This window comes from Trametes versicolor (assembly GCF_000271585.1).
Source record: "Trametes versicolor FP-101664 SS1 unplaced genomic scaffold TRAVEscaffold_11, whole genome shotgun sequence".
NCBI lineage: Eukaryota > Fungi > Basidiomycota > Agaricomycetes > Polyporales > Polyporaceae > Trametes > Trametes versicolor.
Window position 1 is genome coordinate 859,947 of NW_007360331.1, and position 123,216 is coordinate 983,162.

Sequence of the window (123,216 nt, forward strand, 5' to 3'; positions counted from 1 at the left end):
CGATTCGGATGCTTGGGGATCGTGTTCGCCCGGGGCACCCGACGATGGCTGGCAGGTCACAGGGCGTTCGGGAAAATCGCCAACGTCTGCCCTGTGTTACATGGCCGGATCCACTAGAGGACTCGGGACGCACCTTCCCGATGCTAGAAGCATGAGGCCGCAATATGCGCGAAGTCATTCAGGACATTCAAGAGAAGCGCGTCGACGTCGCAAGGGTGTGTAATCACGCCTGCGACGTCGAGGTGGCCTATGCGTTCACGCTTTAAGCTGCACGGCTCAGAATGCGTCGCGCATCGCAAACACCAGAACAACAGGCCTTCGCCGAGCGGAGGCATTTGCGCCGTAACCCGTCGACAGCCCCCGCCGAACGACAAGTTTCATTCGCCGAGAGACTCTTCCCTCGCCGACAGTTACTTTCGTCGTCGAGCGACCTTTCCCTCCTTGAGCGTTTCACTCGCAGAGGAACTGTCCGGCGAACTTTCCGACAGCGCGCACTGCGGCCGTCGGTGAGTACGCCGGTGTCCGTTTCTCCTGCATGCATCTTATCCAGACGCTCCATATTCCTTGCAGAACGTGAAGGCGAGCGTTTCGCTCAATTATCAGAGCCGTTCCTCTAGGGCGACCGCGGGGAACGACTCGTACAACGCTGAGCCAACCATTCTGCACCATAGGCGCAAGAACATGATACGATAGCAATATCGTCTCTCGGACACTCCCTACGGGCCAACGACTGCGATGCTATTGCAGTGGAGGCGATACCAGACGACTCGGACACCGGTTCCCTTCGGCGTGCGACGTCACAGATGGGCGGGTATCGGGGTACCGCCGGCGAGAGGTTCGGCGGGCGTTGCTCGTGCAAGCGTGCTGTAAATTCGCAGCCCCCCGCCGAGCCGCTCGTTCCGAGACGCAACATGGGACATAACCCGATATTGCATGGTTTCTGCCCGCGCCTTCATTTGACCGACAGCAAGCTTCCAGCCTCGATAGAGCTTTTTGTCCAGGGCTCGCGAGCGCTCGTCGGAAACCCTTCCAGCGTATGCATTGTACACATTGTACGGGAGCTACATCGAAACTTCGATGACTGCTCGGCGAAGCTCTCAGGGCGGAAGGCGGCCGAGAACGACTGCTTCGCGTAGCAAATCGCGAGCTCGGACGTGCCCACTACTGCAGCACACGCGGATGAAGGGAGACGTGCGTCGTACCCGTCAACGTGTACCGGGGTAGTCGCATGAGCCGATCTCTGCCTGCTACCCTGCATCATGCCGGGGTGCCAGGAAAGCTACGGAGCACGCAAAGTGCTGCCGCGGACGAGCCACATGCTTTCTCGTCGAACCGTGTGACCCGCCGTTTCGAAAGGCTTCAACTACGGGGGCCTCACAGAGGACTGTCTCTGAGGCCGAAGTAGGACAGGGAGGTGCCTTGGATTATACCACAGGGTGGAGAGCCTAGGATTATACCACAGGGTGGAGAGCCTAGGATTATACCACAGGCGAACGAACATGCGCGTTCGATACCAACCTGCGGAGGCGTCGAAGAGGGTATTTATACAGGTCAAATTAGAGTTTCGGGTCGCTGAGGGGACGGCCGCAGACGCCGTCAGCGTTACGGCTCATGGCCGCGCAAAATCCGCCCCCAGACGATGCGAATCGACATCCCGGAGTCCCGGATACGGGAGCTCGGAGCACGGTAGAGGGGAGGAGACTAAGAAAACATTTTGTATAATCACAAACAGGGAAAGGCTCAAAGGCGGGGTAGGTAAGTAGCACGGATGGGTTTGCATTATAGTTGCCACCAGCAAGGGCGTCGCCCCATCACCCGAAGTCCGTCATCTTCTCTGCCCTGCTGTACGTGGTACTTGCGGATATCATAGACGGAGCCATACACTACAAATGGGAGCAAGGAGGGACTGTTCTGCTGACGTCAGGGCTGCACAAAGGGAGAGGAAAGGTAGCGAGCACGCCAAGGTATGGGGAACATAAGGTATGATACTCCGGAGCCCACGTGAGGGGATGCAGAAGAAGGCGGTTAAGGCATGTTGAAGGACAGCGACGCCGGGCTCCCGAGGTTGATATTGAGCACGGGCGGTTCGGATGGGAGTTTGGGCGGGAGCTCATCGACGGAATCCCGGAAGAGATCCTCTTCCTCTTCGTCCTCTTCCAGAATGGGCTCGTCGAAGTCGCACTCCTCAGCCTCTTGCTCCGCATCCGCGTCTGCATCTTGCTCCTGCTCGATGTCGTTGTCGAAGATGACATGGAACTGCCAGAACGTTGAATCAGCGTCGTACTGGACTTAATATGGGATCCAAGACTTACGTGGGCTATGAGCATCTTCGTAACGCGGTGACCAGCCGCCATGTTCGAGAAGAACGTGCCGACATCGCTGTTTGTTGAGCGCAGTAGATTTGGGCTGAATACGGTGGCGAGCGACTCGGTCGTCATCTGGTTGCTCTCCTCGTAGTCGGTCACCCTAAGGAGCAAGGTCAGAATGATTACACAGCTCCCGTAAGTACGGCGTACCTCTCGAGGTGCTCAACGATGCGCTTGAGAAGGTCGAAGTTGGCCCCCGGAAGGGTGTGGACGATCTCCCGCACGTTCGCGACCTTCGTCTGTAAGTCAACGTCATCGCGCCCGGTAGCTGTGAAGCATGGATGAGCGTGGTGCATCAGGATGTCTGAGGAACGCTACGTACCAGCCGCATTCAGGATAGCGCCGTAAGTATCCGCAGGGAACAGTCCCCCCGGTAACACACGGAACCAGGATTTGATGAGGTCGCAGACAGCATGGATATCGGTAAGCTCAGAGATGGGCCATTCGCCTGCAGCCGACAGTCTGAGTGAGGACTTGACAGCGACATCTGCAGTATAGGTACTTACCTCGGTTCAAGGCGTCCCTCAAAGTGTTCACCTCCGAGTGAGCACCGGCGATGCGGTCTAGGGCGGACGGCTGATGAGCATCACTTGGATACGTTAACGGAAAAAGGACGCACAAATGCCGACTTCGGTGAGACCGCGTTGCTCGACTTCGTTGATCAGTCGCTCCAAGACAGCAGGAACGGTGCCGGCCGGCACTTCGTCCTCGGGACACTCCCGCTGGAGCAGGAAGTCCAACTCTACACCAAACACTGTACACAGAAGGTCACTCAGCAACTTTCCGGAGATTCCATGCCGTCTATCCATTCACTCACCAGCATATGGGTCGCGTGTCGCTACGGCGGGTTTCGTCAACAAATGCTCCGCGAGCTGCGGCTTTGTGTTCTGCCCAAGGTAGGTCAGGCGCCGCTTCGCGGTCATCTTCGACACGCGCTCGATCGTCTCCGTCCACTTCTTCATCTCCTGCTGGCTCGCCGCCTGCAGCAAGTAATGGCCACCGTCTTCGGAGTCGATCTGGAACACGAACGAGCGTTCGTTGTTGATGAAGTGCGCAACGCGTGCGCCGACAACACTCAGCACGAGCGATGGCTTGTGTGATGGCGCAAAGTCGAGCTCGGCCGGGGTCCACCGCTTCGCGGGGCTTCCCGACATCGTGTCGGACGTAAAGGCGCTCGAGATGGGGCGCATGAACTGGAAGAAGGCGGAGGACATGCTCTTCTTGTTCCGATGCTGTTTAGGCATCACGGGGTTCTGCCGCCGCTGGTGCATGGCCTTGTTAAGCTGTTCTTCCCGCCGGTCATTCTTGAGCTGTTCTTGGCGCTTTTCCTTGCTGAGGCGGTCGCGCCACACGCGATCGCGGCGGTTCTTCTCCTGTTGTTGAGCGACGAGCATCTGAAACGGCCGCTGGGCCCTCTTCGACGGGGTAACGCTGGCTTGTCCAGACTCGCGATAGGCGTCTTCACGGATGGTGCGCATGTCGAAGTGGACTGTTCCGAGTTCCTTCTCCATGTTGTTCAGGCGTTCGAAATCGCGCCTATCGTTCTCGCGGCGACGTTGCCTCCGGCCGGCCGCTGCGCCAGACACGCTCGTGAGTAATGTTTGCAATGTCCTGATGAAGCGTGTGAGCAATGCGTAATGCTATCCCCGGCTGTTTCGACCCTACCGTCGCTTCTCGAAGTTGACGAGCGTGACCGGTTCCACGGCAGGCGCCTCCAAGACGTCTGGTAAGCTTATGATCTCCAGCACCTTCTCCATGAGCCAACCGATATCGGGAGCGAGGGTTCCTCGAGACGACAATGACTGCAGGACAGGCCTCGCCAGGTACGCTGCGAGTGTGTCGCATCCACTTCCGCGATTCACAGCAACACCTAGCCACGCTCGTTGGTATGAGCGGCTCTCGATGCTAAGCACGGCGGAGGTAAGCATCGATTCGACGAACGACCGAACGCATGGGAGCTCGGTGGAGAGCACGTCCGCATTCTCGATGTCGGCGTTGCGACGGCGGCAGACCTCGATCGCACGAAGCATGAGTTCCATTCGTTGCTGACGCGCCTGGATGCCGATCCTAAGCGCGACGAGTTTCGAGACAAGCCATTTCCGCAAGATGCCGAATGCGCGGATGCAGCTCCGCACAGCAGGTGGGAGGAGGCGATAGAGGTTGTCCTGGGCGAGCTCGGAGATGAGCGCGGAGGGCTCGACTTCGAGGATGTATGAGCTCATCGACTGGATCTCGACCTCGTCCGCGATGGAGCTCGGATCACGCGCAAGGAACCAGCCCGTGCGGTCCGCCGACTGCACCTCGAACAGGTCCGCGGTTACGAAGAGGTCCTGGATGAGCGGGAATCTGTCAGATAGCCATCTTACGGGCAATACGCGAGGGGTTTCTCCGCATTACGCACCTCCTGTGTGACGTTGCGCAGCGTCGCGGACGCCATGGAGTTGAGGTTGTTCACCAGTTCCTCGGCGTCCAGCTGGTCGATATCGGGCAAGTCCGACCCATAGCTGATGGCGCCCAGCCCGTCAGGTGTACTCTCTGGCGCGGCGGGTGTGCGTGGGATGGGTCGCAACGTCTGCGAGAGGAACGACATGTGTAACGTCTTCCGCGCTAGGTCGAGCGCTTTCAATGCCTGACAAACTTCCGAATCTGCATCCGATGCTGCGGACTCGAGCGGCTTGTGCTCGGTAGGCTGAGTAAGGAATGCGAGGAATGCATCATACAGTCCGGCGTCGTCAAGTGCGTCCTGCGCTCCTCCACCTTGCGCGACCCACTCGCCCATGATCTCCAGCACCTCCATTCGGAGTCGGACGGTGTGCGAAATCTCGTCAGACGTCAGCGGGCGGCCGGCTTGATGGGCGCCAACGTATCGCTTCCGTAGAAGCTGACGACGAAGAACACGTTTGAGCGCAAGCTGCGAGCATTCCATCATTGCGGCCACGTACCTCAAATAGGACCTGGGGCTTTAAAAAGCTCCGGAAGTTGTTCCACCACACCTGTGAAAAGTCATCCATGTCCACCCGCACCTCCCTGGTCTTCCTGTCCGTGAGAGGCATCTCCCCGTTATCGTCGGCGACCGATACCGACACGCCCTGAAGGCCGTGCACCAAGACGTCGACAAGGCGGTCCAATGTTCCGGCTTGCACGACGACACGTAGGGGCCTCTCCGATGTGACTTCCGACGCGACCAGACTCGTCCGTTGGGACATAGACGGAAGTGAGTTTCTTCGGGCCATACTCGACTTCCGTTCGGAACCATGGCCATGCGAAGAGCCTGGAGTCACCCGAATGGAAGGATTACGGCTGAAAGATCTTTCCAGGCTAGGCGTGTCCGGGGCTGCCGAACTTGGCGGGCGAGAAGGCGCACGAGACGCTGGTCGGGATGAAGGTACGGCATCACCCCCAGGTTGCACGAGCAGCAGCAGCTCGCCACTATACACCGGTATCACTGTCCCTCCCAGATCGAAGCCACCAAGCTTGGGCCGCTCACTCTGCGAGGTCCTCTCGCCATCTAGGTGGGACCGCAGATCACGGATATCCTGGATATTGAGCCCCGACGAGTTACTCTCAAGCCGACCTCGCATAATTTGAGAACGGTTGACGAAGGAAACGGCCGGCAACGGCTCGGGGAAGAGAAGCGCAGCCAGAGGATGGATGGACGGTTGTTGGGACATCCGCGACCAGAAGTACGGTTCGAAAATGCCCCTCCGGCGCGGCTCGGCGGCGGAGGAGAGCGACATGAACTGTTCCGTTCTAGAAGAGACAGTTAGGCTTCGTTAACGTGTGCAAGACCCGAAGAGACGAACCTCAAGAACTTGGCTGCGAGGCCTCGGCCGTCGCCCTCGAACGCAAGTGCTTGCCAATGCTTCGCGAGCACGTCCACACCTGGGAACTCGGCTGCACTCCCGAGATCGGCTCTCTTCGTACACAACGCGAATGTAGTCCGCACAGCATTGAACTGTTCCCGCACGTCTCGCAGGTACCGGACCACCCATTCGTCGCCATCGCCACTCCTTGCCTTCTCCAATGCAGCGCGGATCTCGCGCTGCGCGTCGCCCACCCACGGATATGCCAAAGAAGCCGTGGTAGTCGGTTGGTCGCCGCGCACGAGGATCTGGACCCAGCATTGCACGATGGACAGGGCTTCGGGATCGACTCGCTTCCATACCTTGTCCAGCCGCGCGATCGGTCGAGCACATAACGCAGCCATGATGGCACGCCATGAGCAGTCGTCACCCGTCCGACGAGCGAGCTCTCCAACGCGGGTCCATGCCGAAATGACGTCGGACCGGGTATGCGTGCGGGAGGTTGGTCGGTCGTGATGCAATTGAGCGGACGCGCCATGGCTGTTGCTTGTGGGCTCTGGGACGAGCACCTGGATCAGCACCAGGCGTGTCAACCAGTGCGGTCGGTCGTCAGATCCCGTGAATGGTATAATAGCTTGGTGAGCCGGCGCGGAAGAGCCAGCCTCCTGCAAACCAGGACCGAGTACGTAGTCGGCAGTGAAGTTGTCTGGGACCTCTTGGAGCGAAGCACGCTGTGCGACAAATAGAGAACGTGCTAGAAGAGCGGGATCAAGGCTGAGCAAGACATCGCGCGAAAGACCCTCCTCCTCGAGCGCCATGCGCAGAGCTTCTGGCGAGAGAGACGAGGCATTGGAAGGAAGTGGCGGCGACGATCCGGCCTTCTGTGGGGAGGCTTCGTTGTAAGCTTCGGTGATAGACTGCATCCTCCCTTGGCCTGGCCGGGGAGAGAAGGCGCCCAGATCGGGAGAGGATTCTTCAGCCCCAGACGACGGCGGTAGGAGCGGCGAGGGGGTGTGCATTGCCGTCATCGAAATCGACGCGGGAAGACCGCCGACCTTCGATACGTCGGGGGAGAAATTGGGAATCGCCTCCTGCTGCCAGGCGTCCCACGCCTGGTGGTTCTCCGCGCTGCCATGGTAGTCGATGTACCGTGCGGCAAGCCACTCTACTCGCCGTATCTCTTCTAGGTTCGTGTCTTCATCCGCGCCATTCAACAGGGTCGTGCAACACCGCAGGAGCTCTGCCTCGAACACTGCTTTGCCTATCAAAGAGGGCAAACTCAGCACGATATCGGCCGCAAACTCGCGCCATTCAGGCCTATATCGAGACGCTTCCGGAGGGTCCTCCTGTCCCACACCATCCTCACCCGAACGATCTGCGGGCGCGACGAAAGTGGTCGCGAAGACCGCTTCGTGGACCAACGCTTCGGCCGTTCCCTTCTCCACCTCCGCGCCACCGAGGACGAGAGCGGGGTGCCTGCCGCGTCCCCAGTAGGCTCTTCGCCGGCGCATATCGTCCCTTTCCTTACCCTTCCCGCCTCCACGCCCGCCCATGTCCATCTCCGAGTCGTGCAGGTCCACTTCCGCCTCAAGCTCTCCTGCGCCCTCGCCCTCAAGGACGGCAACAAGCTCCGTAGGGAAGAGCTCCTTGATCGCGGCACTCCGATCCCCAGGCGGCTTGTAGAAGTACAGCTTCGACCCTTTCAGTACGAGCTTGAATGGCTTCCAGCCCTTCACTAGTACTGCCGGGGCCCCGCCCGCCATATACGCGTGGTGCGCGCGAGTATTGAGCATCGCGGGCGAGAAGTCCGTCATGCGGTTAATGAAGCCGGACTGGTACACCATCTGTGACGTGCGGTTCTCGCTTTTGCTGTCTCCCGTCTCCGGCTCGATGATCGTGGGGGGTGCGAGCAAAGTCGGCGACGACGGTCCCTGGCCGAGGATCCCGTCTGGCATGAATATTGCGGACGGCGAGAGTTTCGCGTGCGCGCCGCCCGCGCCGAAACCGAACGGAAACGGCGAACGGGACGAGGAGCCGCTCCCAACGGAACCCTTGTCGCGTTCCGGGTCTCTCGATTCCGAAGAGGCAGAGCCTTTGCGTTGCGGGCTAGGTGGCATGAGATTGGATTTCTGAGCAGACAGCTTCGAGGGCAAGCGCGGCGTAAACGAGTGTGAGCGTGAGTGAACGTGGGAGGACGTCGAGGACGCGGGCGTAAGTGGCGGCGTGATAGGCGAGGGGTTCGAGGAAGGCGGCCCGAGACGCGTGTTCTTGGGTGGAGACGTGGAGATGTCGCCGGAGATTACGGGGAACGGATAATTGGTGTTGAGGGACGAGGCGGAGGGAGAGGGGATGGGCGACGGTGAGGCTATACTGCTGCTGACGCTATCGCTACGGTACGTCTTGATCTTCTGGTGCAGAGATGTGTCTATCGGCGTGAGCGCGGGAGAGGATGCGGAAGCAGATAGTTGTCCCAAATCGTCTGCGGACTTGGACCACGCTTTACGCGACATGTTGCGCAGATCACCCAGGCCGCGAGAGAAACTCAGTGGAGGCGGGGATGATGGCGTCCGGTTTGCGTAAGGTCGTGAATCCGGCATGGCGGATGTCGTCCTGGCAAGGGAGAGATCCACCACTGACCTGAGAAGAACTGTTAACATCCGCATACATATACAATTGAAGCCATTCAACATTCACAGAAAGCTGAACGCAGAAGGGGAGACAGCACTTCAGAAATGTACCTCCACCGATGCGAGCAAAGCCCTCCACGTCCGCAGGAATACAGCTCCATCACACAGCACGATCACGGCCAAGTTGCCATAGGGCTTCTTGTGGCACAGAACGGCTCTGTAACCAGTGGTGCAGATCCCATCATGGCCCGTGTTATGTTGCAGATATGATATCCTGGACGCGCAGGGAAGTTTTGGAGGGAACGACACCAGCACGCATGGATAATGGGAAATTTCTCCAGACAGATAGTGAGAACAAAAAGTATATGCACACACCTGCTTGCGCCAGCCAATCCTCCTCTATCAGGTGGTAACAAGCTGTCCACGATAGGCCTCGGGTCGGTCGGATGCGAGATCTTGTGTTTACGCGTCGAACTAGTGCTCGATCGCGGCTCTGAAGAGCTCACTGATGTGCGTCCGACGCCTCCTGAGTTCGAGCGATTGAACCATTTCGTGGGTTTGGTGAAAAGTTGCGTAAACCCGTTCGAGGGGGATGCGGACCGCGCGGTGCCGCCGCTCAGGTAACTTGCCGGGGAGGACGGCGAAGTGGTAATCGCCTCTGCAGGACTCAAGGAGTTCTGGTGTTGTGCTCCGCGCCGAGGAGCCATGCGATAGAGGAAGGTGCTGAAGGAGCGGAGGTGGTGGCGAGAGAGAAGCTACGCGCCGAGAAGGAGTGGAGAGGTTCAGCAACTTTGGTGTTCGTTTCGATGATCGTGGGTATGTTTCTGGATCTTCGTTGCGTGCACCAGAGAGAGATTCTAGACCGCAAAGCCTACCCTGCGGCCTGAAGAAGGAGGAGTAGGTGGAAGGAAGAGATTGAAGCACTTCGCCAGCGACGCGACGGTATATCTATATATGGTAAGTCTCGTCAATTCAGTTGTGGCCACAACGCATGTTCTGAGCTTTTACCTGTGTATTTTGCGTAATAAAAGACAGCAAGGTACTTGTACAGTAGACGGCGGTTATGAGGAGAATAATCACGGCGTTGAGTCAGGAGCAAAGCGAGGCTCAGTGAGCAACGTTAGAGGTCGTTAGCCGTGGGAACCACCTGCCATAAACGGAACTCGAGACTTAGGCGTCGTCTCAATATTCGTCTCCTCCTCCTCCTTCCTCCTCCTCCTTCTCCAAACACTTCCTCCTTGTGAGGTTTCGCCACCCTCTGAGCAGATATTTCAGCGTCGTGATATTCTGGTACCTGCAACGCAATATTCGTTCTGGGAAGTTCGGCGCGTGCCGAAGGTGTTTCGGACCAATCACGGTCCGAGTGCATCTTGTCCTCGACCCGCGACGAGGACAAGGCTCTCTCCCACAAACTACCTCGCCTTCTTCTTTCGCTTTGTTTTCTGGCAGCTAGAAGTCTTCCTACCAGGGCATAAATCAGCTAGGAAACCGTGGTGAGCCCGGGCATGTCTGCGAACCGCACCGAACAGGACGACACCTCTCCGGACATGATCTCACTCGCTACTCTACCCTACGACCTGCTTCTGAACATTGCGCGACATCTAGAACTGCATGAGATACATGCACTTCAGCTGGTGAGTCTTTCCGTTTAACCACCCCCCTTGTCCGCTGCGATTTGTCTAGGGAGTATTGGCAGTCATGCCCCAGCACTGGCAAACGCTCCTCTGGCTCCCTATCTCTGTCTCTGTTCCCTTGCTATGCGTGCCCATGGCCAAAGCGATCAAGAACGTCGCAATCGTGCGCACGGTCGAGATCGGGCGAAGATGTTCATTCGTCCCCGCTTTACGCGCGAGAGCCGTACCTGCGAGGCCTTCCCTACCCCTCCCACTCCCGAGCGCACCGGAATGGTTAGAACGCAAGCTCACCTCAATTGGCCTCATTAGAGCTGCAAAGCGCTGCACGGCTTCACCACCACGCGGCCTGTGTACCGAAACCTTGCGACAGCTCTCCTCAAGCGCTGTCGCGCGCTCCCGCTCCATGGCTTCCAACGCCTATCGGACCTTACAGACGAGCAACTTGTCCACGCCGTCAATCATGCAACCCGATTAGAGACCGCGTGGCTGACCCGCGGCCCGCGCCCCTCGTCATCATCCCCGTACTTCAATACCGCCGAAGGTTCTACAACAGGAAACCGGAGTTGGTACAAGATCATCAGCGCACCGCCGAACGAGGAGGTCGACTGGCTGTCACCAATCACTTCGAGCTACAGTCTGTGCGCAACAAAAAGCGGCAAGGTGGTGTGCTGGGACGTGCACCGGGATGAATGCCTTGCAGAATGGGACCCGCAAGAGCGCTGGGAGCTCTGGAAGTGCCGTGTCGAATTTGACATCCGGACGGTGTTCTTCACGATGGCCAAGATTCTGCAGCGGTCGTGAGTGCTTCTATCTGCGCGTGTAGGGTGGGGCTGAGCGTAGCGTCAGATTGGACGACCGAGTGATGGAGTTTGTACTCATGAAGCTCGAGTTTCCTGACAAGGGCGAGCCGATTTTCTCTGAACTCGCAATGTTCAAGACGATTGGTGTGGTCATGAACGTCTTCCTGCTGGACCCCTCGTCATGTCTGCTCTCTGCATTCGTGTGGGTCGCGAGCTCGAACACGATCGGCCTTTACGCTCTGCTCGACTGGAGGAAGGAGGAGTACGTCTTCATCGACACCGGGATCGAATGCGTGCGTCTTTATTCTTATCCCTTGCAATACGTACTGACCCACCTCAATAGTCTATGTCCTCGAACTGGTCATGCATCCTATACCAAGAGCAAATTGTGATACACTCCGAAGAGAGCGACGTTGCACATCAGTACTTTTACCCGATCTCGGTGCTTCAGCAGTACGCGCGGCCGTCGACCTCGTCCGCTACCTTCGTCCCCAACATCTCCCAGCGGTTGCGGCCGGTGACAACGATGTCGGCTCCGTTCATCTTCCCTCCTCTGACCCGGTCGGTTTCACCTGCAAGCGCTCGGGACGAGGAACAGGGACCACAGCTCAACGGCCACGTCGTCGTGGACGCACCTGTGGAGACAAATGGGGTCGATGAGGACCCGCATCCTCCCGCACACGAGGACGGAGAGGAAAATGCGGACGGCGATGCGGACGGTGAGGACGACACAGGCTCCGGCACCGTCGCGGACGGGAACCCGTTCCCATATCCACCCTGGTACCCCGAGAGCGCGCACTTTGTGCGGCAGTGGTGGCCGACGCTCGCGTCTGTCCCACGACTCAGCTGCACGGTCGTGCTCCTTGCGGACCACGAGCCCGACACGCACCGGACACGCTACGTGCTCGCGCAGCACTACTTCAAGGTTCCGCTCATCGAGGCGGACGAGCTCGAACAGATGTCCGCTGCCGCCGCGCAAGCTGTCGAGGCTGCCCTAACGAACGGATCCGCTACCACCTCGGAAAACGGCTCTGCGGTCCCCACCGTGAAAGCTGGCAGCGTCGACGTCAGCAAGGGCGAGGGTTCAAGCCGCAGCGCCAGCACATCTTCGTCCGAGACCGGCGAGTGGAGCGGAACGGGGACGCCAGACTCACCCGCAAAACAACGCGGGGCCGAGTCGTCGATGATGCGCCTGTGGTACGTCAGCGAGCCGTTCGAGGTCGTGTGCGTGCTCGACGGCGTCGAGGACGACGACATGGACCCGGACGGGGGCGCGGACCGGCCGCGGCCGCTCATGGCGGTCGACTTCGGGCACGCGGTGTGGATCGAGTTCGCGTTCCCCCCAGAGGTGGACAACGAGGACAAGCGGCTGCGGTTCGTGACGTTCCCGCCGGTGACGAACGACCGCGACGCGATGGGGTACGGGCTGGGCGGGACGGCGGACTCGCTCGAGGGCATCGTACACACGCTGGAGGTGCCGGAGGAGCTCGACCTGGACGCGGTCGAGACGATCAACATCGACCAGTCGCAGGGCGCGATCATCATCTCCGTGCGCGACGGGAAGATCTTCATACTCTGTTACGAATAGCGACGAGGTCTCAGGACGACACTGGTTATGACTACGACACTCACGACCGAGGCCGAGGAGGGGCGCGGGGAGGAGATTGGGCTGCGGCTAGCTGGTGGATGGAGGGCAACGGGTATGTGTATCGGCTGCGACAGACTTGCAAGTAGAACAAATGTATCCGCTAAGTACGAGCGTGTATTACCAGCAATGAATGATACCCCACTCTTCTGCAGGCTTTACGTGCTATCGTGTTGAAGGACTCAGGCTGACCAATATTAGCTAGTAACTTGTATACCACCTCATCGTCCCATTACACGACATCTCCTTGATTTGTTATGATCGTATTGAATAGAATAGAAGTATAAGTAACATGTTCTAATGGCCAAGTTTCGGGTCATAAGTAAGCTGAAGTCACACAAAATGACTTGCTCGAACATAGAAAGTTAAACAACTGCCCCGGTGAATGCCATGGGGTTAGGGTTAGGACTACGGACAGACAAGAAAAAGGCCCGCCCAGCCCGAGGGCCGGAACGGGACAGGGAAATATTGAGACGGTGCATGAGCCGGAGCCCATACAAGCCGAAAGGATCCCCTGGGGACAAGGTCGCCGTGCTATGAGAGACCCCTACGGCCCAGGAACCCAGGTACGGGAAGGGGTCCGTGCCATCAAGGTAAGTATGAGTTGTTCGAGTGTCCAGGAGGAGCTTATGTACCGGAGGGTTGTGCGCACGGACCAGAAGCAATGTTTGGGACGTCGGGGCGTCGGGGTGCGTAGGAGGAGGGGATATCATGGAGACGCGATCGAACCTGCGCGGTCCTATTTCTCGACACATTCGCAGATTTTTCTCCCATATTCTTCGATTTAGCCTAGGATCGCAATCACGCCGCTGAAGTAGCAAGCAGTGCGATATGGAAAGCAAGCAGAAAAAACTGGCATTGTACAAGTGTATTACTCGTCTATACTTCGGTCGTACCCTAGCCTCCCCGGCTCACACGTACTCATACCACTAGTCCTCGTCCCAGTTACCCGCTTGTTGGGGCACCTTCGGGCCTCCTGCAGGCCTGCTCATGATGATGCTATCCACGGAGAGCACCGACGTCGCCGCCTCCGTCGCGAGTTTGATCGCCCACTGCTTCGCGGCGAGCGAGTCCAAGATTTCGTGCTCGACTGATGAGAGCGTCCCATCTGTCTCCGCCTGTTGCGCAATAGTGTCAGTACGGTCCATACCAGTGTGCCAGTAGCACTAACCTCAACGTCAACACCCCACGCCTCTCCGCCGGCGTTCTCGTGCTTCGCCCACAGTCGGCTGACGACCTCATTGCCCTCCGCGCCGCCAAGTGCGTTCTCCGCGAGCGTGCGCGGGATCGCTTCCAGCGCCTGCGCCCACCTCCGCACGCCGTGTTGCGCGAGGCCCTTCAGCCCGCTGCCGTACGCGTCTACACGCCTTGAGAGCTCGATCTCCGTCGCTCCTGCGCCCGGCACGAGCCGCGCGTCCTTGAGCAGCGCCTTGATCACGTTCACACCGTCGTCGACCGCACGCTCGAGGTCGTCCAGCCGGTTCTGCGTCGCGCCGCGCAGCACGATCGTCGCCGTGCGCGTGCGCTCCCCGCGGAAGTCGCCCGCCGCAGCCGGCTCGTAGTCCTCGTCGCCCTCGACGACCTGCCGGAGCACGGTGACGCGGTCGCCGCCGATCTCAATGGTCTCGAACACGTCGACGAACCCGGCCTCCTCGGGGGTGGGGGCGCCGACGCGCGCGAGCGGGGTCGCGTTTACGACGCGGCAGAGGCGGCGGAGGTCGAACTTGGAGAGCACCTTTACGACGGCGATGCCCATCCGGTTCAGGTAGTGCATCGCGAGCTCGCCGACCGACGTGCCCGCGATGATGACCTTCACGCCAGAGTCTGCGATCTCTTGGAAGATCTGCGGGGCCAAGAATGAGCGTGTTTTCAAAGGTCGGGAAGAAGCACAAACCTTTTCGAGATGCTTCTCCTCGCCGCTCGTAAAGTTGAGCATCTCATCCGCGCTCTTGATCAGCACGGTTCCCTTGGTCTCCGTTTGCGCAGTGTCCAGGGGGCAGGTGAAGACAGCGACCTTGCCCTTCTTGATCTGCTTGACGACACCTTGGGTAGTCCGACCGTCAGGCGGGCGTCATTGATATATATGTGTGAGAACATACCTTCGGGTTCCCTGCCGAATACCATTCCACGGACGACCGCGCTGCCGGAGAGGCTTCCGCCCATGATTTTTACGACGCGCACGTTATCGACGTTGAAGTTCTTGGGGTTTGAGGGCATGACGGTGAGTGCTGCCTCTGCAACAAGGCCCGCAAGCTGGTCCTCATATCCGTACTGCTTCGATGCGATCGCGGGCTTCAGCGCGGCGGCAAGTGCGGCCTTGGTGGGCGGGGAGGGAAGGGATGATGTTGACAGAGCTACACCAAGATTGAATGAGACGGCAGATATTTGCTAGGATCGGAAAGACGCACTCTCGAGTTCTGCCAGGGCTTTTGCGCTCGCAAGCTCGTACCCCTTGATGATCTCGCTAGGGTGCAGACCCATAATCAACAAGTGTTCCGCCTTCTTGAGCATCTCTCCCGCCAGGATCATAACAGTGTTCGTCGAGTCTCCCATCTAACGATGTCGCGCGCAATTAGTACATGCATACACCGAGCGGACGCGTACGCACCTCGGACTCCTGCGCCTGGGACGCCATCACGAGCAGCTTCGCCGCGGGGTGCACGACCTCGATCTCGCGGATGATCGTCGCCGCATCGGAGGTCACGAAGAGCTTGCCAATGTGGTTGATCACCAGCTTATTCCTGCCTGTGGATTTGCGCGAGTCGTTCGCCGGGTGAGATCTCGCGAGCAAGACATAGGCACGTACCGTTGGGACCGAAGCTCGTCCGCACGAGGTCCGAGAGCTCCGCGACGGCCTGGATGTTGCGCAAGACGGCATCTTCGAGGCCTTGCAGATGCTAGAAGACGCGTCGGACTTTCGCGTCCTTTCGCGGTATAAAATGGTCAACTAACCTTGTAGCCATCCTTGAAGAGCTGGAGGTTTTGCGCTTTTGGGACCTTCAAAGACATCCCGATGAAAGTGCGAGTTTGGGGAAAGGAATGTAAGCGGGAGGAGGTAGAGTACAAGATGCGCAGGATGCACTTCGTCGCGCCTGGGCGCTAACGAATCTCATTTACTAAGCGCCCGTTGTATGCGTACCCGAAACTCAAAGAAGCTTGCACGTTGCCTCTCGTCCTTCGTCTCGCTCTCCCATGTTCTCATCTAGGTTCCATAAACATCCTCACCGTCCCAGAATGTTATGCACCCGTTTTGTCCTTGACAGGCGTCGCACTGCGTATTTAACGGGCTGATATACTCGTGCAAACCCAACTCCGCGGCAACATTTTCCCGCAACAAAATATGCTCCGCGGACGGATCCGCTCCGCCACGGACTCGAGCTGCATGAAGACCGGCCATGGGTTGGAAGCACTCCTCATGGTCCTCACGCGGCCACCACGACCTCGAACTCAAGTACATTAAACTCAACTCTCTGCTGCCCTAATCAGCAGCGTAACTCCCCCCTTGAGAGGCTAGCCGATCCCCGCCTCGCGAATTGCGATGACTGTGACCATCCTCGAAGAGGAGCGTGAACACCAAACTCGTCCTGATGCGCCCCAAGCCGACCATAAAGCCACCGCCCGAGAGACATACCCCGACGGCGTGAATCCCGTCTTAGAGACGTCGCAATGGGCGATGAAGGCAAGCCCATAATCTGTCCTCTATCTCCCCTATGTCCTCCCGCTGATCATGCCGCCACCGTCCTACAGGAGATCGGCCTCGTCGGACTGCACGAAGACGGCGTCGCGTCCGCCGCGCGTTACATCCGCGCACAGATGCAGCGCGAGTCTTATACCCCCCGCACCTGGCGCACGCATCCGCTGCACCTCTGCCCGGCGGAGTCCGTCGCATGGGCTGCGCCGTCGACGCGCGCGTGCCTTGACTGGGTCTTCCTCATCTCCTCGCTCAACTTCAGCTTCTGGTCCGAGCGCGAGGGCACGCGCGGCCGTTACGGCGTCGAGTGGCGCGCGGGGTGGGACGCGGACTGTCCGACGGTGGTGCATACCGGGTACTGGTCGCTTGTGGCGGCTGTAGACAGAGGTGCGTGCGTGTGGCTAGCACGGAGAGAGGCAAAATGTCTAATGGGAGCGACTAACCGTTTCTGTGCTGCAGCGCTCGAGGAGGGCATAGCCATCACGGACCCGTCATTCTATGCGTCCGAGACGCTCTGTTCGGACGCGCTTATCGAGCATATATTCCGCGCCGCGCCACAGTCCGTTGAGCGCATACCGCTGCTCCGAGAACGTATCGCGGTCCTTCGTCAAAACGGCGCAATCTTGTGCGAGGTGCGTCAGAACTACGCATACAACGGCCCCGAAGGGATAGGACTGACTTCCCCATGTAGAAGTTTGGCGGCTCGTTTCATGGCTTCATGGACACTTTTCGCATACGCTATGAAGGCAGGGGCACCGCGCTTCAACTAGTCAAGATGGTCACGGAACACTTCCCGTCCTTCCGGGACGAATCGTCCTACCAAGGCCGGCGAGGTAGTTCAGCGCCTCGACTCTCATTCCGACATGATTTACTCACGATCGTTCGTCACGCCTACAGTGTACATCTGGAAGCGCGCGCAGATTCTCGTCGCCGAAGCATGGGCCGCATTCTACCCCGCCTCGCCCTCTATGCCGCATCCGCTCTTCCCCGCCGGCGCAGCGATCCACGAACTGACGATGTTCGCCGACTACCGCGTCCCACAGATCCTGCACCACCTCCGCATTCTGTCCTACCCGCCAGCGCTCGTGAAGTTTCTCAGCGCGCACGTCCCTCTCGCCCCGGGTAGCCCCGAAGAACTTGCAATTCGCACGGCGAGCATCGTAGCCGTCGAGCGAGTTCGTCAGGAGATCCTGCGCCAGGCCGAGGAGGACGAAGAGGGTAGCGGGGACGACGAGGACGTCAGCAGCGTGCTCATCGACTTCTACCTGTGGGATCTTGCGAAGCGTGCCGAGGGCGAGGCAGACGGCGTCGGGGGCGTCGAGACCGCGCCGATGCTGCCTATTCATCGTACACGGTCCATATGGTATTGATGTCGCGTCACAGGCGTTTTCTGCCTCCGACTCGAAGACAACATGTTTTTTTTGCTCACTCGTGTGCTTTTGAGCGCGGATGACATACACAACATATCGAACGCTCGAGCCCCGTGGCTTCGACATACGATAATCGACGACGATCGGTCCAAAGATAGGTTCTTCTCCCGGGAACTGACATAGACAGGCTTCTTTCTACGTATCCTGCCTACGTGTAGAACATTCCAGCGAGCGGAGTTTATGGCGCAGAATTTCACGCAAGGACTTCCCTTGACTGTCTACATGTCATTCTGCGACAGCTGCAAGCTGAACAGATCTATGTCGCAGTTACCTCTGGCACGCTACGATCGAAAGAAGCGGCGGTCTATTGCAGCACTATATAAGACGCGGCGTAACCTCGAGGCTTGACTTCGTCGTTCCGTCATCTCGCTTTCCACACCGGGCTCTATGGCTTCGCATTACCAGTTCCCGTCGACGGCAGGCTAGCATACGCGACGGCCGAGTGCACTTTGGCGACCCTGTGGGCGTTATGCTTCATGAAGGCACCCCGGAAGAAGCTCTAGCTCTGCTCTTCACGCACCCCAGAATGTCGCGACGGCGAAACGACCAACGGCATCCCTGACGCCTGGAAGAGCTACCCCAGCAGTTTGCTCGGCAACCGATGGAAGCTCGTGTCCTTTTGTTAGACTGCGCAGCGCACGCGGATTGAAGCCGACGATCACCCTAGTGTGTCGTCCCTCCTCGAGGCGCATCTTCGCGCACCAGCGTGCTCTCCCAAGCTCTGTCAGAATCTGATTGCGGAGTCAAGAACGAGTGAGTAACGCCAACTCCTCGTTCGTACGTCCCTTGAACGCGTCAGCCAAGCCCTTGCGAGCGCGAACTTGCAGCACGTTTGATGAACTACGGACTGCACGCGTCCGGCTGGAAAGAGGGATGTGGCTTGAGCCAGCTGAGGTGCGCGTCCCGCGGAGTCGTGCGTGTGATTCTCACCGGAGCCGGGAGGGTTCTGTCGGGGTACCGTCATGAGCGGAACGGTCAACATAACCGATTGCATTGCAAAATCACACACCTTCACTTGAACAACCTTGGAACAACCCCATCCATGCTCGGGGACGTAACGAGTGCATGCTCTGCGTATAGGATGTGTCCGAGGATGTCCACGACTCCACGTCGGCTGTCGGTCTCAGATGCGACCTTTTGCGCGCCGAGGGTACGCGTGCAGATCGTGGCCAAATCCTGGCCGCAAGGGTCGGACGAAGGTACCCCTGATATTGTCGAAGACGCGAAGTGCGTGCTTCCAGCGGAGGGGAAGCAAGGCGGCGTTTGTCCTTTCCGAGCTGGGTCGTGTACAGCGGCCGATCGTCCGTTGCACGATAACCCCAACTTTGCCGACATGCTCCCCACAGACAGCTGGCCAGGCCCCAGAATCCCAGATGTTTGTGGCGACCAGTCAGAGCGCATGACAAGGCGGGGACGGTCTTAGCACGACAGCATGGCCGGTGTCGATCAGGGCGCCCACTCGGAATGCCGAGTGTCTGCATCGACGCGGGCCTGTGTTTCTCTACGCTGCCGTCTGCAATTTTTACGAGTACCTCCGAGCGAGTGTTATCGATACCGCAGTGAGAACATCGTGGTCTGAGAAGGATGTATGCCGGTTGCGGACTGCGACGAGCAGGGGGCGCGGACGGAGTGAGCAGGTTATTAATCGATGAATTTGATCAAACTCGGCGAATCGACGGGCGCCCAAATTGCGAGCGATGCCGACGCGTGCGCTGCGCGCGTAAAGATTGAGCACGTCTTGCCCTCCTCCCCCGCGTATATAAGCCTCCCCGCATCGCTCCCTCTTCGTCCTCACCACCCTTGCACTCCCCCGTGTTGCATGTTCTCTAACCAGCTGCGCAGCTCACACAATCGCCACAGAGGTAACAAGCACACCTGCGGCGACGGTCTAATACTTTGCGTCTAAACTTCCCGAACACCCCCTCGTATAAACAACTCTACTATGTCTTCTATCGCCAACGGAACCGGGGCGAACACGCCCGAGTCTCAGCTCGAGAGTGTCCTCCCCATCCACCCCACTGCTGCGCGTCGGGGCAACCCTATCGTCGTGCAGTCCGACCTCACCTCCTACACCAACGACCACATCGTCTCCAAGTTCACCAACCGTAACGCGGACGTCGCCGTAGTCGAGGGCCAGTACATCGTCACTCCGACCACCAAAGAATATGAGTTCCAGACGGCCCGCAAGGTCGCCAAGACTGGGTACGTTCTCCCGCGTGTCACGACGCGTCGCGCTGTTACTGACGCGTTTTTCCGTGTAGTCTCATGATGGTCGGTTGGGGCGGTAACAACGGCTCGACGCTCTCCGCGACGATCCTCGCCAACCGTCACAACATCATCTGGCGCACCAAGGGCGGTGTCCAGCAGCCCAACTACATCGGCTCGCTCCTCCGCGCGTCGACCGTTCGTCTCGGGTCTGACCCCGCCACGGGCAAGGACATCCACGTCCCCATCTCGGACGTCCTGCCCATGGTCCACCCCAACGACCTGGTTCTCGGCGGCTGGGACATCTCCGGCGCGCGTCTCGACGAAGCCATGAAGCGCGCCCAGGTCCTCGACTACGACCTCCAGCGCCAGGTCGCGCCGCACATGGCCGAGCTCGGCGCTCCCCTCCCCTCCATTTACTACCCGGACTTCATCGCGGCGAACCAAGAGGCTCGCGCGGACAATGTCGTCCCCGGCACCGACAAGCAGGCGCACCTCGAACACCTCCGCGCCGACATCCGCCGCTTCAAGGAGCAGAACGGGCTTGACCGTGTCATCGTCTTCTGGACGGCGAACACGGAGCGCTACAGCGAGATCATCCCGGGCGTGAACGACACCGCGGACAACCTCCTCGCCGCCATCAAAGCGTCGCACCCCGAGGTCTCGCCGTCCACGCTCTTCGCTGTCGCAGCGATCCTCGAGGGCGAGCCGTTCGTGAACGGCGCGCCCCAGAACACGTTCGTGCCGGGCGCCATCCAGCTCGCGGAGCGCAAGCACTCGTTCATCGGCGGCGACGACCTCAAGTCCGGCCAGACGAAGCTCAAGTCGGTCTTCGCCGAGTTCCTCGTGAACGCGGGCATCAAGCCGCTCTCCATCGCGTCGTACAACCACCTCGGCAACAACGACGGGCACAACCTGTCCGCGGAGCCGCAGTTCAAGAGCAAGGAGATCAGCAAGAGCAGCGTCGTCGACGACATGGTCGCCGCGAACCCGCTCCTGTTCGAGCCCGCGCAGCCGGGCGCGCCGAAGGGCTCAAAGGCGGCCAAGGGCGAGCACCCCGACCACATCGTCGTCATCAAGTACGTGCCCGCGGTCGGCGACTCGAAGCGCGCGATCGACGAGTACTACTCGGAGATCTTCTGCGGCGGTCGCTCGACCATCAACATCTTCAACGAATGCGAGGTACGCTGGCTCCTCGCGTCTTTCCCTATGGAAACGTTGCTGACATTTCGTGTAGGACTCGCTCCTCGCGACGCCGCTCATCCTCGACCTCGCGATCCTCGCGGAGCTGCTCACGCGCATCAAGTACCGCGACGCCTCCGCCGGGTCCAAGGCTGACTTCGCGCCGCTGTACCCCATCCTGTCGCTCCTCTCGTACATGCTGAAGGCCCCGCTCGTCAAGCCCGGCACGGACGTCGTCAACTCCCTCAACCGCCAGCGCAACGCGCTCGAGACCTTCCTGAAGGCCTGCATCGGTCTCGAGGGCAGCAGCGACCTCCTCCTCGAGACGCGCATCTGGTAAACGACTCGACGCTGCGGAGGCGCGTGGGTAGAGTTCGGAAGTGCTAGATGAGGTTCAACATCTCCGTTACCTGTCCCTGTTATGTAGATCTGTACGCCGTTCAACCGGCCTGTTCGTTTGTGACCGAGTGTCTCTGTCGAATCAACGTGCTTGGTATAACCTGCGAGCCTTCTTCCCGAAGAACATGCGTGCGTGTGGGCCGAATGTGCTCGTCGTTCAGGGTCTCAGGACCGTGACCGGTCTGTCTCGAAGGTTCAATCAAAGAGACTTGAAGCTTCCATACGTACGCAGGAGCGCCGACGCGTCTGCCTTTTCGGTTGCGTGTGGCTCGTCTGCGCTTTCCCTGGCTTCCCATGAGCGTCCGAATCGCGAGGGTGTGCCGTGCACCCTTGGATGCTTAGAGCATGGGCGCGTTCGTCGCGCGATCATAGCGCAAGGGAAGACTTCCGCGTTGAGAATCCTTCCGCGCCGCCAGCGCAGGGGCGGATTCGTCGTTATCGGTCGCGCGGGGTCGCGCTTCGCGGCCTTTGCGATGTGGTTCGCTGAGTAAGTGTGGGCGACGCGTCGCGACCAGTCGCGACTTGCGCGCCGGCACATGTGCGCGGGGCATCCGCGACAATGGTACGCGCACCCACAAGTGAACGCGCACCGGCAATTAGCTGCATATAGATCGCGCGACTCCGCCGCGCGAGGGGTGCGAGGTCTCGCACGTATTGGGGACACTACCCATGCACGAGGCGCGATATGAACGGGTAATGAGGGTCAGACACTCAGGGCTCGCATCACCTGCGCGGGCAGCTTAAGTTGGGCCCCTGCTTCGCGACTGCTCGCGACCCGCACGGCGCGCCGCGCGATCACCCCGACGCTATCTTGGGGTGACCTGTCAGGGAGCCCCGCGGCCGGGCAGCAGTACAAACACCCGGAGACAGCAGGGAAGTGCATTCTCTTCACCTCCATCTCAGGTGGTGACGAAAACACACTTCTCCGGCTGTCCCCCATCCCCATGCCAGCCTCGGGCTTCCTGACAGCAGAAAAGCCTGCCAGGAAGCAGAGGAGGGGGGGATCTTGACATCGGCTATGCCCTCCATCAGCTCCTGTTCAGTATTTGACAGAGGGCGCTCAGGGGAGGGCAAAAGCCCACCAATCAGATTCCCGCTACTATCCTCGTGCAGATAATCTCCGAAATTGATTATCGGCAGAAGCCCAGGTGTGGGAAAATCCGCAGTATTGTGACGGTGTGATCAGCACGGAATTTCCTGATTTAGGAGCTTCACTCCTCAGAGTCGAAAGGGCGCCCCTGCCCTGTGTTATGCTAACAATGAGGTCAAGGAGCGCTCTAGAAGAAGCTCAGGGTAGTAAATTGCACCATTAGGCGCGTGTCCAGGCTTCTGGGGGTTATAAGGGATGTGGGTATCCATCTCTGTTGTTGATTCGCCCCAATACCCCCAAAAGAAAGCACCCTCTTCCTCATTCATGGCAAAAAAGAAGAATCAGCTCAGTGCTGATGCCAGAGCTCTCCGCAATGGTATTCAAGTCACTGATATACATCCCTGTGACGAGTACTGATTTATGACCTGCCTTTCTCAGCACTCTACCCTCCAGGAGATTCACTGGACTTCCCCTCATCTGAGAGGAAGGAGGCTGTTCATCAGGCTATTTTGAAATTACCAGGAAGCTCCTGGTACAATAGTCACAGGCACCTCACCTGGTGCTCAGGCCGAGAGAAGACGATCCGGAATGCCAATCAGAAGTTAGCTCAGTCTGTGGTGCCAGCAATTGAAAGTGAGTGGTGTGTGTTGCACTGCTAGTTTTAGGCAGTGGCACTGACGGAATTTTGGATAGACTTCCTGCAGACTCATTTGGTCCACACCCCCAACCCGCCCTTCTCGGTCCTCCAACAGTGGGCAGCTGCTAATGGTGTGGGCGTCAGCATCATTGCTGGCATTCTCGATACCATGATGCCAGCACCGATGACTCACTCAGGCCCTGTGCATGAGGGCAGCACCAGCTCTGACATGGTGAGTGCTCTTACATGGAATCAGAGTGCCTTAGACTGTGGTGGGAGCGCATGAGCATAACACACTCATGTGCACTGTTCAGCAAGAGACTACCTCATCCATACACACAGCAGCGGTGGGGCCCCCTATGCCAGCAGCATCCAACAGCGGACTGGCTGTTGCTGGGCCAGTGTGGTTGCCCAACATGCATGCCCACGGGATGGACGGTCACAACACCAGTTTCAGCAACTACAATCACGAGAGCAAACTCCAGGCCAGTGTCTACACCTCGTGGTCCACGCCGGGTGGTGACAGCACCGACGACCCGTGGAGTGCGGGAGAAGGCGGCCCGCTTCCGGTATACCAGCAAGGCCCCGGCGCACCGTACTTTCGCATCGGAGATGAGTAGAGGATGCACACGGAACCATGGGCACTGTTGGGCGGAATGATATCGAGGGGGGAATCGTCTACGGAGTGATGATTCGATTAGTATTAACGTTTGTATCGTAAAAGCTAGTCGGCGCCCGAGCATCGATCGTCGCGTTCTGCTACCACGAACGAGAGAGCCGTCGCGAGTGTCCGCGCCGCACCGCCACCGCGCGTAGGAACAGACGTCCGCCTACTTCGCCGCGCTGGGGCCCGTGGTCGACGGCGACTCGGTCGTCTTCGGCGCGATCTGCTGCGAGGCCTGGCCTGGCGGAGGCGGAGGCGTCACCATCGCCTGCATCGCGCCCCAGATGGTGCTCGGCATCTCGCGCGCCATTGCCTCCTGCTCCTCCTTGAGCATCTTGTCGAAGTTGTCTTTGTTCGCGCGCAGGTACTCCTGCTCCTCTTTGAAGTGCTGTTGCGCCTCGAGCCGCTTCTGCTCGAGGTACGTGAGCGGGACGGGGGACGCGACGGCCTGAATAGGGGAGGGGTTAGCGAGCCGCGTCGAGTGGCCGCGCGCGTGCGAGCGCGCGCAAATAAACGAGCAAGAGGCACGCGCGACATACCTGCTCCGAGCCGCCGAAGAGGCTGCTGAGCGTCAGCCCGCCGCGTGAGAGTCCCTTGCGGCTATGCTCCCACTCCTCGAGATGTCGCTGCTTCATCTCAGCCTCCTTCTTCGCGAACTCGATCGGGATGTCCTTGCCCTCGTACGCTTGCAGCACAGGGCGCACATCAGGCGTCCTGAAAATCGCGATCGCTGCGTGCGGGGAGGGGTGTCAGGCTAGGCGACAGAGGGCGGGCAGGTGAACATACACTCGAGGAAGGGGATGACAGCGATCAGACCGCGGTCCTTCGGGTCGCCGGTCCACTTGGGCAGGATGACCGCATTTTCGGGGTTCGGGGTGACGTGCTCCGGGTGCGTGTCGAGCAGGACGACCTTGGACAGGTCGCGGTTCAGGTACTTGAGATCCTTAACCGGCTGGCCTTTTTCGGATCGGCAGGCGTCGCGGAAGAGCCGGTGCATGATGTAAAACTGATATGGGTCCAGCTTGTCGATGATGGGCATGGCGGTCTGCAAGAGAGCTCAGCACTGCGCCAAAACGAACACAGGGAAACGTCGTACGTAGTGGAACTGGGTGGTGAAGACAACGATTTCGTAGAATTGGGAGAGATAGCCTAGGAAGTAGTCCACGCCGGGACGCTTGGCTGTTCGCCATCCGTGTTGCCGCTATAAAAGCGACTGTCAATCTCGATGCTCAACGCCGTGAATTGGATATATACATACATCCCATGTCGATGTGACGAGGAGGTCATCTACTGAAACGAGAAGTGTGTACGGCCGGTACAGATGACCCTGCATTGGCGGAGGAAGGAGCTCAGGCCAGAGGGGCTCTGTGAAGGTCTACAGATCACCATGTCCGCTCAGCACCCTGTAGAAGGGATTGGCACGGCATGCTCACATCGAATATGCCCGTGAACCGTAGCTTTGTCCGCTCCCAGCGCGACTGGGGCGCGTCCTCGGCAGTCTGAAAGAGCGTGAGCATATACCGCCTTTATCTCAGGCCTCGCTCAGTGCGCACCCATCGTCTCGCCCTCAGCTCATCTTCGTCTAGCGGCGACCCCATCTGCCATGTCGCTACACCCGCGCCAACCAAGAGCATAGCCAGGGACACGCGGCCGAGGAACCGCCGTCGCCGCTCGATACTCGACAGCGAATCCTTTGACGAGCGCGCGCCCGTGCGCTCTTGCTTGGCATCCTCCGCCGAGGGGTCAAAATCTAGACTCGGAACGATCTGCGAGCTAGGAACCGCCTTCGGGGCCTCGGCAGGAATCTCGCTGGCAGGAGGAGGAGCCTGGGGTGGAGGGGGCGGCGGAGGGTTGGCGGGCCTCCGTGGCGGCTTGGAGGCCATGCATCGTACTGAGCGGTACGCAACGCTGCGCGCCGCCGTTGACCTGAACGCTGCCTGCAGCATCGCGCGAGTGGGAGGAATAAAGCAGATGGGAAAGCGAGATGACCTCGGACTGCAGTGGGCGAGAGCAAGCACGAAGCGCTCATGCGCATCTCTGGTCATTTTTGGGCGCCAATCGCTGGCCATGTAGTCGCTCCGACAGCAGACGCTCTTGGTTGCTCTCGGACGGCGACAACGACGGAGGCGGTCGTCTCTTGTGCCCACCGTGATGGTCTGCTCGATCGACAGCGCTCTTTGAGACGTCGGCGAGCAAGACTGGAGTGCTGCAGCAAGGATGATCCCACGTCAATTCTCTGGACATTTCCTTCCTAGTGCGAGGGTTCGAGAGTCCTCGCATAAGCACCACCGCGTTCCTCTCGACCCTCAAGACGCGTGTACGCAGTCCAGGGAGACGGGGGGTATCTCTTTCATCCTTTCCATCAGGTGAGCTGTCAATGCCATTTTTTGCATGTGTGTGAGGCAGGCTCGGACGTGGAAGCTCGCCGGCCGGCTGGCCCAGTGCGCGGGATGCACGCCCGGCGTCGCCAGCTTGACGGCGTTCACGTCTGTCCTTGACGTTAGCTAGATTTCTGCGCTCCCGACGCGCGACTTCCTCTCGAGTGTGGATAGATTTTCCGCTTGCTAACAATTGTGCGGTTCAGTAGTCATCGAGCCTTCTGTGATAGTGGACTTCCATCCACGTCTCATTTATGAGGATGCGCATTTAGCGCCGTGTCCCGTTGGAGTGGTATTAGCTACTCCACGGCCACAGTCCTCGCACAACCTTGCTCATTATCATACGCTGAGGAGGAGGCTTAGCTCGAAGGATAGTATTGGCCAGTGAGTAATGCTGCTTGGTTTCTTTCGTTACGACAATCTGGTGGCTAGGCACCATGTCCTGTACACACTAGGAACCTGCACTGTTCACCAAATCGTGTCTGCGAGGACATTGGCGACGTCCTGTCCCCAGATGTCCTGGGCCGCACCTGGGGAGAGATTGTCAATTTGTCTCTCACATATACGAGAGAGTGTGGACTCACTCGACGAATGGTAGTTGTTTCTAGGTGACATTCGATAACGGTGAGTTCATATTATTCTAAATTGCGCGAACACGCTGATGCTCACCCCCAGAAGTCGCCTGTACCACCGAACGATGTAGCGTCCACGAATCCGTACTTAGTCGGGTTGTCCAACACAGTCCCGAAGGCCGTGTTGGAATCCCACTCCCAGGTACTGACCTGCTCGCCCGAGAGGTGTCAGCGAATCACCTCATGCTCGTCGAGGAGCGAACGTACGCCAGTGTGGGAAGCTTTGAACGCAGCGACGCGCGCGGAGAGCTTCGAGTTATAGCCCGCGATCACTTGCTTCTCAAGCGCTTGCGCGGAGGCGGCTTGTGCTAACATCTATCTGAGGTTTAGTCCCGCGGGGACAGCAAGTCGTACACGAAACCTACCAGCGGCGACCTGTCGACGGGAGGGACGTTGATGAAAAGGAAGTTCCTCGCGCCGACGTTGCTAGACATGGGCGGTCAGTGCTCGTTGTCCCTGGCTAGTTCTACGAGGGTACTCACTACTATGCAGATCGCATGATACGCAGAAACGCGAGGCTGTTCAGCTATCAGCGAGAACCCGATAGGCGTCGTTACTTACGAGCTCCTCAACCTGACCGAAGTACGAATCGAGGAGGCTGTCCGAGAACCTACGTCCTCCACGCATCAGCTTCAAACCCTACCGTCGTCCGCCTCGCGCGCAGCGATCGCCACTACTCACGCGTCACGGTCGCCACTCAGGTAGTAGCTGTTGCCGATATCGTTGATCCCAATCCACACCGAGAACAGCGAGTTCGCGCTCGTCCACGGCGCGTTCGCAGGCTTCTTCGCGGCCCCGCCGAGGAACTGGTTCACCTGGTCGATGAGCGACAGCACCGTCGGCTCGTATGGCTGCACGAGCGACGCGTTGATCGTCGCGCCGCCGTACGCGTAGTTCCACGTCAGGATGAGCGACTTGTTGTGCACCACGGTGTCGACGTCGATCCAGTTCGTGCCTCCGACCGCGGTGAAGCCCTAGCGCGCGGATGAACTCTGGCCGAACCGGAGCACTGGAGGGAGCCCGGGGCTACTTACAGGGTACGGCGGGTTTCCGAGCGGGTTTCCCGGCTGCGGCGGGGTGCTCGCCGGGTCGAAGTCGGTTTGCGTGTACGAATCGCCGCTGATCAATTGAGTGTTCTCTCGACTGTAGCCAGGTTCAAATACTCACAAGCTAAACCAGAAGTTCGCCTTCTCAATTCCGGGCGGGGCGGTCGTCGGCGCCGTGGTCGCGCTCGTCGTGGTCGGCGCGGGCGCGGCCCCCGGGATACACTGGCTGTAGTCTGGTACGGGCGCGTCGGGCTCAATATATGCACTCGTAAACCCACGAAAATGCGCTTACAGGCGTTTTGCACAACGCAGGATGCTCTAGATGCGCATCAACCATTGAACCGGTGAGCACCATCGCGCGAAATGCAGAGGCGGCCGACGACTGACCCAGAAGCGCAGGTAGTCAATCCCGTCCATCCAATACCGCCGCCTTCATCGCAGTTAGCGAGCACGTCCCCCGAAAGCGCAACTAGACGTCGCGAAGACTCACACTGGGCCCACACGGGCTGCTGCGCCGACACCACACGCACGAACACCACCGTCGCCGCGAACACCGTCAATCCGAGCTTCGAGAACATGCCGTTCGAGTCTCTTGTCGTTTTCCGCTTGTTGCGTGTCGCAGGTCCCGCAGGCGCGATGGGCGAGCACCCCGCGCCCGCGCCCGTATACATACCGTGCTGGAAGATGCTCGGTCGAACGGCCGCGCGCACGCGGGCAATTATCGGCTGGCTGCGTCTATACAGGCGGTCCCGTCGTCGTCCCGTGGACGGTCCCGAGCGCATGCACGTTGGGAGGTCGGGGGTGGCCGCTGCCGGAAATTTGCCGCTGGGGCGCGTGTGTCGCTGCATTGGTGGGCGGGAGCGGTGCGGGCGAGTCTAATGGGCACCGATGTGCCGGAGACTCGTTCGCGAGCCGCGGCTGGGGGCGCGGGCGGGCCGGACGGACGAGCACATGTGCTCATCGCGGCCTTGGAACCTTGTCATGTCCAGCAGGGAAGTCGACCTTGACGGTGCAAGTTCGGGACCGTACGGGTATGGGTAGGCCAATGCTTGTCTCCCAACGATTCAGTGGAAGTCACGGGCACCTCATTCCTCATGGTGTGATCTCTCTATGAGCCGAACTCGACTTTACCATGCATGGACAACCACAGAACATTACAACATCACATTATGCTACGCATCTACCAAGAAACCGGAAGCCCATGTCTAATCTGTCCTCATGTCCCTCAGAACATTGTCCAACCACGCGGACTCCCACCTCAAGGCCTCATCCTATGGCCCCTTCCCTACCGTTCACGTCATCATACCACCGCCGTAGTCTCCCCGAGCCCACAGATTTCGAACGCGCCCTCGTCCAGCCCTCCAAGCACCCGCGCCTGCTTCAACAGCTCGGGCGGCTCCATCGTCGGTTCCGTCGTCAATATCCACGTCCTTCAAACACCAGCGCGTCAGCTACAACTGCGAACAAGGAAGGAGAGGGGGTACACACCCCCAATGCATCGCAAGCGCCTTCTTCGCGCGCACGTCCTTGAAGATCTCTACCGCGTCCGCGGGCGATGCGTGCAGATTCGACCACATCGCGCGCGGCGCGTACGCCCTACACCACGCTACACTCAGCAAACGCTCTCCTACGCGCACGGAGAGAGGGAGACGCACCCGATGGGCAGCAAAGCCAAATCAAACGGCCCGAGCTTCTCGCCGACCTCCTTGAACGCAGGACAGCGCGGCGCCATCTCCTCGTCCTCGCCCGCCCACACCGTGCGGTACCCCGTGTCGCCCGCGAAATACAGCTTCTTCGCCTCGCGCACTGTCTCCCCTTCCCCAACACTGGCGGGGGCGGGGAGGACCTCCTCGACGGCCCACGACGCCCAGAGCGTGCGCCAGCGGTCGAACGGGCTGCGGTTCGCCGTGTGCTGCGAGGGCGTGCATGTCACTACGAACGGCGCTTCCACGCTCTCGCTCGCGCCCTTCGACGTGGAGGCGGAGGAGGCGGAGGAGGCGGAGGGGAGCGCGGCGGTGACGGTCGCGGCGTCCCACCAGTCGAAGATGTGGATGTGCGTGTCGGCGATGCCGATGGAGCGCAGGTGGTCGCGGTTCCCGAGGGGGGCGAAGATGTGCGGTTTGTGTGCGGCGTAGACGGTACGGAGGGTTGGGAAGTCCATGCTGTGTGACGATGGGTGTTAGTGTCAGCGACCCATGGGCCCGGGGCAAGAGGAGGGCTCACTGGTCGTAGTGATTATGCTGGAGTGCGCGCGTCAGTGGCGGGCCAAGGCGATTGGGGAGGCGCGCAACTTACCGAGATGCAGATCGCGTCGACCGCGGGTATGTCTTCCGCCGGGCAGGGAGTGGCTATATGCGCGTTAGCTCACAGTATCACACTGTTAGAGCACGGAGGATACTCACGAAGCAGCCGCTCAGGCCCAATCCATTGCACCGGCGAACAGCGGTGCGACAACACGGGGTCGAAAAGGATACGAGGACCGCGCGCGGCCGCGGCGGGCGTCGGGAGCTCGACGAGGAAGCACGCGTGTCTATACCGGGCGGACGCGGCTATGTCAGCACTCCGCACTAATAGGGCCCGCGGCGAGGGAAGAGGCACGCGTACCCTAGCCATGTTGCCTTGAGGCCATTCGCAGCGAACGCGGCGGCCCAGTCGGGCGTGCGTGAGGGGATGCGCGAGGAGAGGTCGGCCGGGGGCTTTGGGGAGTTTCTTGCCTGGTCCCAGAAGAACTGTGAACGGGAGAGATGTGGTCAGCATTTTTGACCTGGAATGCATGGTTGAGATCGCAGGTCCGAAGGTGAGCGCCACCGCGCGCGCAAGCTGTTCGCGCGCGACTGGCGAGCACACTATCCTGCCAACGAACAGCACAGCGATAGTCCATGGTATAGCTCTCCATCTCCACGTACGCCGAGAAGAAAGAAACTCACATGGAGGAACTGCCCAAATGTTTGATTCCTGCGCAAGGTGAGCGAGCGTCAGCGCGCGCGCGCCATGTGGCGGTGAACAAGAAACACACCTAAACGATGGCCAAGGGTTCGTGAATCGCGTCTGCGTGTCGTCCAGATGGTGCGCAGGTCTCTTCTCGTGGACCGCCTTCCGCTCCTCCACGGTGGTGGTCGCACGCGTCGCAGTACTCATCGTAGCTACTCGGATCGAGGTGTTAGAGTGTACAGCCCGAGTCTTCAGGCTAGCAAGCGTCGATGTCGCCAAGAAACGCGCGCGCGGGTTCGTAGTCCGGTGGACACGGTAGAGGGCGAAGGATGCGGTTGTGGACATAGGAGGGCTACGCGGGTGCGGAAGCTTTATAGGTCGTGCATGGTGTGTACGGGCTGCGGGTGTGCCGCCGTATACCGATCGGGAGTCCCACTTAAACCAGATCCGGCGCAGAGTTACGTCGCTCTTCCGGCGGACCATCGCGCATAGCACGTATGAGGATGCGAGTATGTACACGCGTCCGGCGCGGCATGCGTCCCCTGCGGTCTGTTCGCACTCGTACGCGTCAGAGGAGGGAGCGAACGGTCCGAGCGTCCCAGCGCAGACTGTAGAGTGCCCAGCGCGGCGAGGAAGTGACGTGGGAGAGGTTTCGGGTAGATGCCACCAGAGCTAAGGGCAGCTGAAGTGTCGGTAGGACACCCGTACCGCAGCGTCCAAGTACGCGTGCAGAACTCAACTAGCTGTGTTAGGTGACCGAGGGCTGCGGATAGAATCCTCGAGGCTCTGCTGTTGAGTGCAACGCATATATGAATGGCCAACAAACTTTGCGATCCATCTATCGGGGAGTGTGCCCTGTTCATCCTCACGCCCCCATATTGAGTTCGCGGCCGGCTCACCGCGCGGGTCTACATCCAATGTCATAGCGACTTCCTCGCCCTCCACACCATCATACCACCACGGTCTCCCCAAGCCCGCAGACGTCAAACGTGCCCGTGCTCAGTCCCGCCTTCGCGCACGCCTGCCTCAGTAGCTCAGGCGGCTCCATCGTCGGCTCGCTCGTCAGCGTCCACGTCCTACGCAACGCGAGTCAGCCACAAGCACGAAAAGATCGGGCGGAACAGCAACGTACCCCCAGTGCATCGCGAGCGCCCGCTTCGCGCGCACGTCCTTGAAGATCTCCACCGCGTCCGCGGGCGATGCGTGCATGTTTGACCACATCGAGCGCGGCGCGTAGGCACTGTACCACTGGTTCAACAAGCACCCTTCGACATGAAAATGGGGAAGGAACGCGCACCCGATGGGCAACAACGCCAAGTCGAACGGCCCAAGCCGCTCGCCGACTTCCGCGAACGCAGGACAACACGGAAGCTTGCTCTCGTCCTCCCCCTCCCGGATCGTCCGGTACCCCGTGTCGCCCGCAAAATACACCTTCCGCGGCTCGCGCGCCCTTACACCCAAGTCCGCCGCCGACTCCAAATTGGGGAAGACCTCCTCGACAGCCCACGACGACCACAACGTATGCCAGCGGTCGAACGTCCCGCGATTCGCCGTATGCTGCGAGGGCGTGCACGTGACCGCGAACGACGCGTGCACGGCTTGGGCTGCGTAGGCGGCGGAGGGGAGCGCGGCGGTGACGGTCGCGGCGTCCCACCAGTCGAGGATGTGGATGTGCGCGTCGGCGATGCCGAGGGAGCGGAGGTGGGCGCGGTTCCCGAGGGGGGCGAAGATGTGGGGTGTGTGGGCGGTGTAGATTGTGCGGAGGGTCGGGACGTCCATACTATACGACCGGGGGCGTTAGTGTCAGTTTTGGGGGAGCGCGGGAGGACAGCTCACTGATCATAGTGGTTATGCTCACGAGGCACGCGTCAGTCTTCAAAAGTAAAGGCAGTCCGGGCGCGCAACTCACTGATATACAGATCGCGTCGACCTCCGGGATGTCTTCCGCCGCGCAGGGGGTCGCTGAATGCGCATCGAGTTCTGAGCACAGGCCGCCACCGTCGCCAAAGCACGCAGCACACTCACGAAGAAGACGCCCCGGGCCAGCCCACTGCACTGGGGAGCACCGGTGCGACAGCACGGGGTCGAACAGGATGCGCGGGCCGCGCGCGGCCCCAGGCGGCGTCGGGAGCTCGACGAGGAAGCATGCGTGTCTACGTGAACGCGGCCATGTCAGTACGCGCGCTCAGGGAGAGAGGGGGCATACATACCCTAGCCACGTCGCTTTGATGCCACTGGATGCGTTCACGGGGGCCCAGTCGGGTGTCCGTGAGGGGATGAGTGTGGAGAGGTCGGGCGGGGGCTTCGGGAAGCCGAAGAGTTGCTCCCAGAAAAACTGCACGTAGAAGAACAGTCAGCGCTCAGGCCCCTGCTGTTGGTGGTCGAAAAAGGGGAGACTTACGCCAAGGAACTGCGCAGTTGTGTGATTTCTGTGCGAGGTGAGCACGAGCGTGGGGCGGTGGGCCGGATACGCACCTGAAAGACGGCCAAGGGTTCGTGAACCGTGTTTCCGTGTCGTTGAGGTGGTGAGCGGGTCTCTTCTCATGATGTATCTTCCGCTCGACCACGGTGCTCGTCGCGCGCCTTCCTGTGCTCATTGGTGCTGGTCGTTCGGCGACGTTCAAGTGTGGGTCCGAGTCCTTAGGGTCTGTTGAAAACCTGAAGGCGAAATAGAGGTAGGGTGGTGGAGACGGTAAGGGATGAATGTCGAAAGTTGAGGAGGAAGGAGGGCTACGCGCAGGGCGGGTGTTTATACTAACAGGTCATGTAAGACATAGTTGCGGGTTCACGTACTCCGATCGGGCGTTCCATCTAACTGGGATTCGGCGAGGAGTTACGTCGCTGCCGCGAGTATAGGGTTTATGCACCCAGACGCGCGTTCGCCATGGCATCTCATGCGGTTTTCACCCTCCTATGAACTGCTGACTAGGATGAGGTTGTGTTGGGTGACCATGGGCTGTGGATCCAGTCCTCGTGGGCCATCCGTACACGCATACTCTGTCCCAGCAAAACATAATCAGTGATAGGCGTTACGCAGTGCGGGAACGCACCCGCATGCTTTGAAACCATCTTCACGCGAGTCCCGGGTCGGGGAGTACAGTTTGCACGGATCTGGAGGAACATTGAGCGAAGAGGTACAACCGATTGTCCTGGCTGACCTGCGGAATCTGTGTAAATAACAGGTTCAGCACTACCTCCCGCACTGCATCCGCGCGCTGACAATCCGCCACGGCATAACAAGCCAACCAAACGCATACAACAAACACAAGCATATATTCAAGTACCATGAGCATCGAGCTGCGCGCCGCCCAGGCGGCGACCGTGTGGATACAACACATATAAGACAGACAGACAGACAGACAACAGCGAGAAGCTTCGGAGGATACAGCATGCGGCGACTGGCGCCGCAGAGCGCGAGCGACGTCTACGTGCAGCGCGTTAAGCATAACGATAGGGAGACTCTAGATCCGGAGCGGGGAGTAGGACAGGACAGTGTGGAGAGCGGAGGTGGGAGTGTGGGCCAGCGGGGGGGAGAGCGCTGTAGCGGAATCTTCAGCGAGAGAGGCGAGCGTGCGGCAGGACGGCCGCGCGCTGCAACCGCTCAGTGCCAGCGGCGGCGCTTGTGCGCACCAAAGACCGAGCGCGGCATGTCCGCGCGCTTCGAGCTCGTGCTGAACGAGACCGTCATCGCCTTCGCGTTGAGGTACCCGTCGACGACGCTGCGGGTCACCGCGCTCTGCGTGAAGTCCCAGCCCGTGTACCGCTGGATCGCGATGCTGTCCGTCTGCACGTCGAAGATGACGCCGTACGTGACCTTCTCCGTCGTCGGCCGCGCGAAGAAGCTCACGCCGCTGCCCGTCGCGCCCTTGGGCGAGTAGATCTCCGAGATCGCCTGGTTCGGGTTCGCGCCGTCCGCGGCGAGCGTCTCGAGGATGTCGAGCTCGCCGCACCCCCCAGGGCCGACCCCGCGGCAGTTGCAGCCGTACTGCGCGGCGCGCACAATCTGCGCGTTGAGCGCCCAGATCGCGGGCACCTTGGTGGCGTCGGACGAGGTCGGCATGTCGAACTCGAAGACGAAGAACTTGCTGCCCGCCCAACCGTGGTTCGCGGTGCCGCGCGAGAAGCCGGTGCATGGGTCCGAGGAAGTGCACGCGGCGCCGGTCATGATGTTGATCTCGTGCGTCTCGTCGAGCGCGCCCTTCGCGAGCTGCGCGTTCGCGGACTTCGCGGACGCCGTCCAGTCACCGCTCGCGTAGGACTGGCTGGAACCAGCGCAGACTAGGGCGCGTATCATCAGCACGTTGCACCGGTGGCGAGAAGGTGGCGAGACGTACTGGACCACTCGCCGCTCTCCTGGCCGCCCATGTTGTTCATGAACACGAGGTTCGAGGGCTCCTGGTCGGCGGCCCACGAGCTGACCTGCTTCCAGGTTGCGGAGCTCGAGTTCGTCGGCTGGTAGACGGCGATGTTGTACAAGTTGAGCGGGCCACGGAAAGCGACGGTCATCTCATCGTCAAACGGTGCGAGGTTCCCTGCAAAGATGGGTAAAAATAGGACGTCAACGCTGTCCTGCAATTTGTCCATCTGCCTTTAGGTCAGAGGTGGCGAGAGGGCACTCACCGGTGATCTGCTTGGGCTGGGTGACGCAGAACGGGTTCGCGTCGCACGTGGGGAAAGTGCCTGGGAGGATGTTCGTGACCTCGTTGTACGAGCCCGAGCCGCCGACGTTCGTGTACTTGAGGGCGCTGAGCGCGCCCGACGTCGAGGTGGAGGCGAGGTTGTTCGGCTTGACCTGCGCGGCACAGCGGCGGGCCTCCGCGAGTACGGCGGCCATGGTGAGGAATGCGATGGAGAGACGCATGGTGTGTTAGGTTATGATATGTCGTGGGGAAGGGGTGATTGGTCGTCGGGTTGAAAGAGCGCGCGACGAGAGCGAGTGTGGGGTGAGTGAGCGTCGGTGAACGAGTGTCGTGTCGGCTAGAGACGTCCGAGGGCGCAAGAGGGCCAAAGGAAGGTGAGTCTAGCGTCAGAACCTGGAGAGGGAGGGAAGAGGGACGGGGGGAGGTCGGGGAGGAAGACAAGGTCGATCGGACTCTTTTCACCGCTCGTTGAGATTTGAAACGTGACCGCAGCGAAGGAACCGCGAACGGCCGGGATCGCGCGTGGCTGCTCCACCTTGGCCACGAGCCGCGGCATCACCAATATGCTAAATGCGTCACGACCTACCAAACGCCTGCGAACCGAGAGAAAAGACATGAACTCGAGGAAGAAGAGAGTCGGTACCCTGGGCACCGAGAAGGGTCATTCTGTCAACCTCTTCATTATGCAAAATTGAAAGAACGATGTGCACGAGGTCTGATGGTCGCCATTCACGCGGCAGGGCGTCAGAATCATTCTCTCGTGGTGCATACCGTGCTGAGTTCAACGAGTAGCAAACAGCCTCAAAATGAAGACCGTAGCTGTTGTGAACACGTTCCACACCTCGAGAGCATTTCAGCAGACGAGACATACCTTTCCAAGGCGACCTTGCCAGGTCAAGGGTTTGACACGCCGGAACAGACAGGTATCCTCCAGGCTCACCGTCGCGCTCGCTGGTGATGCACACCTCAACGTCAAGTCAAGGGACAGCGTAGAGAAGTGCAGGCAGTATTCGAGATGGGGACGCTATGGTCATGCAAGATCTGACCGAGGGGGTCATGCGGAGCAGTCGAAGTGAGGGAGTGAGAGCAACTCTGATCGGACGGCGGGAGCTCGTCCTTAGGTAGAAGAATGCGCGGCCCCTGGGGCGGGTCCTTCGCGGTAAGCTGAAGACATGTGGGCACGTGTCTGTATCGTCGGCGACAAGGGTAGGGGTGGATGAGGGAAGCAGACTAGCAGGCGTCGCGACTCGGGTTTACGGGGCCTGCTCACTTGCTATGTTCTCAGGTGACCACGCCCGGCTCTGCTCTTCATACATCGCGAACCGCTCTTGTAGTGCATAGAGCCCGTCGAGAGACGGAGATGAGGTCGTACTAGCGGAATGTGCACGGCGACGGCAAGGTTCGCGCGCATGAAGGCGGCCGGTTGTTCATTTGGTGGACATTGCGGGCGCGGTGGTCAGCACGCATAGAAGGCCAGGGAAGTGGACGATGGTGCAGGTCGAGCTGAAGGTCGTGGTGGTCGAGAGACACGACGGAAGACGCCCCCACGCGAGCCTCTCCCCGAGCAATGAGCGTGACTGCGAGATCATAACGGACGTGACTGTGTGTGACTACCGCGTTGTGGCGTCGAGATAGACGCGCGCGTCGATCGTCTGCTCCGCGCTCTCTCCAGACGGCCGTGTCGTCTTCTTGCTGTATCCATTCTTTGCTTTCTTCTTCGGGGCCTCTGTTTTGCACGACCTGTGTGGCCCGGCACACTGACCTTCAGCACTTTTCAGCATTTAACATGGCTACGACTGCGCCAGCAGCCCCGGAGGTAGCCCCTGGCAAGCCGCGAATATGGAGCTGCAACTGGAACTGGTGCCCGAGGACTTTCCGCCAGAGCAGCGACCTCGCGAGGCACTTGGAGGATACACACTTCAACAACATTGTTGCAGTCAAGAAACGCTACTGGGACGACTATCTGCGGTCCGTGGAGGGACAGAGCGGCGCTACAGGTGAGTTCAGTTACATCATCCGAGCGTTTGGGGCGGCTTGCGGACGCTCGGGAGGTGTATGCTCTTCATTGACGATGGAACTGACACGCCCGCACAGACAGTTTCATGGCCGACATACCATCCCATTCGACCATCGAATCCACCAGCACCGACATCGCTTCCACTCAAGCGTCACCAGTCGCCCTCAACGCTACAATAGAGCGCTCTCCCCCTTCTCCCCACACTCCGCCACAACCCAAACCACAAATCCCGCGCAACATTCACCGCGCCCGCTCTGGCTCACAACAAGCCACCGCCGCTAGCCAACCGTCCCCGGTCAGCAACAGCACACAAGAGCGCCTGTCCCCTCCGCCGCCCAGCACCCCGCTCCAGCCCAAACCGCAGATCCCACGGAACATTACCCGCGCCCGCTCCGGATCGCAACAGAACCCCGCAGCCGCCCACCTCTCCCCCACACACGGAAATGCGTCCCCCACACGCCCACTCGCCGACACCAGCCCACACGTCCACGTCCACGAACCGCCGTCGAGCTCGCCCGACTCGGACGCGCGCGCTGCGAAGCGCAGGCGCACGACGTCCTTCGCGGGCTACACTGCGCAGTCCTCGCCGATGAGCACCCCCTCGGTTTCCTCTATGCCGCCCTCGCCACCGCTCTCAAACATGATCACGGACGCGCTCAACGCGTCCGCGCGCAACAACGCAGGCACGGGCACACTCTCCCCGAGCCCCGGCAAGCCGCGCAGCAGCGGGTCGAGCCGCAGCCCGCACGTCCCCATCCCGCGCCGCACGACACTGGGCCTTGGCGCGGTGTCCCCGACCCCAGGGTCGAGCTCGCTGGTGGATGTCCTCAACTCGGGAAACCGGGGGACTACGTCGCCTATCCCGCGGTTCGGTGCAGGGTCGGCGTTCCGCGCACATGCTAGCATACGAAGTTCTGCGTCCGTGCAGGCTGTCGAGGACGCGCTTACGCAGGACCTTGGGCTGAGTGCGGCCACGTCGCCCGCGCGGTCGCAGCCCTATTCGCAAGGACGCTCGCAGCTGGGCGAGAGCGCGCAGTATCCGGGTCAGGGCAACAGCAGCCAGACGCTGTCGCGGTCGGAACGCGCGATGCAGTCGTCTTCGCAGGAGAGCGCCGAGTACCAGGCTTACCACGGCTCGCATGCTGTCGAGTCCGACCCTCAGTCGCAGGCGCACTCCCCGGAGTCGCTATCTGCGCGTTCACGACCAGTGGCTTCTCAGTCTCCGGTGGTGCCAACCTCATCCTCGCCCGCGAAGCCGCAGATCCCGCGCACCAACCGTGCGCAGCCCCCATTCCAATCGCAATCGCAATCTCAATCACCATCTAAGCCCCCCTCACAAACCGCGCCCGTTCCCATCCCGCGGCGTACACTCCGGAGCCGGTCAAAGACCCCAGCGCCCGCTCCTGTGCCTTCCCCTACACGCTCTCAACACGGTCCGTACGCCGAGCTGGTAGAGGCACTAGTAAGGGCACACGACCCGGCCAGCCACCAGCCTCGAACGACGCGCAGCCGCGCCTCGTCTGCATCTACCGCAAACGACCCTCCCCCACCCAAGAAGGGGAGGCGCGCGGGGTCGAAACCGCCGTCGACTGGGCCTGTGCGGAGGAGCAGCCGCGCGCGGTCGAAGCCGCCTTCTACCGGACCTGCCACGGGAGCAGGGAGGGAGCAAGGATTCCCGAGAGGTACGTGTATGCGCTTGTTTTTCGTAGTGTTGGTATTTACAGCCCCGCAGGTCTCCCGGTCGTCGCAGAGCAGCCGGACGACGAAGGCGCCCCGCCGTCCCAGCCACAGCAGTCCCAGTCCCAGTCGCTGTCCCCGAACCACATCCGCTCGGGCACGCTGTACGTGCCGATCCCGCGGCGCACGCGCGCGCGCTCTAACACGCAGACGCAGTCGCAGACGGAGCCATTACCGAGGGGCCCGGTGCCGATGAAGCGCGAGCCGTCCCCTGCGCGAGGTGCTGGTGGGAGCCAGAGCCAGAGCCAGGACACGGACTCGCAGGAGTCGAGGCCGGGGTATGTGGAGGGGTATGGGTTCGACATGGGCTCGCTCGTGCTGCAGACGCAGGCGCCGTACAAGTGGAGCCAGAGTCCGTGAGGTTTGTTGCCCGTACTAGTGGGCTTCGCGTCACGCATACACCAATGTATCATAGTAGTGCTTGCATTTGTATAAATACATAGTTTGTGTGGCTTTGTGGTTTGTGGCTATAGCAGATACAGGACAGGTGTCAGGAAGCACGATAACATGTACACGGAATACAGAGCAGAGATGAGTGGGGGTTTGTATGTGGTATAGAACACGAGTACGCGAGAGCGAGGGAACGTTCGGATGCAGCGAAACAGCATATGTACAGGGGAAGATAGAGCAAGACAACTCGAGCACGGGCATGGTGCAAGCATATACAGCGAAAAATCCGACACGACACAACACGCGAGATCGTAAGCAAACAGCGACTGTTCAGACAGACTCGACAGAGCATCAACCGTTTTCAATAACAGTAGACAAGATACCCTCAAAGCAAGCACTTTCTTTCGCAACGACGAGATCGACTGTCAATATCCAACACTCCTCAGGCTCACTCACCACGGGCCATTCGAGATGCTCCCCCACCCGTTCGCCGTGCTCGCCGCGACGGACCGCACGTCGTCGTCGTCCGCAGCGGGGGCCGCAAGCGCATTCGCCTCGTCCTCCTCGTCCATCTCGTCCGCCCACGTGCGCCCCGGGCGAGTCGGCGCCGCCGCGCTCGGCGGGCGCCCCCACTTGCCGTCGTCGCTTGGCGCGACCGGGGGCTCGTCGTCCCCAGCCACGCTGCGCGTGCCCACGCTCCAGCTGCCGTGGTTGCGGGCGACAGACGACGCGGAGACGGAGGGCGCCTTGCCCCAATTGCCCCAGGCGCGCTGATCCTGAGCCCCCTTTGGCTGGGCACCGCCGCTGACGCTGCGCGCGGACTCGCTCCAGCTGTCGTTGTTGCGCTGCACGGAGGAGGCAGAGATGGAGGGGGCCTTTCCCCAGGCCCCTTCAGCGCGAGGTGCCGCAGGGCTTGCCTTGCCTTTGCCTTTCCCCTTCGCCTTTCCCTTGCCCTTGTCTTTCGGCAGCGCTGCGTCCTTGTCGTCGTGGTCGTCTCCCGCGACGCTGGTAGCAGGCGCACTCCAGCTCTCGTTGTTTCGCTGGACGGAAGACGCAGAGATGGAGGGTGCCTTGCCCCATCCGTTCCACGCAGGCTTGGGGGCCGGAGCCGTGACGGCAGGTGTTGCAGTACCACGAGAGTTCTTCGATGCGGGCGCCGCGGCGGCCCACGGACCTTCCGAGATATTGCCCCAGCCGCTCCCCTCGGATTGCACGCCGTCTGATTTTGCGTGCGACGGGGTAGGAGTCGGCGGCGCAGGAGCCACCAGTCCGCCCGAGGACGGCCCACGCTGGAGATGAAGAGGCATCGGCTTCGTAGAGCTGGGAGACGGCGGCGGCGCGCCCGCCTTGAGATGCGGGGGCGGGGCGCGGGCGGGCGTCACAGGCGCACTCGGGCGGAGGTGCGGGGGGCGCTGGCGGACAGGGCCTGCAGGGGGCGCAGGCGACGCGGTGCGGCTGGAGCCCGACGAGGCTATGTCCTCAGGGTCCTCGGCGAGTGCTTTCTTGGCCTTCTTCTTCGCGTTCTTCTCGTATCTCGCCTGCCGCTCTGCACGCTCCTTTTCGAGCTCCTGGCGCCGCTTCTCGCGTTTACGCTCGCGCTCGCGCGCAGCGTAGAAGAGGCAGATGCCCTTACTGCACACGACGTTGTGCTCGGGGCATAGCTCGGGGTTGTTCTCGGTTTCGTCGTCGTCATCGAAGTCCTCGTCGTCGTCCGCGACATTGAGTGCGCTACCCTTTCCGCCTCCGCCTTCCTTCGGGACGAATACAGCGTCGGCCCGTGGCATGAGCCGGATGTCAAACTCGGCTGGAGGGGCGTCCCCGGCGACAGATCCGCCGTTCACGCTGTAGTAAACGTCGTCGTCGAAATCGTCCAAGTTGAACTCGGCGAACGCCCTTTCGAGGCGTTCCTCAGCAACTATGGCCTCCTGACGAGTGTCACCGCCCGACGGGGTCACCGGCGGGACGTCGTCACTACTCGAGCTGCTGGGACTGGACAGTGTTTCCGGTGGGGAAGCCGACCGCTGGGACGGCGGCTCACCCCACGTGCTGCCGCCTGCATTGGAGCGTTGCGACGATCCAGAGGACGAGCTGCCGCTCATGATGCCAACGGGCAATCCCGGCGGGGAGAGAGGCATGTTGACATTATTCCCTGCAGAGTGCGCAGTGTGTAAGTGCTGCTCCGAGTCGTGGGGATATGGACCTACAAGCATTGCGGGCAATGGGCTGGGGAGCGCCATCACTTCGACCACTGCTGGATGATGACGTGCGAGAGGCTGCAGGCGGGGTACCTGCGGCAGAGCCCGTGGAAGCAGTAGCCGTCATGGGAGGTGGTCCCCTTGTTCTGGCAGTGACGACCCGTGGCATGTTCGGCGTGTTCTGGCGCTCCTTCCACCTCTGCCACTCTGGTGTCCCGACTGTGCGTGAATGTTAGCAACTCATGATATTCGCGCGAAAGATAGGTGAAGCAACGAGTTCAGTAAAAAAAAAACAGTCGGAAAAGTGTTCCAAGTCCTACTATTCTGCCCTTTCGCGCATGCAACACATTCTCTGCCCATCGCACGATGTGCGCGGCCCCTTCAATATCTACGATGAAAGAGAGCACGAAACATATTCCTCTACTCGCGCGCAGGGAACACACGGTGTGCGACCGTCGACGCGCAATGCATCTTTTTGTGTGCGAGTATCGGGGCAATCAAGTCCTCCCCACAGCATACAGGTCCTGCGTCGCAGCGCGCGCGGCGTCCATCCTTGAAAATGGCATGCGTAACTTCGTTATTTAGCGCTACCCAAGGCGTGTACTCGCGACGCTGACCGCGCCCACCTACTAAGTGCGTTGCGGTAGCGTCGTGTGCTGCAAATTGGCAATAGGCGGCCTCTCCCACATTGCCGAAAAAGCATGATAGTAAACGTCAGAATATTCCTCCAACTCTTACTCTTACTGGAGTCAAGGTTCGTATATACTCGAGAGATAGGGAGCACGCACCGACTGGACTAGGCTCCGGCGGGGGCGGCGGGAAGTTGCTCCGTGGAAGAGGCCGGCACAGCGGGCTGTGTATGACGTTCCTCTCCCTCGGCACGTCGCAATAGTACGTCGCAGGGTAAGGCGACACGAACTTGGATGCACTAGGAGGAACTGAGCTTAGCTCGAAATGCGATCGAGCTGCGCCTTACGCTCTGCTCCTGAACCACTTGTCTTCAACGTCTACGCGTTTCCACCCTGCGCACCCTCGTTACAACATGATCGACGCGTCAATCCCACTGGGCTCACCATTCTTCTGTACGTCTCGATCGGTGCTGTACGTGCAGTAGAACACCTTCGACACGTACCGGCCTTCGTCCCTGGGGTCAACCAGGAACTCTGACCACCTGTGTTCGCCCAGGAGACGCTTGAAGTCCGGAAAGGACTCGTCGATCTCGATGATCACGCTCCCGGGAGACTAGCGGTAGCATGGACGCGTCCAGCAACGATTCTCGAGGGACTGTGATGCATCGGCGTACCGTGGGCTTGTGGTAGAACGCACGCAGGAACTCAGGGCCCGTGCATGCTCCGATCCACCGCGAGAACTCCATGCGGTGTTGCGCGAGCTCCATGTTTGGATGAGGAGGGTATGGACCGACGACGGTGAGGTACTTCGCATCGTCGAACATCTCCGGTGTCTTTGCTCGCTTGGGCATCTTTGCGATGTTCGTAGAGAAGAGGCAACAGCACTCAGTCAAGAGGGCGTCGCCGAGGTATATATGGAAGAAATTATGGCTGCGGCAGAGTGTCGCGATGGGGGTGCGGAGGAAGGTGCGTTCGACAAGCCATATACTGATCAAGTAGACGCGAGGTAAGTATCCTAATATGAGAAGAAGCCCGAGCTAATCCAAATTGCTTACCAGTTACTGATTGCCCTTTCTATTCGGGCTCGGCTGTTACTATCCTTCTTCTATCACCTGCGAAAACCGTTAGTGTTCCTCTTCCTCTCTCCGGGCCCCCTTAACAAGATCACCTTCGTCTGCGAGACAAGCGAAAATCCCTTCTCGCAGTCTGCAGCCAGCTTTCCAGTTAAATTGCAACGGTGGCTCCGCAGGATCTTAGGTCAGAACTGGAACCACTTCCTGATGCTGCATGGTATCGTACTGCGGTAATTCCTGGAGCAAGACCGTACGCGGTCTGGCACGGGAACGCGAAGTTCATTTCGGCCCTCGAACCCATCTGTCATCAGTGCCCACCGAGCTATGTAATCGAGAGATACTCGGACCCTCTCGGACCTCAGCTGCGGCGGTGATCAGGTCAGCCAGCTATTTTGCGAGATGCCAACGAAGGTCGTTCCGCTAATGATGCGTTCAGATCAGAAGCGTACGGTGTGCTGCAGCTTGCGATACAGGAAATTTGCGTCATACCGCAACAACACCGCAGTTGAAACTCTCACCGTTGGTTCAGCGGCTCTCCTCGCTGCAGGACTCGTGAAAAGTGCATATGTGTCGCACCTGAAGCATATCCGGTCCACGCGCTCTCCTCTCTTCAACCGAGGGGTAGCATCAAGCATGTTGTGGTTAAGCACAAAGCGGTCTGAGCGTACCATACCCCCGAGTGGCTCACCTGCCTCTTCGAGATATATCATTGTTCATGCTGAGTTGAGTGGCACAACTAATTGCCAGTCCGACGCTTACCGCTTCTTCAACCCCGCTTACCCTTCCAAACTCCTAACAAAGCTGTTTCATCCATCGCGGAGTTCACATTCAACGGTCTTGTGGACTTCCGTTGCAGACCGAGATTCACACCGCACTCGCTTTGACCACGCCCTCAACCTTTCGTGGAGGGGCCTTGTCGCTGTCACCATGGACCCTTTGCACCGGCCGCAAACACGCTGCTTGGTTCTGACATGCACAATGCGGTGGCGGCAGCGGCAGCAGTATAACAGCCAGCCTCGCGGTGGTGCCCCCTGCTGCAGCCCCCTTTCAAAGAGCAGACCACCGACAGCAAGCCAACGCCACCGCCCTCGACCGCCATGGTAAAACGTGCACCGACTCCCCCGCCCGCCGACGACACGCGGTTCTTCACGGTGATGAACCCGTACCCGCAGCAGCCGTACATCGCGCCGCAAGATACGAAAACCTTTGCTCGATGGATCGCGTGCGTTATCGGCCAGGAGCATTTCCTTGCTTTCTATCATAAGCCCAAGGTACCGTGTTTACCCATTTGCTGTCGAAATACGGTAGACTGATTGTGGCGTGTAGTCCCCCAATGTAGTCGTCATTGAGACCTCAAAGTTCGGGCCCGACTTTGACCGCCTGATGGGAGAGCATCGCTGGAGCGAGTTCTTGCGCGGTCCTTCCAACGCCTCAGGACAGGAGACGTCCTCTATATTCCCTTGCACGCTGACCACGCAGCGCGCCGTGGCGAAGTCTGGTAAGCAACATTCTGTCTTTGTCGATGCGCGACGACTAACTCATACCTTGCGTTACAGGATGGGTCTGCCGTGACGTTACTCCCAGTTTGTTCAAGGAGTGGTCTCCCGCTGCGAAGGAAAGGTGAGCTACACAACTAAATTGTCGACTTGTGTCCCTCGCTCAACTCCCTGTGCAGCCCTTTCACCTATCCGTACCCGCCTTCCCGCCATTGCGACCCCCCAGTCGAGGACGTTACGCGCAGCCCGCTCTGCCGCCCCATTCCTCGACGGCCCGAGGCTGAAGCACCTTCTAGCACAGCCCAGTTTTTCGCCTCACGCCGCGCCGCGGCCCCCGAGAGCGCATCGTCCTCTTCCGAAGATCTACTGGCGGCCTCCATGTCCTCAGATGGCGTCTCGGACTTCCTGATCGCGCGCGACCGCTTCATTCCCGCCATTCACGGCAGCGACATCCCCAAGGCGGGCCTAGTCGTCATCCGCCCGACGGCTGGGCCGCCCGCTCCGCTCCCCACGGCAGACACGAGCGCCAGCGACGACGACGACGAGGCAGAGAAGGGCCTGTGCAGCGCGCACGGCGTGCTGTGTGTGAGCGGCATCTGCATGGAGTGCGCGGCGCGCAAGCGCGAGGCGAAGCTTGCCGAGCGGGCGCTCGAGCGCGGCGCGGGGCGCGGGCGTGGGTGGGGCCAAATGTCTGAACGCGAGCCTCGTAAGGAACACGCGGGCATGCGCAGAGGTGACCGCCAGCCAATAGACAGGGCTGCGGCTCTACCCCGCCATTTGAAGGCCGCGGGCGCAGGTGGGAAGCTGGACGACGGTCCGCGCTCGCGGGTGCGCGACGATATCCGTGTGGAGATGGCGAACCGGGCGCATACGGGCACGCAGGGCGCGATATCCGTGGCGTCGAGCGGGACGCGTGCGCTGCCTCCGCACCTGGGCAAGGTCTCGAGTGACACCCGTAAGACGGTGAAACCCCGCACTCCTGCTTTCGCCTCCTCGGTTTCAGACACCTCCTCTGCGGCTATGTCTACTTCAGCGCCCTCCGACGATGGTCTCTCCGAGTCCAGTCGCACCTCTGAGCTTTCTTCCTTCGAACCGAGCTCGGAGGACGCAAGCCTGATGCCATTCCGACCCACCGCTGTCTTCAGTGCTCCGCCCATTCACCCCCCTGGACTCCGCATCCCGGATGCTCAACGAGGGGTGAGTCGCCCCTGGGGCCCACGAGCAGCCATTTCCGAAGAAGACACCGAGTCAGTCGCCACGGAGACGCACGTCGCCCTCGAGAACGCCTGGAAGCAAGTCCGCGCGACGCGCGCAAGTCCACTCAAGCAAGCCGACAAGGCCAAGGCAGTGCCATCGCCGGCACCTGCGGCGGTTCGCGACTCATGGGACGACGACTCCAGCGAAGACGAAGACTCGGAGCCTTTCTGAGTGAATCCGTGCATGCCCTGGGCAGTGCTAAGTACCGCATTCTTTACTTGCAATCTCCCTCGTATATAGTATATGCTCACGACCTTTACGCAATATCATGTACAACTAGCTATTCCACGTAGTGCAAATATCAAGAGCAATATTGTGGATGAACGCGGCCGGGTTCTTGGGTATGTGTATTCAGCATCCACGACGCGTCACGTACCACTCGTAAGTACTCTCAGCCCTCAGCCGGACATTTCTATCCAGCTCAGCTATAGAGGTATAGGTCACGAGCTTTCCTGCCAGCCGTGGTCATAAAATTCAACTCGAACGAACGAATCAGAGCGAGCTTGCGATTTGGACTGAGCGACAAGACGGCTTGCTCGGCGTCGATCTCGCTCCCCACGAGTGTGCCGCAGAGGCTGACGGTCTAGAGGGCTTATGTCAACCATGGAGGCTGGAGACAGTGTCAGCCTCCACTGGCCCAGCTGAGGTTTTAGAAGAGGAGGAGGGCGCGTTCTCGAGCTCCCCATTCTCTTCCCCGTCCCTTTCCTTTCCCCGTCTCCTCCCATCCCTGTCTGCGAACCCCTCCCGTCCCCGTCCTCCCCGCCTGTATTCTACCCTCTTGTATCCTTTCCCCGTCTCGTTCTCGTTCTCCTCAAGACAAGGTAGGTCACGGTAAGTCTTTCGTTCTACTAATTCTTTCTTTCTCAGCCCCCCGCGTTTCGTCCCATCCCCGTCTGTGAACCCCTCCCGTCCGTGTCCTCCCCTCCTGTATTCTACCCGCTTGTATCCTGTTTCGGTTCGGCTCTCCTCAAGGTTCTGCAAGGTAGGTAATGGTACGTCTTTCTCTTCTCCGTCTCTTTCTTTTCCCCGTCTCGCCCCATCCCCGTCTGTGAACCCCTCCCGTCCGTGTCCTCCCCTCCTGTATTCTACCCGCTTGTATCCTGTTCCGGTCTGTTTTCCCTCAAGATTCTGCAAGGTGGGTCACGGTATGTCTTTCTCTTTCCCCCGCGTTTCGTCCCATCCCCGTCTGCGCCCCCTCCCGTCCGTGTCCTCCCCTCCTGTATTCTACCCGCTTGTATCCCGTTCCCGTCCCGCAACGGTAAGTCATTTCTTTCCCCGAGGGAGGGACTTCGGTCCTGACGCATACCTTTTCGTGGTCCTCGGGATAAGTACCCGTCTGCGCCCTGGCGCGCAGGCGGGGAAACCAAAATGCGTTTTCCGTTCTATCACCGTCTGTTCGAACTTACGCACTCGGAGAATTTCTCCATCCACATGTATTCTTTATATTCCGGCCCGCAAATGATAATTCATGCTCTCCATTCTTGACGTTCTTCATCGCTCCCCGCTACTCGGCGTCCTCTCCGTGGTCCTTCAACCACCGGCGCACGACCTTGGGCATCGGGCACGCGGTGGACTCGCCCTGCGCGTCCGTCCGCTTGTACATGTCCCAGCAGCACCTGTAAAGCTTGCGCAGGTGTGCCTCGCATTTGTCCGGGCTATATGTGTTCTTGTTCAAGCACGACTGCAGCGCGCAAGCTGGTGGCGGGTTTGCATGAGTGCTCTTGCCTACATGTTCTCGGGCAAGCCTGAGCTCCGTGCGTACCTTCCGCTTGACAAGGTTGATTTGAGCTCGTGTCCTGACGAAACGGAGGGCGCGTCAGCTCTAATATTTTCAAACGCTGAAGTATTGACACTCGTGAGTAGTACCTTCGCCATTTCAGCTGCTTCGCTCCTTCTAGTGTTCTTCGCAGCCTGAGTGGGCACCTGTGATATTTGAAGCAGTAATTCGAGCTTCAGTATCACTTGTAGAATGTGATGGCCAAACTACTTGGTGGTCGTTAACGGAGTTGTTCATTACACCAAGACGGGGTGTGGTACAGAAAGCACGTTAACGTCATCAAATATAGGCGCTAACAAGGTGCCTGAGCGAGACGCTGGCGCCTACTATGTTAAACACCACCACCACCACCTCCTCCTCCTCACCAATATTGCTCTTGCGCGGAACATGCTAGGGCGAAACCCCTGACATACCCTCATGAAGTTATCCTAGATGCGCATAAAAAGCAGCCGTCAGACACCCCGATCCACAAGGCACTGCAGCAGGTCTCATGAATTCGAAGGCCGTGGGCCGCACCGTGGCCTCACTCGTGTCGGCAGAACTACTTGTATAGTGGACCTCCTGGTACCTCTCTCACATCCACTTAGCTTAGCAGACAATGTGGCACAGAAAGTAGCGGCGACTCCAGTCCGGACAACCCGGGTAAACGGCCGGAAGAGTTCGATTCACACTGGCACAGCCCACTCGCCGGCACATCGCCGGCCTCTCTGAGTATTCATGGTATCGGTCTCGGACCACTGGCATCCCATATACCAGTTCATTCAAACCGTTGACCCTCAATTTGACGTCTTGACAGCCCGATTGTGATGTCTTATATACCGGCGGTACAGCCAAGGAGGGCGTCCACGAGGCAACGCCAAATTCACCGCCTTGTGCGCATGCGGGGCGGCGCTCCTGACATGGCCGGGGACATCCCACCGCATTACCCACCATCAGCTAGCGCTCCCGGGCAGGCCGTTGAGACATCACATCAGTCCGGTATCGAGAAACGCGTGCGGACCACAGCGTGAGGCGGTGGTACCGCGGACATATAGCCCTCTCCTGCTCATTACCGCATCCTCTTCTCCTTTCGTTCACTCCGCCAGGACGTATCTAGAGCTCCTCTTGTTCCTTTTCTTCCCGGCTTGGTGCTGCGTGCTGCTAGATCCTGGTTGAGTGCACTTGAGTGAGTGTCTGTTCCTACCGTTCCAAGGGCCTCATGGTGCGTCCAAGTACACATCCGGGATGGCAGATCTCCACGCTAACACCGCATGGCCGGACAGGTATCAACAGGATGGCGTACTGCGTGCGCCGTCATCGTCATTCTCGTCGGCGCAGCCCTGCTCACCTTCGGCATATTCGTGTGGCGGCGGGCGAAGATGCTGCGCCGCGGGGCAGGCGCTCCGCATCCGCGCTCAGACATGCAACAGCGCTTCATGCATGCGACGTACGCCTTCGATCCCGAGGCGCACACCCCGCTGCTCTACTCCGAGGCGACGCCTCCGCTGCCGCCGAAGACGCAGCCCTCGACCCGCCAGGCTGAGGCTGAGGCTGAGCGGTACGGCGATGCGGACGCGGAGGCGGATGAGTGGGGGTTCAGGCTGCGCCCGCCGCCCACAAGGGTACCCGTCCCCCCAATGTACCCCACCGAGCCCGAGCCCCAACTTGAACCCACAGAGGGAAGCCCGCGCCCACGCAGCACCCCCGACGCCGCAGCCAACGCCATACCCGTGCCGGAGCCTTCAGCCGTGCATAAGTTCTTCGCGAACTCCGCGCTCCTGCAGTTCCCGAAGATCCAGTTTACTCGGGATCCAGCTACCCGACGTCTTCCCTCCCTGCACATCCAATTCCTCCGCGAGTCGAACCAGGTGGTCTCATCGCCAGTGAACACTGCGTTCCCAGACGACAGCAAGCGTGCGAGCTTGCAAGAAAGCACGTCCTCCGGCCCGTCGATATTCAGCCGGCCATTCGCGACGATGGCCAATTCCCCACTCCCGCCCGTCGCCCCGCTCTCTCCATTCTCCATGGACCCCGAGCCTCAGGTGGAACCGCAGACATCAATGAGCACCGCGCCGACCGGACGCAACGACTCTATCACGAGCATCGGGCACCACCTCTTCGCGCGCGCCACGTCCACCGACTCCGTGTCCGAAGCGACGTTCTCGCGCACCACCTCGCAGCGCAGCGCGCCCAAGCTCTCGCCCGCGCCCAGCGTGCTCGCGCGCGGGAACGGCTCCGCGTCGAGCTCGAGCGCGGGCACGTCGAGCTCCGGGCTCGGGGCGTGGGCCCCGAACGTGATGGCGAGCTACTCGCCGTGGAAGGGCGTCGTGCGCGGGAGCTGGTCGGAACCGGGGGCTCCGTCGCCGGGGCGCGTCGAGTCTCCAGAGGGGCACCTGCGTGTTGCGGATGCGTGGCGGCCGATGCCGACGCTGGAGGAGAACTTCAGCTTGGAGAACGTCGCGCTGGGCGGGTCGGTGCCGCGGCGTTTGCCTGGACCTCTAGATCTGGAGTGTCCACCGTCGGAATGTCCGCCGTCTCCGCCGCTGCCGCTACCGTTTCCTGAGCCTGCGTTGTCGAAGCCGCCATCGCCACTGCTGCCGCTGCCGTTTCCCGAGCCAGAGCTGTCGACAACGTTAACACCGTCCCCGCCGGTGCCATCTATACCGCCACCACCGCCGCCTGAGCCTCCATCGAGTGCGCGGGCACCTGATACTCCGCCTGCGGATCCAGCTGTCTTCCCGCTGCCCCCAAGTCCTCCGCCTTCGGAGACAAATTCGCCGTCGCCACCGTGAAGGCATCATTAGGGAAGGGTATTTTGTAGCCACTACGATTCTCTACTTTTTTTAATTGGACTATTTGCATACATATCGTTCTTGCGGCACATCAGTACTGTAGTCCGTTCATGCAGCTCTAACCCTTCATGGAGTGCCTATGGCGCTAGATTGGCCCCGCGACGTCTACACGACTCGCCATGTCTTGGATACGTCGTAATCGCTGAGTATTGACTGCCTCCCGGTTCGGTGAGCTCGTAGCCTTGTGCGCACAACGATCCACGGCTATAAAATGACTGGCGTGCATGAGCGTAGCTAGATGACCTCCCGCTCTCGCACCTCTTCGCGCTGCAGGCCAGGCTTATTAGCGTACTGATAATTTAATTGGTGAATTTGTTACGCACGTCGGCGTAAGTACAGATTACTCAAAGATATATTCTCTCTGTTATAAATCGATGTAGGATGTAGTCAACGTTGCTAATCTGCTTAAAGTCAATACTACTGTAGCTTTATGCACCGCAGATCAAGCCAGATTTGTTCGCGCCGCATTCGCTCCGAAACTGACTTTTCTTGGCGATGTCTGGCCAAATCGTCTTCACACAAAAGTGGGGCCAATCGGTCACAGAACCGGCATTGGCGATCAATACGCGCCGCTTTTGTCAGTGCCTGTGCCTCTTGACCCCCGCCTCCCGTCCCCTTTGGGATCCCCGCTGCCCCCTCGCCCTCGCTAGCACACCGTATGCGCACTGTAACTAGTCTATATTTCACGGCAAATGCATGCGACACCTGTACACAACAACCTGAATATCACGAAGCCCGCATTGGCCCGCTACATGCAGCGCGGAGAGGGTGCTTAATCCACCGTACTGACGATCGCGCCCCCTGCGCCCGCCCCCTGCGCCCGCCCGCGCGACGTCGATTGACAGCAGGCCGACCGGTCTCCGAGAGCGCCGCGACATGACATGAAGCTGTCTAGAAGGTAGGAAGGTCGTCAGCGAGGTATAAGGTCGCAGCGGGCTCGTCCTAACTCACCCAGTTCCCAACCCCCAAGTCCGAGAACATCCCTACCCCCGCTCCCCGCACACGAACCATGTCCCGGTCCTCGTCTCGCATCGCGCTTTCATCCATCCCTCACGTGTCCCCTACCAACGTCCGAGAAACCCGGAGTCCGTCATCGCCAGCAGCTTGCGGTGGGCGCTCACGTATGCCCACAACTCTCCTCCGCCCTCCATGGTACTCCAAGTCGCCTATGGCGCCCTCACGACGGTGCTCCCACCGAGATACTGGCCACATGCGCTCGTGGTGTCCACAATCTTAGTGGTGATATATGCATACACGCAGGGTCGCCAGACGACGCGCGAGCGGGACTTGCATGGCAGGATTATGATGCTTACAGTGAGTACTCGCAGTTGGAGAGCGGCCTTTTCACGCACGCTACTGATATCTTTGCGCAGGGGCCATTCACACCGTTAGGCCTCGTAGCACTAACGGGCCTCGCAAAACGAGGCGCGCACGTCATCGTACTCTCGCCATACCCTCTCTTGCATCCCATTCCCTCTCTACTCCTACCTCTTCTGCGGTCTACCACGAACAACGAGAACATCTTCGCCGAGTACTGCGACCTCAACTCCCCCACCGCCATTCGCGAGTTCTGCACCAAATTCCTAACGGAGCAAGACCCCCGCCTCGACGCACTCGTTTTCGCGCACGAGTACCCGAGTATCGGCCGCATCTGGTTCTTCGGTGGGAAGGCATGGCAGGAGAAGGAAAAGCGCGAGCACGCGCAACGCGAAGCCGCATCTCTCGCGTCCTTCCTCTTCACCACGCTGCTCCTCCCCGCGATGCTCGTCGCGCCCGTCGAGCGCGACATCCGCATCGTCCACGTCGTCAACCCCTTCTACGCCGCGGCGCTTCCCACCTTCCCCGCCTTCCTTAACTCCACCCCGTCCACGAAGCCGGCTGCCCAGCCGCTCGTCATCTCCGAAGGTCTGCGCGCGCTCCGCACCGTCGTTCTCACGCGCCACCTCCAGCGCATCCTGGACTCGCTGCCCAACCGCGCTGCGGACCCGAAGACAAAGCCGTCCATGGAACCCCACCCGTCCAACATCCTCGCCGTCGCTGCGTGCCCGGGCATCAGCCGTCGGGACACGATCGCGCCCTTTCTCGGGGCGACGGAGCGTGGATGGTCGCTTGCGTACCTCGTGCTCGTCCTCCCGCTCGTGCTGCTCACGAAGACCTCCGAGTCCGCGCTGCAGACGCTCCTGCACGTGCTCTTCCTGCCGACCCCGCTGAAGCGTGCGCAGGCGAAGATCGATGCTGCTGCGGACGAAGAGCGGAAGGCGGAGGAGGAACGCGCCGCTGGAGGTGCGGCTCCCGAGTCGGAGGGAGCGGAGAAACCCGCACGGCCGCTGAGAACGGGTAACGTGGAGGTGCTCAAGCCGGGCGCGCTCTATCGCGAGTGCGCAGTCGTGCCGCTGGACGTGCCGCGCCCACCCACCCCGGTGCTCGAGGAGAAGGACAAGAAAAACAAGAAGAGCAAACCCGAGGAGGAGCCTGTGCAGGAGGACGACGAAGAGTACGGAGGGGAGGCGGTTGGACGCGCCGTTTGGGAGTGGTATGAAGCACGTCTGAAGGAGTGGGAGGCGCGTGACGCCGAGCGCGTCAAGGCGGAAGAGGACGCCGCCGCGGCGAAGGAGAAGACAGAGGCGCAGGAGGCGTCCCCGGCCGAAACGCAGGGCGAGCAGCCCGCGCCGCCCCCTACAGCTCCCGCAGCGGCTACTTCGACGCCGGCCTCATCATAGTCTCTTGTTGGTGGTGCGTCCATGGACCTGTACATTAGCGTTACGCACCCACTCTAGAGTCTAGATTGCTTCACCCGGACGTCGCGTCTCGTCTCGACCCGTCTCAGCATGCTACGCCTACACGCAACAGTGGCGGCTGTGTATCGAGCGATGATGCATTACGCTGCGTATCACCCCGCCAGACAGTCAAAAGCGAGCCCTCTGCATCCCGGTGCCCTCGGTTGACCCCATCCCTTCACGCCCAATTTCTTCGGTCCTCTGGCAGGCCCTCTCGCTTTTTGCTGCTTTCTTCCCTTCGCTTTCGTTCCCTACTCCTCCCAGCTTACGCTCTTTGCCCCCCACACAGCACAGCTAGACGCTGCCCGCCATCATGATGCGCCTCTCGCCCGCGTTCATCACCCTCGCGGCTGCGCTGTGCGCGCCCCTCGCGCACGCACAGCTGAGCACGCAGAACCTCGTCAGCCCCGCCGCGACATCCGGCGCGCTCACGGGGCTCAAGTACACGAGCGTCGGCGCGACGGGCTCGTACAACCAGGTCACGAACATGGTCCCCGGCACGTTCCCGACGTGCACGGTCAACCCGTCGTGCGTCACGCAGCCGAAGCAGATCAGCGGTGCGCGTCATTTCCTGTGATCCCAGTCGAGCTCTCTTTCAGCGTCCGAGGGGACGGAGCTGCGTCGTCTTCGTGATTTTGGAGATGGGCTCATCACGGTCGGGACGATGGCTGATTGCGGACTTCTGAACAGGGAACCTGGCGCCGTTCGACGAGGAGATGACGTTCAACTTCCGCGGGCCGCTGAACCTGGACAACATCGCGGTGTACCAGCCGGACGGCGCGAACGCGACTGCGTGGACGCAGGTCAGCGCGTGGGCCGCGGGGCAGGCCCCGACGAACCTCGTGTTCATGAACAACCTCGGTGGCGAGAAGAGTGGCGAGTTCTCGAGTAAGCATCGCATATTATTTAGGGTGACGGCGGACGAGCGTGAATTGATGCCTGCGTGCTAGTTTGCGGCGGGAACAGCCAGTCGTTCGCGAACGGCGCGTGGACGGACGCGACGACCGCTTCGAATGCGGAGATCGCGAAGGGCTTCCTCGACGAGGACCATGAGATCGTAAGCACTGTCCACCCTCCAACCGTCGCCTTTACCTGACCCGCCCCCCGCAGAACATCATGACCGCACAAACATGCGCAGACAGCCCCTGCGACGGCTTCGCGCGCGGCACCGCGAACCACGGCTGGGCGGCCTCCAAGATGCTCGTCGTGACCTTCAACATGCCCCCCTCCACCGACGCGTCCAAAGTGCCCGCCATCTGGGCATTGAACGCGCAGGTCGTGCGCTCCGCCGAGTACGGCTGCAACTGCCGCGGGGTCGGCAGCCCGGGCGGGTGTGGGGAGCTCGACATCCTCGAGACGCTCGTGGGCGCGGACCCGACGCACGGCATCTCGGAGGTGTACTCGCTGAAGGGCGCGACGGGCACGGGGGGCGCGGCGTTCTTTGCGCGCCCGACGGGGGATAAGGTCACGTATGGGGTCGTGTTTGATGTGCAGACGGACAGTATTGCGATTCAGCGGTTGACGAAGTGGGATTATGGCGTGAAGACGGTGGGGCGGGATGTGATTGATGGGTATTTGAACGCGCCGGCGATGGAGGTGTCGTTTGCGACGGGGGCGCGGAAGAGGAGCGAGCTGCAGAAGGCGCGTGGGGTGGTAGGTGGTCATCGCCGCCGCCATGGGTTTTAGAGTGGTGCGCTGTGGTCGGTACTGCAATCCTACTACGTGCCTTTTAAATGGATGTGTTTCTGTAGATGAGCCTGTGGACGGTATCAGTGTTAAGAGCTCGAAACATTGCCGAAGTCGTGCCTTCGGTCATAAACTCACGACATCATCTCAAATATTGGTCACTCTTCGCTTCGTCCACATCTTGGAGATAAAAATAATACCTTGCATGCAGTCGAGATGTTTTTGCACAGATCCTTGACAGCTAGCGCCAGTACGAACGACTTCACCTGCCCAATGCAGCCTCGCCTCATGGCATCGCGCCGCGCGCCTCCCGACACCCACCCGCCAAGCAATGCAGCTGGTCCGTGCGCACAACCCTCCGGTACATAACCCCCTCCTGGACACCGCAACACCTCATACTTACCTTGATGGCACGGACCCCTTCCCGTACCTGGGTTCCTGGGCCGTAGGGGTCTCTCATAGCACGGCGACCCTGTCCCCAGGGGATCCTTTCGGCTTGTATGGGCTCCGGCTCATGCACCGTCTCAATATTTCCCTGTCCCGTTCCGGCCCTCGGGCTGGGCGGGCCCTTTTTCTTGTCCGGCCGTGGTCCTAACCCTAACCCCAGGGTTGCTAATAGGGGAGGTTGAAGTACTTATCATAGCGTCATCTGTATAGATGATGTTTTTCTAGTCTTGGACGGCTTCAATATGATCGTAATAAGTCCAGTCAAACACCACGCGACTTGTTATTGAGGTGTTAGCATGGTAACTTCGTGTAAGCAAGGGCATCAGTCCAGTTTCAAAGTGCTCCACCGTCGGAGGCTCAGGTATGCTGCCAACTCCCATGCATGCATGTACAAACCCTCACTCATCCACGCCTGCAGGTCGATAAGCAAGAATTTTGACTACGAGAAACATCATCCCTGAATCCTAGATCCGGGCTCGAGGACAACTCAGACCTTTTACAGGGCCGCTCTCTCCATGGATGAGCCACAGTGGAAGGTCGGTCCGCCGTCGCGAGAGCGTGCGCAAAGGTACAGCCGGATCTCGCAAGTCGATACTTACCTGCTGTATTGACTACCGGTCTAGTTGTGGCAAGCTCTCCGAGGCAATAGACTCCATCTTCAACTGTCTGAACTGTCTGGTAAGTACTACGGGCATTACGGCAACTCAGGTATGTCCCACGATCACAGGTCCTCCAAGAACGCTGAGCACAGCCGACGAGTTCGCGAACATATGGACATGCGCTCACTTGTCAATCCCACAGGACTGTTTCCCATTGGTTTCCCACCCGCGGACGCTCGCGTGCATCCGAGCCCTTGTCTTTTGTGGCGACTATGCTTCTCGTCCACCGAGGGCGTCGCCGGCCGCCCTCCTCTCCTTGACCCCAACTACACAATGGCCTCCGTCGCGCTGAACGCAGAGATCGTGTCGTCCATAGCGTCCTTCGCGTACTGGGGCGCGAATCGACCTGGGGTACCGTTGGACCTCCGCGCCGTCCTCGCGCTCGCGCTGACATGCCGTGCCTTCCTCGATCCCGCCCTCGACCAACTGTGGCGCAGGCAACTCACCCTCTTCAACCTCGCCAAAACGCTTCCCAGTAACGCATGGGAGGCCTATGACGACGAGAAGACCAATCTGGACAAGACACAACGATTGATTGTGCGCCACTACTCCGATACAGCACATACCTATATCCTCACTGACGCCACAACCGCAGAAAACGACCCGAATCATCGTCCCCAAGGACTGGCCACGCTTCAACTACTACGCAGCGAAGATCCGCGAGCTCGGATACGACCCGCGCGCGCCCTTCGGCACCGTCGAGCTCACCCCTTCCACCCAGCGCACGCAAGGCATCTCGCTCGAGTTCCTCACGAGCACGATCATCGTGCGCGCGCCCTACGAGCTCGTCCCGCACGTCAAGCGCCTGCGCTGGACCGCGCACGAATCCCTGCTCGGCATCCGCCCGCACGTGTACATGTTCCTCAACGCGCCACTCGCCGCGCTCGCGCTCGAGTTCCCCGCGCACGCGGAGCCGCCCGAGCCGTACTACGCGGACGCGGTGTATGTGAGGTGGACGCTGCCGGCGGTCGCGGAGCAGTGCCCGGCGGTGCGCGAGGTCGATTTGGTGTGGACGCAGTTCGAGGGGTATGCGGGCGCGTTGAGCGGGTTTTTGCGGGCGGTGGGGTCGAGGCTGCGGGCGTTTGTGGCGAATGTGCGGGCGTGGGGGGAGGAGGACCTTGCGAGGTTGGCTGGACTGCCGGAACTTCGGAGGACGAGGTTGTACCTGGAGGGTACACAATTCCCGTGGCTCGTCCAGGCGGACGGCTCGCCGCCGTTCACGGCTCTTGTTGACCTCACGCTCGATGCACCGTCGTTGGACAACTGCACCGCGTTCTTCCAGGCACTTGGGACCTGCAAGCTAGAGAAACTGGCTGTGAATTCCAGTCAGCGACCCGCTACGTCTATGGTGCAAGACTTTTGCACTATACTCGCAGGGTGCTGCAACTCCTCTACGCTCCGCGCACTGTCGCTCTCAGACAACGGCAAAGAGTCGATGACGGCACCCACACGCGCCGACTGTCTCATCACCAACGGAACACTCTTACCCCTCATCACCTTCACTGGCCTTCGCGCGTTCAAACTCGACTTCTCCGGGCCTTACGCGCTCGACGACACTTTCCCCGCCACGCTCCTTCCCACCTGGCCTGCGCTGGAGGCTCTCTCTCTTGGGACGACGCACGGCTGGGGCCAGCGACCTCTGCTCACATTCACCGGCCTTGCACAAATTGTGCAAGGCTGCCCGATGCTGGAGGAATTGTGCATCGCAATAGATGCGTCTCGCGGCACAGTCTTGCCTGGGGTGCAGGCAAATACGAGGATCACAACAATTGACCTGGTGGACTCGTATGTTCCGAAGAACGAGGCGGGGGCTGTGGCGCTTTCGAGGAACCTGGCAGAGCTGTTTCCCGAGTTGGAGCACATCTCAGCAAAGACGCTTGAGGGGAAGATACCTGGGGACGCAGAAGAAATGCAGGAGGAACCGCCGGTCGCGACGGAGGGGGCCGGCCTGGCCACGAAGGAGTTCTGGCGCGAGGTCGAGAAGCAGATAGCGACGTTTGTTATGTTGAAGGACATGGACTTCCCCATGGATCTGTCGTAAGGCGTCGTGTTTCTTCCTTTATCGCTGTTGAAGATGTTCCTGTCTTGTTAAGCACTTGCTATGTCTCCGATGTACTGTCATAAGTATACCCTGCATATCAAATTCATCCAAAATGCTAGCTATCATGTTCGCATAGATTGGGATACAGCGTCACAAAGCTCACCTACCAAGCGAAGAAAACCGGTTTTTACTTAGACCGAGAACTTCGTCCACACCTCCGCCAGCCCGTCCGTCAACTTCGTCGGCAGCGCCCACAGCGGCAGGAACTGCTTCACCTCCTCATACGCCGGGATCAGCCCGCTCCCCGCGCCCCCGAGCGCGCTCGCGTACTCCGCGTACTCGCACGCCGCGCGCCCTGTCAGCTCATCGCTCTCCTTGCCCTCCCAGCCGACCTCGACGGCGAAAGCCTTGTCCCACGCCCGGCTCCACAGACGCACCTCCTTCACGCCCGTAGCGGGCATCTCGTACCCGCCCTGTATGTGCATCTTCGCGTGTGGGACGGGGAGAGGGGAGTGCGTGGGGTCCGACGCTTGGTGCACGTAGAGGAAGGAGACTGGACGGTCGAAGTATAGCCTGCATCCGCGCGTGTTCGCTCCGCGCACGGAGACGAGTGCCCGCGTACCGTTTAGCCGCGTGGTGTGCACGTCCAGCCAGTGCTGCTTGAGCGATGGGCCCGAGGCGGAGGAGAAGTTCCCGCCGGGGGAGGGGATGAGGTCCGTCGCCCAGCGGCACGTCGTGAGGTCTGGCCGGAGTCCTTTGGCGGTGCAGAGCACGGTGTCGTGCCGGGAGGACGGGATCTCGGGCACAATTGTTCGGGGGATATACTTGCCCAGGCCGGTGAGAGTCGTCTCTGCGCGGACGATCTCGAGTGGGGCAGTCTGTAGGCCTGACGCACCATTGATGGCAAGCCCAGATGAGGCGGACGCGAGCTCGACGGATTGCTGGAAGTAGACTCGGAAGGGCCACTCCTGCGAGAAGGGGAAGATCGTCCAGGTAACGGCGAGGATGAGAAGTACGGCGCCCGCGACGACGATGTTTAGGGCCTGAGGCAGCTTGTGTGCGAAGGGCGTGATGGGTATGAATATCAGCGTTGAGAAGAGCGCGAGGATGAGGTATACTGCATCATAGCGCGCTGTCAGCGTAGGTGGAGTGGCATTGCACTGCCGGACTCACCGGTGAATGGGGGACTCCCATCAGGCAACGTGTGCATAGTAGCATTGAGCAACAAGACTTCCAACTGGAACAACAGCACCGACACGGGCGGGATGAGCAACAACACCTGCGCGATCCACCACCCGTGCTCGTCCGCAGGCTTCCCGACGACCTTCACGTCGTCGGGCGCGTCCACTGTGAGGTACTCGCCGCCACCCTCAGTATGTCTCCTGTGTTGGTGAATGAGCGGAGTGATCTCAGTTGGCTCCGTCTCGACTTCCACGCCCTCAGTCGGCTCGTGGTGGACGCCGTTCTCGCCCGCCTCAGAATCAAGCATGGGTTCCGGCGCTTCGTAGAGTACACCGCGAACCTGCCTGCGCCCGGCAACGGCGCCCTCGGCACGTACCTCCTGCTCGCCATACGAGCTGAACAGGAAGCTGTAGGTGCCCATCTCGTTCCCGGGGTCGCGCCGCCGGCCAGCACGGACGAGTTCGACAATCGACGCGACCCACGCGCTTATGTTGAAGATCGTGGCCCAGTACATCGACCCGTATTGGCGGGTCGAAAGCGCGACCGTGGAGGCGATGAGGAGGATCCAGGTGAAGAAGTATAGTGAGAGCGTGGTGGTGAGCTTCTGGGACGCGAAGGTGGGCGGGAGGATGTAGTGCAGGGCCTGCAGGGGAAGCACTAGAGCAAGGAACGAGATGCCTAGGAAGGCGGTGAGCACTGCATAGGCATGCGAGTGCACGATCTGTGGCGGGAGTCAGTATGGAGTCGACGGCAGGCAACAGAAACTACTGCTCACGTTCGGATTAAGCTTAACGAATGCAGCAATGAAGCCGACATGGATCAGAACGGCGACACCGAGTGCGACCCAGAAACGTTCCCACCCAAGCAGGGCTCTCACAACAGTCCTCCATCTGGGCTCATCATGAGCGGCGGGTACCGACTCTAGCTCTGAAAAGAGGCTCAGCAAAGGTGTGCTGTACGCATCGTAAGAAAGACGTACCTGAACGCTTTTTTGAGGCGAGCACGACCCAGACGAGAAGACCGATCGTGCTGAGCGGTCCCAATATCAGGAGGACTACGTTGATCGCATACACAGCGCCTTGGGTAAGCACAACCAGACCACTTCCCAGGACTGTCGTACAAGATCAGTGTGCAGGTAACAGAATCAGGTACTTTCGCACGTACTGTCGAAGTATACAGTTGGGCTCGCATCGGTTCCGGGTTCGTCATCGTTGAGTAGACTCAAACCGGTCCCTCTCACGGTATCCATCATCGCCCACAGCGACTTCTTTGCTTTTCCGGGCCCCATACCTGGGATAGAGTCCCTCGGAGTGTGATAGTATGCCCGGTTCTTGTAGAAGGAGAAGTCGAAACCCTGCAGTCCCGCAGCCTCTCCCTTGACGCCTCTCGCATAGATCTCATAGTCAGTCGCACTGCGGATCATACCCGCAGAAAACGCCTCTGAGGTGAGGATGCTGGCGTGAGGATGCTTCACATGTCCTGCACGCAGCGAATTTGCAGGTCCGTATGCTGTCGACCGGAAAACCAGAGGACGACTATAATCCGAAGCGAATCAGTAAAGAGGAGCGGTCGAGGCGGATGAAACCCACCCGCCAGCCGCGGCCCCCTCCAGGTTGATGAAGACCGATGTGAGGTTCGACCAGGGATGCTCGAAGTACGCGTGGGCGCCGTTAAGTCCGTCTTCTTCGCCGTTGTTGAAAAAGAATACGGCTGTCCGACGAGGTCGCCTCTCCTTCGCGGACAGGTACTCCGCCATCTGTAGCAAAGTCGCCACTGCCATACCATCGTCCGTCGCACCAGGAGCGGAGGAGACTGAATCGAAATGACACGAAAATAGGACGCCGTCCGATGCGGGCTCCGTGCCATCGATCTTGAGAAGGACGTTGTTGCCTTCAAAATACACAGCGTACTCGCCGCCCCTCACGTAGGTCACGTTGGAGACTGTGTCGTCTGAGATATGGATGTAGTCGTGACGCGCGGCGAGAGGTTCGAGTCGCGATAGAATGTATTCTCGTACGGCGTCGTTGGCATGCGAGATAAAAGGGTGGGGGCCGGTCGTAATCTGAGAGGATTGTGTTAGCACGTGAAGAGCATGTTGAACGGGCCATTTCGCCAGAAGTCCCCTGTCAGACTGTGCCCGATAAAACGCCACCCTATCAAGTACACCGGGCATGGGCATAGCTCTTCTCTACGATTTTGGCTGCATCGGTCAAGCGAGTGAGGAGAATCTCATATACGCTCGACGTTCGGTCGCGCCCTCGCAAGACGGTTCTGCTGTCCAACTTCTGTAAGGAATGGCTGTATTCCGCCTCCGAACGCATGAGACGTGAGGGCAGTTGAGCCTAGCTCTTCGCACCTGGTCGCGCGTGCCCTAAGCCAAATAAAGAGCAGCTGCAACGACGCTTTTGAGATGGTATCTGCCCAAACAATCGCCTCCTATCGTTTGAACGGGTCGCGCATCTGATGTAGAACTCACGGAGCGCAATGAAATTCGAGTGTACACGCACCTTGCTCAATGCATCGTACGCATGGTCAAGATCCAAGCCCCAAGTATTCTTCGGTAGATTGGGTAGCTCATCATATATGAGGACGCTTGCAAACACAGCCGCGTAGACGAGGACTGTGAGAACAGCGACTTGGGTGGACGCGAACTTGAACGGCGCCTTCAGTATCGTGAACCGCATAGCTCGTCCAAGAGCCAGGGTATTACGCAGATTCAGGCGATGCAGAGGTATACGTCAAGCAGGGTAGAATAGCCGTTCGCGACTGTCGCCGCCGTCGTGGAGAGGTTGCTCGTCGCCGTAGAGGGGTCGCTCGTCGTCGTACAGGACGATGACGTCGTTTGGCGCGGCGCAGTGCGCGGCGCGCGTTATAGGCGCCCGCGCTCGGGCTGAACCGTAAATGGTCGGGGTGATGCGTTATGCCGTTATGGTAACACAGCGAGCGCTTAGAATCATCACGGTCACAGTATCGCGTCCGCTTCAAGGCCACCCAAATTTTGGCATCCCACAACACAGGCGGCATCGTCAAGGTGAGTATCGTATTCTATGCTGAGATAATGGTCCTACAGGTTCTGTGGAGGGCTCTCGACGTGCTGGGCAGTGTTTCAGGTCGATTCGAATGGCGGGAGTGGATGGATGGGTGGATGGCAGACTGGATGACGGGTTGGCGGAGGGTACGGCCAGGCACAGTTTCCACTGTTGCTAGGACGAGAATCCGGGCTGGATGGTACTGCTGTGGAAGGCTTGGCTGGGAACGGAGGAGCGCACACAACGAAACCCTGCACGTCGAGAGCCCGCCCGCAAGACCGCACTTCTCTGGACCCCTTGTCCCCAAACTCCTCTGACATTGCATCGTCCCTCAGATCAAGACTCCACCAATGGCCCCTACGAAGACTACCAAGGGTAAGGCGACGAAGCGTACGTACCACCGTATCTCCTACGCTGGGTTACCGACCTCATCTTTTCTCCCATACGATCAGCGTCCGAGAAGGACACCAAGGCGAAGGCCGCCAAAAAGGCCGCGCTCCATGGCACGCACGCACACGCTGCGCGCAAGGTCCGCTACTCGGTCTCCTTCCACCGCCCCAAGACTCTCCGCCTTCCCCGTACCCCCAAGTACCCCAGGAAATCCATCCCTCATGCACCCCGGATGGACCAGTTCAGGACGATCGTCTCGTAAGTCCTGCTGGAAAATTGTCAGGGAGAGGGCGAGGATTGACAGAACACCAGGCCCCTGAACACGGAGTCGGCCATGAAGAAGATTGAGGAGCACAACACCCTCGTCTTCATCACGGACATCCGCGCGAACAAGCGTCAGATCAAGGACGCGGTGAAGAAGCTTTACGACGTCCAGGCCGCTAAGGTCAACACCCTCATCCGGTAAGCTTCGTTCGGTATATCGTGCTCGACGGTCTCGTTGACTTCGTATGTTCCGTAGCCCCGACGGCAAAAAGAAGGCGTACGTCCGCCTGACGGCCGACCACGACGCGCTGGACGTTGCGAACAAGGTTAGTTCGCTTCATACTAAGGACGGTCGTAGTCATGTATCTTACAAAATGTTGGTAGATCGGCTTCATCTAAACGATGCGTGTTGTTCTTCTTCCGTCCTTTACCCTACCTCTCGCTTTGTTCTGCTCTCGCGGAATCTATGTACTCTGAGCCATTGGTGCTTGCCCGGGCCCCATCATGACATGACCGATGTATGCATATGCGTCGTACCACCCAATGCTATCCGCCCATGCGACTTGCGAAGCAAACAAACATATCATGGCGTGTATTGTAGTGGACATAAATACAAGCGAGACCTGTGTATTGCGCCGTGTTGATTACACCTCCGCACACCGCATGCTTGGGCCGTCTAATACACCTTGACCGCAAACCACTATCATCTCAAGCTCAAACACACCTGCTCTCTGCTGTACTGGACGACCATATCAGTGCTGCCGAATGACCGGATACCCGGTCATGAAACTTTGTCGAGTCATGCCGAACGAAGTCTACGCTCAACTGCCACGGCTACCACGACCTCTACGGGCTGTTGCTCTACTCCGTCTAGACTCTATATCGACACTCGTCAACAGCCCCTCGGTGGAACGTTCAACGAGGACACGGCATGCAATGGGGCAACGCTCTCACGTCTTGTAAACGCCTGCCTCGACACCCGAGCCTCGTCTCGCGAATACACACCGGCAACACCGCCCTACCCATAATCAACATCCCCCGCTCCTCCATCTACGACCTCGGCAGCAAAGACCCAGTCCTGCACGATGTCTCCTGGACAGTCCACCCCGACGAGGCCTGGGCAGTTGTGAGCGACGGCGCAGCCTCCTCGCACCTCAAACCCGCGCTCTTCGGCGCCCTCATGGGCACCCACCGCATCTCCCCGCCGCCCCCTCCCCCAGGCGGGCTCTTCCCGTTCCTCGAGGATGCGGACCCGCACAGGTGCGTGCAGATGGTCCGCTTCGCGCACCGCGGGCGCGCGTCGGGGGACGGGTTCTATGACTTCACGGCACGGTACGGCGCGGTGCGCGAGGAGGACAAGCGGACGCTGCGCGAGACGTTCTTCCCGTACAGCGCGCGGCCGCTGCACACGCTCGCGATTCCTGCCTTTCACAAGCCGGAGAAGCGCGTGGACGAGGTGGATGTGGGGAAGGAGGCAGACAGGGCGAAGAAGCAGGAATTGTTTGAGACGATTACGACCTGGCTGAAGTTGAAGGACCTGCTGGACTTGCCTATGATCGCGCTGAGCAATGGACAGACGCGGAGGGCGAGGATTGCGCAGGCCTTTCTCGCGAACCCGAGGTTGCTGCTGCTGGATGAGCCCATGAGTGAGTACGCCCTTTCCCTTTCACAGCCCTGGTGCTCATGCTACTCCAGCCGGACTCGACTTCAAATCGCGAGGCATACTCGTTGACCTGCTACAAGAGCTGAAGCATAAACCCGACTCCCCGCATGTCATCATGGGTCTGCGCGTGCAGGACCCGCTGCCGGACTGGACGACGCATGTCGCGCTTATCAAGGACGGCGGCGCGGTCCACACGGGGACGAAGGCAGACGTCTTTCCCTCCAGGTTCACTCCTGCGATACCAGGAGCCTCAACCTCCACGAGCATCTCCTCACCGGAGTCGAACTACGCGCCCCGACAGCACGGCGACCCATTGATAGACATGGCCGGCGTCAGCGTGCAGTACGGTCCGCGCAGCGTGCTCTCCTCCATCCAATGGACGATACGCGCGAATTCACGCTGGCATCTTATCGGTGAAAACGGTGCAGGCAAGACGACGCTGCTGTCCCTTCTCACAGGCGAGCACCCCCAGTCTTACACCCAGTCGGACAACCTACGCCTCTTCGACCGGGAGCGCGCAGGCTGGGCGACGCCCCTCCTGCATCGACGAATTGGGCGGGTTTCCCCCGAACTCTTCAACGCGTTCCCGCGCCGGCACACGCTTACTGTCTGGGACGCCATCGGTACCGGGTTCGATGGCACCTTCCTGCCCAAAGGGAAACGGCGCGTCGGGATCGCCGTGGATGGCACACCGCTCGCGCCCGGCGCGCAGGAAGAAGAGTGGCGTCTCCATCGCATGCACGAGGTCATGGGCGCGCTCGGGCCGCGACGGTGGCATACACATCCGGACAAGATGACGGACGCACAGTTCTTCGCCCAGCCATTCACAGAGCTCACGCCGGGTGAGCAGTCGCTAGTGCTGCTGATGCGCGCGCTCGTGGGCGCGCCACCGCTGGTGTTGCTGGACGAAGCGTGGGCGGGGATGGATCGGGCGATGGTGCAGGCTGCGCACGAGTATTTGCAGGATGGGGGAGGTGGTTTGACAGAAGAGCAGGCGTGTGTGGTTGTCAGCCATTGGGAAGAGGAGGTTCCGTGGGGCCCTGAGCAGGGTGTTCAGAGGTATAGGCTAGATGGCGGGAAGGGGGAGCAGATCTTCCCCAAGCCACAGTAAGCCGCTTTTCAGTGCTTCCGCAGTCGCCGTCTCACCCCGCATACGCAGATCTGCATGAATACCTACACAGAGATCCCGCCGGCCTGCACGGCGATGTCATATTGTGTTATACATTGGATATCCACAGGATTACAGACTACCCTAGCGCTGTTCCTCATTTCACATACTGCTTCAATATCGACCCATGCAAGTCCAAAGTGATCTTCAGGGTATCGTCGAACGGCGTCAGCTCCCTCCCCAGAACCTCCTGCAGAGTCGGATCGACCACGCCCGCCTCGCCACGCGCGAGCGCCTTGTACGTGGTCGCCCACTGGCGCAGGAACTCCTCCTCGCCCTGTGGTCCGGGCTTGCCTATGTTCGCCTTGACGTACTCGTCCTCGGAGGCGACGACGAGGCGGACTTTACGGCCAATCAGGGATGAAATCTTCTCCGCGACCTCGGACAGCGTGATCGCGTGCGACCCGGAGAGGAGGCGTATCTCGTTCTCAAATCCGCCCTGCAGCAATTGGTGAGCACATGTCTCGCGAACGGGATACGCGGACCTACCTGCACCATGATCTTCGCAGTCCCTTCACCCAGGTCCTCCCGGTTCACCCAAGCGATAGGCCCATCACTATGCGGGACGAAGACCTCCTCCTTACCCTCCGCCTGATCGAAGAACCCAAGGTACAGCGGATAGCTCTCGCTGTAAATCCCCTCCCGCAACACGGTGTACGTGAGTCCGCTCTCCTTCAGGTACCGTTCCGTGTCGATGTGGGCGCGCATAACTGCGGCGACGCTGTCGCCCGCGAACGCGAGCGAGGTGTAGTAGATGTGCCCCACCCCCGCGCGCTTCGCGGCGTCGATGGCGCTCTTGTGCTGCTGCACGCGTATTTCGTACGCAATGCTCGGGTAGGAGACGAGGAGGAGCTTGTCGGCGCGGGCGAAGGCGGCGTCGAGCGACGCGGGGTCGCTGTAGTCGCCGCGGCGGATCTCGACGCCGGACTCTTTGATCAGGGGAGTCGCGCCGGAGGGGTTGTAGAGGGATACGACGATGTCGGATGCTGCGACGTGTGTCAGTAGATTGGCCGTCGAATGTCAGCTCGGTGTGGACGCACCGGGGACGAGCTTGAGAAGGTACTTGAAGACCTCCGAGCCGAGGCCGCCAGTGGCTCCTGTGATAACGTATTTGGTCATATTCTGCGGGACGTATGTGCACCGCTGGTGTACTGGGAGATGGTGGCTGGGTGGTGGTTGAGCACTGGAGGTGGGGCTGTTGTCCAGACTTATACCTTCGCCGGCGAGCGCCCGATGTGCGTCGACCTTTCGCGAATATAGTTCATCCATGCATGCTGACATGGATTTCAGTCGACCGTCGGTGCCTGTGAGAACGCAGCTGGGGGAAAGTATCGGTCAGCAACTCACAAGCTCTGTAAGCGGCCTGAAGAGCTCGATCGCGATTTTGATGTTCAGTCAGCTTCGCTTCACTGCCGAATAACAATGGTCAAAAGGAGCTGCATAGGAAAATTCAGGACAGCGACATAAACGGGTACAGCACGAGCATAGAGCATACGACACCAAACAGCAGACTGAAAGCATATTGAGAGATCATAGACAAACCCTGATTTCCTTACCACTCGTCCCCAATTACAGTCCCATCGTCCGAATCGTCCTCCTCACTCTCCACGAGGGTTGAGACGTCTGAGCCCACCTCACTCTCCACAACGGTCTCTGTGTCTGACGCGTCCACCTCCGGGTTTTGCACCTGGACCTGAACCGGCACCTGCTCGTGTGCGTGCGCTTGCATCTGCGGGTGCGGGTGAACATGAGGGTGTGGATGAGGGTGCGGGTGCAGATGCGAGTGAGGGTGAGGGTGCGCCTGCCCTTGTGCCTGCCCCTGCGCCAATTCGGCGACCTCCTCGTCCGTGAGCAAACACGCTTCGGCCAAGGCTACGATCCACAGCAGGATACCCCGTCCCAAGAAAACTAGCAAGTCCCGCACGATCGCCCACAACACGCCCGGGATCAACTGCGCCCTGTCCCACGCCCCCACAAGGGAGAGCAGTAGAGCGTCGTAGGTCCTGTGTGCGCAGAGCCGTAGAACGTCGTAGGCCCTGCATGCGTAGAGCCCGACGGCGTGCATTGCGAGAGACAAGCCTCGGACGACCCAGCGGACGCCCACCAGCGCGATGCCGATACTGGCGCCCAGGAGTAGCCAGAACGTGAAGGCGGCGATGGCGAGGAGTGTGACGACGATCCAGAGGGGCGGTAGGCTCAGCTCGTAGAGCAGGTAGGGCGTTTCCTTGGGGTTCAGTGCTCTTTTCAGGAGTGCGCGGCCGTTGCGCGCGGCTACAGTCCGGGGTTCTGGTTGTTCTGGAAGAGCGTAGGGTTCAGTGTCGTTGACATGAGAAGGGGTGGTTGAGGGAACTCACCGATGACGCCTAGCACCGAGCCTTTACCAAGCGATACTGTCCAAGCCAGGGATGAGAGCTTCTCGTCTGGCTGTATCCCGATCCGTATACGCTTTCCCGGACCAGCGAGCATCACCTGAACGAAAGCATGCATTGGTGAGTGATCTCGTATCGCAACACTACAATACAGAGGAACGCACATAGCAGTTCTCCATACCCCACATCCTTTTGAGAGGTCGCAAGTCAAGGCTGCCATCGGCCTCGGTCGGAAGGTCGACCCAGAGGTCCCCGAGGCCGGCTGGCCATTTGAGCGGTGCTTCGACGTCGGGGTACCATTTTACCCGCACCATGCTACATGGACAACGTCAGGTCGCGTGTAAAGAGAGTTGATACTGTATCCTTACCCGTCAGGAGTGGGGCCAGGAACCCTCTGTTTCCCCTTGCCGTCTACCATGCGCGAGTACGCGAGTTTCGCGCGGTCCTCTGGGCCACGCCACGGCAGGGACAAGAGCTTCAGTCCAACGAGCGCGCTGTACCCCATACATCGCCCCGTGTCGATCAGGACTCCACATCCCGTGCGCGCCAGAATCCGGAGAACGCCCTTTCTTGAGGTGATGTTCTTTCGGCACCAGAACCACACCTCACGAGGGCGTATGAAAATGCAAACCACTGCCCCTAGAAAATCGTCTACGCCACGGAACAGCACACGGAGGTACGGGAGATGGGGTTCTGCGAGTGCATAGCCGTCACGGTAGAGCGATAGCATCTCGGCGGAGACTGCTTGAGCGGACAGAAGTACGGGGTCAAATGCGTTACGCGCCCCGGATGGTGCGTGGTTGAAGGGGGCTTGATTTTGAAGTTGCGCGTGGGGGCCGACGTTGACGCGAGGTGGTGGGTGCATGACGGGGAACGCAAAGACCAGAGCAGGGAGGACACAGACAGTGTCGGAGATGTCAGGAGAAGAGCGTTTGAGGTAGAAGGAAACCTCTGCCGCCTAAGATACTCCCGTCGCGCCTCGCCGGCTGAAGAGGAGCGGTCGTACACATCACTGGCGTGGGGGACATCAGTACTGAAGCTTGACGGATGGAGAAAAACAAGAGCAAGCTACCGTATCTAAGGGTCCGATGGATACGTTGTATATTTTCCGAAGATAACAACGCCGGATATGAGAACTAGACATGGCGAGTGGTGGCGGTTGAGTACAAGAAGGTTCGCGGGCGCCTCCCAGTTTAGGAACAACGCAAAAGCCGCTCGGCGGGGCACGAGTCGTCGGCCACTCTAGGAATTTCGATATTATTTCGATGCTGGTAGCGAGGATTGAAGTACACACATTGCCTATCTTCAACTGGAGATCGTCAAATGTAGGAGAGGATACAGAAACTCCGTCGTATATGCACCCACTCCCCCGTTGAGTAGGTGGGCGCGGGATGAGCTCGCCAGTGGCTCGCGACGGTGCCCATGATTTTCTTCGTTTGGGTGGCCAAAGTTATTTGAAGAGACGCCACTACAACATTCCTTCAACCTCCGCGATGGACTCTGAGTCCGACGACACGTCCATCTCCTGGTTTTGTTCCTGGCTCCGACATAGCCTCGCGACTTGCTCATCCCCGAGAAGCCCTACCTCACACAAAACCACAGTCCACGCCAAATGAACACCCCCGCACAGCCAGAGAAGCAACTCTCGGCCGACCACCAACACCAAGCCAGGGACAGTGACCCCGTTGCGCCGCGCCATCCATAGAGTGAACCATAGATGGTCGTAGCCCCTGCGTGCGCACGGACCGATGACACAGATCATTACGAGTAGCTGGCCAAGGGTGTGGAGTACGATGTTGAGCGCGAGGATAACGTAGAAACGTAGTGCTTGCCGGAACGCGAAGGCGACCAGGGCGACGAATGTGATGGGGATCCAGAGGAGGAGGCTGCTCAGCCAGGTGAGTGCATAGATCATGTCGCTGATGTCTAGACCGCTCTTGAGAAGTGCGAGGTATTTACGTGCGGCTATCGTCTCAGGCGTCGGACGTTCTACATAAGGGAGAGTTAAAAATCACATTGAAAGGCGAAACCTAGAAGAGGAGCACATACCGATAACGCCCAACGTCAAGTCCGGCCCCAACGAGACTCTCCATGCCAGCTCGGAGAGCTTTTCATCTGGTTCTCGCCCAATCCGTATCTGATTGCTAGGTCCGGCTAGCATAACCTGACGGAGAATAATTGAGTATATCAGTCGAAGCGTGCTGAAGCAAATGAGGCACGTACATAGCAATTCTCCATGTTCCATATCCTTTTCAGCGGCAGCAGGTCGAGGCTGCCGTCGGCTTCGACTGGTAAGTCTACCCAACAGTCCCCCAGTCCCGCAGGCCACTTGAGCCATGCTGAGTCGGAACCAGAATACCTCTTCACCCGTACAAATCTGTCAGGATAGTGTTAGGCCGCACACGACAAGTCTGCACAGATATACTCTTACCCTTCGGGAGTTGGACCGGGGTGTGGTAGCTCGGGCTGCTTTCCACTCGCATGCTTTGCGGGACCCTTCGAACCGCACCAAAGGAGGAACACAAGGTTGTGCGCGACCCGTGCGCAGTACCCTGCGTCGAGCGCGACTTCGCGTCCCGTGTGAGCCAGTATTTGAAAGATGCGTTTTCTTGAAACGACGTTGTCCCGGCACCATGACAAGACCCCACAGGGATCTATCATGAAGGCATATGCCAGGAGCCCCAGAAACTCGTCCATGCCCTCCTTAAGCTCATAGAAGTACAGCAGGTGAGGTTCCGCGAGCGCATAGCTGCCATGGTAAAGCGTTCGCGTATTGGCGCAGGCGGCTTGAATCGGCGGCCACACGCAATCAATGGCAACCTGGGTTGGCGTTCGTCCGTCGAATGTGTCGGACCCTATGTAGAACCCTCGTGGAGCGGCGGAGAAGCGTGTAGCACTGCCAGACGGATGATGCATAGGAGTAGGTCGTCGAGTCGGATGGTGTGGGCGAGCTCAAGAGAGGAAACAAATGAAGAAACAGATCACCGCATGGCAAGAGTGTGTTGTCCGAAACGCCCCGCTCAAGAGGATGAGCGCATTGTATACGTCGTTGGTATATAAGAAAGGCGGGAAGCTCGTTAGACTAGACTCGAAGATCAGCGAAGCGCTAAATAACAAAGTAATTGTGACCAAGCATTCGATAGGCAGTAAGGGTCTCCCATGGAAACATTGTATCCCGTAAAGAGAAAACAACGTAGTGTGGAGGAGGGCCGGTGCGGGTGGTGGTTGAGGACAAGGACAGACAAGGACTGCCGTGTTGAACGACCCGACTCGGAGTTGGCCGGAGCGACTCCCCGGACAGCCGCCCGTGAGTGCAGTTCGCAGCACCGTCCTCTTTTGAGTCTCTCTACCATGATGCAGTGGTGGTAGGATTTTCAGCAACTGTATAAGCTACATTGCACCGTCTCTCCTCAATCCCTGCTCATAAACTGCTCGCTCTCGATGGCAGATGGCAGGAAACCCCCCTCTTACGTCTATCTGTCTCCCGAAGCTTCGCAAGCGCAGGTAGAGCTCACTAACGACGGTGTCTATAATCTTCTCCCTTCAGAAGAGCTATGGAGAGATCGCCAGAGACGCTTAAAAGAGCGCGGCTACGATTTGAGGGCGCGATATCATCCAAATTGGAAGCCCTCGTGGATTGGAACCAATCTCGACCCAGAATATTGCGAGGACGCCGTCATGGCCAGCGTCGGTACACAGTCTTGTTCACATCACCAGCTTTGTGCTAATTCTAATCTGTCTAGAACTTCAACGTCATGGACGCGAGGCGCCGTGCGGATGGCCTACTTGTTGCTATAAAGAGCGTCACGAAAAATAGTCAAGAGGTGCAGATTTCAAGGTTTCTCTCCTCGCTACAGCCTCCGGAGAACCACTGCGTACCGGTCTATGACGTCCTCGACGACCCATTGAATCCCTCCCACTCGCTGATGGTTATGCAATACCTGAGGCCATTTGACGACCCAGACTTCATCATGTTCGGCGAAGTGGTGGACTTCGTGACCCAAATGCTCGAGGTGAGCGCCGTGGGTTGGTATGCCAAGCACACTATATTGACGGACTTCAGGGACTGGCCTTCCTACACAGCCAATGTGTTGCGCACCGGTAGCGTATGTCCTTACAAACGCTATATGAAATGCTGACATTCAGGCACAGCGATATAGCGGCTCTGAACGTGATGATGGACGGACGCGCGCTATTCCCTGGAGGACACCATCCGGCCTCGATAGAATCATCCCCGGACCTCTATGAAGATCTGGTTCCTCTTCTTCGAATCGACAACCCGGTGAGGTACTTCTACGTCGACTTCGGCCTGTCCGTTCGCTTCCAGCCTGGAGCGTCCACCCACGTCGTCGGGAATGTCGGGCGCGACGCCGAAGTTCCCGAGCTCTCCTCGACCGTCCCGTACGATGCGTATAAAGCGGACATATACGCTCTCGGAAACCTCTTCGATAAGGAGCTTGCTCAGGTAAGGGTCCGTGTCGTCGCCCGCCCGCGCGTTCTCATACGTATGTAGAAATACCACGGCCTCGACTTCCTCAGGCCTTTGATAGACTCCATGAAACAACGCCGACCCCAGTCGCGACCGGCCACAGGCGAACTCGTGGAGCGGTACCGAAACATGCGCGGAGCGTTGAACCCCTCCGGCTTTCGTTGGCGGCTTGGATCGAAGACTGCCCCCGTCTATGAGAGGCTGTTCAACGACACCGTTGCCGTCGCCAAAGACAGCCTTAGCCAGCTGCGACGCTTTGTACGTCCATAGTATTACAACTCGTAGGTGCAGCCATGATCTCTAGTTCAGACGACTGCTCATACTGATAGCTATCAGCCTTCTGTCGCTCCGGGTCTCCATATCGCCTACTGCTCATGCACCCGGTATTAAGGCAGCTCGCGTGCGGTCTCTATTCCCACCATTATGCATTCCCGCTATCGTGCTATCTCCCTACGTACTTGCTCGGATTATGCGTTATATGAATGTTGTACCACCAGCTAACTTTGCAAGGCTGATCAGGAGAGCGAACGCGCAAGTTGGGCAGAACTTTTGCGAGTACACCGATTTGTCTTTGCAGAACAGTGCAAGAATACGAAAGTGTCGGCATCAAGCTGGGTACTGGAGCCAGTGAATATTGTTCACACCGGAAGATGGCACCTAACCCAGGCCGAATCCAGATAGACGTTGCATGCATGGTACCACGAGGCTGCAAAGCCATGCACACGGTGTGCTCACATATATCGTCTGCCTAGGGGAGACAAACGTGGACGAAGCCTGTGAGTCGCCTAAGTATGATGTATCGACTCGGACGAACACCACCTCACTCAATTCCTCATGTGGCATTGTTTACCTCTCTCAACTCGCTCTTCTCGGAAAGCTAGTAAACGACGCGCTGCTTGCGACAAGTGTGCCAACGGGCCGCTTGCGTCGCAGTCATGGAGACGGCTCATGGACGGAGAGAAGCTCCTGTACCGTATCGCGCCGGCCGCAATGGAGGCTGGAAGGGGCGCTGGATGTACGCTCTGTACCTTACTTCAAGACTACGTCCGTCACGGCGGCGGCGGCAGCGGCTTCTCAGACTCGCCCGAACTCGAGTTTGCGCTGGGGATTGATAGAGAGGAGGAGGAGGGATACAACTTCGGGCCTTCTCCGAAGAACACTCCGCGGCTGCGCATCACAGTGGACAGACCATCGCTGGTGATGGATTACTGTCTCTATGCGTCCCCAGGTATGTACCCGGCCCTCCTCCTTTGGTTTTTCTCCTGATGAAATTCTGTAGACAATCCCGCTGCCGGCGACGTTATCACCAGACCTCCTCTATTTCGGATCGACTCCGCAGAAGCGTACCGGCACAGCTTGGCGCGGTTGGACGAGTGCATTGCAAGCCACAACAAATGTCCTAAACCAGGCCCGACCCGTCTTCCGACCCGAGTCATCGACTGCATGAATCCGTCCAAACCGCGTCTACTCATAACCAAGGACATGTCGGCGCCTTACCTCGCGCTCAGCTACGTTTGGGGCTCGGATGCATACCACATCACGCTCAAGTCCAACGTTGACAAGTATCTGATCAGGATCAAGCCCTCCGTTATACCGAAGACCATTCGGGATGCTATCACCGTCACTCACAAACTAGGGATGCGTTACCTCTGGGTAGACGCCTTCTGCATCATCCAGGACTCCGTCGAGGACAAGAACAACGAGCTTGTCCGGATGGGCCAAATATATCATGACGCATACCTCACTATCGTCGCCGCCAGCTCGGCACATGGAAACGCCGGCATTCTCCAGGACCGTCCTGTACCAGCACACTACGCCACGCACCCCGTTTTGCCCTACCACTGCCGTGACGGTCGCGTTGGGACGGTATCTGTCTTCACAGACGGGGTCCCTGGTAGTGGAAATGCACTGCCAAAAGAGCCGGTGGATTCCCGCGCATGGTGTTTCCAAGAACGCCTGCTATCTCCACGCAAGCTCGTCTACGCGACATACGCCCTCGAGTACCACTGCCAGACGACCTCGGCCCCCGTCAACAACTCGATCAGGTGGGGTGGCCCCGTGAAGCTGAACAAGCTGCTGTTCGGCATTTCGGACGACGAGATTCGCAGCAAGGTCGCGGATTGGAGTGAGGAAGATTGGGGCGAGCTCCAGGTCGAGTGGATGTTCGTCGTCATGAACTACACCAGCCGAGCCCTCACTCTGAAGACAGACAAGCTCATCGCATTCGCGGGCGTCGCGGAACAATTCAGCCGTGTCTGGCATGCGAGCGCGGGGAGATACGTTGCAGGGCTCTGGGAGAAGCACCTTTCGCGCGACCTCTTGTGGTACCGCGAGCCGTTGCATGAAGATTGGCGGGATGGCCCGCTCCGTCCGCGACCCCAGGTTTACCTCGCGCCCTCGTGGTCTTGGGCGTCCGTTGAAGGCCGCTTCCACGTGCAGCCGCCCGTGATCTGTGACGACGACGACGATGTGGTGGTCTGCGATGTGCTCAAATGCGATGTGACGCTGATGGACGAGCGGCAGCTGTACGGGAGGGTCACTGCTGGAGAGCTGGAGATACGGGCGATCATGGTTCCCATGCCTTCCGTCCTCTGGGACGATACCTCCGAGCGGGGGTACACGTTCGTCGTACCCACAGACGAGCTTCGTGCAAAGGTTGTGGCCGCACCTCCTCAGCACGGGGTAGTAGTCGGGAATTTCCGGGCCACAAGACGGGGAGAAGATTCGGCACCCGCACAGATCACAGTGCGTCAGGAGCACATGGAGAGCGATCTGCTAGCAGTCGTCCAATTTACCAAACTTGAGGAATCGCTGCTGACGTCTGCACCGGGGCATGCCGTCCTCGCTTTCGACGGCCCCGAAGGTGGGGCCCCAGGACGAGCGTGGTTCGTGTTGATCTACCAGGAGAATACGGAAGGGTCTCTCTGCACGGAGGGCCTGATAGTGGTGGAGGAAGGGCGCGATGCCTACAAACGCATCGGGTACTGGTTGTATCAGACGGACAAGAAAGGTAGCGATGCGGCGAGGTTGACCATACCGTGGCTGCGTCTGGGCGTAGAGAAACGTACAGTTACGCTGGTTTGAATTTTGTGGGTGTATGTTGTCCAATATCATATCCGTAAGCCAGAACGAGGGGTGGAAAACAGCGTCGAAAATTATGCGGACTCGAAGCATCGCTACCTAACGCAGCGGTATGGGCGTTGAGTTTCAACCACGTTCGATTCTGAAGTTCGGAGTGGGCCTTACCGCGTGCATCGCGCGACAGTCCTTGATGGACCGTTGTGGCAAATCAGGAGGCAACCTTGAAGACAGCTCGATACACCGGCCCACGCGACGAAGATCATTGCGATACCTTTGGGATAGACGATGTGCATGTCAGACATGGGACCGCCGAGCAGGCAAGACGGGCGACTATTTGGCTAGTACACGACGAGACTGCATCGTCGCGTATCAGCCAAAACACCCTCTCCACGCAGCCCGTGCGCGCGGCTGCATGCAAGTCATCGCCGGACCGCGAGATGTACGCCTCATCGCCGCACGGATACAGCGAACAGCAAGGCCGTGCGTTTCCCACCTCCCCTCGGGCTAGAACGCCGCAGCCGCGCCGACTCCGCCCTGCAGGAACCGCTGCCGTCTGCCGCATTCCGGGAGCACACGGTCTAAAGGCAAAGGGCTCGTGCGCGGTGGCAATAGAAGAAAACCGCGGGCAATTGAGGCTTCTCTTGATCATCGATGCACCCACCAGAAGCTCGAGGCTGTCCTCGCCGTGTCGACCTTATCGCTGGATATTCACGATATTGCGCCGCGCGGGCGCGTCATGGGGGCGGAACGTGGAGGGAAGGTGACGTCTGAGTTCTGGAACCTGAATCTTGGGATCTGACCATGAAGCAGGGCTGGATGGCGGTATACGGGGGCGTCCGCATCGGCGGAGAGCCAGCTGAGCCGCAGGGCGTTGGGGTTCAATCGGTGACGGGCCTTGTAAGCGTCGAGCAGCCCTCCTGAAGGGAGGTGAATGTTTTACACACATCTGCGAGAGGTCAGCGGCGTGTATACCGAGCGCGGAGAAGAGTGCCCACCTATACTGCGAATGTCCTGCAAGCGGATGCGAATATTATATGACATGGTATACAGGGAACGTCCACCAGGCTGAGACAAGTCTAGAAAGCGCATGCGACGACAGCAGGATATACAACAAAGATAGACTACGATACAATCAACGTATGCACGAAAGTAGGCCTAATGAACTACTTACGGAACCGACGAGACGCTACGTGACGAACTTCTTGATGTGGTAGATGCTCTCCCAGGCGACGGCAACAGTGTCGTTGAGTACACGCTCGAGCGGAGGCTCGGACTTGGGAGAAAGGCGCCAGCGGAAGGTAGACTTGGCAAGACCTTGACGGATGCCCTCCCACTGTTGGAGCGCTTGCTCCGCAGTTGGTCGATCGGTCGGCGAACGTTGAGTCATGCGCGCAATCAATGGAAGGAGAAACTCCATGCCCTTGTATTTCTGCCGGACGTTAGCGTGGCAAGGATGGGTGAAGAGAAATCTGGCACCTGCTCAAACTCCTTGGAATAGAGGTTGCCCAAGGCGAATATATCGACCTTGAAGGTGTCGTACGGAACGCTGTTGGACAACTCTGGGACCTCCCTGTCTCGTCCGACGACTCCGACGGCTAAGGGAGAAGTGCCCGCAGGAAATCGGAGTGACAGTCCGAAGTCAATGTAAGAGTACCGAATGGAACGTCCTGCTCGAGGAAGAGGAGAGACTCGGTATAAAGCGTCGGGAGTGTATCCGAGGCGCACCGGGTGGTGCCCGTCTGGGTAGAGCGCCTTGGCATCCATCATGATGTTGGGGATGCAGATGTCCCTGCGACATAACTGAGGCCTGGATGGAAGCATAGAGGAAGACAACTCACCGATGCGCTACCCGGTACCTGTGCATGAACGCCAAGCCCTGGATTCCAATGAGATTGCAGGGAAGAGATGCAATCAACGTTTGACAACTTACCTCCATCGTCTGACCGACGAAGTCAACTACATCTCCCAAGGTGCTCCAGTCGGGGTCGTTGCATGGTCTCAGGTATGGCATGACCATGAATGCTGAATGCGAATCGAATGGATCAGGTAGAATTTGGTGAACTGTAACACAGTGATTCATGGGGTCCTCGATGGACGCGAAGAACTGGGAGATTTGCAGCTCCTGTTTATCCTCGTCTATGAGAAACGACTTGATTGCGACGAGCTCGCTGTTGGAAACACGCGTCGCATCAATGACTTGGTATTCCTGGGCGTCTGGTGGTCAGAGGCCGCTCGCGTACACAGCGGTGAGTAGCGTACAAGGAGCATGATGGAGTCCTCACAGTAAGTAGGATCCAAATTTGTGTCTATCCATGACGGCCTCCACTTGGGAACATAGCGAGGTCTAAGGATATAGCCAGATTTATGAAGGTAACGCTGACGCCGTTGCCAGTAGAGCTCTGTTGGGAGCAAGTCGTAGCCCCCTTCGTGTGTTGAGCGTGCGTAGTGTGCGGCAGCCTGGTCCGTCAAAACAGCGTAGTTAGGAAGCCGCTTTGGTCTGGACGGTGTAGACATAGGCTATGAGCAAGTGCGGGGAGATGAGTGGATCTTCGGAACAGCCTCGCCCATGCTGCAGCCGGAGATGCGGCGGGCAAAACTCGTGCACCGCGACCCTGGAGAGGAGAAAACTCTTGCGGCGTCTCCCTTTTCTGGCAGACACGTTATTGGCGCCCATCGGATTCACCTTTCTCGTTATGTTACGGGCAAAACGCAAGATAATCCCTGCGTGTGAATCGGGATTTATGTCTTTGCCCGCCGTAAGAAAGGAGGAACGCGCAGACAATGTGTTCGCCGCATTTAGTAAGTAGGTTCGACCACTCGGGCCGCAACGAGAGGCGCCAGAAACCTGCGTTTCTTTCCTTCCGCCCAACCTGTGCAGCGTGAGATGGGCTACGCCTTGCTTCCTCAGACCCTCAGACCTATGTGTTCGTGCGTGGAAGCCCACCGAATGTCAGCAGGTGCCCCGTATCGGCGCACGCAGCATCCACGTTCCTAGGATAGGGCACACTTCTGCTGGGACGGGCGTAGCCCATAAGAGGGCCTCTTGAAACAGCCCCTCACTATCCCATTCCCGCCACCCTGTCTTCGCAGCTTCCGCCCAGCCAGGCAATCTGCCTTGGGAAGCCGAAACCCACAGCTGTCTCTCGGCATTACCGCCGTCGAGCCCCGCGACATGTCTGACCCTCAGGGCCTTAGTGTTTGGGGGGGGTGTCGCTGCCGCCATCGGGACCGCGGCGTTGATCCCTCTTCTCGTTGCCTGGTTCATAAATCGTCTTCCGTCTCAGAGGTTTCCCGCTCTCCTAGATCTTTTGGAAAAGACCCAAAACCTTTTTAATGAAGGTATTCGTGACGGCCTCTTACCAAACGAGAATGATGTCTATCAGTGTCATCTCAGCATCTGGGTGTTGGTCTTCACTGTGCTATCCGATGACTCGATCTCACCGTTGCCCATTCTCTAGCCTCAAGATTCGCATTGACGATGTGTGCGCGTTGATAAACGACGATAGATCCTGGCCGCAAGATATTCGCAACTGGTACAACGGCCTCTCCGGCAAGATCTATGACTTGAGCGATCAGCTCGGCACTACGCGCGCCCGGCTTTCCGTGAGTTTATAGCTTTTACAATACTACCCAATTCCTCACGCCTTCGTCTCAGAGGATCCAGTCTGGCGAGCGCAAGCGTCTTGCGTCTCTGGGTTACGTGTTCGAGCGTGCACCTATCCCTGCTTCACGAGGTGCGCGGTGTCACCTAAGAGATTTTTTTGCCTCCTAACTCCTGGCGTTCAGAACGCTACGTGCCATGGGGCTCACTACCGCCACCGCCACCCAGCCCGTCTGTCGCGCCAGATATGCAACATCCGCCTGCCTCCAATGCCCCATCCGCCTCTTCTACCACTCAAGTCTCCTCTACTCCGACTGCCACACCTTGTTTCGGCCCCCCCTTTGTACCAGCACTGGCTGACCCTGCTGCCATCGCCCCACCTAGTCGTCCCACCGGCTCTCCTTTCCAGCCCGTCGACTCGACGCGCCACAACGATACACTCGTCGGAAACCCCGCTTTGTCGCCTACGCACTATATCATCTCCGACGCCGATTTCAAGTCATTGCTTTCCGTCCGCCTGATCTCTCCTCAATCCCGGAGTGGCGGCCGGCGTCAGTGCGCGAGTCGTCGGACGGTCCTCCTGCAGTTCGGCAGGAAGTTGCTCGGTCCTCACACTCCATCCGGCCGCCGCACAGAGGTCATCGTACCGACAGAGAAACTCGTGAGCTCCCGTACAGAGGCGATCGCAGGTGCGATGCGCCACTCTGCTGGGGCATACTCGCACGGCCGTACAGGCACAACCTATTCTTCGGAGGACGTCGATATAGAGGCCCAGACACGTACGCTGGATTGCGCGTCTGACTCGGACAGCAGCGAATGGTCCGACGTGTGAGGACACACGCCGCTGATACCATTCACGACGCTCGCCGCCACAGCTCTAGCGCTCTGGCTAGAGCTGCGTGCGAGCTTTCTCCTGCTCCCATGCCCTCCATTCCGCTTTGCTGATACATTTTCGCCATCATTCACGCTTTCGCTATGTTCCAGTTCCGGTTTTTCTCGCTCTTGCCCCCGTTGTGACGCTTTCGTCTCCGCTATGCACTCCCCTTCTCCATCCGTCCCGCTTTCGAATCTTACTCGCTCTCGCGCGGCGCCGTGCGCAGACCGTGTCTCCGCGGCTGCCACACCATGTACCATCTCTCTAGCTATGAAATTACGTACGCTGTGCGTTCCGGTTATGTTTAGGTTATCGACCTGGTCTGAGCGCACCTGTCGCCCCGCGACGGCGTACGCGCGCCTAGGAATATTATTATGATATTCATCGGTCTCGCTCACGAGTGCGAAGGTGCCAAATTGACACACTCAGGAAATGCCACCCAGCTGGGGCGTTGTACTTGCTACCATCCGAGCGGGTACACACGCATTGACTCGCTTCAGGCTTCCCGAGCGCTGCCGACGTTATCGCGTACGTAGATGCGGTGCTGTGGGTACAGTGTGGTCGGCGCGGATCCACCACATGTGGCCGCGAAGCGTCGCCGCCAGGCGAGGAGACCGTGGCAATGGCGCAGTGCGCTCTATGATAACCTGCAAAACACTCATCCGGTGCAGGACAAAGGCGGGAGGTGAGTTTTGGTGATGAATATCGTCGGTAGCGCACTTTAGTGGTACATCGATGAGCGATAGGTACATACATAGCGATACAGGCGAGACTGATGCCGTACGACGACGGGCGCGTAAAGTAAAGCATGAGGGCGAGAGGGAAGAATACGAGTAGCATACGATTGAGACGGATAGACAGATAGCGAAGGCAGCGGGGACAGGCATAGCGACGAGCGGAGAAAGAGCAGCATAGCAGTGTATCAAAATGGAGCCGGGCTATAACATCACTCGTACCTTTCGAGACCCGATATCCTCCCAGTCTGCCGCGTCATCGTCATCTTGCAATGGCTCGATGGACGACCACTCCGACATCGTGATGAAGGAGACATCGTCGTGGCGAGGTGTGGCGTACTTCCGGCGGTAGTGGCGTACAAATTGCGCAAATGCACGGGTGCGGGAGCACGGGCTGCTCCGGCTCTTCCTCGAACGAGACGACGGGACGAGGGAAGATTGGGTCCGCGAAGGAGGAGGGGCCTCCTGAGCGGTCTCCTCGGGCGCGATCTCGGCGGATTGCACCGCCTCGTCGTGCAGGACTGACTGGAGCATGGGGAAAGACGGGGCCGGAGGCGCGAGTGACGGAGTCGAAGAGTAGGCCCCGGTATCGGGAAGTGGTGGCGCACACTCGCCGTGAAGGGATGTGCACTCCGAGTCATTGCCTCCCCGCATTGAGCTTCGGCGCCAAAGTAGCGAAACCATGAGGTGTAGCGTCGACAGTACAAGTCGCCATACTTTGGTGTACAGCCTGGCAGAGCGAGGATCTTCGCCTAGGATCACGATTACGTATGAGTACCAGCAGAACACGTCGTGTAGAACGAGTATCACCTTGGGCCGCAGCGTTACCCCCTCCGGCAGCGATACGACGTGCCACTTCGGCTCTCTCTCGTTCTTCCCGTTCACGTGTGCTGGTCGTCTGTGGAAAGATTAGTTTACTGGGATGTTTGAAGCACGGAACTCGAGCAACATACCGCGATGGTGGCGCGCAATTCCATAGCGTCGTCCTCAATATTTGTGATGGTGGTGGTCAAGCCTTTGAGCATGTTTGTCAAGTCTCCAGTGCAGTCTCTCGCCGAGTGCGCTCGTGCACGAACATCCCTAGCACGGTTGCGAAGACTATAGGGATCACCGATGAGCGAAATTGTAATATATTAGTGCGTCCCAGTACTACTCACCCGATGAGCTGCTGTCTAAACGACCGAATATGATGCTCGCGTAGGAGCCCCTCCTCAACCGTCTCCTCTAGCGAGGCTTGGACGGACGCTAATGTGAGGAAGAGACTGTCAATCTTTCTCGATGGCAGGTGTATCATCACCAAAGTGACTGCGATAGGGATGGAGGTTATAACCCCCACGACACCAGCAAAAGTCTCCCATCGGGTGTATGCGGCACTGGACATGATGTATGTGGCGGCGGCTGCTCCAGAGATGCGGAGGGATTCGTGCCCGCGTCGTATAGGGAGGGCGGGGAGATAAGTGGGAACGGCGTTCGTCGTCTTGCGGGTGGCGTCCTACTTGTCCGAATCGTGCAGTCCTCGTGTGCCGCATGCCCATCGATGCACCGCCAGCTTTCCCGCGAAAAGAGGCGTGCCCAAATAAAAGCTCCGGGTTCTGTCGCTTAGCCTAGTCGGTGAGATCATGGGCGCATACGGCGTGTTTGCGCACACGCGTACGCCTGAGAAAACACTGCCGTACTACGTGAGAGTGAGAGTTGGGTCTCTACGTGTACCCCCATCCCGTACGTCCTTTGGCACAGGATGATATCGAAGGAGCTCGAGGTATGTCGCTGCAACTATATGAGGCGTGGCGAGAAAGCCAGAGTGAGCGAGACGCACGTCGGCGGACCCCTGGGGCGCCTATATATACAGCTACCACGTGGCTATTGCCTTATGCGGAGTGGGATCTCGTTCCTCCTCTCGATCAGAATCTCAGTTCCGGCTTTGTGCACCACGCCCAATTGGGTAGACTAGAACTGAGCCATACAACTTGCTGCCTCCTTTGCATATTCTCGCTCGACCTCCTGCTGCATGGCCGAACAAAAAAAACTGCCCAGCTACGTCTATCTACCTCCGGAGGCTGCTCGTCGCCAAGCCGAGAACATCCGCAACGGCACACACAAGCTCATCTCCTCTGAAGTTCGATGGAGGGACCGGTACCTTTTTTTGCAGGGCCATGGCTATCAGTTAAGACAGAGATATCGCCCTGGATGGGAGCCTTCGTGGATGGGAACCAACCTAGACCCAGAGTTCTGCGAAGATTTCGTTGTCCTTATTGTGGGTTGTTGGCATTGGTGCATAACGTGGCTTACTAACGAGCGCACTTAGAATCCCGACGTAATTGACGCGACACGCATCTCTGACGGATCTTGCGTTGCTATCAAGACTATAAGGCGCACGTCCCACGAGTTCCCGATCTCACAGTTTCTGTCGACCTTACAACATCCAGCAAATCATTGCGTGCCGGTCTACGACGCCCTCGAGGACCCTTTGGACCCAAGCATGTCACTGATGGTCATGCAGTACCTTCGACCGTGGAACAATCCCGAATTCTCTGTGCTCGGCGATGTTACAGACTTCGTGACGCAATTGCTCGAGGTGAGGACATCTTTTCTCGATGTCCATTGGTCGTTTTCACAATCTTAGGGCTTGGAATTCCTCCATAATAACCGAGTTGCGCATCGGTAAACGCTAGGCGTAATGTTTGCCTATCTATGAGAGGATACTCATCGTCTGGTGTAGTGACGTCGCATCGCTCAACATTATGATGGACGGAAGAGCGTTATACCCTCGGGGACACCATCCGATCAGGAAGAACCGTTCCCTCGATACCATAGAGGCCCTTACGCCTCTACAGCGCATTGACCATCCCGTCAGATATTTCTATGTCGACTTCGGGCTCTCAGTACGCTTTCCGCCTGGATCGCCAACGCTGGTCGTGGGCGACGTCGGTCGGGATGCAGAGGTTCCGGAATTATCATCAACTGTCCCCTACGATCCATTCAAGGCGGATATATTCGCCCTAGGGAACCTCTTCGACAAGGAGTTTGAGCAGGTACGACGCGCAAGTGCGCTGTGTGAACGCATCGCTGACGCATATGTGTAGCGGTACCACAGTCTCGAGTTTCTCCGGCCTCTCATCGACTCTATGAAGCAGAGGCGACCAGAGCTGCGGTTGTCAGCGAGCGAACTCGTACAGATGTTCGCGGGGACACGAAAGACGCTCAATCCGAACGGCTTCCGCTGGCGTCTGGGCCCGAAATCCGAGCCAGCCTATGAGAGACTTTTCAACGATGGCGTCGCGGTCGCGAAGGAGAGTCTCAGTCAGCTTCGCCGATACGTACGGTCGTAGAGCGATCTCATGTGAGCATTATTCATGCGCTTGTGTAAACGTCTACACTGATGCATGAGATAGATTGTATACCTAGTCATCGTCTATGTCACCTCGCTATCGCGCTTTGCATGCTAGTTCTCCCGCTTGAAGAATTGGGACAGTTGACTCGCTTCATCCCCGACATCTCAAGCACAACGTCATCTGAGGCTCAGGCTGAGCCAGCGTTACTCGCTCAAGCGCGGGCCCATATAGGCGTCGGATACGGTCGCACTCCCTGCTAAGATCACTGGTCAATGCCGATAGCAGCGTCCCTGCTTCGAGTTGACTGTGGCAAACCATTCAAAACGCCTTGACTACGTCTACCTGCCGCCGAATTTTGAGCAACTGTACGCCGAGCAAACACGAGATTTCCATCATCCGTAGTAGGAGCATCGTGGCTCTGAACATCCATCCGGTCCGATTTTTGTGAAGGTTCTGGCTAGTCGCCTGTAAGGCACATGGATTCATTTGTCCCGCACGTCAACGAACTGACGCTATATCTTCAGCGGGCACTCAGTACAAAGGACGCATCTTGAATAGGATGGGGCATGCGTCGACCAAGTACGTGAGGAAGACGTGCCAATAAAATTCCACCTCCGAGCTCTTCATCGCCTCCGACTGCGGCCCCGACGATCAACATATACCAGCAATTACCTAGTCCCTTCTCGACCCCCGGATGTTGAATACGCTATGCTTGTTCCTCCAAGCATCAAGCCATACAACGAGCCCGAGTCGCAGACCGTAGGCGATCACGGTGTAGGCGTCTTGTCCCAAAGAGACTTCATCTACCGGCACAACATCGCGCACAGGTAAGAAACGCCGTTACCCCTTCGAAGCGATGACTGATACGCATCTAGGGCTATAGCGCTGCCCAACATCATGAAGGGCGTCTGGTTGATACTCCCCGACGATTACCACCCGTGCGGAGCCGTGCGGATGCATCGCTCCCCAGCCGGCGTCTACGACGTTGTTGCTGTGTCACTTCCTCGAATCGACTAGCTGGGGAAATATTACTGCATCGAATTCAGCCTGCCTACGTGCCCCTCTCCCGGAGCAGCTACCACCGTGATTGACAGGATCGAGAGAGACGTGGATATCTCAGAGCTTCCCATCAAACTCCCGTAAGATATGTCCGACGCACAGGTCCTGCAGGTACGTCTTCCTCCGCGATCCTGATGCGTAGCTAACGCGCGGTCTCTAGTATACGCTCAGCATCACTCATTTGATACAGCATCTAGTTGAATGCATGAAGCGACATGAGCCTGGTTTTCGCCTATCCGTCGATGAACTTCTCAAAACTGTCCTGCTTTCGAAACCGACCTCGAGCTCTCGCGGCCTCGAGCGTTGTCCACGGCGTCGCGAGTGTCAATTCACGTTACTGGCCCTCTAGCTAGGCTAAGGTGGCTACATACGCTGTGCGCCCCTTCCTTGTCGCCTTGCGACGGCGTACCGAAGCTCTCCAGGAGCCTCGGGCCGGGAAGAACGCTTGCGCCGACCGAGAGACGGACATTTCACGCGCTGTCATACGAAAATCAACGCGGAAGAGTACGTGTTCCAATTCTAGACATTCGGGTTGTCCTCACTGCGAATAGATGTCGAGTGAGCTAGGGTTTTGCGGGGTCGGCAGGTACGTTGTTGCGGCTCGGACTTGGAGGAAATTTACTTTTTTTGAAGATGTTGAAGGTGCTGCCAGTGGTGCGCCGCTGCGATAACAGTGACCCTGGGAACTTGCTTTGAGAACTTGCCTGTGGGTGCCGTGCCTTTCTAGTTCAGTTCTTGCTTCCGAGAGGTGGTATATAGTGGCAGAGGACGGAGTCAGACTCGAGTGTATGGCGAGACTCGGGCGGAGCAGTGGAAGCCTTAGAGTAAGTCAAACTTGAAGGAGGTCACGGCTGAAGCTGACGGGCACGGCGTGCCGGCGCTAGCAGAGCCAATGGCGTTTGCTGCCGTAATTCCACGGTTCTTTTTGGAAAGTATTTCCAAGATCGCGCATCCAAGACTCTCACCTCACTTCGACCAGTCAACAAGACAGAATAGGCTACGGCAACACTAGGTAGCACTTCGTATTGCTGATCCCTGTGGTAGTCCACCAACTGATAATCTTCGTAGATGCCAGTGAACAATCGGCACAAACTTCCCAGCGATGCTTTTTTGTCGCCCGAGGCAACGCAGAGACAGGTTGAGATGACCCGACAAGGCACTTACGCTATCTCACCTGTCGAAAAAATCTGGAAGTTAAAACAGCCGTACCTCGTTCAAAGAGGGTACTCGCTTCGGCCGCGGTACTCGCCTGATTGGCAACCCTCGTGGACAGGCACGAACATCGATCCGTTCTATTGCGAAGACTCGATTAGGTCGATGGTAAGCTTACCTCTTGTTCTTGATAAGAAGTGGGCTGACGAACAAAGTATGAACAGAAGTTGAACGTTATCGATGCGAAAACCTCTGATGGGAGGCTCATAGCAATCAAGCGCCTCCAGGATAAAGGCCAAGAGATCGAAATCGCGCAATTCCTGACTTCGCTCGAGCACCCGCATAAACACTGCGTACCCGTTGAGGATGTCTTCCCAGACGCTAGTGAACCGAGTTGGACGTTCATGGTCATGCCATACCTGAGGAAATTTGATGATCCAGAGTTCGAGCTGATCGGCGAAGTCATCGAGTTCGCCCGCCAGATGCTGGAGGTGCGTTTTACGACTACCTGTGCTAAACAGTACTCTCAAACATGACAGGGTCTCGAATTCCTCCATTCCCACCGTATTGCTCATAGGTACTTCTTCCCATAAGTCAAAATCAAACGCGCCGCTGATCCGGACATAGAGACATAGGCGCACTGAACGTCATGATGGATGGCCGGCCACTCTATCCCCAAGGACACCATCCAGTCCGCACGGATAGCTCCGTAGACGCCATCGACCAGCTGAAACCTCTACGACGTATAGATCACCCGATCAAGTATTTCTACATCGACTTCGGCCTGTCGGCACGATTTCCTCCAGGTGCCTCTTCATTGGTATTGGGAGATGTAGGTCGCGACGCCGAGGTCCCGGAGCTGTCCTGGGATGTACCATACGATGCGTACAAGGCCGACATACACGCTCTCGGAAACCTCTTCTTTAAAGAGTTCCAGTTGGTCAGTATCACTCCTAATCTGCTCGTTCGCCGCTCCGCGTGTGCCTAACTGGATATGAATGCAGAAATACCACGACACAGACTTTCTCAAGCCCCTCGTCTACTGCATGAAACAACGACAGCCCGATCTCAGGCCGCCGGCAAGCGAACTCGTGACCATGTTCCAACAACTATGCAAGCTCGAGAACCCCTCCAAGTCGCGCTGGCGTCTCAGCCCGAGGACCGAGTCCGCTCCCGAACGTATGGTCAACGACACAATCGCCGCCGCACGAGATGGGTTGAGCAACCTTAGGCGGTTTGTTGGCTGATTGTAATTCACCGCGTGTCTTTACACTTCATTGTTTTGGCGTCTTATCATCGCGTTGGAGATAGGTTTCTATATTCCACGCATCCATATACCGTCGCCAACCATCTATCGTCCCCGCTATCTTGCTCTGGTACCCACACTCTTCCCGGAAACATTATTCATACTACGCTGTATCATCCGTCTCTCAATCTAGGAGGATTCCCGCTATACGTTTCTACATGCGATGCACCCTTGTGCGAACTTGCCTGTGTGCTCTCTGCGGCGCACTCAGCTGGTGCTCAGCATGGTACACGAGGGAACATCGTGACTGATGTGCATTTTGGAGGCGCAGAAGCTCGTAACGATAGAGCTGCTCGCCGTCTGCATGATCGGAGTAGCACGTGCGCAGTGCGTACGCACTGCTGCGGCGCTTAAACGGTAAGCGTTCCCACTGGCGAGCCTGAAATCGCAACGGTGACAGATCGTTCGAGCACTGGAATTAGCGACCATGCAACTTTGCTACAACCGCACAGGTAGGTTCGTTGTGCTTTCGTTCAAATATTCTGCCTTATCCCAAGCTCTCTACGCCCTCTGTACAGATGCTGGGTCAGAGCGGCCAATTACCAAGTGGTGCTTTCATGACCCCAGAGGTCGCCGAGAAAGAGGAAGAGTTAACCCGGAAGGGTACCTACAATCTTACACCCTTCGAGACTCTGTGGCAGGCTCGGCAGGCTCATCTTCTTCAGCGCGGATACTTGCTACGTCCACGCTATTCAAAGGACTGGAAACCGTCATGGGTTGGTACAAACATCCAGCCATACTACTGCGAAGACTCCATCGTGTCGCGGGTAAGAGACGAGTTGCCCTCTCAACGTGATTGCACATACACCTCACGCTTGCATAGAAACTGTATGTCATGGACGCAAAGTCCTCGGATGAAACCCCCGTTGCAATCAAGATCGTCCAGAATAAAAGCCAGGAAGCGCAAATCGCCCAGTTCCTGTCCTCTATCGAACATCCAGAAAATCACTGCGTGTCCATCCTGGAAGTATTCCCGGACCCTATTGATCCTTCTTGGTCTCTCATGATCATGCCCTATTTGAGACCATTCAATGATCCCGAGTTCGAACTGGTCGGCGAAGTTGTTGAATTTGTTAGTCAAATGCTAGAGGTGCGTGCGTGCGATAACCGTGTCCCCCGTCGAGCTGGATAGCTCATACGCTTCAGGGCCTCGCCTTTCTTCATTCAAACTCTGTAGCTCATCGGTAATGTTGACTGGCCTTGTCCTATACGTACCTGTGGCTCACATTCGAAACCAGGGACATAGCCGCGGTGAATACTATGATGGACGGCAAACCATTATACCCCCAGGGTCACCATCCTGTTCGAAGGAACCGCTCGCCAGACCTTCTCGAGAAGCTTACACCACTTCGTCGTATCGACCACGACGTCAAATATTTTTATGTCGACTTCGGCCTCTCGGTAAGATTCCCGCCAGGGGCGTCTTCGCAGGTCCTGGGGAATGTGGGTCGCGACGCCGAAGTGCCAGAGCTATCGTGGACCGTTCCATACGACGCTTACAAGGCTGACGTCTACGCGCTGGGGAATCTATTTTACAAGGAGTTTCAGCTGGTGAGCTCCCTCGTATGGACGCCGATCATGTTTGTGGCTAAACCTAACGACTCGCAGAAATACCATCACACGGACTTCCTAAAACCCCTAGTGGATTGCATGAAGCAAAAGCAGCCAGAACTCAGGCCCCCTGCGTTCGAGCTCATCAACATGTTCCGGCAACTCCGCAAGCTCGAAAACCCCTCCAAGGGTCGCTGGCGCCTGAGCCCGAGGTCCGAGTCAGCTCCCGAACGCATGATCAACGACACGATCGCCGCTGCGCGAGACGGGTTGAGCAACCTCAAACGATTCGTTGGGTGAGAGTATGCCCCACTGTACGTCACTTCCTTTCGTCGACCGTCTCATTTCTTGACGGCTTACGTAGATAACCACATAATAGAGCCGTACCAGCATGCATCATCTCTCGTCTACCTCGCGCCTATCTATCCACTCCGCTGTCTTGCTATCGTGCTCTCTGCTTCGCTTTATCCACTACGTCTCAATCTACGAAGATCGTCAGTGCCCGTCAGGCAGTCGTGGCAAGTTCTCGGACCCTTCAACTGCTCGTGATTCAATGGGCCAGGCGTCGCTCAGACGAGTTCGCCGACTTCAAAGTGAGCCGCTTCACAATCTCGGCGACGGCCCAGTCTACTCACGAGTCACCGTCCTCGCACAGTGGCATCCCAGACGCGCCCTACTGCGGCGGCGCGATGGTGACTATGCGCTGGCGTTCCACGCGAACGCCATACCTGCAGCACCAGATGCTCGCGACGCGTCATATGCACGGTCTGCGCGATGCCAGAGGGTCGTGGAAGATGTGCAATGGTATGGAGCCTGCACGTGAGGCAGTGACTCTCATTCCGATCTTCGAAGGCTGGATTTCAAATCAACAACCACACCCCCGCCGCGCGGAGAGACAAACTGTGAGCAACGGTACTCGTGTTGTGTGTACGGAGTGGCGATATTTCATACAGGGAGTCCGAGTTGACAGCCAATATACAGCTTACGGAAGCGAACGAGCGAGGAGAGTAACATAGCGGGTACGAGAGTGTGCAGACAACTAGAAAGACATGCATGGGGAAGGAGACGACGCAGCGGACGTAGAACGACGCGTGAGGAGGCAGCATAGCGAAGGAAACGAAACAAGAGGTAGGGGTTACTGGTAGGGACTAGGCGTGATAGACTTCCAGCGGATGATCGGGGTCGTCTTCCCACTGGCCGCCTTCCTCTGGTTCATCAACGAGCTCGACGGTAGACGATCTGCCAAGCAGCTTGGTGGTGTCGGATTTTTGCGACTGCAGCGACCGTCTGCCGCGGGGTTGACGCACGAAATGAGCCCAAGCGCGGGTGCGGTGGGTGGGAATGCTGCGCTTCCGGCGCGGGGTAGGCAGAATGCTTGAGGCATCGGTGGATGACTCGCTGCTGCAGGAGTCTTGAGTGCCGTCGCGATGTGGCGGTGTAGGGGGAGGCGTGGCACACGCCGGCAAGGAGGGAGATGAGGCCGGCTGCAAAAACCCCGTGTGTACCTGCAAGCCGACGTACAGCTGACGCGAGACTGAGCAAGGCGATTCTGAGGTTTCCTCCGAGCCGTATGCGCTGGACGAGGAAGAAGCGGAGGGGGGCGTGTCTGGCGCCACACTAGCCGAGTCCGACGCCACATCAGGCCGGTCCCCTGCAGTCGTATCGCAAGAGGGCGTACGGCCTGGTGGCTCCGATGTAGGGCAGTCTGCGGTAGCTTCAAGGCACTGTCAGAGTGGTGTACGCGCTGCTTAGGATGGAAGTCAGGCGCTAACCATGGACGGTTTCAGCCCCGATGTTTTCCGCCATTCGTTCCAGCCGTTGACGTTCATCAAGACTGGTCGTCTATAGCGATTTTAGCCAGGTACGATACGCGATACGATATGGACGGGTTGGAACGTACAGATATGGCTACGCTAACTATCTTCACGTCTATGCACACGGAGTTGATCTGGCGAGTGAGACCTTTGAACATATTGGCGATGTCTTCGGAGCAGGATGGCGTGCTGGTGACTTTCAGCTGCACCTCAATGGTTCGCGCGTGCAACCTGGAGGCAGCGGTCAGTGTTGACGCCACCGGCACACCGAAAGCGGTGCCACTCACAGAGACAGTTGCGCCTTGAAGTCAGAGATGTTGGCCTCAGTCTACAGTCCTTGTTCGACGCAAGACACGAGGAGAGCATTCGTCTCCTGGAGAAGGGCCGACAAGACTTTCACCTTCTTCGATGGGAGTTGGTGGTAGATGTACGCCACAATGAAGGGGGCGCTGAGGCTCAGTACGCCTATCACGATATCCCAGACATTAAAGAAGTCAACCATAGCAAGAATTCGAAAAGTGGGGAAGCAACGGGCGTATGGATACTCAGCGACACGGCCGTGGCGGGTCAGACGGACGGGACAAAAGAACCTGGGGGCATCATCATGCTGGAGTTCGCGCTATTTGAGTTCCGGAATGTGCCAGGGGTAGAATGCACGGACTGCGCCTCGTGGAGGACGTGCATATCGATCGCGCCGAGGGTTATTGGCACCGAACCTCTGAGCGTCCTCGTGGTGGGAAAGTCGCTTGCCGACGCCGCCTTATAATATTGCGTGAAGGCAGTGTTTTCGGGGAGATGAGCCGTCAAGATCTGTCCACATGCTCAGTTTCCGTCTATCCACATATTTTTCAAGCGTACCAAGAATTCGTAGCGAACTGAAGGCATGCTCGACATGTCCTTCGGCCGCTGCTGATTGACTGGCGGAGTACACTGGAATTACTGGATAGATTGATGATGATGGCTGGCTCGTCTTTTGTGACAAATGTCGCGTGAGAAGATGGTGCTACCATAAGCAAGCTGCCTGAAGGCAAGCTCCCTGTGTAGTAGAGAGAAAAAGTATGCGAGTCGAAATGGTGGTAGGATACAGAGTATGCCAAGCGCAGGGCTCGACCCGCCGTTGAAACTGGAGGCGCTGAAGTAGTGCTTACGTGATTACGCGTCTCATTATGGCAAGTCGCATCCAAGATCGCAGCGCGAACTCAGCACTCCCTTGAACTTGGACCACCATCCGACAGACATCTGCTTCACCTGAAGCTTCAAAGGTAAGTCCTATGTTATGATACGTAAGAATCACACGTCAGAATCTGACTATGCTCTCAATTTGCAGATGCATAACCGAGGGAGACTTCCTAGTTACGCTTTCTTGTCCCCCGAGGCGACACAGAGGCTGGCGGACGTGACCGAGCAAGGCACATACGGTCTCTCACCGTTCGAGAAAATGTGGATGAGCCGAAGACCGCAGCTTTTAGAGCATGGATACGTCCTCCGGCCGCGATATGCGCAGGACTGGCGACCCTCATGGATCGGTACCAACATTGACCCGTTTTATTGCGAGGACTCAATAATGTCCATGGTAAGCCGTGCGCGTGTTGTTTAATAAAAAAGGCTAAGAGCGAACAACATGAGCCGTAACAGACTCTCAATATTATTGACGCCAGAGCTTCGGACGGGAATCTCGTCGCCATCAAGCGCTTGCAAAACACAGGCCAGGAGATAGAGATTGCGCAATTCTTCACCTCTATCAAGCATCCACACAACCACTGCGTACCCATCGTAGACGTCTTTCCGGACACGCTCGATCCAACATACACGTTCATGGTCATGCCTTTCTTGAGGCCTTTCGACAACCCCGAGTTTGAATTGGTCGGAGAGGTCATCGAGTTCGTTCGTCAAATGTTAGAGGTGCGTTCCATATTGACCAATCACGCCATACTGTGTTCTTCATGCGCCCTAGGGCCTCGCGTTTCTCCATTCACACTCCGTAGCTCACAGGTATACCTTTTTTACACATTGGTTTCACTTGTTTGCTCACTCGTGATCTAGGGATATAGCGGTGCCGAACGTCATGATGGACGGCCGACTACTTTACCCTCAAGGACACCACCCGGTCCGCATGGATAGTTCCATCGATGCCATAGACGAACTGAAACCTCTGCGGAGGATAGACGTTCAGATCAAGTACTTTTACGTCGACTTCGGCCTCTCCGTCAAGTTTCCACCAGGAGGCTCCTCACAAGTCGTAGGCAAGTTAGGTCGCGATGCATCAGTTCCCGAACTCTCCTGGACGACTCCATACGATGCATACAAGGCGGACGTGCACGCGCTCGGCACGGTCTTCCAGAAAGAGTTCCAACAGGTGAGCGCCAAGATCCTGCTACGTATTCCCATATGCGCATGCAACTCAATCGTTAGAACTACAGAAGTATCACGACATGGACTTCTTGGCACCACTTGTGGATTGTATGAAGCAACGCCAACCCGAGCTCCGGCCTTCTGCGGGCGAGCTTGTCAGCATGTTCCAACAACTGTGCAGGCTCGAGAACCCGTCTAAGACTCGCTGGCGCCTCAGCCCAAGGGCCGAGTCCGGTCCCGAACGCATGATCAACGACACGATTGCTGCAGCTCGAGACGGGCTCAGCAACCTCAAGCGGTTCGTTGGCTGAACGGCCTTCTCATCGTGAGTCCATTATCAGCTCCGCGTTTTCCATACCGTCTCATCCTTCAGACGGACTAGCCTGTTGTACATCGCATACCCAAAATCGTCGCCCACGCATCACTCCCGCTCTCTCGCTATCGCATCCCCGGCATCGCTTAGGAACCATCCTATGTACGCTGTATCGACTACGTCTCAATCTACGTGGACCATCAGTCCTTGCGTCTTCAAATCGCGCGTGAGACGCGACGCGGGCCAACTGGCTGTCAAAGCAAGACTTGCAAGAATCCTCGAGAAAGCCTGCGAGTAGGCGTGCTGGGCGCACAGACGGCGCTATTGGGTAAGCATATTCGTATCTCCCTGCAGATCAAGCCATCTCATGAGCTCACTTTATGCAGCAGGGGGCCAGTGTTTTTGCACGCACATCCCGACCCATTACTTGCTCTCAGGGTATGCTCGTCCCTGCCCTTCCACGTGAACAGGGTCAGGACTTCGGGGACGCATGCGGCGGATCCTCGACTGTGTCACAGATCACGGCGCATGCACTGCGGTGCATGCTGAGCTTAGGCAGCCATGACAAGACGTCTGCTTCGACTCGTACCGAAGCCAGGAAGCTGGAGGCGGGAGGCAGGATACAGCAGCACAGACCAATCCGCGCCGGCTAGGCCAGCGACATCATCACGTCCATGACAGCGAAAGCACAACTCCGACTTGGGATGGTTTGTGCGGCTGTACCGCGGTTTGAAGCGACGCCCCGCTACAGGACTGTGTTGAAGAAGGGCATTTCGTGACAACGTTGCAAAACAGGCGTATTCGGTGCGAGACTGCGGCGTAAGGCTACTTGGTTTGACGATACAGGTCACTCTTATGTATATCATCTCCAGGTTCCAACGGCATCAAGCTCACATCTATCAAATCATGGTTAGCGATCGACCAGAGCGTGATGAGGCGGTATATTTAGTGAGTGCATGAAGCAAATGTGCACAACCTCCTCAACCAGTGCGGGCGGGCCCGTCATATAGTCGATGGGCTTACGCCAGTAGCTACTTCAAGTTCGATCTCGACCATGACCGCTTGAAGTATCTTGATTCTTTCCTTAGCACCGGGGGTCTCGACCACGGTTCACGCAGGAAAAGTGTATATAGAGCCTACAGGTGAACCGTTCTTCGCGACATCCCCGGCAGTTGCCGTACGATGTACGGTGAGTAGGATGTGTCAGTAGGCGCTGAAGCAACTGTCTCCGAACGTCCATTCCGCGTCGACCACGGCGACTGCTTTCCTTTGCAGCTACGTTCCGTATAAACACCACTCACTCAGATGACCACGGCAACCGCTCAGAAGAAACGGCCTCACTGGGCTTACCTGTCTCCAGAGGCGGCGCGCCGATACGCAACACTCACACGAGACGGCCTCTATGAACTCCTACCTTATGAAATCGCGTGGAGGGACCGCTACGAATTTCTCGAAAAGCGGGGATATGTGCTGAGGCCTCGCTATCATGCGAAGTGCGAGCCTTCGTGGATGGGGACGAATCTCGTCCCCGATCTTTGCGAGGACTCGATTAGGCCAAGAGTAACGTCACTTTCCTTAGTCCTTTGACGCCACCGCCCACTGACTTGTGCCGTCTCGCTGCTCTGAGAAGATTTCATGTTATAGATGCGACACGATTATCGGACAATACCCGCGTGGCAATAAAACACATCGAGAAGGCTTGAAGAGAGCGCAGTATCTCGCAATATATCGCCTCCATCGCGGGTCCCGATGACCACTGCGTGTCCGCGATAGAAACCCTGGCCGATTCATTAGATGATCACATGGAATTGCTTGTAATGCCCTTCCTCCGGCGGTACGATGATCCAGAACTACGAGTCGTCGGCGAGGTACTTGACTTTGTACTACAAATGCTCAAGGTAAGTCAACGGTAGTATCACTTAGCGGGAGCGCCACCCACCCTCTATACTACAGGGCCTAGACGTTCTTCACCGGAACCGCATAGCGCATAGGTGAGTTAAGTAAAAGATATAAGATTCAATATTGACAATCGATCAGGGACATTGCATCGCCCAACATCATGATGGACGCTCGTTCTATGTACCCTGACGGGCATCATCCGGTGCGAATATACCGCGCCCTAGACGTCGCCCACCACGCAAACGTTCTCCCTCGGATCGACCATACTATTACGTCGACTTCGGCTTGTCCGTACACTTCGCACCAGGAGCGCTTCCCAGGGTTATTGGGAAGGTCGCCCATGACATGGAGATCCCGGAGATATCTGACAATGCCCTACGACGCTTACAAGGCCGATATCCTTGCTTTAGGGAACATGTTTGACAAAGAGTTTTTGCAGGTGAGTCGCCCGGAGATAGCCTCGCACTTGAAAGCGGCTGACCTATGGTGTGCGACAGCGGTTCGACAACGTCCAAGTCCTACAGCACCTGGTCGCATGCATGAAGCGGAAGGAACCTGGCCTGCGACCGGCCGCCGACGAGCTTCTCAAAATGTTTCAGCAGTTGCACGCGCTTGTCCCCGGATCGTCCGTCTGTAGGCATCTTGTCCAACGCTCCGAGCAGCCGTACGAAAGGTTCATCAACACCTCCGTCGCCATAGCGCGGGATAGCCTGAGCAGCCTCAAGCGCATCGTCTGCAGTGGGCGACGACACATATCGTCTATACCCCCGGGTCATGCGCGCCGATCGGGCAAGTGCATAGGGTTGGATGATGTGCAACCTTTGGAGTAAGAGAAAAGCCATGTATTGGGTGCGAGTCTGCAGGAGAATAGCAAACGGGTACGGAGACAATATCGATATCATGATGTAAGAAGCAGGAAGTCATATTGCATGACGATTGGGCATGAAGTAACTGACATATACAGGATCGAGCGGAGATGGATAAAGCGAAAACACGACAAGCGACGACTGGAGATCGGGTCAGTAGAGATCAGAGCGGTTTCATACCCGTCGCATCCTCGGCGGCGGGCAGTCTATGGGGATCTGTAGCGTTGCTACTACAGCGGATCAGAGAGAGTAAGTGGTATGGATAGCGGGTATGAGGTGCGGTCCAGGAGGGCAATGATGTCCGAGGGTATCAGTGATGGGTGTAAGCGTGGACTTATCTGGCCAAGAGGCGGTGGGGGTGGGCGAAGTGGCGAAGGCAGGCATGGAGTAGGTGGGGGTGAGCGGGGCGCTGGCGCTGGGGGGCGCCGGAGCGGACGGAGTAGGCGTAGACATGGCCACGATATCGTCCGTAGTGGAGTCTGGTGGGTCTGTCAGAGAGCGTGAAGTGTACTGAAACTAGATTATGACTCGCCACAGGTTGGCGTCGACGGTGGGGGCGTCGTTATCCTGTATATGTCGCGATGAAATCTTTCGTACGAGGTTGCACCCTGTGCGCCTCCGGGTGAGTTATGGCAGGAAGCGCCACAATTATGAAGGAGACATACCCTGAGCTTGTTGCGGAAGATTTCGATGTCGTCGCAGAGTTTGTAGCATTGCTTGGTCACGCCGCTGAGCATGTGGAAGAAGTCGCGGGGAGAAAACGGCCAGACGTCCATCATGATGAGACGCAGTTTTTCTGTCTCGCGCTGCAGTCTGCAAACACGACGATACGGTCAGTGCGTCGGAATTTCAGAGAAGGAGAGTTGAACGTACTTGTGTAGCTCAAAGCGGTAGTCGTCCGCGTACGACCCGCTTAACAGGCCCTCCTCGACCGCGCATGTAAAATACGAGCGCACTTCTTCTAAATCACGGTTTAGTACGTGCAACTTGTGAGACGGAAGCTGCCTCAGATAGACGAAGAGGAGCAGCCCAAGAATGATCCAGCAGAAAACGCCCATGATCTTGGTATAGATGGTTCGAAAGCAGAACCGCAGACGTAGATGAAGAGTGCGGAAGGCGTCGGCCTAGAAAGAGGGTAAAGCAAGTCGAGCGCAGATGTCGATGCACCGAACCCTAGCGACTCCAACTGGCGCAGTGAGTCATGTCTAATATAGCGCGACGCCAACGCTTCGCTGCTCGAGAGTTGGCCCCACGGGCGTACTTCTCGTACCTCGTGGTTTACGCGTGTATCGATAGCGGATAATCCGATGGCAGGGATGCACTGGAGAAGAGCTATGGCTGTGCGAGAACCACTGTATCTGAAGCGGCTCTCCCACTTCGCGGCGCGTGATACTCGTCAGTGGCTCGCGCGGGCGACGGCATGTGGGATGTCGCGGGAACCACCCGCGCTGGACGGTGGACACGCACCTGCAGAGGCGGTGCTTGCATGTTCGAAGCTTCCCAGCGCGTTTTCTCCTTGTAATTGCGCTCATATTGCACGGGCACGATCAGAAGGACTAGGGCGTGGTGGTAAGCAACCCGTACAAGGGCACTCCGAGTGCGCGGGCCTCGCCGTTTGCGCGCGTCTGCACTCCCACGCGAGGCAACACACCTGGCCGCATTTGGCAGGTGTGATTGTTCGGTCTGAACGCCTTTCCGAAATGACTTGTTCAAGCGCCTTGTTCATTGCAAGAATTACTTGTTCGGAGATTAGCGATATCAGACTGACGTAAAAAATTGGAATATATACGAAGAAGGATATTTGCAGCCTCGCCAAAGAGTCATCTTCAATTAGAGGCCACGGAGCGGCGTGCGCGCACGCGAGCGAAGGCAGCCATGGGAGGTCGCAGCCTGCTGCCGTTTATACGGCCTGGGTATACAAACATACCTACAGACAGTTCGTCCTGTGTTTGCATCGAACATTTAATCCTGCAAAAGGTTGTGAGGTACCAAGCAAGGAAACGCACCGCCGACAGTGTGGCCTCGCGTTGAGAAGGGCTCTTCCGGCGTGCGTACACAGGAATAGGAGTAACGGGATTTTGCGCTCATAATGAGTCGCTAAAGATGGATCCTCAAGCAACACTACGCAGCAGAGTCTAGACTTGAAGGGTGGCGGGGTACGGGTTGCGCGTGTCAACTTGGTGAAGGTGGACTTTCCGCTCCGTCACGCCGGCCGGCGGCGACCACTTGAGGGTCATGAGTATTGGAGCCGATATCATGATGCGCTCACAAGTACAGAGGACATCAGTATGCTGGGTTAGAACCTAGAAGCAAGCCTCGTGTCTTGAGGGCGTATTGATCATCAAGGTGAGAAGCTTCCGGATTACAAGGCGATACGTACCTCGTGCTCCGCGTACTATCGATAGAAAACTTGCAGCGAGGCGTAGACATGGCGGGAGACAACCTTGCAAGGACCGTTCTCAAGGTTAGTACCTCCGAGCCAACAGAGTGCCAACAGGCCCGGGCCGAGACCCGGCCGCAGACCCAGATTTCAGCGGGGACTTGGAGCCGACGACCACAAGTCGAGCAGGTTTCATACGACATTCTTATCGAAAAGGCACTGTACGCAAGTATATCACGAGAACTGAATACAAGATGTGCATTCTACATGCGACCACACTTCGGATGACGCTCCGCGTCGTCGGCGAACTGGAACACAGCACAATGTGGCGAGACATAGCAGAAATAATCAGGCATAGATGAGCGTGTAGGAACGGAAGAGGAGGAGTGCATGTGGAGGATGGTCGAGGCAGAATTGGAGAGGCATGTGGAGCGATGCTACCATAGTAGCAGGACTGGCGAGGTATAGGAACAGAATAAATACCACGCTGTGAGACGGCCGAAAGAATTCAGTCGCTCTCATCATCTCCTTCATAATCGTCGCAGAGCTCCGTATATGGCCCCGGCAGTACGATGACCGCGACCATCGAACGCTTGGCCTTAGGACGAGCTCCGTCTCCAAAGCTGTCCACGCGAAGGACGTGCTTTTTACGTCCAGGTTTAGGGATTGGGGATGAAAGAACGTCGAAGTTGGCGGTACGCGAGTGTATGGAAGAGGGCTTCATCAGCTGCCGGCCGAATTGTAGCAGCACGTCGTGTCGTGATGGGGGACGTTTCTTCCACGCCTTCTGGTCGCGAGGGCGATCGAGCGCCCGGGGCGGTCGAACCTCTGCGTCTGCGTCGTTTCCAGGATGGTCGCGAGGGAGCGTCTTGAGGGTATGGGGATCATCGAAGAGGTTGTCGATACAAGAAGGCGCGGTGCTGGTCGTCAAGGTTGAACAAGACTGCTGGAGAGGCGGAACGCGACCGTCATGGCTTGGGGAAGGCGATTGCTGCTGGACGTCGGTGAACGACGTCGTGCTCGTAGACTCTGGGGGTGCCTGCTCAGCAGCAGGAACGGCGATATCCGCGCCTCCTATTCACGAAGTATGTCAGGCCTTGGGGAACGGGTATGATGCGCCACATATTCACGCTCACCTAACGCCTGATCACGCAGCACTAGTTCGCCGTCCCCTTCAGAGCGACTCAGTTTCCTCCGCTCCTCCGAGCTACTTTTCTGTGATACAGAGATGTGAGGTGAGCCTTAACGTGCAAATATCATGCTATAGGAGCTTACAGCGATGGTAGCGCGAATCTTGTATACCTCACGGAGGAGCACATTGAGCTGGGCGGAGAGGCCGCGCCTCCAGTTGCGCAACTCCTCCTGCCAAGTCACTGCAGTAAAAACATGAGAACGCAAGTCATCGATGCGATGCTTGATGCTGAGGAGAGCGATTCGTGTAGCACCAATCAGACGACACTCCACAAAGACGTTGTAGCACGTACATGCGCATGCGAGGACGAAACCTTTCAGGATCAAGCAGACCCTCTTCGACGTTATCGTTGAGCAACTGGTACGTGGTCCTCAGGTCATCCTCGAGCTGTCGTAGCTTTTGGGTGGGCATTTGACTCTTGAACAGATCCCAGACCATAGACAGAAGGCCGAGCGTGCCCAAGACGCTCGCCACAACGCCCCAGATGTTGTATGCTTGATTCGAGTCGGACATGGTCGAGACGTTGCAGTGGAAGGCAAAGGAAGCTATATGAAGGCGAAGGGATAGGTCGCCCGGTACTCACGAGAGGAGAAATGTGGGCAACCAGGCGGGGTATGCGAAGCTATAAGCATTGCGGGTTGGATTGGCGGCGACTTGAAGATCCTGAGAACGTGGGCGGAGCACGCATCGACAGCAGAACTCCGACGCGCACAGGAGAAGTCCGAAGGACCATCACGCAAGGAGCCGGCAGACGTACGTATCCCATCTGCACTCCGGCGGCCGGAGTCGTGTGTTTTCCTGGTGGGAGAGGGAAGGATGAATGGGTGCTGTGCTTTCCGAGCGCTCTGAACATACCTGCCGCTTACGGGAGAAACACGTTGCATGCACGTTGAAGAAGCTTCCAAAGACCAACTTGCATGCGTGATGGACTCTCTCCCGTGCCTTCCACGCTTACCTTCGGTACATGTCTGCACAGGACAAGCAGAAGCGGCTGCCCAGCTATGCGGTTCTAGACGAAGACGGAGTACAGCGCTACGCGCGCCTCACCGACCAGGGCGTCTATAACCTCACCGCATCGGAGCTTTTTTGGAGGGATCGTCAACCGTATCTCGACCAGCACGGCTACCTCCTCCGACCGCGGTATGCGCCGAATTGGGAGCCATCATGGAAAGGAACATCACTAGATCCTATGTTCTGCGAAGACTCGATAATGCCTTTCGTAGGCCGTTCATCAGCTTGCACTTCCGTTGATATCTTGCTCATATGGTGATGCTCACAGAACCACCAGGTCATCGACGCTCGACGAAAGTCTGACGGCAAGCTAGTATCCGTAAAGATGTTTCCTAACAATAGCCAAGAGTCGCACATAGCGCTCCTGCTTTCGTCTATCAACGACTCTCAAAACCGTTGCATCCCGGTTTACGAGGTGCTGCGGGACCCCTACCAACCGCAGACATCGTTAATGGTGATGCCATACCTTCGACCTTGCAACGACCCCGACTTCGTAACGGTTGGCGATATCATTGAATTTGTTGGTCAAACACTAGAGGTATCGATCCGCTTACGCGGAGCCCTCTCCGAGTCGAACTCCTCTGACGCGTTTTCAGGGCCTTGTATTCTTGCACAGACAACGAATAGCTCATCGGTAGGCGTCGTGCTCTAAACCTCGGCTCTCTTCCTCCTCACATACAAGCAGAGATGTCGCCATCGAGAACATCATGATGGACGGCTCACCTCTCTATCCCGGCGGACACCACCCTGTTCGAACCGAGTACACCCCAGACGCCCTCTACGAGGTCAAGCCACTACCGAGGGCCGAGCGCTCAATCAAATACTACTACATCGACTTTGGGTTATCGTCGCTGATCCCAGAAGGCTCGTCACCGTACGTGGTTGGCCGCGCGGGTCGGGATAAGGAGGTTCCAGAGCTCTCCTCTACCGTCCCGTACGACGCCTTCAAAGTCGACATCTATGCCCTCGGGAATATGTACTATCACGAGTTCGAGCAGGTACGCATCCAAGTTCTCACTCCTCCGCCCGTCGCTCACGAATATACAGAAATATAACAGCACTCAATTCCTTGTCCCCCTACTCGAGAGGATGCGACAACAGCGCCCGGAGGCGCGACCCACTGCCGCGGAACTCCTTCGCCAGTGGGAGGCCATTCGCGCCGACCTTGCGCCCTCTCTGTACCGCTGGCGCTTAGGGCCTAAGACGGAGCCTGCGTTCGAACGTATGGTGAACGATACGGTCGCTGTGGCATGGGAGGGGGTGTATCGCCTGCGGAAGCTTGTTGGGTAGCTTCATTATACATGTGAGTTGATTTTGCCTCTCTAGATGTTGCGTTGATCTTCACGGAAAGCTTCATTTGCTAGGTCGGTATATTCAGTTCTTGCATGTCGGGTTGGTACGTGTACCGTTGCTATCACGGGCTCTATATCACGGTATCATTATCTTCCGGCGAGGCGCTTTTGGCTCAGTCAAGCGCACCAGGTGACTAGATTCATTTCCAGCACGCGCTGCACGCTGACGTTCCAACTTCCTGCAAGCTAAGCTAATAGACATTAATGTCGTGCGGAAAGCGCCCTGTGTGCAATGAAGATGCTTCATCAGTGCTGCGCTCCCCGCTTTCCCAGGCAGGTGTTACACCTATTTCTCATTGAGAGACTGTTGCTGATAGCTGTTCGGCTTCAGACTCAGACGGCCATTACGTGTGTCTATCCTCCATGTGGCCATTAAATGAGCAATGCCTCCGTGCTCCACTCATCCTGATTGTGATGTTGGCAAGTTTGCGATGCCAGGTGTGACGGCAGTGGGGAGGTATCGGATAGGGGAGCGTGACGGAATTGCGGATTGCTATTGCATAGCGTGGCAGACCGCAAGCCGCTACAGGCGCGTCCATACTGCGACGTATATGTGCTAATACACGCGGCTGTAAGACTATATTCAAACTCGAAGTCGACGACCGCAAATCGAGAGGGGGTTGCGCACGTCCAGCGAAAGCAGATATGCAAAGATGTGCTGAGGAGCGTATGAGCCGTGTACTTTACAAGGGGTAAGAATTCGGATGACGTTTGCGAGTGAGATGGAACATATCACGACGCGGCGAGATAGCAAAGCAAACAGACGTAAATGAAAGCATAGGTAAAGCAGAGAGGAGGTGCATACGTAGGGGGGTCGAGCTAGAATAGTAGAAACATGGTAAAAGCATGAGAAACGATGTCATGTCGCTACAGGAGCGACGAAGCATGTTGACAGGAATGGGAGTTCAGGCTGTGAAGGGGCGAAACAGTCGCCAGTCGCTCTTGTCATCTCCTTCATCATCCTCACAGCGCCCTACGTCCATATGGATCGCAGCAATAAGGCCGAGACGCAAACGCTACCATGAGAAGGCCAGTAGATCCGTTGTGCGGTGGTGCCACATGAGGCCTACCGCGCAGATAATGCGGAGTCGCTTTCGAGCGACATCGACCTATGCGAGGGAGTTTCGCCGACGGGTGTGCATGGGAGTGTATGGGGGTGAGAAGCGAGGAGCTCTTTGCCAAAGCGTGCCAGAAGAGCGCGACGCATCGCGCGGCGAGTCCGGGAGTCTCCCGAGACAAGCGGCGGAGCGCCTGAGGAAGGCAACGAGTGCTCGTGAGTAGACCCTTCGTCAGAGGCGGGGGTGAGGTTTTGCTTGTTGTCAGAGGTGGCGTAGATGTCCCCGAATGGCGAAGGATAGAGCGTGGCATCGGTGGCGGGAGGAGCAATGGTCACGGCAGGGAGCGGCACCGTATGTGGACACCGACCACTGTCCGCCAGAGGCGGGTCCAGATGCGCGAGCAACAATGAACTGGCAGACGGCCGCATCGACCCACTATCGCTAGGCATGGCAGACAGCGTAGTCTCTGGAATATGGATGAACAACGTATCTCCACCCATATTCAAAGAAACCCCACCCAGCTTCCGCGCCGACAGGATCAAATCGGCGGCCTTGCCAGATGCATCCAGCTTTTGCCTTTCTTTGGAGCTGCTCCTCTGACGGGATGTACGTCAGCTTGAAGGTAGTAGAAACTAAAAGGAGGAATCACTCACGGCGATCTTCGCGCGTATCTCGTTCACTTCAGCGATGAGGACAGTGATGTCCCTAGATATTCCTTTCTTCCAGTTCGTATATTCGTGTGACCACGGCCCCGATGGATACACTTGTATCCTCACCCGGTCGATACGGCGGAGCGTTCTAGAGGATGCGCAATCACGGCCATGAGACCCATAGTGGCGCTACTGAAGATGGTCAACACACTTACGCCCACATAAGCAGACGGAACTGATCTTCGCTAATGAGACCCTCGTCCACACTCTTGCGGAGGAGCTGATCCGTCTCGAAAAGCAGGGCGTCCAACGTACGCAGCTTGACGGAGGGCAGCTGGGTATAAATCAACCCCCATAGGATTGGAGAGATGATTGCGAGCGCCCCAAAGACGCCGGTGATGACTCCCCAGATATCAACACCTCTCTGGGACATGGTAAGAAGGGCACTTTAAAGCTGGGATGGGGGATCCGTTCGAACGATGGGGTGGTGGACGTCAGTTGGCTGGTGATGAGCGTGAGGGGTGGCGGGTTACACCCAGTACCTCTCCCAGTCCCGGGTTCTATTGAGGTGCACTGCCCAGAGAAACTAGAAGGGCCAAAACGTGGTGTGAGCATGGCTCTGCAAATGATATGGGCGGCGGTCCGAACCACTCACAGCGAGGCGAGCGCGATGAATCGGGACCTCAGAGCGCTCGCAGGCCGACTGGTCTTGTCATGCTCGCCGATGAAGATCATAGTGAGCGTGCGAGAGACCCCTGGCTTCTCGAGGCTAGGCAGTGCGTTTGCATCATGGTAGGAGGAGAGAAAGCCGGGCGCCTTGGGCACGCGACTACCGTTTATGGGAAACACGTTGCGTCCACGTTGATGATCCTTGCGCCCGCGGCCTGCCTCCTTCCCGCGCCTTTCAGAGCATGATGCACTTGATTCTCAGCCTCCCTCCACGCTTAAACTCAGCTCATGCCTGGACAGCACAAGGACAAACACGAGCAGGAGAAGCGGTTGCCGCATTACGCCGTCCTCGATGATCAGTCCGCGCGGCAATACGAACAGCTCACGTCCGAGGGCGTCTACAATCTTATCCCCTCTGAAGAATTCTGGAAGGACCGTTATACATACCTCGAGAGCCGTGGCTATACCCTTAGATCCCGATACTCTCCCAAATGGTCTCCTTCATGGAGAGGGACCAATCTCAATCCGACATTCTGCGAGGACTCCATCGTACTCATTGTACGTCATTTGAAAGTTGATGAATTTTATGGCTCACGCTCCCTTTCTTCGGCTGCGTAGGACCTCCAGGTTATTGATGCGCGGCGAAGAAATGACCAGAAGCTCGTAGCTATCAAGAAGTTCCGAAAGGACGGACAAGAGGCTTCCATCGCAAAACATCTCTCCTCTCTCGACGACCCACAGAATCACTGCGTATCCGTACTCGAAATTCTGCACGACCCAGTCGACCCGCAACTCGCGTTGATGGTTATGCCCTACCTCAGACCCTGTAATGATCCCGATTTTGCGACCGTTGGCGACATCATAGCGTTCGTTGAACAGACGCTGGAGGTATGTCTAAGGCACGTGTTTGCTCGTTTCTACTGATTTTAATGCATATCGGGGTCGCACTAGGGCCTTGCATTTCTTCACCGCCAACGTATTGCGCATCGGTAGGGCACTTCCAGTCTTTGCGCGCGATTTCGCTGACGCGCGTGTAGCGACGTGGCTATCGAGAATATCATGATGGACGCAGCATGTTTATATCCCGACGGTCACCATCCCGTACGACGCAACTACAGCCCAGATGCACTGCACGAAGTGGTTCCGTTACCACGGGCGGGCCGCTCGGTGAAATACATGTACATTGACTTCGGGCTCTCGACTTGGTTCTCACGAGGCGCTTCTCCGCTCGTCGTCGGGCGCGTTGGGCGAGACAAAGAGGCTCCAGAGCTCTCTTCTACAGTCCCCTACGACCCATTCAAAGTCGACATCTACTCCCTCGGGAACCTCTTCTATAAAGACTTCGAACAGGTAGGTTCCACAGTTCGTTACTCTGGCGTCGTTGACTGAAATACCGCTCAACAGAAGTACAACAACATGCATTTTCTCGTGTCCCTGGTAGAGGAGATGAGGCGACAGCGCCCTGAGGCACGACCCAGCGCTGACGAGCTTCTCCGGAAATGGGAGAGCACCCGCGCTGACATCGCACCGTCGCTGTATCGCTGGCGCTTAGCGCCGAAGACCGAGCCCGCAATCGAGCGCGTGCTCAACGACACCGTAGCTGTGGCCCGGGAAGGAATATACCATCTGAAGAAGTTCGTCGGATGATCAGCTTGCTGTCGTGAGCTCACTTTCCCCATGCTCTACTTGAATCATGCTCACGTCCTCTCAGTCCCTGGCAACGCCCTGGGCGGGTGTTTCGACGCTGCCGTGCCTTCGGTGCTATTTTAACCTTTGTTCGGACCCGTGAAATACCCCCGCATCATACTAATGTACATCATTGAGAAGGCATTCTGTTTCGGGGAGATCTTAGTGAGTTGCGCTCTGTCAACCCATACTAGCGCACCGCTGAGATGCGAGTAGGATAATGTCCATGTACTTATCGCGTATTCTGACCTTAGCATGACTACAGCAGCGCTATCCGGGTCGGAAATGCCGAAAACACGCCACGTGCACCTATATTACGCCTGCCCATAGGCTACAACGATATCTAGAGCTCGAGTTCGGGAAGGTGGGCGTTGCACATTCGCGTTAGAGACCCTCTGACGATGTGTCACAGTACATACCGTCATCCGGATCCGCCGATGTTCTGCTACGCCTATCTTACGTCGCACAGAGATCAATCGCCGCAGACGCGAGCCATCGGCGACTCGGATTTTGTTTGACCTGTGCAACTAGTCAGCACATCGTATCTGGCGTACAACGTATGGTCATAGACGATGCCATGGGGAAGGATGTTCCACGCCGTGCTTGGATTCGGCTGAACGGAGTAAAAGTACGATTTTCGCGAGATCTTCTGCACTTGCTAGCTCGCACCCAATACATATGCCTTTCTCATGTCTCGTTTAGGGCAGTAAATGTCGCCCTAATGCCTCGTCGATACACGCTGATGCGATGCATGTAATGAAGAGACGCCCCGGTGCCGCGACTATACGGCACCGCCCCGCTACATTCAACACCCCCTCCCCCGCATTGGGCACGGCGAATCACTGATGCGTCCTCACGGTTCTGATATGAAAGCTGATCAGCAGTGTGTTGTAGGAGCGATCGCGGTTGCTGCTATGCATCGGCATCTACGACGCAACCTCATCGCGTATGTTATGCACGCCAAGCGCGAGCAGCTCGCATAGCAGAGCATGCCGCTCGCGCACGGTAGCCAAGACCGGCTTCCGCGACATTACCCTCGGGATGTGCGTTGAGTGCAGTCTGGTTTGGTAGATCGTGGTCGTGGGACGGACTTGTGACTAGACACAGACTGTAATAGCATGTCACTCGGTGATGCCGCGGTAGGAAGAAATAACGTACCAGAGGGCGACGTTTGCGAAAGAACAGACAGCCGTTTGAGTAATAGCACTGGCGCGAACTCCGTTGATTTCGACCATATGTCACAGCAGCAGGAAGCGACGGAGTGCGAGAAATGGTATGAAAGGAATGCTGAGAAGACGACGTGAATGCGCGTCGACCAACTTACGCAAAGAGAGCAATTACGGAACGCACGAGACTATCCCACATACCGCCTCAGGTTGCTTATCCCCCCTAATGCAACGGCAACGGTGTCGTTCAGAAGCCTCTCGTGGGCCGACTCTGATTTCGATGCCAGGCGCCAGCCCGGGGCGTTTTTGCTCAGGGCGCCGCGGATCTGCTTGAACAAAGAGAGTAGTTCTTTGGGTGGACGCCTCAGCTCGGGCTGACGCTGCTTCATGGAGTCGATAAGGGGTCGCAGAGTCTCTAGACTTCGATATCGCTGACCAAGGGGTGTTAAGGACGGCGGCGGCTTGACACACGGAAAACTAGCGCACCTGTTCAAACTCCTTGTCATACAGATTTCCTAGTGCGTATATATCGGCCTTAAATGCGTCGTAAGGCACCGTCGATGAGAGTTCCGGGACCTCTGCGTCTCGACCAACATCGCCCACTACCAGTGAAGGCGACCCCGCCGGGAAACGCACCGAAAGGCCGAAGTCGACGTAGTAGTACCGCACAGGGTGTTCGGCGCGTGAGAGTGGGGTCAACTGGTAGACAGCATCCGGGGAGTAGTTCGTCCTGACAGGATGATGGCCGGAGGGGAAGAGGGGTTTCCCGTCCATCATGATGTTGGGCGGTGCGATGTCGCTTGACGTTTAGAAGATGAGCACAAGGTTCCGCGCCGTTGTCGGCTCTAGCTCTCACCGGTGTGCGACGCGGTGATGGTGCATGAAAACGAGACCCTGCAAACGAAGTGAGCACTACACTCGATGAAGAGAGTATGTACGAACCTCCAGCGTTTGGTGTATGAAGTCCATAACGTCACCGACGGTCGTGAACTCTGGGTCATTGTACGGCCTGAGGTATAGTAATACCATGAGAGAGCCTTGTATTTCCAGAGGGTCGCTGAGAATCTCTAGGACTGCTACGCAGTGGTTTTCATCTCGCCCTTTGAACGAAGAGAGGAACTGCGTGATCGCCAGTTCCTCCGTGTGGTTTGGCACGGTCTTGATCGCGACTAGCACGTTATCGCCAAGTGTGGTGGCATCGATAACTTGTGGTCGCTAATAACCCGGGTCGACCATGGTCAGTATTGAGCGGGGAAAGCAAAATTTCAACTTACGCTTGAAACGATAGAATCCTCGCAGAAATCCGGCGCAATATCTGTTCCTGACCATGATGGTTTCCATCCCAAGCGATAGCGCGGACGTAGGAGGTATCCATGGTCCTCTAGGTACTTTTGGCGTGTCTGCCACAGAATCTCGTCGGGAAGGAGATTGTATAGCCCTTGTCGTGTGCGTTCGGCTTGTCGTTCGGCCGCTTCCGGAGTCAAGTAGACATAGCCCGGAAGTTGTCTTTGTTGACTCATCTATTCTTCGATTGGTAGGAATCAGCTTGGAAAGAAGGCTTGGCGGGGTAACTCAACACTTGCACCGACCGACTACAGTTGTGGCTAAGATCAAAGCAGCTGCCAGCGTCACCAGTGAGAGATCTTCTCTCTCATTCGTCTAGACACGCGCGCGACCCGTTTATGGCAATTGTGCTCCCTTGCTTCCTCCTCTCATTCTCGCCGCTCCGAGGGACGGCGAACGAAGGTCCTCAACCGCATGTCCTCGGCCGGAGGCGACCTATAACATGACATTGAGTACCCACAGACTGGCTATCAGCACGCTGTAGGCTATGCTTTTCGCGAAAACATAGTGTTTTCTTTCCCAAGGAGATTCAACTTCTTCTTGATGATCCATGAGTCCCTTCAACACGAGGGATCGGTGAGAACACTTTCAGCGGCGTCTCTCGCGGTTCTCAAAAGTAGGTATTCTCGAAGGGCGCTCGAGCTGACGCCGCCTCCGCCTTCTCCTCTCCTTGTTCCGCTAATATCAAGACCGTCCTGCTGATATCGGGACTCTGGGTCCTCCTACCATCTCGCCCACGTTCACGGCCCTGACATCGCGAACATCGTGCACGCAATGCGCGAGCATCTCATGTCGTCTAAGGACGATATGCTGTTCGCGCACGATTTGCAGGTGGATGGCGGCCATGATCGCGCCGCAACGAGCAGGTATACACGCTTCTGGATGCTGCCATGAAAGGGCGATGACCGGTGAGAAGTGTAGGACACCGTCACTGCGGAGCATCTTACCCCGCGAATCGTCGGAGCCGTGCCTAGCCCACGTACGTACAGGCGCTCGGAGAGCGATTTGCCGTCCCCTGGCCTTCGTTTTGGCATTCGACATGTTCCTAACTGCGATTCGCGTCGATGATGTATGGCTTCTATGCGAACGCGGAGCTCGTCATCAGCAGCCGCCGGAAGAGCAGTGCGCTACGTACCTGCGATCCTAGAAGATAAGAAGACCTAGCTTGACGAGGTCGCTCAGAGACACTGAAGCCTTCTAGGCGTCGTCAACTCTTTGAAATTACACATGGGATCCAGGGCGGGTGTTGTAGTTTCCTCCACGTTCGTCGTCATTCTGAAATTATTGATGCCCAGTGAGAGAAAGAGACCCTATCTATTCCCACATTCAGGATACTCTTTGGCGTTCTTGCACATGAACAGAGTAGCGGCTGCCAGGCTCGGCGGGCAAGACGATGGTACACATTTTGATGCAACACCGCGCCGTGCGCTGAGTTTTGGCCAACGATGCTGCCGATGGCACCGCCGATCAAGTCTCAGTCGCATATTCCTGGGGGGTATTGCGTGATTAAAGACAGCATAAGATAGGCAACGAGCACATACCTTGCGCAGACGGTCTAACTCTAAGGCGGGACTTGGCCTAGAAGGCGGCGAGAGGCGATGGGTCTTGCGATCCGACGTGAAGATGACGCGTGGTGGACCCATGTTTCAAACAATACAGATAGTACAAGGCGCGAACTAGAAGATTCGGCCGCAGAGCGTAACGAGCAGAGCAACAGAGCAGACCAGAGATAAAATGGGTGTAGAAGTGTAGAGGTGGCTGTGACGAGCAATGTTGATCAGCTCCCGCGTTAGAAAAGGGAGGAGGAACGTACTGCATAGCGGATTACCCGACCATGCGCTTAAGATTGTTCAAACCGTCCCGCGCCACGGCGACGGTGTCGTTGATCAACTTCTCGTACGGCTGCTCTGAGCGCTGAACGAGGCGCCAGCGGACGGACGATTCGGGGACAAGCGCGCGCAGTTGTTGGAACATCCTGATCAACTCATCGGCGGGCGGCCGAACGCCAGGTTCCTTCTGCTTCATGCATTCCACCAGATGCTGCAGGAATTGAACGTTGTCGAAGCGCTGCCGCATACTGTGGGTGAGCGACGTGCAGAACTATCATGACACGACGTACCTGCAAGAAGTCCTTGTCGAAGAGGTTTCCTAGAGCGTAGATGTCGGCCTTGTACGCGTCAAATGGTACCTCATTAGATATCTCCGGAATCTCCATGTCATGCCCGACCTTCCCGAGTACTAGGGGAGATGCTCCTAGAGGAAAGTGCGCGGACAAGCCGAAGTCGACGTAGTAATATGTCACGGGATGGTCGATTCGAGGGAGCGCGTTTGCATTGTGGATGAGATCCGGCGCGCGGTGCATTCGCACCGGGTGATGACCGTTAGGGTACATCGACCGAGCGTCCATCATGATGTTCGAACGTGCTATATCCCTGATTGAGAATTAACGGTGGATTTTGAGGGACCCGCTTTACCTACCTATGTGCGATCCGATTCCTGTGTAGGAAGGCCATGCCCTGTTATAAGCAGGTTAGCACGGACGTCGCTTCCCCACGAGTAATAACTAGGTTTCACGTACTTTGAGCATCTGCGATACAAAGTCAACTACGTCGCCGACTACTTGCAGCTCTGGATCGTTAAATGGTCTGAGGTACGGCATTACAAGAAGGGCCATTTGAACGTCCAACGGATCGGAGATGGCCTCTATCGCGGATATGCAGTGATCATCGGGACCAGCGAGGGAGGCGACATGCTGCGATATATGGAGCTCTTGTCCCGCCTTCTTGACGCGTTTTATGGCTACACGCGAGTCGTCTGTTATTCGCGTCGCGTCTATGACATGGAACCTCTGCAGTAACAAGTCACACCTGTCAGCTTTCCGTCGCGCCAAAGGAGCCTAGGAATGGACATTACGCTCGGTCTGATGGAGTCTTCGCAAAAATCCGGAGCGAGGTTGGTACCCATCCACGAAGGCTCCCATTTTGGATGATAGCGAGGTCGTAGCAGATATCCTTGCTTTTGGAGAAACTCATAGCGGTCTCTCCATGCGATCTCATAAGGTAGTAGTTCGTAAAGACCATTCCGCGTTTGTTCTGCGTATCGGCGGGCGACTTCGGGGGAGAGGTAGACATGATGGGGCAGTTTATGTTGGTTTGTCATGGCCATCCCACAGGGGGACTGTTGCCAGAGCCTAGTTGTGCAGAGTGAAGCAGGGACCAGGCGGTCGTGGATCTGAGTGAGGATTAAGCGCCTGCTGTTCTAATCTACTAGCCACCGTACGGCAACTCCCGGCAGTTAGCGCTGCGCTGAGCGCAAGCGCTCAGTGCGTCGGGAGGCGCCGGGGTATTTCTTTCTCTTACTCTCGCGACCACTGGCACTCACCCCGCCAACCCGTCTTGCGTGTTGATACCTGCGTCTGGCCGCCGGCATCAACGAGCTGGATGAAGGTATCAATGGGGATGGCCTACGGTGTGCGTCTCATTTATGAGCCATGATGCAGGGCCTCGCGCGCCCTTCACCGTCAGGTGGTCAACCGTCACGCCGCCACTCCCACCATTTTAATGCTCCCGATATCCAAAACTCGTGTACATCTCTGCAGAACGTCGCGCACACAGCCTCCAAGAAGAAGCCATGGTTATCGATATGCGTGCATTACACGCGGCCCAGTCATGATTTGAGCGTTTCACCCCCTTCTTTGGATCATAATATTAATACCGACCCGCTGAGTCCTCTCGACTGCCCGCTTCCTGTCATCTTCCCTCCCCACCTTCCCCAGCCATCCTTCTACTATGCCCGGCGCCCTTGACGTGCTCAGTACCGTCCTTAGTATCATTGGGTTTCTGGCCATCTTGTGCCAGCTCCTCTACTGGATTTTACAAAAGAAACTTCCGCGTGCGAAACTACGCATTGTCGAGGCCGCCCTCGCAGAGACTGAAACTCTCTTGGATCGATGCGTGGAAGAAGGCCGTCTCGGCAGTGGCAATGAAGCCGCAGGATTCCGCGAAGTCATAGACAAGTAATTCACCTTTGCGACCATTTTGGAATCTTGTGGCGCTGACGGTCGCGCAGGCTGCAAGCTCGGACAAATCAGCTGCGAATCCGTGTCCTTAGCGGGACAACCTTCGTTGAAGATCTACGACACATGCTGAGTACCTGGTCGGATGGTTTCGATGATATATGCGTGGATATCAGGAGAACCCAGGCGGACATTTCGGTGAGTACAGGTTCTACGATGCGTTGCGTAACGACGCTCGCTCACCGTGTCACAGATAAGTAGCGCCGCATACGCGTTGCAATCCCCTCGGGAAAACGACGCAGGCATGTCGGCGGCATCTGCGGGTGCCACTCCCGTTGCAGGTAACGCCCTGGGTTGTGATCCTCGCGCGTTGCCTATACTCATCAGGAGATACGACTAGATACGTCCGCCACCTCCGAAACGCAGTCGACTGCTTCAAGCTCATCCTCATCTCATTCATCGGCTTCGTCCGATTCTTGGGTGCTTCCCGACGACGCTCGCCTGATAGCGCCGCCTCTCCCCGAGCTACCCTTGACCGGATGGCGCGACGACGCCCGCTCTCCGCGCGCTGATTGGAACGCCCCATGGGGAGAAAGACGCAAGTCTGTCTCGTCTTCCAAGACGAGCTCCACGCACTCCTTGCGACGCAAGAAGCAAGGATACGCTGTTGCGCGCACACGGGCGCTTGCTCGTGCAGCGCGTTTGTCGTATGCGTAGGTCCAAATCTGTCTCGCGCGGAGGTGGATCCCGGCCTCATGCTGCCATACGGTAGCTTGAGACGCACGTCGAAGTTTAGGCTCCTCTCTGTCTTGATTTGTTTTATGCTCTCCTCTCGCCACCCGCTCTGTCGACTCTGTTATTTCTTCTCGCTCTATGGAACCCCCCGTCGCCTCGTCACCTCATGCACTCTACGCTCTAGTACGTTACCGCACATGCCTGTCTATCATTTCTGTCGCTCGTCTCTGTTACATTTTTTGTACGCTTATACCCGAAACATCTGCATTATCACGCCCGATACCAATGAATCCTGCCGTTCAACATCTCGACTGACAGCGAGCGACACACGATCGCAAAGTAGTATAAAAGGTAGTAGCTACATCTTGAACTGCGTGTCGACGCGTACACGCGCGACTCAGTGGGCTACTATCGTACGTAACGTCAACGATCGGTAGCCCTCTTTCTGCGGCGACGACGCCGACGTGACACAATCTCTCGTACGCAGACTGATCTTTTGGGCCCAAGACAGAAGCAGAGCCCCGACAGCGACGAGGAAGGCGGCGACGCATGACGACCTGTACACCACGCCATCCCCGGCTCTTTCGCTCTCCCCCTCCCTGTCTTCGTTCGCTTTCTCCGCCTTCGTTTCGTGTCGTCTACTTTGTTTGTATACGGGCATGCTGGGAGCGTAATCTCCGCGCTGGGGCCGGGGGAGTTCTGACGGTGTCGGGTGTCTGCCCGCCTACCGTACCCCTTCCGTGGCAAGAGGCTTATAGCCCGGCAGCGCAAGCGCTGTTGCAAAGCACGGACAGGTTTAGAACCCGGCGCCCTGCCGTATAATGGCCGGCGCGGTGCGACCAGCATGTGGCCCTTCCCCTCCCCCTTCACTGTCTGTCGATAACTTTCTCTATTGCTCCCGGTCATCTAAACTTATGCTACCATACTACTGTGCCCGCGGCGGCCCCGGTCGCCGCTCCCTTCCACCCCCCTACATATGTCGGTTGACCCCTCGGTGCTTCCCCGTAGACACTTGCGCTGTATTGCCTACCATAGGGCTCGGCCCTCGAGGGCAATAAACGAGGATTCAAAGAAAGAAAAGAAAGACAGAAGCAGAGGCGGGACGACTCAATCGCCCACGCAGGTTCTGGCGAACATCTGAACCAGCCCGCCTGCAGTGGGCAGCAGTTCCAGCTCCCACTACTTCGCGAGTGGACGGTCGGCCGGAGAATCGGAGGCTATAGTATCGCTGTGCACGCTCGTTAGCGATGCGCTCATGGAGCCGGCTCGTCTGCCATACCTGCTCAGCCTCCTCATAATAGTTCGAAGTCGTCGATGTCGGATCTGTATGGATCATGCGGTATAGTCGACGATAGAGCGGGATATAGGATGAGTGTGCAGCTGTCGATCTCTGGGCACATAATCTATGTGGACATATCAATGGATGATGGGCGGCGTAGGTGATGCGACGTATGGAATGGACTCACGATGTAAAAGCCAGTCATTGAACGAGCCATTTGTTCCGCCTCGAGCAGCGGCAAGCATATTGTTGATCGTGCGCCCGAGGTCGTACTCGGTCCTTACGTTACAGCGCCAGCGAGCCTGGTCTCTCCGCCCTGCAGCGAAGCCGAGATGCACTGGCTCGAACGGGCTTGGTTTTTTGGGGGACGGGAGGCGGCTTGCTGTTGCTTCACGCAAATAATTATGTCTTTGGCGCGCGACTCGCTGTGCGTGATCGCGCCCGCCGATGACAGTATCGATCCGCTCATAGCGAAGTGACGCTGGAGAGCCTGAACCTTTGCTTGATGGAAGACTTCAGGTGTGGCACCACACAGCGAGGTTCAAGTCGATGTAGCATGCAAAGCGCGATAGCGAGGTGATATAGATGATGACTAGGTATACAACCTGTCTTGTGCGTCAGTGTAGACATACACAGGTCCGCATGAACACGACTCACATTTGATCGGTCTACGATCGTACCAGCCGCCGCAGCTGGTTGATGCTCTCCTTCGCAACTGCGACACCGTCGTTGAACAGTCTCTCATACGCCGGCTCGGATTTCGGGCCAAGACGCCAGCGGAAGCCGTTTGGGTTGAGCGTCTTCCGGGTGCTCGCGAATATTTGCACGAGCTCGCTCGCGGTCAGTCGCTGCTCGGGTTGTTTGTGTTTCATGGATTCGATGAGTGGCAGGAGAAACTGAAGGCTGTGATACCGCTGCGCAAGTGCGTCAGTGGTACGCTCGCGACGCGTGCCTGCGGGCATACCTGCTGGAACTCCTTGTCGAAGAGGTTCCCCAGGGCGTATATGTCCGCCTTAAACGGATCGTATGGCACGTCCCACGAAAGCTCAGGAACCTCCGCATCTCGGCCGACGTCGCCCACGACCATCGTTGACGCGCCAGGTTGGAAGCGCACTGAGAGTCCGAAGTCGACGTAGAAGTACCGGACCGGATGGTCCATGCGCTGTAGCGGTGTGAGGTCGTATACGGCGTCCGGGGATCGATACGTCCAGACTGGATGATGCCCTTGCGGAAACAGGACGCTTCCGTTCATCATGATATTGAGAGACGCTACATCTCTACCACGGGTGATAAGCGGTAAGTCGTAGGGGAAGAAGAAGCCTGATGTTTACCGGTGGGCCACATGCTGGTTATGGAGAAATTCCAGACCCTAACTTGGCGTAAACATGTCATTGATATTACTAAGAACGAAACCCACTTGCCTCGAGCATTTGGGTCACGAAGTCTACAACGTCGCCTAAGACGGAGAACTCGGGTTCATTCCAAGGTGTCAGGTACTGCATGACCATCAGCAATGTTGACGTATCGAGTGGGTCGTCAAGGGTGCCGTAAACTGAAACGCAATGGTTCGCAGGATGTTGTATAGAGGTCAAGAATTGCGAGATTTGAAGTTCTTGGTCACTCCGTTTCACCACCTTTATCGCAACGCGACAGTTGTCGGAAAGACGCGTAGCGTCAGTCACGTTATAGGTCTGTAACCCGCTTGTGAGTAAAGCCCAAGACATACAGGAACAACTCGAATGACAAACGCTCAAGACTACATAGTCCTCACAGAACGCTGGATCCAGATTTGTTCCCTTCCAAGAGGGCTCCCACGAAGGATTATACCGCGGTCGTAGTTGATAACCGTTCTGCTTCAGAAAATGATACCTATCCTTCCATGGAATTTCGGAGGAAATGAGTTTGTATGTGCCATCGCGAGTGCGTTCAGCTTGGCGGCGAGCGGCTTCGGGGGGAAGGTAGACGTAGCCCGGCAGTTTCCTTCCTTCGGCCATGTAGGATGAGGGTCGGAGAATGCGAGCTTGGAGGATGGCCAAGTTCCCGTCTACCCAATTGGGCGTGTTGCACAATCTGGCTCAGGCTGAGAGCGTGATCGAAGAGGTGTGTTCGAGATCTTGTTCCGCAAATGGCAATTTACGACACGTGGCAAAGGCTACAAGCGCCCACACTCGAGGCTGACGGTCGAATTTCTGCTAGTATGCACCCACCGTCAGGCCAGCAGTCGAATTTACTCAAATGAAAGGTGAGCCACGGTGAACAGAGCACGAAAGAGACTGACGAAGATGATGTTTCAAGCATGTCCAATGGTGCATGCGGCCGCGCGACCAAGGGCCGGCGCGTCCGGGCGGCGAACATGATGATGGTGCGAGCGCACCCATGCCGTGCTTAGTGCCACTGCATGCGAACCTGATCTCCCCGTTTGGCTAAGCGACAGAACCCGAACTTCTCCTAGCTCTCCTTGTTCTGAATTTCTTATGGAACCCAGGCGGTGCAGACTGATACACACCCTGCACACGAGGGATCCGATCTCCCAGGACCGTAGCCGCCCCTCCGGACGCCTGCACGGATGAGATTTGGGCTCTTCTACCTCTGTCTTTGCGAAGTGGCGGCCACTCTCTCTCCCCGTAACGCCCTCCAAGGCATCCTCCCCCATCCTTACAGCATGTCGAGCTCTGCCTATAATCGATGGGAGACCTTTGTTAGCGTTGTGGGGGTTCTTACCGCCATCCCCCTTATCCTCACCATTGTGGCGCTACAGCTGCCCACCAGAAAGGTGGCGGGTCTCTTTGAGACGCTGGCATCCGCCGACGCCCAGTTGCACGAGTCCATCGAAGAGGGGCTCCTAGAAGACCACCATATCAAATTATTCACTGAGCAGTTGAAATTGTGGGTACCGATACAACGCACCGATTTCTTTTTGTTCTTGACAGACCTTGCACAGACTACAGACCGCCGCAAGAGACCTCAGGGACAGAGCGAATTCCGCGACGGACTTGACCGAGAATTTCAAGAACTTGATCAAAGGCCTGACAAGTCAGATTCGTTGCATCGAGTATGAAGCCATGAAGTTGCGCGCCGCCATCTCGGTACGAGCTTATGCATTTCACGCTGGCGGTTTGTTTGAACTGAGTGTATTTGCAGACGGCCAGCACGCGTCAACGGGAAGAAAGAGCACGAGCTGAAGCGAGGCGCCTTTTGGCCGCTGGTGGCGGTGGCGCACTTGAAGGTGGGGCTCATCGTGACCGACCGCCTCCAGTTTATTGAACGTGTCGCTTCATAAGGTTCAGATCCTTGTACACCGAAGCTCTACACGAAAGTGTGGCGTTTCTTGAAGGAGACGCCGCGCCGCTTCTTGTCCTTGATCTTCCCCTGGCGCTCGGAGCCTCCGACGAAGAGCAACGGTTGCATCCCCCTTCGAGAAGACCCCGACGTAAGCCTACCTTCGCTCGAGAATGACGACGTATACGCCGTACCCCCCTCCGTCCCCGCCACCTTATCTTCACTCCCGGCCTCGTCCTCCGGGGACTCTCCTTCCTCCGAGGATCATGTAGCAGAGCAACAGCCATCGCGGCGTAGGGCTAGAGACACTCACGCTTCCCCTGCGGCAGGGCCGGCACCCTCCAGGGGCTGGCATACGCCATCGTTCCGCGGGTGGAAGAATCCCAGATCTTTCCCGTCGCGCTTCCGCACACTCCTTCGCCCGGTGGCGCACCATCACCGGCGGCATCCCCGTCGCGCGTCTTCCTGCGATGCCGACGACGATAGCGACGTACTTCTGATCTCGATGGCGGAGCTGTCGTCCATCGAGCCATTGCAACCGGACGACGACGCGGACGACTGGGAGGACGTCGAAACCCGGAAGGTAAGGCCGATATTATGACCTTGTTCTCGATCGATACAACATTATGCTACTCTTATCTGTTTGTTTGTTCACTATGCGCATCCATCCCGCTCTCGCCCTCTCGCTCTCCAACGCTCTCTCTCTCCCTCTCTTTCCCTGTACTCTTTTCCAACCTTGTATGCTTTCCTGCTACGCTCCAGCTATCGTTCGGCGACAGGTTCGCTGCTCTCCCTATGTGCTCGTTCGCGGTCGAATCAAAATGTATTATCGACTCTCAAGGAGTCAGACGCTAGTGATGCAACCTCAGGCGCCAAATTTCCGTCAAAGGTGTGTATTGTGGCCTGTTGCAGAACATGCTGCCCGTGTTGCATGCTCATCGAGTCGTTCGCGCCGTAACGTACGAAGCAGTGCTACCAACGCGTGAAAAGCCCAGTATGGATTACGACGCCGCTCGCACTGCCTCAGACACAGGTCAGAGCGATCTCCAGCAGACTTTTTATGTTGCGGACCGCGGTTATCTATACATCACACGCACTGCGCACGGTTCGTCAGCGCAGGCCTGCATCATGACGGACGCGTTGCCTGAGCGCTGCTCAGGCATGCGATTCGAACGGATATCGAAAGCTGAATATGAAGCTCCTGCGCGTGGCGCGGAGACACATGACAATTAAGTGGACGACCCGAACAGAGAAGTCCGAGTCCGGCTGAACGAGGTAATAGTACAGTTTCCGCGAAATCTTCTACACCTCCTACATGTAGCGCGGTCTACTAAATACAGGTAAATCTGGAGAGCATATGTGGGGACGGGGAGAATTGGGATAGATATGTGGAGACGGCATAGCAAGCGTGAGGACAGTGGGGACAAGCATCGTACTCGCAATGCCGCGAGCATGCGCTTGCGCCCATGCAGATAACGTAACAACGGGGAGCGTGTGAGAAGGTGAGGAAAACCTCCATCCAAGGGCTGGAAGCGAGGGGAGAGAGAAATCTGTGGGTTTACGACGAGTGCTTTTCGCACACATCCGGAGTCTGTAAGAAGTCCATCAGTCGCCGCAGCTACGCCGTTGGACGCGTACTCACCTCTGGCTCGAGGTCTGCCTTCAGCTTGGCTATGTCTGCAGAGAGTGCAGCGAGCTCCCGGTGAAGGGGCCTCCCCACGGGGATAAAGAACCATATAGGGTGGAACTTCACCGTACAGGCAGGTCGAATGCGCTCGATGCGAGCACGGATGCTGTTGGTGTGCGATAAGCTAAAGCGGAGCGTAGGAGGCAGGGAGACACGTACTCCTCCATGCGAGCGCCCAAGTCCGCACCGGGCGTGATGTACACGCGGCCTTCTTCCTGGAGGGAGTGGAGTTGGGTGTCCACCTTGTTTGCCTCCTCATCGAGCGCGTGGAACTTCGCGTAAGTCCATCCGGCCAGGCGGTATATGGCGACGCAGAAGAATGCGAAGAAGCTGAAGAGCAGCAGCGCGGCGGGAGCGATCTGGCACAGAGAGGAATGCTCGGTCATGGTTGCTAGTGAGGTACACGGCGGCGCTGCAAGAGTATGGACGGGCAGAGGAGCGGAGAGGGGGCAGATGTGGGGCCTAGTGAAGAGTTTCCTTGTCCGTGAGGGCTATGTTTTATCGCCTTTGGGACACGCGCATGGCGAGAACAAGGGGGGTTAGGTGCGGCGCGTCTATCGGAAATGAGCTGGGAAAGGTTCATGTTTAGCGAGCGAAGTCGCCCTGCGGCGGTATGCCGGAGCGACGCGCTATCGTTGCAGGCCACGATGTTGAAGAGGAATTAGACTGTAGATAGCAAGTGGAGGCGTGCCTAAGGGTGTGAGAGGAAGAAAGGGCTTCGGGCTGCAGCTCATCCGTGGCTGCACTGGCACAGAACACGAAGAACATACCATGGAGAAGGGGCCTTCGCAGGCGTGGCTTTGGCATCAACATCGGCGGGTGATCCTGCCCACGAGCTGCAAGACCCTGCGGCATACCAATGCATAAAAGGCGGAAGGGCCATTCCAGCTCTGCTTAAATAGCGCATGGTTGAGTGAAGGAGGATGCGTGTCTCCCTCCGCCACCGCCTCTCATGTCCTAAGTACTGGAGCCGAAATGACTCGTGATACACCAGAATCAGGAGCCTTGTGTCGAAAGCAGGGAGAAGCACGCCTCATGGGCCGCCCATATACCACGGGCGCATCGATGATCAATAGAAGCTTAAGAACTGGGCCGTGCGTACCTTGCTGCACTATCAGTGCGGCCTCCGCACCGCGTCATTTCTCTCGTTGGCTCGCTCTCCAGTGCGGGTAGTATGGCGCGTTCGGCCAGTGCGGACTGCGCTTGTCCGCACAAGCGTCCTGAAAACAAGAAACAATCAGTGACCTGAAGTACGGAAGTAACGATCCCGCTTGTATGGTGGTTGGCGAAGCCATTCCGATGCCGCCACAACCAGTAGCGCCGCATACGACAGAATAATAAGGACTGCGGCATGGGGTTCTCGGATTCGGGAGCATTACATGACAGGGCCTTGTACAGCCCATGATGGATCGCGATCAGCAGAAGCGAAAGTGGGGTGGGTACCTGGAGAACCCAGCATTGTGACAATAGGCGAAGTGAGCACCGGCGGTCCGAATCCAGGACTCGCTGCACTGCGAGTGGTATCAATGACGCGGCCGGTACGGTGTTCACGGCCTCCGCCGGTCCGTCGTGACGTCTCCAGCCACACTCAGTAATCACCACGAAAGTCATTCATCAACGCGTAGAGCAATAACGGTTGGTTTCGCGTCACTGGTCAGATGCAGAGCGCGGAGAGCAAGAGAGATGGTAGAGCAGCGGGCATACAGCGTGTATGGTACAAACATTAGAACCGTCACGGCAACCGGCAGATACCGTACAGAGGATAAACAAGAGGCGAAGTGGGGTGCATGACGGAGGACGGGCGGCGAGAGAGCATAGACGGTCATAGGGAATAGAAAGCGAAGAAAGTATGCCTCCGGCTTCGAAGCCGGAGTCGATCCTGAGTCCGGGAGCATCGCAGAGTGAACGGTCGCACCTTCATTCGTCTTGCCAATCAGCCGCGCCGTACTCGTCGTCTTTTACGCGCTCGAGCACGGGTGGTGCCTTGTCGGAGGAATGGACTGAACCAGCAGCCCTGGATATGCCTTGCGGCGAGAGTTCACGGTAACCTCGTATGCGGCACGTCGCTCCTTTTAGGCGGGTGCGTTTGGCATGTCGCGTATGCGACGATGCTTCGGGAACATCGAAGGAGGTATCGGGGCCAAACAGATGCTGGCCAAAGCGCAGTAAGACATCGCGCCGTGTCGCACGGTGGCGTTTACCCTTCTCGTCGCGGAAGCTCGAGGACCCCAGAGCCAGCGCGAGGAGATGCTTAAGATCCGTTTCCGAGACGGAGAGGGACCTAGCGTCTTCGCAGGTTGGTTTACAACTCGGAGTGTTGTCCGGCCGTTGATCAGCGTTTGGAGTGACCGAGGGTGGATGCGGATCTGCGTCGGAAACAGTGGCGAGGCCGAGGTCCTCACGCAGAGAAGTG

The 123,216-nt window shown here is 57.9% G+C and overlaps 51 protein-coding genes across 51 annotated transcripts in view; 26 read left to right on the forward strand and 25 right to left on the reverse strand.

The window, feature by feature from the left end:
• Positions 1-2,025: 2,025 nt before the first annotated feature.
• TRAVEDRAFT_132023 (uncharacterized protein) lies at positions 2,026-8,679 on the reverse strand (the record flags this gene model as incomplete). Its single annotated transcript, XM_008044818.1, has 11 exons — positions 2,026-2,256; positions 2,313-2,466; positions 2,517-2,634; positions 2,689-2,814; positions 2,873-2,929; positions 2,986-3,120; positions 3,184-3,977; positions 4,032-4,696; positions 4,768-5,247; positions 5,309-6,116; positions 6,170-8,679. 11 exons carry the CDS (start codon positions 8,677-8,679, stop codon positions 2,026-2,028), a joined length of 6,078 nt encoding a protein of 2,025 aa, XP_008043009.1.
• A 290-nt stretch (positions 8,680-8,969) lies between these two features.
• TRAVEDRAFT_132992 (uncharacterized protein) lies at positions 8,970-9,503 on the reverse strand (the record flags this gene model as incomplete). Its single annotated transcript, XM_008044819.1, has 1 exon — positions 8,970-9,503. One exon carries the CDS (start codon positions 9,501-9,503, stop codon positions 8,970-8,972), a length of 534 nt encoding a protein of 177 aa, XP_008043010.1.
• A 991-nt stretch (positions 9,504-10,494) lies between these two features.
• TRAVEDRAFT_23297 (uncharacterized protein) lies at positions 10,495-12,818 on the forward strand (the record flags this gene model as incomplete). Its single annotated transcript, XM_008044365.1, has 4 exons — positions 10,495-10,593; positions 10,740-11,227; positions 11,277-11,523; positions 11,574-12,818. The coding sequence occupies 4 exons, from the start codon at positions 10,495-10,497 to the stop codon at positions 12,816-12,818; spliced, it is 2,079 nt and encodes a 692-aa protein (XP_008042556.1).
• Positions 12,819-13,294: 476 nt separating this feature from the next.
• TRAVEDRAFT_102921 (uncharacterized protein) lies at positions 13,295-13,483 on the reverse strand (the record flags this gene model as incomplete). Its single annotated transcript, XM_008044820.1, has 1 exon — positions 13,295-13,483. A coding segment is annotated over one exon (189 nt), but the record flags the coding sequence as incomplete, so codon positions are not given.
• A 230-nt stretch (positions 13,484-13,713) lies between these two features.
• On the reverse strand, positions 13,714-15,925 carry TRAVEDRAFT_154033 (T-complex protein 1). The gene is made up of 8 exons (XM_008044821.1): positions 15,828-15,925; positions 15,682-15,772; positions 15,484-15,620; positions 15,284-15,428; positions 14,975-15,229; positions 14,770-14,918; positions 14,047-14,718; positions 13,714-13,993 (listed from the first exon to the last, which is right to left on the reverse strand). The coding sequence occupies exons 1-8, from the start codon at positions 15,882-15,884 to the stop codon at positions 13,805-13,807; spliced, it is 1,695 nt and encodes a 564-aa protein (XP_008043012.1). The 5' UTR covers positions 15,885-15,925; the 3' UTR covers positions 13,714-13,804.
• Positions 15,926-16,413: 488 nt separating this feature from the next.
• TRAVEDRAFT_60584 (uncharacterized protein) lies at positions 16,414-17,937 on the forward strand (the record flags this gene model as incomplete). The annotated part of the gene is made up of 5 exons (XM_008044822.1): positions 16,414-16,554; positions 16,623-16,953; positions 17,026-17,198; positions 17,258-17,399; positions 17,464-17,937. 5 exons carry the CDS (start codon positions 16,414-16,416, stop codon positions 17,934-17,936), a joined length of 1,260 nt encoding a protein of 419 aa, XP_008043013.1.
• A 550-nt stretch (positions 17,938-18,487) lies between these two features.
• On the reverse strand, positions 18,488-19,336 carry TRAVEDRAFT_31245 (uncharacterized protein). Its single transcript, XM_008044432.1, has 3 exons — positions 19,006-19,336; positions 18,927-18,942; positions 18,488-18,857 (listed from the first exon to the last, which is right to left on the reverse strand). The coding sequence occupies exon 1, from the start codon at positions 19,329-19,331 to the stop codon at positions 19,008-19,010; it is 324 nt and encodes a 107-aa protein (XP_008042623.1). The 5' UTR covers positions 19,332-19,336; the 3' UTR covers positions 18,488-18,857; positions 18,927-18,942; positions 19,006-19,007.
• Positions 19,337-19,890: 554 nt separating this feature from the next.
• Positions 19,891-21,901, forward strand: TRAVEDRAFT_154039 (Myo-inositol-1-phosphate synthase). Its single transcript, XM_008044823.1, has 3 exons — positions 19,891-20,198; positions 20,258-21,383; positions 21,439-21,901. Exons 1-3 carry the CDS (start codon positions 19,939-19,941, stop codon positions 21,721-21,723), a joined length of 1,671 nt encoding a protein of 556 aa, XP_008043014.1. The 5' UTR covers positions 19,891-19,938; the 3' UTR covers positions 21,724-21,901.
• Positions 21,902-24,058: 2,157 nt separating this feature from the next.
• On the reverse strand, positions 24,059-26,173 carry TRAVEDRAFT_31247 (NIF-domain-containing protein). Its single transcript, XM_008044433.1, has 7 exons — positions 25,727-26,173; positions 25,607-25,672; positions 25,432-25,548; positions 25,270-25,374; positions 24,960-25,218; positions 24,713-24,903; positions 24,059-24,621 (listed from the first exon to the last, which is right to left on the reverse strand). The coding sequence occupies exons 1-7, from the start codon at positions 26,054-26,056 to the stop codon at positions 24,340-24,342; spliced, it is 1,350 nt and encodes a 449-aa protein (XP_008042624.1). The 5' UTR covers positions 26,057-26,173; the 3' UTR covers positions 24,059-24,339.
• Positions 26,174-27,019: 846 nt separating this feature from the next.
• TRAVEDRAFT_39742 (uncharacterized protein) lies at positions 27,020-28,807 on the reverse strand (the record flags this gene model as incomplete). Its single annotated transcript, XM_008044476.1, has 13 exons — positions 27,020-27,081; positions 27,136-27,155; positions 27,221-27,333; positions 27,391-27,498; positions 27,549-27,609; positions 27,666-27,667; positions 27,745-27,793; positions 27,865-28,157; positions 28,218-28,302; positions 28,351-28,462; positions 28,522-28,547; positions 28,617-28,659; positions 28,720-28,807. 13 exons carry the CDS (start codon positions 28,805-28,807, stop codon positions 27,020-27,022), a joined length of 1,062 nt encoding a protein of 353 aa, XP_008042667.1.
• A 722-nt stretch (positions 28,808-29,529) lies between these two features.
• On the reverse strand, positions 29,530-31,367 carry TRAVEDRAFT_51812 (Metallo-hydrolase/oxidoreductase; the record flags this gene model as incomplete). The annotated part of the gene is made up of 9 exons (XM_008044555.1): positions 29,530-29,659; positions 29,718-29,825; positions 29,885-30,391; positions 30,453-30,469; positions 30,525-30,577; positions 30,632-30,759; positions 30,834-30,958; positions 31,157-31,184; positions 31,246-31,367. The coding sequence occupies 9 exons, from the start codon at positions 31,365-31,367 to the stop codon at positions 29,530-29,532; spliced, it is 1,218 nt and encodes a 405-aa protein (XP_008042746.1).
• Positions 31,368-32,109: 742 nt separating this feature from the next.
• TRAVEDRAFT_51813 (N-acyl-phosphatidylethanolamine-hydrolyzing phospholipase D) lies at positions 32,110-33,757 on the reverse strand (the record flags this gene model as incomplete). The annotated part of the gene is made up of 9 exons (XM_008044556.1): positions 32,110-32,236; positions 32,293-32,400; positions 32,458-32,940; positions 32,997-33,013; positions 33,070-33,122; positions 33,186-33,313; positions 33,371-33,495; positions 33,562-33,589; positions 33,636-33,757. 9 exons carry the CDS (start codon positions 33,755-33,757, stop codon positions 32,110-32,112), a joined length of 1,191 nt encoding a protein of 396 aa, XP_008042747.1.
• A 1,004-nt stretch (positions 33,758-34,761) lies between these two features.
• On the reverse strand, positions 34,762-35,913 carry TRAVEDRAFT_104931 (uncharacterized protein; the record flags this gene model as incomplete). Its single annotated transcript, XM_008044824.2, has 3 exons — positions 34,762-35,438; positions 35,495-35,692; positions 35,781-35,913. Coding segments are annotated over 3 exons (1,008 nt in total), but the record flags the coding sequence as incomplete, so codon positions are not given.
• A 1,561-nt stretch (positions 35,914-37,474) lies between these two features.
• On the forward strand, positions 37,475-39,914 carry TRAVEDRAFT_74361 (uncharacterized protein; the record flags this gene model as incomplete). Its single annotated transcript, XM_008044825.1, has 3 exons — positions 37,475-37,797; positions 37,895-39,499; positions 39,550-39,914. The coding sequence occupies exons 1-3, from the start codon at positions 37,587-37,589 to the stop codon at positions 39,912-39,914; spliced, it is 2,181 nt and encodes a 726-aa protein (XP_008043016.1). The 5' UTR covers positions 37,475-37,586.
• A 3,197-nt stretch (positions 39,915-43,111) lies between these two features.
• Positions 43,112-43,375, reverse strand: TRAVEDRAFT_132006 (uncharacterized protein; the record flags this gene model as incomplete). The annotated part of the gene is made up of 2 exons (XM_008044826.1): positions 43,112-43,161; positions 43,213-43,375. Coding segments are annotated over 2 exons (213 nt in total), but the record flags the coding sequence as incomplete, so codon positions are not given.
• A 52-nt stretch (positions 43,376-43,427) lies between these two features.
• TRAVEDRAFT_83869 (uncharacterized protein) lies at positions 43,428-43,619 on the reverse strand (the record flags this gene model as incomplete). The annotated part of the gene is made up of 1 exon (XM_008044827.1): positions 43,428-43,619. A coding segment is annotated over one exon (192 nt), but the record flags the coding sequence as incomplete, so codon positions are not given.
• A 1,319-nt stretch (positions 43,620-44,938) lies between these two features.
• On the forward strand, positions 44,939-45,413 carry TRAVEDRAFT_132647 (uncharacterized protein; the record flags this gene model as incomplete). Its single annotated transcript, XM_008044828.1, has 2 exons — positions 44,939-45,112; positions 45,168-45,413. The coding sequence occupies 2 exons, from the start codon at positions 44,939-44,941 to the stop codon at positions 45,411-45,413; spliced, it is 420 nt and encodes a 139-aa protein (XP_008043019.1).
• A 2,685-nt stretch (positions 45,414-48,098) lies between these two features.
• On the reverse strand, positions 48,099-48,290 carry TRAVEDRAFT_132725 (uncharacterized protein; the record flags this gene model as incomplete). The annotated part of the gene is made up of 1 exon (XM_008044829.1): positions 48,099-48,290. A coding segment is annotated over one exon (192 nt), but the record flags the coding sequence as incomplete, so codon positions are not given.
• A 1,159-nt stretch (positions 48,291-49,449) lies between these two features.
• TRAVEDRAFT_74363 (uncharacterized protein) lies at positions 49,450-51,142 on the forward strand (the record flags this gene model as incomplete). The annotated part of the gene is made up of 2 exons (XM_008044830.1): positions 49,450-49,572; positions 49,634-51,142. Exons 1-2 carry the CDS (start codon positions 49,570-49,572, stop codon positions 51,140-51,142), a joined length of 1,512 nt encoding a protein of 503 aa, XP_008043021.1. The 5' UTR covers positions 49,450-49,569.
• A 1,092-nt stretch (positions 51,143-52,234) lies between these two features.
• TRAVEDRAFT_74364 (uncharacterized protein) lies at positions 52,235-54,262 on the forward strand. The gene is made up of 2 exons (XM_008044831.1): positions 52,235-52,516; positions 52,576-54,262. Exons 1-2 carry the CDS (start codon positions 52,352-52,354, stop codon positions 53,920-53,922), a joined length of 1,512 nt encoding a protein of 503 aa, XP_008043022.1. The 5' UTR covers positions 52,235-52,351; the 3' UTR covers positions 53,923-54,262.
• A 27-nt stretch (positions 54,263-54,289) lies between these two features.
• TRAVEDRAFT_60591 (uncharacterized protein) lies at positions 54,290-55,719 on the forward strand (the record flags this gene model as incomplete). The annotated part of the gene is made up of 4 exons (XM_008044832.1): positions 54,290-54,536; positions 54,670-54,867; positions 54,930-55,036; positions 55,090-55,719. 4 exons carry the CDS (start codon positions 54,293-54,295, stop codon positions 55,663-55,665), a joined length of 1,125 nt encoding a protein of 374 aa, XP_008043023.1. The 3' UTR covers positions 55,666-55,719.
• Positions 55,720-56,053: 334 nt separating this feature from the next.
• TRAVEDRAFT_101431 (uncharacterized protein) lies at positions 56,054-56,215 on the forward strand (the record flags this gene model as incomplete). Its single annotated transcript, XM_008044833.1, has 1 exon — positions 56,054-56,215. A coding segment is annotated over one exon (162 nt), but the record flags the coding sequence as incomplete, so codon positions are not given.
• Positions 56,216-57,044: 829 nt separating this feature from the next.
• TRAVEDRAFT_51822 (uncharacterized protein) lies at positions 57,045-58,812 on the forward strand (the record flags this gene model as incomplete). The annotated part of the gene is made up of 2 exons (XM_008044557.1): positions 57,045-57,308; positions 57,367-58,812. The coding sequence occupies 2 exons, from the start codon at positions 57,045-57,047 to the stop codon at positions 58,810-58,812; spliced, it is 1,710 nt and encodes a 569-aa protein (XP_008042748.1).
• Positions 58,813-58,904: 92 nt separating this feature from the next.
• On the reverse strand, positions 58,905-62,800 carry TRAVEDRAFT_173394 (uncharacterized protein). The gene is made up of 7 exons (XM_008044834.1): positions 62,502-62,800; positions 61,584-62,056; positions 61,159-61,529; positions 60,974-61,105; positions 60,770-60,921; positions 59,986-60,715; positions 58,905-59,929 (listed from the first exon to the last, which is right to left on the reverse strand). Exons 1-7 carry the CDS (start codon positions 62,676-62,678, stop codon positions 59,004-59,006), a joined length of 2,961 nt encoding a protein of 986 aa, XP_008043025.1. The 5' UTR covers positions 62,679-62,800; the 3' UTR covers positions 58,905-59,003.
• Positions 62,801-63,373: 573 nt separating this feature from the next.
• On the forward strand, positions 63,374-64,076 carry TRAVEDRAFT_51824 (ribosomal 60S subunit protein L25; the record flags this gene model as incomplete). The annotated part of the gene is made up of 5 exons (XM_008044558.1): positions 63,374-63,413; positions 63,476-63,671; positions 63,726-63,875; positions 63,934-64,003; positions 64,062-64,076. The coding sequence occupies 5 exons, from the start codon at positions 63,374-63,376 to the stop codon at positions 64,074-64,076; spliced, it is 471 nt and encodes a 156-aa protein (XP_008042749.1).
• Positions 64,077-64,590: 514 nt separating this feature from the next.
• Positions 64,591-66,801, forward strand: TRAVEDRAFT_154062 (P-loop containing nucleoside triphosphate hydrolase protein). The gene is made up of 3 exons (XM_008044835.1): positions 64,591-65,323; positions 65,373-66,447; positions 66,500-66,801. The coding sequence occupies exons 1-3, from the start codon at positions 64,609-64,611 to the stop codon at positions 66,507-66,509; spliced, it is 1,800 nt and encodes a 599-aa protein (XP_008043026.1). The 5' UTR covers positions 64,591-64,608; the 3' UTR covers positions 66,510-66,801.
• Positions 66,802-70,322: 3,521 nt separating this feature from the next.
• Positions 70,323-71,551, forward strand: TRAVEDRAFT_31264 (uncharacterized protein). The gene is made up of 4 exons (XM_008044434.1): positions 70,323-70,866; positions 70,927-71,041; positions 71,101-71,254; positions 71,309-71,551. Exons 1-2 carry the CDS (start codon positions 70,791-70,793, stop codon positions 71,016-71,018), a joined length of 168 nt encoding a protein of 55 aa, XP_008042625.1. The 5' UTR covers positions 70,323-70,790; the 3' UTR covers positions 71,019-71,041; positions 71,101-71,254; positions 71,309-71,551.
• A 767-nt stretch (positions 71,552-72,318) lies between these two features.
• On the forward strand, positions 72,319-73,858 carry TRAVEDRAFT_173401 (uncharacterized protein; the record flags this gene model as incomplete). The annotated part of the gene is made up of 6 exons (XM_008044836.1): positions 72,319-72,564; positions 72,621-72,890; positions 72,941-72,978; positions 73,030-73,342; positions 73,391-73,647; positions 73,703-73,858. The coding sequence occupies 5 exons, from the start codon at positions 72,319-72,321 to the stop codon at positions 73,634-73,636; spliced, it is 1,113 nt and encodes a 370-aa protein (XP_008043027.1). The 3' UTR covers positions 73,637-73,647; positions 73,703-73,858.
• Positions 73,859-74,848: 990 nt separating this feature from the next.
• On the forward strand, positions 74,849-75,934 carry TRAVEDRAFT_132456 (HET-domain-containing protein; the record flags this gene model as incomplete). Its single annotated transcript, XM_008044837.1, has 1 exon — positions 74,849-75,934. A coding segment is annotated over one exon (1,086 nt), but the record flags the coding sequence as incomplete, so codon positions are not given.
• Positions 75,935-77,497: 1,563 nt separating this feature from the next.
• TRAVEDRAFT_173405 (uncharacterized protein) lies at positions 77,498-78,961 on the reverse strand (the record flags this gene model as incomplete). Its single annotated transcript, XM_008044838.1, has 6 exons — positions 77,498-77,568; positions 77,619-77,876; positions 77,924-78,236; positions 78,286-78,323; positions 78,378-78,653; positions 78,707-78,961. The coding sequence occupies 5 exons, from the start codon at positions 78,959-78,961 to the stop codon at positions 77,634-77,636; spliced, it is 1,125 nt and encodes a 374-aa protein (XP_008043029.1). The 3' UTR covers positions 77,498-77,568; positions 77,619-77,633.
• Positions 78,962-79,819: 858 nt separating this feature from the next.
• Positions 79,820-80,880, forward strand: TRAVEDRAFT_51830 (uncharacterized protein; the record flags this gene model as incomplete). Its single annotated transcript, XM_008044559.1, has 4 exons — positions 79,820-79,848; positions 79,906-80,050; positions 80,103-80,181; positions 80,234-80,880. 4 exons carry the CDS (start codon positions 79,820-79,822, stop codon positions 80,878-80,880), a joined length of 900 nt encoding a protein of 299 aa, XP_008042750.1.
• Positions 80,881-81,860: 980 nt separating this feature from the next.
• On the reverse strand, positions 81,861-83,317 carry TRAVEDRAFT_74372 (uncharacterized protein; the record flags this gene model as incomplete). The annotated part of the gene is made up of 4 exons (XM_008044839.1): positions 82,814-83,317; positions 82,610-82,754; positions 82,467-82,554; positions 81,861-82,408 (listed from the first exon to the last, which is right to left on the reverse strand). Exons 1-4 carry the CDS (start codon positions 83,035-83,037, stop codon positions 81,861-81,863), a joined length of 1,005 nt encoding a protein of 334 aa, XP_008043030.1. The 5' UTR covers positions 83,038-83,317.
• Positions 83,318-83,585: 268 nt separating this feature from the next.
• TRAVEDRAFT_66712 (uncharacterized protein) lies at positions 83,586-84,985 on the forward strand (the record flags this gene model as incomplete). The annotated part of the gene is made up of 5 exons (XM_008044840.1): positions 83,586-83,910; positions 83,962-84,231; positions 84,280-84,317; positions 84,376-84,688; positions 84,740-84,985. Exons 1-5 carry the CDS (start codon positions 83,665-83,667, stop codon positions 84,983-84,985), a joined length of 1,113 nt encoding a protein of 370 aa, XP_008043031.1. The 5' UTR covers positions 83,586-83,664.
• A 711-nt stretch (positions 84,986-85,696) lies between these two features.
• Positions 85,697-86,005, forward strand: TRAVEDRAFT_51833 (uncharacterized protein; the record flags this gene model as incomplete). The annotated part of the gene is made up of 2 exons (XM_008044560.1): positions 85,697-85,815; positions 85,864-86,005. The coding sequence occupies 2 exons, from the start codon at positions 85,697-85,699 to the stop codon at positions 86,003-86,005; spliced, it is 261 nt and encodes an 86-aa protein (XP_008042751.1).
• A 1,185-nt stretch (positions 86,006-87,190) lies between these two features.
• TRAVEDRAFT_51834 (uncharacterized protein) lies at positions 87,191-88,446 on the forward strand (the record flags this gene model as incomplete). The annotated part of the gene is made up of 5 exons (XM_008044561.1): positions 87,191-87,367; positions 87,424-87,690; positions 87,739-87,776; positions 87,827-88,139; positions 88,204-88,446. The coding sequence occupies 5 exons, from the start codon at positions 87,191-87,193 to the stop codon at positions 88,444-88,446; spliced, it is 1,038 nt and encodes a 345-aa protein (XP_008042752.1).
• A 616-nt stretch (positions 88,447-89,062) lies between these two features.
• Positions 89,063-90,356, forward strand: TRAVEDRAFT_51835 (uncharacterized protein; the record flags this gene model as incomplete). The annotated part of the gene is made up of 5 exons (XM_008044562.1): positions 89,063-89,272; positions 89,329-89,595; positions 89,652-89,689; positions 89,744-90,056; positions 90,114-90,356. The coding sequence occupies 5 exons, from the start codon at positions 89,063-89,065 to the stop codon at positions 90,354-90,356; spliced, it is 1,071 nt and encodes a 356-aa protein (XP_008042753.1).
• An 848-nt stretch (positions 90,357-91,204) lies between these two features.
• TRAVEDRAFT_51836 (uncharacterized protein) lies at positions 91,205-92,372 on the reverse strand (the record flags this gene model as incomplete). The annotated part of the gene is made up of 5 exons (XM_008044563.1): positions 91,205-91,761; positions 91,829-91,898; positions 91,957-92,101; positions 92,158-92,198; positions 92,271-92,372. The coding sequence occupies 5 exons, from the start codon at positions 92,370-92,372 to the stop codon at positions 91,205-91,207; spliced, it is 915 nt and encodes a 304-aa protein (XP_008042754.1).
• Positions 92,373-93,197: 825 nt separating this feature from the next.
• On the forward strand, positions 93,198-94,533 carry TRAVEDRAFT_132053 (uncharacterized protein; the record flags this gene model as incomplete). The annotated part of the gene is made up of 5 exons (XM_008044841.1): positions 93,198-93,443; positions 93,506-93,772; positions 93,825-93,862; positions 93,914-94,226; positions 94,291-94,533. The coding sequence occupies 5 exons, from the start codon at positions 93,198-93,200 to the stop codon at positions 94,531-94,533; spliced, it is 1,107 nt and encodes a 368-aa protein (XP_008043032.1).
• Positions 94,534-96,352: 1,819 nt separating this feature from the next.
• TRAVEDRAFT_51838 (uncharacterized protein) lies at positions 96,353-97,264 on the forward strand (the record flags this gene model as incomplete). Its single annotated transcript, XM_008044564.1, has 4 exons — positions 96,353-96,433; positions 96,489-96,526; positions 96,573-96,873; positions 96,932-97,264. 4 exons carry the CDS (start codon positions 96,353-96,355, stop codon positions 97,262-97,264), a joined length of 753 nt encoding a protein of 250 aa, XP_008042755.1.
• Positions 97,265-97,540: 276 nt separating this feature from the next.
• TRAVEDRAFT_74376 (uncharacterized protein) lies at positions 97,541-99,730 on the reverse strand (the record flags this gene model as incomplete). Its single annotated transcript, XM_008044842.1, has 6 exons — positions 97,541-97,779; positions 97,833-97,908; positions 97,966-98,113; positions 98,174-98,424; positions 98,768-98,856; positions 99,697-99,730. 6 exons carry the CDS (start codon positions 99,728-99,730, stop codon positions 97,541-97,543), a joined length of 837 nt encoding a protein of 278 aa, XP_008043033.1.
• Positions 99,731-100,188: 458 nt separating this feature from the next.
• TRAVEDRAFT_74377 (uncharacterized protein) lies at positions 100,189-101,385 on the reverse strand (the record flags this gene model as incomplete). Its single annotated transcript, XM_008044843.1, has 4 exons — positions 100,189-100,754; positions 100,817-100,895; positions 100,956-101,100; positions 101,165-101,385. 4 exons carry the CDS (start codon positions 101,383-101,385, stop codon positions 100,189-100,191), a joined length of 1,011 nt encoding a protein of 336 aa, XP_008043034.1.
• Positions 101,386-101,810: 425 nt separating this feature from the next.
• Positions 101,811-103,315, forward strand: TRAVEDRAFT_74378 (uncharacterized protein). The gene is made up of 6 exons (XM_008044844.1): positions 101,811-102,091; positions 102,152-102,421; positions 102,480-102,517; positions 102,569-102,881; positions 102,931-103,186; positions 103,248-103,315. Exons 1-5 carry the CDS (start codon positions 101,837-101,839, stop codon positions 103,171-103,173), a joined length of 1,119 nt encoding a protein of 372 aa, XP_008043035.1. The 5' UTR covers positions 101,811-101,836; the 3' UTR covers positions 103,174-103,186; positions 103,248-103,315.
• Positions 103,316-104,234: 919 nt separating this feature from the next.
• On the reverse strand, positions 104,235-105,645 carry TRAVEDRAFT_74379 (uncharacterized protein). The gene is made up of 5 exons (XM_008044845.1): positions 105,599-105,645; positions 105,159-105,529; positions 104,947-105,091; positions 104,811-104,889; positions 104,235-104,759 (listed from the first exon to the last, which is right to left on the reverse strand). The coding sequence occupies exons 2-5, from the start codon at positions 105,374-105,376 to the stop codon at positions 104,302-104,304; spliced, it is 900 nt and encodes a 299-aa protein (XP_008043036.1). The 5' UTR covers positions 105,377-105,529; positions 105,599-105,645; the 3' UTR covers positions 104,235-104,301.
• Positions 105,646-105,900: 255 nt separating this feature from the next.
• Positions 105,901-107,558, forward strand: TRAVEDRAFT_173421 (kinase-like protein; the record flags this gene model as incomplete). The annotated part of the gene is made up of 7 exons (XM_008044846.1): positions 105,901-106,185; positions 106,240-106,500; positions 106,564-106,601; positions 106,650-106,962; positions 107,017-107,272; positions 107,324-107,463; positions 107,515-107,558. 5 exons carry the CDS (start codon positions 105,901-105,903, stop codon positions 107,257-107,259), a joined length of 1,140 nt encoding a protein of 379 aa, XP_008043037.1. The 3' UTR covers positions 107,260-107,272; positions 107,324-107,463; positions 107,515-107,558.
• A 1,094-nt stretch (positions 107,559-108,652) lies between these two features.
• Positions 108,653-110,065, reverse strand: TRAVEDRAFT_173422 (uncharacterized protein; the record flags this gene model as incomplete). Its single annotated transcript, XM_008044847.1, has 6 exons — positions 110,048-110,065; positions 109,739-109,984; positions 109,407-109,679; positions 109,332-109,358; positions 108,951-109,163; positions 108,653-108,895 (listed from the first exon to the last, which is right to left on the reverse strand). Exons 2-6 carry the CDS (start codon positions 109,982-109,984, stop codon positions 108,653-108,655), a joined length of 1,002 nt encoding a protein of 333 aa, XP_008043038.1. The 5' UTR covers positions 110,048-110,065.
• Positions 110,066-111,479: 1,414 nt separating this feature from the next.
• On the reverse strand, positions 111,480-112,967 carry TRAVEDRAFT_173429 (uncharacterized protein; the record flags this gene model as incomplete). Its single annotated transcript, XM_008044848.1, has 6 exons — positions 111,480-111,566; positions 111,622-111,875; positions 111,928-112,240; positions 112,287-112,324; positions 112,387-112,656; positions 112,722-112,967. The coding sequence occupies 5 exons, from the start codon at positions 112,965-112,967 to the stop codon at positions 111,633-111,635; spliced, it is 1,110 nt and encodes a 369-aa protein (XP_008043039.1). The 3' UTR covers positions 111,480-111,566; positions 111,622-111,632.
• Positions 112,968-113,596: 629 nt separating this feature from the next.
• TRAVEDRAFT_51846 (uncharacterized protein) lies at positions 113,597-114,540 on the forward strand (the record flags this gene model as incomplete). Its single annotated transcript, XM_008044565.1, has 4 exons — positions 113,597-113,823; positions 113,877-114,021; positions 114,077-114,164; positions 114,224-114,540. 4 exons carry the CDS (start codon positions 113,597-113,599, stop codon positions 114,538-114,540), a joined length of 777 nt encoding a protein of 258 aa, XP_008042756.1.
• Positions 114,541-116,352: 1,812 nt separating this feature from the next.
• TRAVEDRAFT_74383 (uncharacterized protein) lies at positions 116,353-117,806 on the reverse strand. The gene is made up of 6 exons (XM_008044849.1): positions 117,586-117,806; positions 117,259-117,528; positions 117,169-117,206; positions 116,802-117,114; positions 116,495-116,751; positions 116,353-116,442 (listed from the first exon to the last, which is right to left on the reverse strand). Exons 2-5 carry the CDS (start codon positions 117,343-117,345, stop codon positions 116,506-116,508), a joined length of 684 nt encoding a protein of 227 aa, XP_008043040.1. The 5' UTR covers positions 117,346-117,528; positions 117,586-117,806; the 3' UTR covers positions 116,353-116,442; positions 116,495-116,505.
• Positions 117,807-118,499: 693 nt separating this feature from the next.
• On the forward strand, positions 118,500-119,812 carry TRAVEDRAFT_74384 (uncharacterized protein; the record flags this gene model as incomplete). The annotated part of the gene is made up of 4 exons (XM_008044850.1): positions 118,500-118,723; positions 118,779-118,923; positions 118,979-119,063; positions 119,119-119,812. 4 exons carry the CDS (start codon positions 118,500-118,502, stop codon positions 119,715-119,717), a joined length of 1,053 nt encoding a protein of 350 aa, XP_008043041.1. The 3' UTR covers positions 119,718-119,812.
• An 862-nt stretch (positions 119,813-120,674) lies between these two features.
• TRAVEDRAFT_51849 (uncharacterized protein) lies at positions 120,675-121,189 on the reverse strand (the record flags this gene model as incomplete). Its single annotated transcript, XM_008044566.1, has 3 exons — positions 120,675-120,707; positions 120,759-120,909; positions 120,963-121,189. 3 exons carry the CDS (start codon positions 121,187-121,189, stop codon positions 120,675-120,677), a joined length of 411 nt encoding a protein of 136 aa, XP_008042757.1.
• A 1,531-nt stretch (positions 121,190-122,720) lies between these two features.
• The window catches only part of TRAVEDRAFT_23324 (uncharacterized protein), a gene marked incomplete at both ends in the record, with an annotated part of 1,322 nt that continues 826 nt past the window's right edge, over positions 122,721-123,216 (reverse strand). Inside the window, one exon of the mRNA XM_008044366.1 lies at positions 122,721-123,216. This exon is cut by the window's right edge and continues 196 nt beyond it. Within this exon, the coding sequence (XP_008042557.1) occupies positions 122,721-123,216 (496 nt within the window).

Bases quoted from the DNA above. Each gene is read 5' to 3' on its own strand.
- TRAVEDRAFT_154033 (XM_008044821.1), bottom strand. From the start codon at position 15,884: ATGTCTTTGAAGGTCCCAAAAGCGCAAAACCTCCAGCTCTTCAAGGAT. The intron at 14,719-14,769 runs GTTTGTGCTTCT...TTGGCCCCGCAG, and splicing joins AGGAGAAGCATCTCGAAAAG to ATCTTCCAAGAGATCGCAGA. The intron at 13,994-14,046 runs GTTAGTGCTACT...ATTGCGCAACAG, and splicing joins CGTGGGGTGTTGACGTTGAG to GCGGAGACAGATGGGACGCT.
- TRAVEDRAFT_31245 (XM_008044432.1), bottom strand. From the start codon at position 19,331: ATGTCGGCAAAGTTGGGGTTATCGTGCAACGGACGATCGGCCGCTGTA.
- TRAVEDRAFT_154039 (XM_008044823.1), top strand. From the start codon at position 19,939: ATGTCTTCTATCGCCAACGGAACCGGGGCGAACACGCCCGAGTCTCAG. The intron at 20,199-20,257 runs GTACGTTCTCCC...TTTTCCGTGTAG, and splicing joins CGCAAGGTCGCCAAGACTGG to TCTCATGATGGTCGGTTGGG. The intron at 21,384-21,438 runs GTACGCTGGCTC...CATTTCGTGTAG, and splicing joins ACATCTTCAACGAATGCGAG to GACTCGCTCCTCGCGACGCC.
- TRAVEDRAFT_31247 (XM_008044433.1), bottom strand. From the start codon at position 26,056: ATGGCCTCCAAGCCGCCACGGAGGCCCGCCAACCCTCCGCCGCCCCCT. The intron at 25,673-25,726 runs GTGCGCACTGAG...ACGCTCTTTCAG, and splicing joins AGCTGAGGGCGAGACGATGG to ACTGCCGAGGACGCGCCCCA. The intron at 24,904-24,959 runs GTATGTTCACCT...CCCCGCACGCAG, and splicing joins TGTCATCCCCTTCCTCGAGT to CGATCGCGATTTTCAGGACG.
- TRAVEDRAFT_74364 (XM_008044831.1), top strand. From the start codon at position 52,352: ATGGTACTCCAAGTCGCCTATGGCGCCCTCACGACGGTGCTCCCACCG. The intron at 52,517-52,575 runs GTGAGTACTCGC...ATCTTTGCGCAG, and splicing joins GCAGGATTATGATGCTTACA to GGGCCATTCACACCGTTAGG.
- TRAVEDRAFT_173394 (XM_008044834.1), bottom strand. From the start codon at position 62,678: ATGCGGTTCACGATACTGAAGGCGCCGTTCAAGTTCGCGTCCACCCAA. The intron at 62,057-62,501 runs GTGCGTGTACAC...CAATCCTCTCAG, and splicing joins CGTACGATGCATTGAGCAAG to ATTACGACCGGCCCCCACCC. The intron at 59,930-59,985 runs GTGAGTCCGGCA...GCTATGATGCAG, and splicing joins TGGGAGTCCCCCATTCACCG to TATACCTCATCCTCGCGCTC.
- TRAVEDRAFT_154062 (XM_008044835.1), top strand. From the start codon at position 64,609: ATGCAATGGGGCAACGCTCTCACGTCTTGTAAACGCCTGCCTCGACAC. The intron at 65,324-65,372 runs GTGAGTACGCCC...ATGCTACTCCAG, and splicing joins GCTGCTGGATGAGCCCATGA to CCGGACTCGACTTCAAATCG.
- TRAVEDRAFT_31264 (XM_008044434.1), top strand. From the start codon at position 70,791: ATGTCGCTGATGTCTAGACCGCTCTTGAGAAGTGCGAGGTATTTACGT. The intron at 70,867-70,926 runs CTACATAAGGGA...AGGAGCACATAC, and splicing joins CGTCTCAGGCGTCGGACGTT to CGATAACGCCCAACGTCAAG.
- TRAVEDRAFT_74378 (XM_008044844.1), top strand. From the start codon at position 101,837: ATGTCTGCACAGGACAAGCAGAAGCGGCTGCCCAGCTATGCGGTTCTA. The intron at 102,092-102,151 runs GTAGGCCGTTCA...TGATGCTCACAG, and splicing joins AAGACTCGATAATGCCTTTC to AACCACCAGGTCATCGACGC. The intron at 102,518-102,568 runs GTAGGCGTCGTG...ACATACAAGCAG, and splicing joins AGACAACGAATAGCTCATCG to AGATGTCGCCATCGAGAACA.
- TRAVEDRAFT_74379 (XM_008044845.1), bottom strand. From the start codon at position 105,376: ATGTCCCAGAGAGGTGTTGATATCTGGGGAGTCATCACCGGCGTCTTT. The intron at 105,092-105,158 runs GTAAGTGTGTTG...CGCATCCTCTAG, and splicing joins TTCCGTCTGCTTATGTGGGC to AACGCTCCGCCGTATCGACC. The intron at 104,760-104,810 runs GTGGGGTTTCTT...TCCATATTCCAG, and splicing joins CCTGTCGGCGCGGAAGCTGG to AGACTACGCTGTCTGCCATG.
- TRAVEDRAFT_74383 (XM_008044849.1), bottom strand. From the start codon at position 117,345: ATGGTCATGCAGTACCTGACACCTTGGAATGAACCCGAGTTCTCCGTC. The intron at 117,115-117,168 runs GTAAACATCAGG...CACCCGTGGTAG, and splicing joins AACCAGCATGTGGCCCACCG to AGATGTAGCGTCTCTCAATA. The intron at 116,752-116,801 runs GTATGCCCGCAG...GCACTTGCGCAG, and splicing joins TCGACAAGGAGTTCCAGCAG to CGGTATCACAGCCTTCAGTT.